Source organism: Phocoena phocoena, chromosome X (genome assembly GCF_963924675.1).
Source record: "Phocoena phocoena chromosome X, mPhoPho1.1, whole genome shotgun sequence".
Lineage (NCBI taxonomy): Eukaryota > Metazoa > Chordata > Mammalia > Artiodactyla > Phocoenidae > Phocoena > Phocoena phocoena.
Genome location: NC_089240.1, coordinates 97,113,008 through 97,257,186, shown reverse-complemented (window position 1 = coordinate 97,257,186; position 144,179 = coordinate 97,113,008). Strand labels below are relative to the sequence as shown.

The following is a 144,179-nucleotide window of genomic DNA, read 5'->3' as shown; positions in this document are numbered from 1 at the left end:
GGCGGGCTAGGGTCCTAAAATATCATCTTATCGGGGTCTGGATGCTAGTTGCTTTTATAGAACAGAGAGGGGGAGGAGGTGAGGAAGTAAAGTAAAAAGGCTATAAGTCTTGCAAAATATCTCCTGGTTTTGGCCAGCTTTGGGGAGGGGATGTGTTAATTTCTTCTTTTCTGCAGCCATTCACAGGTGGGCAAGGTCGTGGTGTTTCCCTGTGAGCTGAACAAAGGCACTTTAGTTTAACGTTCAGGCACAGGGGCAGGGTTCCCCGAGGCAGGTCCTTATGTATGTCTATAGCTATAGACAGAACAAAAGTAATGGAAAGCAATGGTCAAAGTAAAAGAAACAGATCCAAGATGGAGTCAGGTTTTCTTCCCTGTTACAAGAGGAAGGTGGGGGGATATTTTATTTTTCTTTTTCAATTGTCAAAACATACCTAGAGCATATTAAAACTTAGAAAAGTTAGCCAAGTTGTTTAAATTTAGGTTGATAATTTTGCTAACATTTTGAAATACCTACCCTCAAATAAATGGGAGGTGAAAATAAATGCATCCAAAAAATGAAATTGGGTAAATAATCAGTTAACCTTGTTCCTTTTCTTATCCCTTGTATTTTATTCTGTGGCATTGAAAATATCCATTTCAGGGCTTCCCTGGTGGTGCAGTGGTTAAGAATCTGCCTGCCAATTCAGGGGACATGGGTTTGAGCCCTGGTTCGGGAAGATCCCAAATGCCGTGGAGCAACTGAGCCTGTGTGCCACAACTACTGAGCCAGCACTCTAGAGCCCATGAGCCACAACTACTGAGTGCGAGTGCCACAACTACTGAAGTCTGCGGGCCTAGAGCCCATGCTCTGCAACCAGAGAAGCCACCGCAATGAGAAGCCCACGCATCACAATGAAGAGTAGCCCCCGCTCACTGCAACTAGAGGAAGCCCACGTGCAGCAATGAAGACCCAACCCAGCCATAAATAAATAAATAAATAAAATTAAAAACAAAACCAAAAAAATATCCATTTCATAATTATATTTGCTAGATTCACTCACAAATCTTCACAAAGTAGTGGTAAGGTTTTTCATGAGCAACATGCTTCACATGTTCTCATCTGTTTAAAGCTATTGTCTTCACTTCTTTTCTCTTTCCACTACATTGGACATGGTATCTCCTCCCTCACCGCTAGCCTTTTTTTCTCATTAAGATTGCAGGTTCATGAGTTCCATTATTTAAGCTCAGACAAAGAAAAGAGGTAATTGAGATCCTTCCTAAAGAGTAGAGCTCAGACAAATATGCATTTCTTTTCTTTCTTTCTTTCTTTCTTTTTTTTGGTCTCTCATCTTTTCCATGTGATGAATAGGAATAGTTTGTGGCAGATCCCCCTGTGCTCACACTCTGATACACAGCTGGTGAATTGTTTAGCACTCGGCATGTGGCCTGACCTGCACCAACACCCAGAGCTGGGGCCAGGGCACACACCTTCTGTCATAGTTGCATGCAGAAAACACACAAAGCTTAATTTGGAAAGTGAGAGAAAGGATAAAAATATCTAAGTATCAAATATTCAAATTTCTTTCTATCAACCTGCTTTCTTTATATATGGGAAATCTTACATTCCCATTATCTACCTAACTACAATTTCCAATTGATTAAGCAGGTTATTTTGCATTTTCATAAAAAAATGAAACATCACAATAACTCTCCTGTCTGAGGGTTTTTTTATTTTCCTATTTTTTGAAAATAGGAAAACACAAGTAAATACACAAATTCACCTTCTCTATCTAGACTACTGGAGAGTGATTATTTTTCAAAATGACAATCTGAAAATGTACCACATGTTCAAGCATAAAAAAATAGCTTGTTTTGGTATTCATTAATCTAATACAATTGAATTTGGTTTTATTAATATTCTTTAGAATATTCTTATTCAACAAAAATTTGAACAAAAATGAATTTAGCTACATTTCATAAGAAAATCGATTTGGTGAAGACATCCTTATTCCCTGAGCATTTGGTTCAGTTTTCATAATTTACTATCTATCCCTGAAGCCATCTTTCAGACATGGCATTTTAAAAGTTTCATTCCTATAAAATTCAAAGAAACATATTTTTTAAATAGGAAAACTATTTTTCAGTTCTGCCATATTTTCAACTGTGATATCAAATAGCTTATGTTTTGGGGGTGAAAGAATGCATTCAGTGAGAGATCTACACCCCTCATTAATGTGACTGTTTCATTTTCTGGACTGTATCCTGTCTGTTACTCTTCTGCATTCAGATATTCAGATAAATTATCTATTTTCACAAACTCAGTGAAGAATTATTAGTTGTATATTTAGGCATATTCAGCAACTCTGAAATATCCTTAGGCACATATGAGCTCTTTGTTAAGAACCTTCTGCAGATGAATAGGAGGGAACAGTTTTTGGTTTCTCTACTATCGTACAAAATACCACATAATAATAATCACAATTATCAATTATCTCCTTTTTTCATTAAACATTTCACTGAAAATATATTCATGATCAAGTACTTTTGTTAAGTAGCATTGACCATTTGTTCTGATTTTTAATTCAAAAAGGGTTTGCCATAATTGCTGCCTTATATACCAAACTGATGTTTTAAAATAGATGTAGCATCTTCCGTTTTTCATTTTTCAGAACACAGAAACAAGTAAGAAATAAAGGAACTGCAACACCTTCAAAGGATATCAAACTAGCACATTCACATTTAGCTTTTGAATTTAGCTATAAGGGCCCTTGGGCTTATTCTTTGGTTTCGATAAGAGCCAATGCTTGTTTTCCAGATGTTGCTATTGCTTTACTTTCATGACTCATAATTCTGCAGTAGCATGTGTAATGCTATTTGTGCACATACTCTGGTGATAGTACTACCTAACTAGTAAATGGGGATACTGTCACTAGGACACAGCAAACTACTACTAACTCCTCTCACCTGCAAAGATTTCCTACAGGCTTCCCTTTCCCTTAAAAACTGGTGGATTGTTTACAGCTACTGTAGGGGAGGAAAAAATAATTTTCCCTCTACCCTTCGGAGTTCTTGGATGAGACCTTCCCCCACGTAATAAAAGACAGATTAACAAAAGAAGAACAAACAGAACTTTATTAACATGTATATTTCATGTATACATGGGAGATACCCAGGAAAACTGAGTAACTCCCCAAGACGGCCAAGTCATCACCTTCAATAAATACCATCTTCAGTTAAAGACAAAAGAAAGATGTTGGGTGTGGGGTGAACCAGTTATGGGAGGTGACCAGGAAAAGCACAGTAAACAAGGGTAAGGTTTGTTATGCAGATTTAAGTAGGCACCTTTTCCATTGATAAGATCCTGTTGTGATTTAGTCTTTCTTCCTTTCTTGGTACAGAAAGGGAGACACTTACAAGCGGAGATTTACTCTATAAATGTAAATTTCCCTTACAAAAGAGCAGCTTCTCTGTTTTCAGAGCATCTCCTGTGTCTGCTGTTTGTCAAAATAATTAGCTCAAAATAATTTATATGCCAAAGAGGCATATTTTGGGGTGGCATGTTCTGCTACACTTCACTACCTTAGTTACTGTGGGAGAATTCGGAGTCTATTTAACTCTACATGTAGAATGTGACTAGTCTCTGAAATGAATACTCAATTTAAAATATGTTACAAAATGTTCATATGAAAAGCCTATATACACGTACACAATCACTATATGTATACCAGGTCTTTCAGTGATAAAAGAAAAAAATTAGTGATAGAACTGCACCCCATGAACAGAAATTCAGCTCTCAGACCGCAACATTTCTCCTTATCGGGAAGTAACAGAGAGCAGGTTCTCTGGGTGTGTACACTTAGGAATAAGAAGGAGTCATTGGCACAGATTCCTCTCTATGGCACACTTGTAAAGCTACTGTTGACTTAAAAAAATGCACAGTGTGAGAGCTGTGAGTTGTTTTATTTGGGGCAAAGTGAGGACTTCAGCCCAGGACACAGCATCCCAGATAGCTCTGAGAAACTGTTCCAAAGAGGCAGTGGGGAAGGTCAGTATATATGTGATTTTGGTGAAGGGGCAGTACATGCAATTGAACGGATATTTTTTTGCAGAAGATTTCTGCTAGTCACCAGGAGTAGTCATCACCATGAATGATTTTAGTATTTTTCTGGATATGAAGAGATACAAGAATTGGGCTCATAAAATCGGCTCCTAAAAACATCTAACTATCTGAAGACCTGTTCTGCCAGTTTTTCCCAGGGCACAGAGTGCCTCATTTCTGCTCTCTCCCTGAACTCCTTTCAGGGGGTGTTGAAAATCAGCATCTGCTGTAGCACCTGATTTAATCCTTGTAGAGGTAGATGGCAAGTGCCAATGGCGAGTGCCAATTTGTAGTTGACAAGGCTCCCTCACGGTCATAAATTTGACAATGCTTTGGGAGGTATTTCATGACCATTTCATCCCACTGTGCTAGGAAGGCTCATTCCTAGGTCTGGCGAAGATAGGCCACTCAGTGTGCTATTACTGGACTAGGTCTTATAAACAATTGTTAAAGGTAGCTCTGGACCACCTGCTTTACTAATCTGTTACAGTCCAAGAAAAATTCCCTCTTGTTGTATCTTTCCATATCCAGAGTTACACTATTACAATCATTGATCTCATATAAAACTATGTATTTTTGTTGGAGGCTCAGTCACACATTTGGTAATGCCAGAAACAACAATCTTGTAAAACAAGCAAAATACAAATAACATACCTAGCAGTATTATTAAAGTCATAAGTAAGAATTAAGCCAAGAACTTCCATTAGGTGCAGCCCAGTATATCCTCAGGTCGTCTGACTTCGTCTGTTCTGTACCAATCCTTATCTTTCAGGAAAATTATATTTTGACACGGTCCATAATGCTCCCAGCCCAATTTCCTAGTGTTGCTAGGCTGGTTATCCTTAGTATAATTTGATTGTTCCCAAGATAAAGGGGGGCGTTAAAACTTAAATGACCGCAGCCTGTTGTTAACACATAAATCCATCCCATAATTTTGGGAGGTTTTATTCCTTGGCTGAAATATTGCTTGTTGCTCTGATTGAGCTTGAGTAACTTTAGAGGAAAATTCATTTTTTATGGCCAGGGTCAGAGCAGGTATTATTAATTGGCTAGGTGAGGGAATCCGCTGAACAAGACTGTAATTTCTTTCCTCTAGAACAAATTACCTAAGGGTCATCCAATTAGAGCCCTGGAGGGGAGAAATCCACCAAGATAACCCATAAGTACTAGACACAGGTAATTGGCTGCAAACCCAACAATTGGATTGATTTTTTTTTAACATCTTTATTGGAGTATAATTGCTTTACAATGGTGTGTTAGTTTCTGCTTTATAACAAAGTGAATCAGCTATATATATACATATATCCCCATATCTCCTCCCTCTTGCGTCTCCCTCCCACCCTCCCTATCCCATCCCTCTAGGTGGTCAAAAAGCACCAAGCTGATCTCCCTGAGCTATGTGGCTGCTTCCTACTAGCTATCTATTTTACATTTGGTAGTGTATATATGTCCATGCCACTCTCTCACTTCGTCCCAGCTTACCCTTTCCCCTCCCCAAGTCCTCAAGTCCATTCTCTACGTCTGCGTCTTTATTCCTGTCCTGCCCCTAGGTTCTTCAGAACCATTTTTTTCTTTTTAGATTCCATATATATGTGTTAGCATACGGTATTTGTCCCTCTCTTTCTGACCCACTTCACTCTGTATGACAAACTCTAGGTCCATCCACCTCACTACAAATAACTCAGTTTCGTTTCTTTTTATGACTGAGTAACACTCCATTGTATATACGTGCCACAACTTCTTTATCCATTCATCTGTCAATGGACACTTAGGTTGCTTCCATGTCCTGGCTATTATAAATAGAGCTGTAGGCTTCCCTGGTGGCGCAGTGGTTGAGAGTCCGCCTGCCGATGCAGGGGACACGGGTTCGTGCCCCGGTCCAGGAAGATCCCACATGCCGCGGAGCGGCTGGGCCTGTGAGCCGTGGCCGCTGAGCCTTCGCGTCCGGAGCCTGTGCTCCGCAACGGGAGAGGCCACAACAGTGAGAGGCCCGCATACCGCAAAAAAATAAAAAATAAAATAAATAAAAAAATAAATAAATAAATAGAGCTGTAATGAACATTGTGGTACATGATGCTTTTTAAATTATGGTTTTCTCAGGGTATATACCTAGTAGTGTGGATTGATTTTTAAAATTAGCATAGGATCGTGCCCATGATAGGAAAACATTTGACTCATATACAAAGCTCTAAGAAGTCAAGAAAATATTGTAAATGATCCTACAAGTCAGGTCTAGGATCTTGGGCAACCTGTCTACTTCTGATGTCATCTTCTTCTTGTCCTAGTGTGAGTGTAATTTCCCCTCTGATAAGTGTCCTTTCATCTAGGTCGGAGATAGTCCTTTAGATTATGTCTCTTCCAGTATGCATAAGCCCCTGGTTGCAAGTCATGGGGATTCTGATTTTCGTCCAAAGGTAGATTACTGAGATAAGCTTCAGAAACAAACTTAGAGTGTCCTTTTAATAATTCAATTTAACTTTACATCAATATAACATAACAGCAAGGAACTATCTGGGAAGTTAGTAAATACAGACCTCCATTAACAAAACTGGGATTTAACATTCATTGAAACATCTTTTTCTCTCTAAAATTACCCTCATTTCTACCAAATATAACCAAATTAAGACTAATTTGTTTGCAAAATAAATCTGGTCTAATAAACTTGGCCTGATGATTTATATAACTATAATAGATCGTATAGGCTTTTTGCTTGCTGAAACTGTTATAAGGAGTCTCAGACTGGACTTTTAAAAGACCTCTCAGGGCTAGGAAAGTCACACCAAGGGCTTATCACAGATTTCACCTAACAAATCTAGGTGAATTCTTCCCTTTTCAAGGTCACCAAAATACCTTGAGATTTCTATACCTACTAGTGAGGTAGCCTTCCTAATTTATCTGATAAAGCTGATGGGAACCTAAGAGTTTCCAGTGTCTGGAGGGAACAGATAAAAAAGATAAATGTTTCAATTCTGCTTACAAAGGTATAATTTACCAATTACTGTAAGTCATAATTAGTTTGAGGGGAAGGTTTACCTTACACCTGGAAAACACAGATTTAAACCAGTAATTTTTCAGATAAAAATCATAAAATTTATAACCATATTCACCAGTTCACCCAGTCCTATGTAACTAATACTTTTTGTTAACAGCTTTATGAAGCCATCAGGTTTTTCATTAGAATTCTTTAGTTTCCTACCCAGTTCAGCATTATGGTCTGAAAGTCAGAAACTTGTATTTATTCAAAAGCCCTTTCTATAAATCTTCTTGAAGAGGAAGCATTTTTGCCAAGGCATCAGAGTGAAACCGTGTCTATAATGACAAAAGACTTAAGGCATGTTTAAAATCTGCTTACAATGCAATGCAACTGACAAAGCAACTTGGTTAATGCTGTGACGTACAACACTTTAAGATAATAACTAGAATTATGACTGATAACATTTTACCAGGACATGTCAGAATTTTAGGAACTGCATATAATTTCTAGAATATCTATATTAATAACATTTACCTTACACTAAAACCTAAGAAGATTTATTACTCATTTGACAATACTTCCCATGTAATAATGTACCAAATGAACCTATTTTATAATCTCTCTTTGGGATGTTTCAGGGGCACTTTGAAGCATCCTAAAGTTAGCTAGAGGTCAAAAGGACTTCATTAGAATTTGATTTAGGAAGTTTTGTCAAAAAATATCAAAAAGGATTTAGAACACTCAGTCAGGTAGGATCACAGGTCACTGTGAAACAATAGTTATTCACTTAGCCAAAGTAACAATAAAAGATTTCAAAGGCAAATACAGAACAGATCACTTAAAAGGTAAAAAAACTTGAAATCTATTATCAAAGGCAGTTCAACATTTTAAGAAATCTTGTCCTCTTAAGAGAGACAGAAGCCACATTCAAGTTTTGCACCATCTTACTTTTAAAATTAATTTACTCAATTAAATTTATTTTAAACTTAGTCAATCCTGACCATGCACAAAACTCTTTTCTCAGGGTCCTCTTTCCACAAACCCTTTGTCACTTTCTATATCCAGCGTTTTATTTTCCCATTCAGAAACAGCCACCTGTAAGTCAGATCTACTTCCTTTTCCCTTAATAAAATGTAATTCCATTCTTCATGCCTCCTTTACTGAAAACACACATCTTACTTTCCTTAAGCAACTATGAACTGTCTTTTATGTTAGTATTCTGTAGATTGGTGAACATAAATACCAGTGATATTTTCTAAAAACACTTGCTTTCTTTAGAGAAAGTGGCACCAAACATACTCATTAATAGTCCTAAATACCTTTTGTTTCTCTGTAAAAGTAAGCCAATGTTCAGTAATTAATGTTTCAGTATCTTATTTTATTTGGGAATGACCTAGCTATTCAATAAGCTTCCATCACTTAATTTAGCACAACTCTAGAACTGCAAGTTACCAGAATCTGGAGACACTATTGTAGATAGACATTCCTAAAGCAAAATTATTCTTAATAGAGTTTATCTGAAAGCTCTTATCTCATTTACGTTTTCTTTCCTTAACAAGTTTCTTCATATCAAGTTACTTTCCTTGCTGACAAATTTGTAACAGATATAACAAGATTTTATTTAGTTTATATTACACCTAGGCATAATAAAAGTATTATACTTAATGGTGATGACTCTAGAAACATGTCTATATTAATTAGATCAACAAATGTAAACATTAATACCAAATATTAATTTAATACTGAATATTTCCCAGTTCATGTGAACCTGAAATTTATTTAGCTTAATTTCTCTTGTATTTAAGAATTGTTTGATTTGTAAGCGCTTACTTTTCTTTAAGCCAATTAAATAGAGCTCATTTACAAATTAACCACAGCAATATTATCCAAAGACAAAGACACATACTGAGACATACATATATCCAGACAGACACAAGAGATCTAGCTGCATTTTCTATACTTAGTCATGAATCAGGTATCATAATATAAAACTCACTAGTTTATAAATAACAGTTGGAATAAGAAACAATTTTAAAAGGCTTCTTCCAGTTTTTTTTCTTCTCAATCTCAGGAATTAGAGATGGTCTAGATAAGACAAGTGTTCCTGAGACCTCTGGTCTCAAGGCACAGGGAGAGAAAATCAGGTTCTCCTAGTAGGACTTATTCCCTTAGGGTCAGAATTCTGAAGAGAATTTTTTTTTTTCCTTCAAGCTAGCTTTCTCTACTGGTTGGGAATTAAATGGGGGTCGGTTAAACTTCGACTGGCATTGTGTACTTAATTGGTGCAATTGAAGGTTCATAATTTTCGTAGATACCTCCTTTTCTTTCTTTTTAATGGTTTTGAAAAGTTGGTCTGATATAGTTTCAAGTAATTAATTATTGGTTTCCTGCAAAGAAGTTACTCTATCATTTCCTCTTTTAGAAGATTCTAGATACCAGTCAAAGTAAGCATTCCATTCAGTCTCTTTGATCTTACATCCGGCTTTTTTTTTTTCCTGTGTGTGCAAAACTATTAATTTTGGAATATCAAAAGAACCCCAATTTGGTTTTTTTAGGTTGAGATCTCCTTTAGTATAAGTTTCCCAATTAAGTAGGTACTTGCAAGTATGAGTTTTTGTACATACATAAACCTGGCTGGAGTGTTAGTCAGAGGCTGGCTTTCTGATGCCCCTTGTTTCTGTGTTTGAGAAGCTCTATTTCCTATCTTAAAGTTGAATTTGTCAGGGATAAAATTTACTAATAAAGTTGTGTGGTGGGCCAGGGTGCTGCTTGTGAGCTTAACTCCTCTAGGCATCACCCCAGAGTCGTTTCAGCCCTCTTATTTGTCTCAGTTTCTCCCTTTGGCGGTCTAAGACCACTGCGGGTGCTCGGATCGCTGAGTGGCTAATTCTTATCTGCAACCTCTGGACGAGCAAGTGTTTAATTAATGAATGGGTTTCCCTATGGGACCACTGCACGGTATGAGGACTCTGCCTCCACCATTCCTGTAAATTTCTCAGTCACCTGAGAAAGCTGTAACCGGCCGGGAGGAGTCTTGTCCCTTTTCTTTGGAGCAAAGCTCTCATGTAATATCTTCATTTCTATCCCGACAAATTCTATTAAGGCAGCTGAACTGAGGAAAAGCATCAGATCAGCCTCTTACCTAACCACTCAGCACAGACCACTCAAGTCTACAACTGAGCAAACCCTGATATCTTTCAACCCTCCCCCATTATCTTTCACCTGGGTGTGTATTCCCTGGTATCTTTCAACCAAGCCCCACCCAGTATTTTTCCACTGGGTATTTCCCTGGTATCTTTCAACCAGGGGCCCCCCAACATCTTTCAACTGGGAGGAGGCAGGTACCTGCTACACTGCCAAATAAAACTCAGGGTCATCAACCAATACGGGAGATCTGAGAACCAGGAGAGACTTACCCAAATTTGTCTGGACTCTCCAAGGAGGCAGATGGGCACAAGTAGCCTCTGCTGGTACCAAGGTTCCAGTTCCTCGTAGAGTTCAGGTGAAGGAGAGATGTCCACTCTGGGTCCCTTCGTGGTCGCCATAATAACTGTCAACATAAAAAAAAATGCACAACGTGAGAGTTGCAAGTTAAGGTTTATTTGGGGCAAAATGAGGACTGCAGCCTGGGAGATGGCATCCCAGGTAGCTCTGAGAAACTGTTCCAAAGAGGCAGTGGGGAAGGTCAGTATATATGTGATTTTGGTGAGGGGGGAGTACCTGCAATCGAGTGCATATTTTTTTGCAGAAGCTTTCTGCTAGTCACCAAGAGCAGTCATCACCATGAATGATTTTAGTGTTTTTCTGGATATGAGAAGATACAAGAATTGGGCTCATCAAATTGGCTCCTAAAAACATCTAACTATCTGAAAACCTGTTCTGCCAGTTTCTCCCAGAGCACAGAGTGCCTCATTTCTGCTCTCCCCCCTGAACTCCTTTCAGGGGGTGTTGAAAGTCAGCATCTGCTGTAGCACCTGATTTAATCCTTGTAGAGGTAGATGGCAAGTGCCAATGGCAAGTGCCAATCTGTAGTTGACACTACAATTGCACATTTATTTAATTTGTTATTATTAATATAGGAAGGCAAAATATAGGACCAGGTAGTTCTGTAAAGACAGAAGTCAGCACTTTGGGTTGCCATCAGAAGCAAGCATGTGAACTGAGTTCATTATAGTTCACAGTTGTTAGATGCTCCTATGGTCAATGCCTAAAAGCAATCAAGCTGCTGTGTCTGGTGTTATACACTTTTCAGGAATATGCTGAAGAATAATGCCTAGTGGTAGAGGGAAAGAACAACCCAGAGAATATTTCCATATTAACATATATGGAAAGGAGTGCTCCTAGTCAGAAGCATCATCTCATGTGCTTCATTCATTCATTAACTTATTCAATAAACACATACTGAGCCAGATACTGTTCTAGGTTGTGTGAATACAGCAGTGAATAAAGGACACAAAAATCCCTGCCCTCATGGAGCTTACATTCTGGTGAGGGAAGATGGACCATAAACAAAATAAGTAAGTAAAATAAATAGTATAAGTGATAAGTGCTATGGAGAAAAAAAATATGAAGGGGGATAAGAAGTTGTGTTTATGGAGGTTGTAATATTAAATAGGATGGTCAGGAAATGCCTTTATGAGAAGTGACATTTGAGCAAAGGCATGAAGGGGATGAGGGCATCAGCTATGGAGAAAGCTGGTGCAAAAGTGTCATATGGAGAGAAAACCAAATACAAAGGCCTTGAAGTTGGGAGAGTGGCTGGTGCCTTAGTGAACAGGAGGCCAGAGTATTAAAGGTTGGGGGCGGGGAGGCGGGAAAATTGTGCATGGCTAGGAAGGAGCTATCATTAAATTTTTGGCTTTTTATGTGACTAAGATGGGAAGCCACTTGCAGGGTTATGAGCAGAGGAGTGAAGTGGTGATTTGACTTATTTTTTATTTTTTTGGCTGCGTCGGGTCTTAGTTGCGGCACGCAGGATCTTTCATTGAGGCATGAGGGATCTTTTATTCATTGCAGTGTATGGGCTTTTCGTTGCAGCACTCGGGCTTCTTTCTAGTTGTGGTGTGCAGGTCTTCTCTCTCTAGTTGTGGCGCGTGGGCTCCAGGGCGCCGGGCTCTGCAGTTTGTGGCTCGCAGGCTCTCTTGTTGAGGTGAGTGATCTCAGTAGGTGTGGTGCGCGGGCTTAGTTGTCCTGCAGCATGTGGGATCTTATTTCCTGGACCAGGGATTTAACCCGCGTCCCCTGCATTGGAAGGCAGATTCTTAACCATTGGACCACCGGGTAAGACCCTGGCTTATGTTTTAAATATGAATCACTCTGGTTGCTGTTTTGAGAAAAGACAGTAGAGGGCAAGAGTGGAAGCAGGAAATAGGGAGACCCGTTATGCTGGTGATAGGTGATGGTTGCTTGGAACAGTATAGTGTAAAGGTGTAAAGTGGTTGGATTTGGAGTATATATTGAAGGAGCGAAATTGGAGGTGGAGTGTGAGAGAAATGGAAATATCAAAATCGTCAAATATTCTACATAGTTCTTAAGTTATTCCTCACTTTAAGTGTTAGAAACATTTCTAAAAAGTTGCATATATAACTGATTCACATTTGAAGTCTATCAGAGCAATTTATTGTTTACAATAAACGCATAATGAATCTATAAGAAAAAGACTTTTAAAATAATTTATGGATTCCCTAATTTCTGTTTTTGGTGTCATTGTTTATATATATTATTGATTTTTCATACATAAAATGTAGGATCCATTTATTTATTTAATTTTTCTAGCTTTATTGAAGTATGACAAATAAAAATTGTATATATTTATGCTGTACAATGCGATTTTTAAAAAGATGTACAACATGGTGATTTAATTGTATTATACATTGTGAAACAATTACCAAAATGACATTAATTAACACATCCATCACCTTACTTAAGATCTACTGTCTTAGCAAATTTCTGGTAATACAGTATAGTACTGTTAACTATAATCATCATACTGTACATTAAATCTCCAGAAATTATTCATCTTATAACTGGAAGTTTGTACCCTTTGACCAACATCTACCCATATCCGCACTCCCTAGCCTTTGGCAACCACTGTTCTACTCTCTTGTTCTATAAGTTCAACTTTTTTAGATTCTACATATAAGTGTCATCATACAGTATTTGTCTTTCTGTGTTTGGCTTATTCACTTAGCATAATGTCCTCCAGGTCCATCCATGTTGTCATAAGTGGCAGAATTTCCTTCTTTTTTAAGAATAATATTCCATTGTATATATATATATATATATATATATATCATATTTTTTTAATCCATTCATCTGTTGACAGACACTTAGGTTGTTTCCATATCTTGGCTATTGTGAATAATACTTCAGTGAACATGGGTGTGTAGATATCTTTTGGAGATAGTGATTTCATTTCCTTTGGATATATACCCAGAAGGGGGGAGGTTGCTGGATCATATGGTGGTTCTATTTTTTTTTTTTGTGGTGCGTGGGCCTCTCACTGTTGTGGCCTCTCCCGCTGCGGAGCACAGGCTCTGGACACGCAGGCTCAGCGGCCATGGCTCACGGGCCCAGCTGCTCCACGGCATGTGAGATCTTCCCGGACCGGGGCACAAACCCACGTCCCCTGCATCGGCAGGCGGACTCTCAACCACTGCACCACCAGGGAAGCCCTGTAAGATACTTTTAATTTCTTTAATATCTTTTTAAAATAAGAACTATCTTTCTTGAGTGGAGTTATAGAAGTCTATTCTCAATGACAGAGCAACAATTCAAATATACCTATGTTTTATATAAGATGGCACAGAAAGAGGCTAGCTGGCTGCTAAGGTTATATCTTACAGGATGTCTATACATGGTAGGGGGGGTGGAGAGTCTTAGTGCATATAGAGTCTTCTTATCAGGGACTTGAGAGGCAATGTTCACAATGAAAAATATGCTAGACAAAAGTCTCCTTTGGGAGACTTCCCTGGTGGCACAGTGGTTAAGAATCCGCCTGCCAATGCAGGGGACACGGGTTCGAGCCCTGATCTGGGAAGATCTCACATGCCAAGGAGCAACTAAGCCCGTGTGCCACAACTACTGAAGCCCACGTGCCTAGAACTGGTGCTCCACAACAAGAGAAGCCCGCGCACCGCAACGAAGAGTAGCCCCTGCCCGCCGCAACTAGAGAAACACCGTGTGCAACAGCCAAATAAGTAAGTAAATAAATTTATACATATTTAAAAAAAAGTCTCCTTTCTTATAAAGGAAGCATGAAGGACTGAATTATCTTAATGGGCTAGTGTAATCCAATTATAATAATTAGACGCATCCATTGCTTCTATAGGGATGGAGCTGTCAAGAAGAATGGAATCCTCCTTCAATCCTCTCAATTGCATGGCACTGGGGAAATGGACAAATTGCTATACTCCAAGTACCTTACTTTAATATAGCTCCTTATCAGTCACCAAGACTTTTCTTCCATTTCAAATTTCCTCATGAAAGAAAAGTTTAAATGGCCTTGATTATAGTTCATTGTTATATTTTAAATTGACACCTTGTTTTATTTATTTATTTATTTTTAATTTTTGGCTGCGTTGGGTCTTCGTTGCAGTGTGCAGGCCTCTCATTGCAGTGGCTTCTCTTGTTGCAGAGCAGGGACTCTAGGCACGCGGGCCTCAGCAGTTGTGGCACGTGGGCTCAGTAGTTGTGGTTCGCGGGCTCTAGAGCACAGGCTCAGTAGCACGTGGCATCTTCCCAGACCAGGGCTTGAACCCACGTCCCCTGCCTTGGCAGGTGATTCTTAACCACTGAGCCACCAGGGAAGTCCCGACACCTTCTTTTGAAGGGGTTGCTTCTGACTTAGGGAACTTCTAGTCCAAATGTCAACATGCTCAGAAGTCATTTCTTACATGGGCATTTTCCTGAGACTATTTTCCCAGGTGATTAATCTTATCCATTTGGTTTCAATTATTTTAATTTTCCCATCAGACCACAGCATTCCTGACCTCATCTAAAAATGTTGGGGGTATATTGTATTTGGAGCCTATAGTTCTTTTGACTGAGTACAGTTCCCATGGAGACATTTATTTATTTTTAATGTATATAATGCATTTCAAACCACTAAAGGATTAAGACTTTCACATTCTTAATTTTAGCTAAATACATCCTGAGTTACTGCCAGGTCTTACCCACACTAAGGTATATTCAAAAGCTGTTCCTCTGGGATTAGTCACGTCTCACTGACTTCACTTACTGATTAACAGGCTGAGTAAAGGTCAGTTGCTTTTGAGCAGGCCGATGAAGTATTTCCATGCATTTAAGCAATTTCTCAAATTGTAATATGAAACCTGCCGAAGAAAGATTATACGTGGGAACCAAGACAGATTTCTTTAGTTTCAATTCGCTACATTAAATCCTGTCTTGTCTCAATTTAGTTAGATTTTTAGTGCTGAAAGGATAACCAAAATGTTAGAAGTTTTGAAGTTAAAAATACAACCACTTTAGATTCCTCTAAAATAAAGAACACAAAACAAAATGGCCATTTGAGGACATCAATAGAAGTACTTTTCCATATTTCTTTATTAACATTTCTAAGATTACAGCTTATATATACCACTTATATTTTGTGAGACTATTTTAGATTTCCAAATGCTCTCATATTTTTATCTTTTCTGTACTATAACCACCAGCTATACTTTGTGGTACTTGAAAAATTATACTATTGTTGTGGATTTTAAAACTTGGGTAGTTTTTATATATAGATTCCTCTGATAATATGTTCCTAAAGGTGTAGAATGATTTAAAATTGTTTTGAAGTTCAGAAACTGAACATTACCTGAGTACTATGGCTGATCCATTATATTCTAATGTGCAAGCCTTTTAATGATGAATTTCCAAACCACTCTATGGGAGTTACCATGGACACTAAGAGGCACTCCACTGCCAAATCAGATAGATAGAAAAACGGTTCTTTTAATATATTTCAGGTATCTGCAGCTTTCCAGAACTGGTTCTGTCACAAATAAATCAGACTTAGCCTTAATTTATCAGAGATTTTCTGACAGCATTTCAGCTACACATATTTGTTTCATTCTCTTCTGCATTCTGCCTCAGTTCGTATTTTATCTTTGTGAGAGGCATTACAGTAAAGACGCATGATAATTTCCTAAATGTTAGTTAGCTGAGACAGTAAGACCTGTTTTCAGCATTGGACTGGCAGATAAGGGAAGGAGCGATTTGTTTAGTGTGTCTCCTCCACAGGGAGATCTATTGAATCTTGGAGAGAAAGACTTATTTCTGCCTATACCCTTTCATTTGGTAAGTGTAATCCTGCATGCATTCTTCTTGTTGTAATTTTGTGGTTGTTGCTATATATACTCCAAAATCATGAATTTAAAATCTATTCATGTTCTTCACAGGATCTTCTTTGATAGGGATTCATTATGTAATCCAGTTGATAGACTTATGAAGCCTATTCTTCCCTGAAGAAGTTTGATATATTGAGGGAATATCATTGTCATTATTTTTACCATAACATATATTTTGCTTTCTAAAAATCTCTTTTAATTAAATGTAATGTAATAAATTAGGACAAAATAGGGTTGGCTCTCTACTTGTTATACAATAGTGAGATATTTTCATATATTATCAAATATTTCTCAAATATTTTAATAAATTTATATTCATGTATTACAATTTTGCTTCTATAGTAGTGTTTTAAAGCTGATCTATGATGTTGAGTTAATCAAGGCACTGACAAAAATTTATGTCTTTTCCTCAGTCTAGTCATTTAATTATTTTTATCTTTAGACAAACTAAAATTTTTATTACTATTAGGCCTACACAAATTTAAATCCCATCTCTATGAACCACTCTACGTCTCTTTTAGAGATTATGACCTTAAACATACCTAATTCAGCAAAGTGTTATGTAGCATTATTCTTTGCCTTACCATATCAATTATCTTTATTTAGGCCACTTGTTCAGAATTTCACCTATATTGGCAAGACTATTGCTTGTTTTCATTTCTTCGGCATTACTGTACCAACAGATACGTTAGGAAGATAGGCAGACAGCTGGTGAACAGACTCATTCCCTGCCTTGGGGCTTACAAAGCAATTCACCAAATTTATCTTTCCCTAGTTCGTTTCACATCATCACTGTTTCCAAATTGCCTGCTTTTGACCTCTAAGGATTTGAGGATGTCTAATATATAAAAGCAGCTGAAAGTAAACTGGTACTTCATCAGTTTTGATATGAGTTGACAGGGTTTTCTTTTATGAAATTCTGTACTTTGCTTCCTTGTTTTTGATTGACTCATCTTTTAGTTTTAATTATATCATACAACTCTGATTTCAAAGATTATTATTATGAAGGTTGTAAACAACATATTTCCTAATACTCTGAATTATATATTTTCAGCATTAATCTCAATACAACATTAGAATTTTTTAAATGGCCTTTTAATTAATCTTTTTGGTTTGTGTGAAATCAGAATCACAGTTACAGAAATAGAGAGAATGTTGAAATCATTACCAAGTGTTGAGGCAACTGGCGATCTCATGCAAAGGAAGAGAAAAGCCAGGGTCAGTGGCATCGAGCCACAACTGTAAATTACATTAGAGTAGGGAGATAAGGTGATGCTTTAGAGCCAAGAGCAACAAAGCCTCATGATAATAATGACAGCCACTATTTGTGGACCCTCACTATGTTCCAGGTATTATACTCATTATATAGTTATCCCTTTTAGCACTAACAGTGGGATACGTATGTGCCAGAGTCCCCATTTTGTGGATTTATTGTTCAGTCAACAAATATTAACTGAGTAATAAAGATGTGCCAGATTCTAGTGAACAAGACTTTTGTCCTCATGGAGCTTATGATCTAGTGGTGATGAACCACTTACTGAGTCTTAGGCTGTATAACTAGCTTAAGATCAGTCTGTGTGGATCCACATTCACATATTGTATTTACCTTCTATCAATAGTTTATATTATGGTGGCTATGAGGTAGTAATCAGAAACCAGGTGGTAGTAACAGGAAACTTTGTGCCACAGATCAAAGCCAGTTGGACACTGGATAAGCAGGTAAGTTTCCAGAACATTGCTGTTGAAAGTCAGAGCAAAAGACTGTTCTGTGTACTAAGGAATGGTTTTTTGTATATTGAATATTTGATCATATTACTTCCTGTATTAGAACCCTTCAATGGTTCCACGTTGCCTTTGGGGTAAAAGCCAAACTTTTAATAGTAATCTATGTGGCTCAGAGAGGTTGGACACTGTATACCATTTCAGTCCATTTTGTATCTCCTGGCACTTCTGCTCTAGCCATTCTGAACTACCTTCATTTCCTTGAATGGGCTTGCTGTCTCTTGCCCCCTGCCATTTGCACAAGCTCTTCCCTCCCTTGCCTTGCTAACTCCTGCTAATCACTGAGTTCTCAGCTTAGATAGTAACTCTTCCAGAAAGCTTTCCCTGACTCCCAAGTCCAATTAGGTACCCTTTCTCTATGTCCCCTTAGCACCTTATATTCCTCCACCACAGCACTTACCACTCTATAACTGTTGCAGGAAGGGGGACCCCTTCCAGGGCCCAAGAGTGGGCTTTTGTCTAACACTCGGAAATGAATTGCCTGAGGAGACACATGAGCTGACAAAGCAAGAGACTTTATTCAGAAGGGGCACCCAGGTGGAGAGCAGGAGGGTAAGGGAACCCAGGAGGATTGCTCTGCCACATGGCTCACAGTCTTGGGTTTTATGGTGATGGGATTAGTTTCTGGGTTGTCTCTGGCCAATCACTCTGACTCAGGGTCCTTCCTGGTGGTATGTGCATCACTCAGCAAAGATGGATTCCAGCAAGAAGGATTCTAGGATGTTGGTAGGACATATGGACCCGTGCCTTCTCTGTCCTTTTTACCTTTCCCGAATCCTTCCAGTTGTTGGTGGTTGTTAGTTCCACATTCCTTACCAGGACCTCCTGTTGCAAGGTAACTTATGCAAATGGTTACTGTGGTGCCTGGCCAGGGTAGGTGGTTTCAGTCAGCGGTTCCCCTAACAAATCCCCCCTGAGAGACTTCATACTCAAGATACTTCTTGGGAATTGGGGTGGAGGTCTCTTTCTTCTGTAACTACTTCCTGCTGAGAGTGGGCGTAGTCCTGCCTAGTAGAGTAGAAGTCTCTTTCCACCTGATCTAAATTGAGGTATTCTGTTCCCGAAACTGACTTTCACCCTCATAGTAACAACAATTTAGCCTGAAAATGTTGGACTCTGTCAGAGATGAACCTGGTAAGCAGTTGAAACAGACAAAGGCCAGACAGGAGGCTAACAGGATGGTCATCACTGGGCCCAGAAAAGGAAGGCAAAATTTGGGGTGAGGGCTGCAGGGTGTGTGACTTTTTTCTGATTGGTTGGTAGTGAGGTAATAGGGTGGTGCTCCAGGAATCTTGCCCTCAACCTGAAGTTACAATCCTCCACCTGGGTGGGGGCCTTAGTTCCTGCAAAAGAACTCAAAGATACTGTTATGCATACTCCTTGAGGAGGAACCAGCACCCTGCCTCAAGGCTGTACCCCCACTTGACTGCTCCTCCCCCGTTTCTGTATCCCCTCCCTTCGCTGATTAGCAACTATTTGAATCTGACCTTTGGAACTCAAGGAAGGTCAAGGAGGCTGAATGAAGTCTATATGCTACAAACAACAAACAGGGGACACAGAAAGTATTTGAACTCCAGAGCCCCACAGAGTCCTGTTCAGTTTCAATTCAGGGAACTGGGCAATGACGGCTCTGGCCACTTCCTGTTAAAATGGGGCATGGTCCTGCCTCAAATTGGAAAATTGACACTGAATTGGAAATATTTCCGAGTTCCAAGTCCTGGATCTGAGTCTTGTATGATTAAAACCTCAATCCCTTGGTCTGCTATTTTGGTGTAACAGACTCAATTAGAAGTAGTTGGAGGAGTGACAACCGGAATTTTAAGAGGCAAAATAAACCTCATTTCTTTTCAGGAGAATAAGCCTGAAACTCAGTCTGGACCTGGCACTGTGGGGAGACTTTTACCCAGTTGTCTAGTTTTATCTAAGTAGGTTTTAACTTTTAATGTGGTATTAACACGTAGATAACAGGTGCTATTGGTTATCATACATGTCTCTTCTTTTTGTTAATGTACGATCTAAACCAATTTCATTGTCTAAAAATGTAATAGTTACAAGAGGAGACATTTAAAAAGTAAGGTTGCAGTTACCAGCTGCCAGCAGGCATTGTTTTGAGAATGGCTGGTGGCATCCAAGTCTGACAGAGCTCAGAAAACCCAGGTTGTTAGCAATACAAAGACTTGTCCAAAATCTCACCCATAGTGTCACCTAGTTACTTCCTTGGATGTCGGAACCATAGCTACTCCATTTTGACTTTCATTTGCATTTCTCTCCTTAATGGCCAAAGCAGATATCACCAATAATGATTTTAGTGCTTTTCTGGGTATAAGAAGATGCAAGAATTTGGGCACATAAAATCTTCTGAAAATATTTAACTATCTAAAGGCCTGTTCTGCCAGTTTTTCTCAGAGCACAGAGTACCTCATTCCTGATCTCCACCCTGAACTCCTTTCAAGGGGTGTTGAAGGTCAGTGGCCACAATGGCCATTGACTAAATCTTTGCAGAGGCAGATGGCAAGTGCCAATTTTCAGTTGTCAGGGCCCATTCAGCGTCTTAAATTCAACCATGGTTTGGGAGGCTTTTCATGACCATTTCATCCCATGGTGCTAGGAATGTTCATTCCCAGGTCTGGAAAGGATTCTGCTGATAGGCCACTCAATGTGCTATTACTGGACTAGGCCTTATTAACAGTAGCCAAAAGTCTCTGGACCACCTGTCTTACTAGTCTCTTATGGTCCAGGAAAATTGTCCCTCTTGTTGCTTCTTCCCAAATCTAGAGTTACACTATTACAATCATTGATCTCATATGGAACTATATATCATCATTTTATCAGAGGTTCAGTCACACATTTGGTAATGCAAGAAACATCAATTTTGTAAAACAGGCATATAAAAATGTAATACAGCTAGCAGTATTAGTGAGGTCATGAGTAAGAATTTAAGTCAAGAACTTCCAGTAGGGGACTTCCCCGGTGGTGCAGTGGTTAAGAATCTGCCTGCCAATGCAGGAGACATGGGTTTGAGTCCTAGTCCAGGAAGATCCCACATGCTGCAGAGCAACTAAGCCCATGCGCCACAACTACTGAGCCTGCGCTCTGGAGCCTGTGAACCACAACTACTGAGCCCATGTGCCACAACTACTGAAGCCCATGCGCCTACAGCCCATGCTCCACAACAACAGAAGCCAGCACAATGAGAAGCCTGCACACCACATCAAAGAGTAGCCTCCACTCGCCACAACTAGAGAAAGCCCGTGCACAGCAATGAAGACCCAACACAGCCAAAAATAAATAAATAAATATTTTTTAAAAAAAAGGAAGAAAGAAAACCAAAGCTTAGAAGCATAACATTTGAAAACAAAAAAACTTCCATTAGGTGCAGCCCAGTATATCCCAGGTCATCCCACTCCATCTATTCTGTACCAATCCTTATCTTTAAGGGAAATTATATATTGGCACTGTCCATAAGGCACCCAACCTGGTTTCCTAGTGTTACTAGACTGATTATCTTTAGTATGATTTAATTTTTCCCAACATAGAGGAGCCTTTAAACTTAAATTACCATAGCCTGCTGTTATCTACATAAATCCATCCCATAATTGTGGGAGATTTTATTCCTTGGCTGAAACTTTGCTTGTTGCTCTGATTGGGCTTGAGTAATAGAAGAAAATTCATATTTATGGCCAGGGTCAGAGCAGGCATTATTAATTGCCCAGGTGAGGAGATTCCATCTAGTAATATCAATAGTGACCTAAACATGACTATAATTTTTCTTTCAAAGTAAATTTCTCAGGGCCAACCAATTAGAGCCTTGGTGTGGAGAAATTCCCCAAGGTAACCAAGAAGTACTGGTAATTGGCCGCAAACCCAACAAGTGGATTGATTTTTAAAACTAGCATAGGATCATGCCTATGATAGAAAAACATTTGATTCATAGGCAAAGGTCCAAGAAGTCAAGGAAACATTATAAATGATCATACGAGTCAGGACGAGGATATTGGACAAGTTGTCTATTTCTTTTTTTTTTTTTTTTAACATCTTTATTGGGGTATAATTGCTTTACAATGGTGTGTTAGTTTCTGCTTTATAACAAAGTGAATCAGCTATATATATACATATGCTCCCATGTGTCTTCCCTCTTGCGTCTCCCTCTTATGTTGTCTTCTTCTTGTCCTAGTGTGAGTGTAGTTTCTCCCCTGTTTGAGCATTGTTTTAAGGTGATTTTGAGGTCAGCCGTCCTCTCTATAGGCCAGTTCAGTGCAGGGGCTCTTTGTGAGTGGAAATTAATCCAAGAGTCAATTCCCTTCAGTTTCAGTGTGCATAAACTACTTAAGAGTACCTAATAAGGGCTCTTCCCTCCAGGTTTGAGATAGTCCTTTAAATTATGTCTTTTCCAGTATGCATAATCTCCTGGTTGCAAGTCGTGGGGCATCTGATCTTCATCCAAAGATATATTACTGAGATAAGCTTCAGCAACAAACTTAGAGTGTCCTTTTAATAATTCAATTAAACTTTACAACAATATAACATAACAGCAAGGAACTATCTGAGAAGTGAGTCTTAATGAATACAGACCTCAGTAAACAGAATTAGATTTTGACGTCAATTGAAACATCTCCTTCTCTCTAAAATTACCCTCATTTTTATCAAATGTAGTCAAATCAAGATTAATTTGTCCACAAATTAAGTCTGATTAATTGATAAAAGGCTCCCTGGGCCAGAAAAGCCACGCCACAGGCTTGTCACAGATTTCACCTTACAAATTTAGGTGAATTCCTCCTTTTTCAAGGTCCTGAAAATACCTTGAGATTTCTGTACCTGTTAGTGAGGTAGCCCTCCTAATTTATCTGATAAATCTGCTGGGAACCTAAGTGGTTCCAATCTCTGGAGGGAGCAGATAGAGAGAAAAGATAAATGTTTCAATTCCGCTTACAACGGTATAATTTATCAAATTACTGTAAGTCATAATTAGTTTGAGGGGAAGGTTTTCCTTGCACCTGGAAAACACAGATTTAAACCAGTAATATTTTAGACAGAAACCATAAAAATTATAACCATATTCACCAGTTCACTCAGTCCTATGTAACTAATACTTTTTGTTAACAGCTTTATGAAGCCATCAGTTTTCCCATTAGAATTCTTCAATTTCTTACCTAGTTCAGCACTATGGTCTGAAAGTCAGAAACCTGTATTCAAAAGTCCTTTCTTTAAATCTTACAAAAGACGTAAGAAGGCATGTTTAAAATTGATTACAATGCAATTGACAAAGAAACTTGGTTACTGCTGTGACATACAACACTTGAAGATAATAACTAGAATTATGACTGATAACATTTCAAAAAGGGTTTAGAACACTCAGTCAGATAGGATCATAGGTCACTGTGAAACAATAGCTATTCACTTACCCAAAGTAACAATAAAAGATTTCAAAGACAAATGCAGAACAGATCACTTAAAATGTAAAGAAACTTAAAATCTCTTATCAAAGGCAGTTCAACATTTTAAGAAAACTTGTACTCTTAACAGAGAGAAAAGCCAAATTCAAGTTTTGTACCAGCTTACTTTTAAAATTCATTTACTCAATTAAACTTATTTTAAACTTAGTCCTGACCATGCACGAAACTCTTTTCTCGGGGTTTACTTTCCACAAGCCTTCTACCACTTAACTTATTTTAGCACAATTCTAATTTTCGAGTTGTCAAATATCTGGAGAGATTATTTTTAGGTAGACATTCCTAAGATATAATTATTTTGAAAAGTTCAACAAAAGCTGTTATCTCATTTACATTTCTTTCCTTAAAAGTTTCTTCACTTCGCGTCACTTTCCTTGCTGACAAATTTGTAACAGATATAACAAGGTTTTATTTAGCTTATATTAAACCTAGGCACAATATAGCTATTACACTTAATGATGATGACTCTAAAGACATGTCTATATTAATTAGATTAACAAACTTTAACTAAATTTAATACCAGATATTAATTTAATACTGAATATTTCCCAGTTCACATGAACCTGAAATTAATTCTGACCAGTTATATTCTATATTTTTCAGAATTTATATAAGCACTTAACTTCCTCTAAGCCAATTAAGTAGAGCTCATTGACAAATTTTGATAATACCATCCAAATGTAAGGACATATATATAATGCACACAGACATATAGACAAACACAACCAGAGATCTTATAGCTTAACGGAACCAGAATTTCCCATTTCACAAGGCAGAATGGCCATCACAAATCACAACACAGAACACAAAGTATAAAACACAGGCCTGGCTGTCCTAATCAGACACTCCCTTAAATACAAGATTGCAGTCTCTCAGAAAGCCTTCTACAGAGACACAGAACTTCAGATCCGAGTACTAACAGAGTAACTGGAAATATCTTGGGTCTTCAAAGATTTCAAAGGGAGGAAAGGAGGCCAGGTTGAAGGAAGAGGGGAAGGAGGGGGGACAAAAGGGGCGGCCTTATGGATGTCTCCTGCCACCTGCAGATGCCCAGGTGTTATGGGATTTTTCCCTGGGCTTCCAGGAAGGGAGGACGGGAACTCGGCCCTACCAGAAACCAGAGACCAGATAACAGACCACAACTGGAATTCAAGTTCTCTGCCCACTGGAGGTGATCAGGCTCCGACCCTCAGATCAGGCTGAGGCCCTTCAACCAGACTCCTGCATCCAGGACGAGGACAGAAGAAAAAAGATTAGGATAAGAGGGGTTGAAAAGAGGAAAGAGAGAGGGAAGGTGAAAGAGGTCAATAAAGTTCCCTACCCGGTTGGGGAACCCTGGCCAGTCGTCCACGTCAGGAGGAGACCAGGGATAAAAGGGTCCCCGTTGTGGCCACTGGGTCTTGTCTGTAGGTGGGAGAGCTTGTCCCCAAGTACTCCGAGTGGTGAGAATGTCAGTCATAGTGAAGAAGAGGCCCCACCAGAGTTGCCATTTGTTGCAAGAAGGGGGACCCCTTTCACAGCCCCAGAGTGGGCTCTTGTCTAACACTCGGAGATGAATTGTCCGAGGAGACACACGTGCTGACAAAGCAAGAGACCTTATTGGGAAGGGGCACCTGGGTGGAGAGCAGGAGGGTAAGGGAACCCAGAACTGCTCTGCCACGTGGCTCACAGTCTCAGGTTTTATGGTAGTGGGGTTAGTTTCCAGGTTGTCTCTGGCCAATCACTCTGACTCAGGGTCCTTCCTGGTGGCATGCACATCACTCAGCCAAGATGGGTTCCAGCGAGAAGGATTCTGGGAGGTCAGTAGGACATATGGACTGGTGTCTCCTTTGTCCTTTTTACCTTTCCTGAATTCTTCTGGTTGGTGGTGGCTTGTTAGTTCCACGTTCCTTACCCAGGACCTCCTGTCGCAAGATAACTCTTGCAAATGGTTACTGTGGTACCTCGCCAGGGTGGGCGGTTTCAGTCAGTGGTTCCCCTAACGTAACTGGACTTTTACCATTTACTCATGACACTATAAATTCCATGAAGACAGGGACACTGCTGCCTGTTGACCATTGTATCTCTACAACCTAACACAGTGTTCAGCACATAGTAGCTGCTTATAAATGAATGCTAAATGAAGGAAATATCAAAGAGACCAGGAATATCAACTTTGGAGGCCATGACATAATTTTAATGATTTGAAGTGTTTTGTATAAATTCATCAAACGTATGAGCTAGAAGAGACTCAAGAAGTCACTTTGCTCAACTTCCTACTCAATGTGAGAATTCCTACTACATCATCCCTTAAAGAGAACTCTCTATCCTCTATATATGAACACTTCCAGGGGTAAAAATTCACTATTTTGCAAGACAGTTACTACTTCTATTGATGGCTATATCTAATTGCTTTAAAAATAACTTCCTTATATTTGGACTTTCCTACTATAGCTTTCATCCATAGTTTAAGTTCTTCCTTCTTGAACATCACAAAACTAATCTTTTACTTTCTTGAGAAACTCAAATTTAATCTTGTCCTTTTCCTAGAAGAACCCTTACAAATAGTTGAAAGCCATTATTATGTACTTTGTAAATCACTAGTTCTCAAGCTTTAATATGCAAAATAATTGTCTAGGGAGCATGTTAAAAATCTATATCACCTAGTCCTATCCCCAGGTACTCTGATTCAATAGTTCTGGGATAGATCTTAGGAATCTGAAAATTTAACAAGCATCCCATATAATTTTGATGCAGATAGTCTATAGACTACTCATCAAGAAACACTGTCCAGGAAAATATATTTAAAACTTTTCCCAATGAATGGTGTTTGTAACACTTGATTTTCAAACTCACTGGACATTTCTGTTTATTCTCTTCAAGTGTAGCTCTCATGCTGGAACCAAATATTCAGTTGTATTTTGATTAACAAGAAGTAAAGTGAAGATAATATCTCCTTTAACCTGATTCATGTACTTCTATTGAAATAGTACACAATTGTGTCACCAATTTTCAGTAGATGTGTCACATTATTGACTGTGACTCTGTTGTTAACTAAAACCTGCTAGGGCAGGAATGAATTACAAGGAAAGGATGACCCAAAGTCACAGAAAAGAAAGAAAGAGGGAATGGGATAAGATGACAGTAGACGAAGGCATATCTTTAAGAGGGGTAGCAATATATAGTATTTCCACCAAAGGTGGCACACTGACTCCTCAAAAACTCCAGTTTCCCTCTCCAACAGCACATGAGATTTCCTACTGCCAGCCATGTATAAGAGCTGTTGCTCACTGTCACCTACTGATACTCTCTCTGAAGTCAGCAGATAAGCAGTCTGTTTTGCTCCTTATTAGACAGCTGGTAGACCTGCTTAGCCTACAATAAGAATCAGCATTCTGTAATCAGAAGGAGTTGGACCTTGACACACTTCTTTGGAAACATTTTTGATTTCTAACAGACTACTGAGGGTACCTTGGCATATTTGTTGAAGATTATCTAAAACTCTAAAAATAGCTATGAGCACAAGTCTCCCACATGCATACAATTTGAATAGGTCTGGCAAGATGCTTTTAACCTCATAAAAGTGTCATATAATGTTATGAATTGGATTTACATGCTTCATACACCCGGTGTACAGATTAGCACTTTCTGTTATGACACCCAGGCTCTGTGCCCTCTACTCCAAACAGCAGGAAAAATTTATGAGCCAGAAAACCTTTCTTGGAATCGGCCTTAGGGCAGTAAGCAGTGGAATTTAGTTGCTCACAAGGCTGGAGTCTGAGAATGTACCCAGGACTGAAAATAACAAATCGTTGAAACATGGCAACTTTGTGTTAAATGCAAGGATAGAGAGCCGATCCCAACTATGATGTGGAAAGAGGCGAGTTTAGAACATGATTCTGAGAAAAAAAGGATCATTCTATTACAGATGTTAAGATTAAATGATTTCAATTCTCATACACATATGTGTGTGCCTCAAAAGGTGTTGGGATCACACTCTTTTAAGTGGTACCCAGGAGCCAAATATAAGGTGTTTATCCTAAGACTTATATGGTAGTCATCTTTGCATTTCTCTATTCTGGAATAAATATTTTTGAGTATCTACTATGTGCCAGAACACACATATGAATTTGACACAGTCCCTGCCTTTTAAGAGTTCACATCTGAGTGAAAGGAAACAAGACAAAGAGGTGATAATGTGTTATAACTAATATGATAGAGATAAGCACAGAGTGCTTTGAGAACACAGTGAACTGGAGGGAAGGCAACAGATGAGAAGTTGAAGAAAAGCTGTTTGGAAAAGTGATGCCTAAACTGAATCCTGAAGGATGAGAAGAGTTACTTGGAGGAAAGAGTTTGGGGAACTCATTTATGTCAAGAGGAACAGCATGGTGTATGGCAGGAAATGTAAATGATTTAGAATGGCTAGACTAGAGCATAAAGTAGAAAGCAAGTGAGTGGTGAGAGATGAGACTAGAGAAATAGGCAGGAACCAAATCATGAAAGGCCCTATATGCCATACTAAGGGAGCTGGACTTTCTTCTGTAGGCAATAGGGAAGCTGGTAAGTGACCTTTTTCTAAAAAAATAAATTAATTTTATTTATTTATTCTTGGCTGCATTGGGTCTTCGTTGCTGCGCGTGGCCTTTCTCTAGCTGCAGCAATCAGGGGCTACTCATTGTGGTGCGTGGGCTTCTCATTGTGGTGGCTTCTTCTGTTGCGGAGCTCGGGCTCTAGGTGCGTGGGCTTCAGTAGTTGTGGCACATGGGCTCAGTAGTTGTGGCTCGCGGGCTCTAGAGCACAGGCTCAGTAGTTGTGGCACACGGGCTTAGTTGCTCCGCAGCATGTGGGATCTTCCCGGACCAGGGCTTGAACCCGTGTCCCCTGCATTGGCAGGTGGATTCTTAACCACTGTGCCACCAGGGAAGCCTGTAAGTGACCATTTTTGATAAGTCACTCTGGCAGCAGTGTGGAGAATAGAAAGGACCAGAGGCCAGACCAGAAGCAGGGAGACTAGTTAGGAAGCTGTTGTAACAGTCCAAGAGAGAGATGACTAGGGTCTGAACAAAGGGGATGCATCGGGGATTGCAGGAAAGAGATGGGCTTGAGTTTGAGACTGTCGAAGAAGAGTTTTGTTGTTGTTCTTGTTTTGTTTTGATCCAAGACTGAGTTTGACCTTGAGGTCAAATTGGTTGATGTGGTGGTAGTAGAAAGCGGGTAATGGGATGGTGTGATGCAGCATCATAAAAGTTTATTTCAGATAAGATATTTGTTGAAAATTTCTTCTGAAAGTGTTATTTTCAAAAAATACTCTTTTCTGCTCAACTTTCAAGGTAACCATTTGCTGGAGATTGGATGCTTAGCCTGCTGGGGATTAATAACTCATGTGGTTTATCCTGCTCTAGGCTAAATTGTGCAGTGGGAATAAAGAAAGTTAGGGTCAGAATGAGGGAGAGAGGCTCTGCCTGCTGTCTCTTTTTCCTCTCTCCCAAAGCACAAATACCCTCTAAGCAATCTCACAAAAAAAGAAGCTTTCTGTGCCAGAAATGTTTATTTTGCAAAGGAAGAGTCCAGAAGACCATATGGAATGCAACTGATGATAATATTCAGTTCAGAAGTGTACAAGAACAGTAAGAAGAAATAACTAGAATAAATAGCAAATTATTAGTGCATAATGCTGAATCACAGAGAATTAAGTTTAAAATACTAAACAAACTTTATGAAGATAAGGATTGATATATCCATTTAAAAATGAATCTTGTGTACAAAGAAAATCAGAATAAACTGTGTATCAGATTATGAAATAAGGTTATGATAGAACACAATTACACATTAATGAAAGTGAACTCAGAATTATTAATACTGAATAAATTAGTCCAGAAGAATGAGATGATATATTATGCTTGAATAAGAAGAGAAAAGATCCCAGGCTTAGATTACATAAATGTGACTATGTAATTATTCTTGAATATAGTTGTGAAAGGAGATGTAAATGTTAAATTAACTCTAGATATCAATCAGATGTCAAGGAATAGAACTAGTGATGTGAGGGAATAAAGGTCTAATATGTCTCCAAGTCCTGTTGAGTCCTCCTATAAAATCTCTCTTAAATTTGTCTCCTAAACATTTCTAATACCTCTACTTTAGTCTAACGTAACAGTTAATCTCCCCCACTGCAGTTGCCCTCTGCTTAAACTCATGGAATATATGATGATGCCAGATCCTCTTTGAGAAATTTATCTAATGAATCCAATCTAATCACTTCTTTCTGACTTCAAGACCAACCATAACCCAGTTCCATCCTACCTATGCAAGCTTATTTTCTATTCTCCCCAACATGCCCCCTTTGCTCTGGTCAGGCCACGCTGAATACTGTTCCTAAAACACCATGTGCTCATTTCTGTGTTTGTCCCTTCCTGAGATGTCTTATCCCTCTGCTCTGTCTAGGTCATCATTCTTCAAGGCTCAGATCAAGTTCCAACCCCTCCATAAAGATTTCCTTAACTCTATTCTCTGATTTCCCCATACAAGTATAAATGGGACCACATATTCTCTAATTTAATTATTATTTAACTACTTATTATATGCAAGTCTTTCTTCTACAACTACATTGCAAACTCATCGAGGGGATATAATTCACAATTACCTCAATTATCATTGGGGCTAGGCCATTTTTATTCTAACATTTTGGGCCATTTTGATACAGTAGATATTTGGACTCTAAGGACATGTTGATTTCCTAATTATGTACATATATACATATTTTTATAAACTAGTTCTTCCACAAGATGGACTATAATGCAGCCTTTTATTAATTAATTAATTTAGTTTTGCTGTGTTGGGTCTTCGCTTCTGTGCGAGGGCTCTCCCCAGTTGTGGCAAGCGGGGGCCACTCTTCATCGCGATGCGCGGGCCTCTCACTATCGCGGCCTCTCTTGTTGCGGAGCACAGGCTCCAGATGCGCAGGCTCAGCAGCTGTGGCTCACGGGCCTAGTTGCTCCGCGGCATGTGGGATCCTCCCAGATTAGGGCCCAAACCCATATCCCCTGCATTAGCAGGCAGATTCTCAACCACTGTGCCACCAGGGAAGCCCTGTACAAATATTTGATTCAGAATTACATTCCACTATTTTTGTCAAGAAAGCATATTAAGAGTAAACTCAGCTCATCCAATTTACTTCTTTGATCAATTTATATTAACTGCTATCAAAGTCTTTAAATATTTTTTGTATTAATTTTTATTTTACTGAAATTTTAATCTTAAAAAATCTTTTCCATGTTCATTTTACAATGAATAATTTGTCAATTTTAACATTTTTATAGAGGTTTAATTGACATACAAAAACTGCACATATGGAAAGTGTCAATTTGATAAATTTTGGCATATATATATATACCTATGCAACCATCACCACGATTAAGATAGTGAATACACCTATCACCCCCAAGAGTTTTCTTGTGCCCCTTTGTGATTTCTCTCCCCATGCTCCCAACCTCTACATGCCCCCAGGAAACCACTAATCTGGTTTCTGTCCATATAGATTAGTTTGCACTTTTTGAGTTTTATGTAAATGGAATCATACATTATGTACTCTTTTTTTTTCTGGCTTTTTTTCATTCAGCATATTTATTCTGAGATTCATCCACATTGTTATGTTGTATCAATAGTTCATTCTGTTTATAACTAAAAGGTATTCCATTGTATGGACATAATCCAATTTGTCCATTCTCCTATTGATGGACATTTGGGTTGTTTTCAGTTTTTGGCTACTCCAAATAAATATTCTACTAACATTCATGTGTAAGTCTTTGTACGTATATGAGCTTTCTTTTCTCTTGAGTAAATACCTAGGGGTGGAATACCTGAATCATATGGTAGGTGTATGTTGAACATTTTAAGAAATTGCCATACTGTTTCCAAAGTGGTTTTACCATTTTTACATTTCCAACAGCAGAGTATGAGGGTTCCAGTTTTTCCACATCCTTGTCAACACTTGGTATGGTTAATTTTTTTTTAATATTAACAATTCTAATAGATGTGTAGCAGTGTCTCGTAGTTTTATTTTTCATTCAGTAATGACAAATGATGTTGAACATCTTTTCATGTGCTTGTCGGCCATCCAGATATTTTCTTTGGTGAAGTGTTCAAATCTTTTGCTCATTTTTTTTGGATGTTTGCTTTCTTTTTATTACTTATGACTCTTATTACCCTGGAGAGTTATATACATAGTGTAAACGCAAGTCTTTATCTTACATATGGTTTGCAAATATTTTCTCTCATTCTGTGGTTTGTCTTTTCATTCCATTAACAGTGTCTTTCAAAGAGCAGAGGTTTATAGTTTTGATGAAGTCCAATTTTATCAATTTTTTCTTTTATGGATTGTGCTATTGGTGTCATATTTGAGAAATCTTTGTCTAAATCAAAGCCAGAAATATTTCCTCCTATGTTTTAAGTTTTAGGTTTTGCATAAGTCTATGATATACTACTGGTAAATTTTTATATGTGATGTGAGGTATGGATCCAACTTTGTATTTTTGCATACGGATATTCAATTGTGCTAGCAGTATTTGTTGAAATTGTCTTTTTTCCACTGACTTGTCTTTACACCTTTGTCAAAAGTCATTTGTCCATAAGTAGGAGTTTACTTCTGGACTTTTTAATCTGTGCTATTGACCTATTTCTCTATCTTCACACCAGTACCACACTGTCTTGATTAGTGTAGTTTTGTAGTAAGTCTTGAGTTTTCATAGTCTTAGTCTTCCAACTTTGTTTTCTTTTTCCAACTTTTTTCCACTATTCTAGATTTTTTGCATTTTTACATGCAAAAAAAAAATTAGCTTGTCAATTTCTCCAAAAAAGACCTGCTGAGGCTTTGGGGAAAACTGGCATCATAACGATATTGTCTTCCAGCCCATGAAGATGATATATCTCTCCATTTATTTATGTCTTATTTAATTTCTTTTAGCAATGGTCTGTAGTTTTCAGTGTACAGGTCTTCACATCTTTATCAGATTTTCTATCCTGCAACTCTGCCAAACTCACTTATTTGTTCTTGTAGCGTTATTATAGATTCTATTTATTTTCTACATAGGTGATCGTATCTGTGAATAAAGACTCCTTTCCATTCTGGATCCTTGCCTGCCTGCCTGCTTCCCTTCCTTCCTTCCTTCCCCACTTCCCTCCCACCCTCCTACCTCCCCTTTCCCTCTTTTCTCTCCTTTCTCTCTCTTTCTTCCTTTCTTTCTTTCTTTCTTTTTCTCTTTCTTTCTTTCTTTCTTTCTCTCTTGCCTTCTTATTTTGTCTGGAAACTTTAGTAAAATGTTCAATGAATTAGTGAGAGTGGACACCCTTGTCTTGTTCCTGATCTTAGAGAGAAAGCATTCAGTCCTCCACCATCAGGATTATTGTTAGCTGTAGGTGTTTCATAGATACTCTTTTTTCCAGCTGAAGAAGTTTCTGGAAACTCTCTCAAAGCACTAAGATTGGGCATTTGCCGGTCTTACTTCTTTTGTGTCTCATACCCCAGTTATTACTGGTTTTGTTGACTGATATTCAGTGTTTTGAAAGCCATAGTTCTATATACATTGTCCAAATTTTTGGTTGTTTCAGGTGGGAGGGTAAGTCTGGTTCCTTCAGGCCACGTTGGCCTAAAGTAGAAGAACCAACATTCTCTTTTGTGTCATATATAATATAGTAATGATATTTAAAAACTGAACGTCCTTAATACTGGCAAAAATATTCTTACTTAAGTAATTCCCTGGTGATCCCGTGATTAGGACTCTGTGCTTTCACTGTTGAGGGTGTGGGTTCAATCGCTGGTCTGGGAACTAAGATTCCACAAGCTTTGTGGTACAGCCAAAAAAAAAATTCTTACTTATATTATTACTGACAATGTAAATTAGTACAAACCTTTTGGGAAGCAATTGGCAATGTTTATTAAGAGAATTAAGATATTTCTACCCTATGATTGAATACATGAATTTCTTGGAATTTAATATAAGGAAATAATAAATAAGAAAAATGTTTTATTAATAATAATATTAATAGAAAACTTATGTATAATAAAGGAATATTGGTAAGAATCTAATTATCCCATAACAGATGTACATATCAAGTAGTATGTGGTTATATAATATAGAGTACTATATAATATATAGTATACAGTTATAATATCTGTAAAGAGTATGTAATGATAAAAATGCTTATATGATTTTATAAAATAAATAAATGTTATAAATATTTATAAATGAAATAAATAATGAATAAAATAAAAATTTGTGTTAGTAGGAAAGCCTGGAAACAAATGCGTAAAAATCTTATCACTAAATACATCCCTTTGGCTGTCTTTGTGAATTGGGATTATGGGTAAATTTTCATAATGAGAAAAAAACCTTTTAAAATGCCATTGTAATAATTTGGGTTTATGGTATTTTGAAAAAGAAGCCAGTAAATATAAGTCCATATAAGAAAATAGGCCATCATCAAAAAGTCTACAAATAATAAATGCTGGAGAGGGTGTGGAGAAAAGGGAACCCTCCCACGCTGTTGGTAGGAATGTAAATTGGTGCAGTCACTATAGAAAACAGTATGGATGTTCCTTAAGAAACCAAAAATAGAGTTCATATGATCCAGCAATCCCACTCCTGGGCATATATCTGGACAAAACTATAATTGGGAAAGATACATACACCCCAGTGTTCATAGAAGCGCTATTTACAATAGCCAAAACATGGAAGAAATGTAAATGTCCATCGACAGATGAATAAAGAAGATGTGGTATATATATATATATATATATATATATATGATGGAATATTACTCCACCATAAAAAAGAATGAAATAATGACATTTGCAGCAACATGGGTGAACTTAGAAATTATCATACTAAGTGAAGTAAGTCAGAGAAAGACAAATATGATATGATATCACTTGTATGCGGAATCTAAAAAAATGATACAAATGAAGTTATTTACAAAACAGAAATAGACTCACAGGCATAGAAAACAACTTTATGGTTACCAAAGGGGAAAGGGAAGGGGGATGGATAAATGAGGAGTTTGGGATTAACAGATACACACTAGTATATACAAAATAGTTAAACAGTAAGGACCTACTGTATAGCACAGGGAACTATATTCAATATCTTGTATAATGGAAAAGAGTCTGAAAAAGAATATATATATATACATATGTATGTATATGTATAAAACTCAATCACTTTGCTGTACACCTGAAACATTGTAAATCAACTATACTCCAATTAAAAAAAAAAGTAGGTTGATTTGAAAGTCGATGAAAGGTGTTAATGAATAAATTTAATGATTTTATGTAAGCTAAACAGGCAGCACTTAGCAACTGGGAATCACCGTTTTATGGAGATAGTTTAGAGGGAGTTAGCAGCTAAGAATTTTTGGACTGAGAAAAGATACTAAGTCAGATAGATTACTGCCAGAAGTTACAGTGATTAAGAGCTTTGGTTTAGCACTCAGGCATCCTTCTATTCAAATTTTTACTGTGCCACTTCTCAACTGAGACCTTGAACAAGTTACTTAATTTCTCTGGACCATAGTTTCCTCACATATAAAATGGGGATAATAATAATGTCCACTGCACAGGACTCTCGTGCAATTAAGAGAGATAATTTACCTTTCACTGCTAGATATTATTAGCCAGTGGAGTATGTTAATGATAACGATAATGACAATGATACTAGCTAAAGTTCTTTAAGTTCTTACTATGTACTAGACATGTATTAAGTAATTCTAATCCTCACAATATCCCTATAAGGTAGGTAGTATTAGCCCTATTTTTCAGATGAGAAAATGGAGGCACAAAGAAGCTAAGGTACTTGCCCAAGGCCACATAATTATTAAGTGGTAGAGGGGTGGAAGCAGAAAATCCAGTTAGGAGGCTACTGTAGTAGTCCAGAGAAAATAGTGACTTGAGTTAAGGTTATGGCAGTGGAGACGATGCTAGTAGTCAAACAGTACGGTGTGTTTATATCTTTGGTTTTGGCAACTTATCAAAAGTCTACTGCCTATGACCAGTAGGAGAAGTCATAGCCAGCTAAGGAAATTTTAAAGTTCTCTGGAGTTTTATGTATGTGTCCTGGAAAAAAAGGATTTATTCTAAGTAGAGGTACGTATTTAAGATGATTTTATTAAGGAGTGTTTAAGAAATACAAAATGGAAGAACTGGATGAAGTTATCAAGGATAACCTAATTGTTTACTAATTAGTACCTTAGAAATATCTACTCCATTATTTAATGACTATGGTTAGCTGTTTTTTTTTTTTTTTTTTTTTTTTTTTGTGGTACACGGGCCTGTCACTGCTGTGGCCTCTCCTGTTGTGGAGCACAGGCTCTGGACGCACAGGCTCAGCGGCCATGGCTCACAGGCCCAGCCGCTCTGCGGCATGTGGGATCTTCCCGGACCGGGGCACGAACCCATGTCCCCTGCATCGGCAGGTGGACCCTCAACCACTGCGCCACCAGGGAAGCCCTGGTTAGCTGTTTTAATAAAGAGACTTTTAAAACCACAAAGGAGTGGCAAAGTATGTTAGTTTCCTACATTGATATGCCTGTTAATGCCTGGAAGTGTGAAACATGAGGTCATCTCAACCAATATATTTTCTCCTACTTTGTGGAATCATACCATAATTGTAGACAAAGTACTTAAGCAGATGTAAATATCTTCTTGAGGGTCAGCATTGCCAACCTAAACTTATAATGTAAGTGGATGCTGAAATTTCTGACTGCCTCACCAAAGCAAAACACATCTAAAATATCCTGCAATATTTGATCACACTCTCTTGTTTAGGGAACAGAGCTTTGACCCTTCCTTCTGACAATTCACAAATAGGCTAACTGGGGTCATGATCATGACCATGGTTAAGAAGAAATAGTCTTGTTGCCACACAGAGAGAAGCATTGGATTTTAGGGTCACATGTGATCCAGTTATCACTTGAGAGCTTCAGGTTTACAGATTCAGTCTTTAAAAGAAATTTCATCATCAATCAAAAAAAACCTTATAATCTGGGTACACTGCCACCAGGCTCAGAGTCATTTCAATTACAGTCCCACAGAGATTTACGTCATACGTTTATTTGATTGAGAGAAACAAAAACCCATAAACCTGTAACAACCACACTTTGCCATATATAGTGATGAAGATTTGAAGCAAAATTTAAGCAAAAATTAAGGAAAACAAATATAGACTTTGGTAGATGCCCAACTTGATTCTTTATCACTTCATTCCAACCTCCGTTTTAGACACAGATTTTGGTCCAAATGTTTCTATTTCATTCTGTTTAAGGAAATACAGAATCTAAACCGTTTTGGGATTTATCTTTTCTCCTGGGGTTTTAATCTATCTTGATACTGTAATTCCTTTAACAGGCTTTACTGAAATGCCATTAACACTGGATTTTTTTTTTCTCTCACAGGTATAGCCTGCTTAGAGGTAACACGATAGTTGCCTAGGTTTTCCTTTTAGGAATTTGGATTTTGCTTGAAAAGGCCCTATTTGATCATTTTCTCTCACATACTGCAAGAAGAGGAAAATAATTATTGTAAGACAAGCTTGCCCAAAAGGCATATGGCATGTTTCCATGTTTACCTATAAAGAGGAGACTTTCCAATGTAATACTAAAGAAGACTAAAAACTCTTCCTCAACCTTATATTTTCTAACTGGACGTAACAGGTTTAATAATTTAATGTCATGTTTTATTTACTTTCCTTTGGCCAAGGTAAACTAAGCAAAATTCAGCAATCTGTACCTTTTACATACTACTGTAATAAAAACTCTTCAGGACTTTTAACAGACCTGTGTTGCTTACACAAAGCAAAACATCTAAGATATATTTTTTAAGAAGGATTTGGAACAGATATTTAAATGGATTTCATGATATCAGGTAAACATACTAGAAACACAGAGGTCAAAAGCTGGGATTGCATTAGAGACAGTAAGCAAGAATTGGAATCAAGTTACTGGATCATATAGTGAAAACACAAGAGTTAGGAGAGGCAGAAACATGGGGTGAGTCAATAAGGATGTAACTTCAAGAGCAGCACAGAGGAAAATGTCTATTAGTGCTGGTAGCACAATAGTACAGAGGAATTTAAGAACTGCTATGCTGATAATTCATGGTTCACTCAGCTCAGTGTTCTATCGGTAAAGTGAACCCAGAAAAAACAAACTGTTATACTATGTGTTTTATGTAAATATCTCACGTAATCCTCACTACAATCTTATGAGATAGCTAATAATGTTATGATCCCTTGTTTATAGATGAGAAATCTGAGAGTTTGAGAGCTTTAACGACCTGTCTATCTTGCATCTTGTAAGTATCATAGCAGGGATTCTAACCAAGAGAGAACATAATAGTGCTTATTGTCATCAACATTGAAGATTAGGCATGTAATAGCTTCTTTTAAGTAATAGTTATCATTCATACATTTGTCCAAATCCCCCTTGAGTTAATAAATATTAACTTTGGGATTAATGAGTTTGTTAGGATTGGTTAAAGCAATGCAAAGGGGGAATTCCCTGGTGGTCCAATAGTTAGGACTCCATGCTTCCACTGCCGGGGCCTGGGTTTGATCACTGGGTGTGGCCTAAAAAAAGAAAAAAGAAAAAAAAAGACAGAGGAAGGAGGATCAGGGATGTCATATATAGTGTGCTATAAATTATGCTAAAATAAGTTAATATATACTACTCTGAAGGTTCCATGCCAGAACAGGGATTTTGGAAGGGACTGAAGATCAAGTTACCAGAGAGATGAAGGCCAAGTAAATTTCTCCTTCCATCATTTCTCTAATCATTTTAGGTGTACTTCTTAGGGCTTTCTCTAATTCAAGACTTGTGCTGAGAGTGGAGTGAGCAGAACTTCACATCACATTCCAGCAGCAGCTGTGGAATAGTTCAGTAAGATGTAAATTAATATTTTTCAGGGTTTCTGGTATATGTCTTGATGATACTCAACATTTCATTGTCCCCCACCTCCACAACCCCCGAGGTTAGTATTTAACTGATGTGAAATACTGATGTTTTCAGGAAACAAACTGCAGAGACTCCCATGGCTTTTTTCCTGGATCCTGCTCAGGATTTAAAAAAAAATCATATTATAGTTTGATCTAGTTAATCTCCAAGTTCGTTGCCTTGTTCTAGATTCTGAGATAAAACATATCTCACTTTTGATTTATTTATAGGCTGGCAAGAACATCCTGTAGTCTATCCCAATAATCTTGATCTCTAATAGAAGAATTTGGAGCTTTGGACTGTGACTTTACTTCTCTATATTATTTAAAAATGTTGAGTAGGGGCTTCCCTGGTGGCGCAGTGGTTGCGAGTCCGCCTGCCAATGCAGGGGACGTGGGTTCGTGCCCCGGTCCGGGAAGATCCCACATGCCGTGGGGCGGCTAGGCCCGTGAGCCATGACCGCTGAGCCTGCGCGTCCAGAGCCTGTGCTCCGCAACGGGAGAAGCCACAACAGTGAGAGGCCCGCGTACCGCAAAAAAAAAAAAATGTTGAGTAACTACCAATTTGCTTGGGATAGCGCTGACTATAAACTGACCTGGAATTTCAGAAGTCCCCTCTAGAGTTCTCTTGAATACAAATCACGTTTGAAGTTGGCCAGTGCTTTATTTAATAGAGGCTGAATATTTTGTTCAAAACCCCTTGTTTCCCTTCTATAATCTTTGATACATGTCATCTAGTCCTGGTGATTTGTCAACATTCAATTTTTAAGTTTGGCTTGGATAATTCTGAGTATTGTCTGTAATTTAACCAATTACCAATGTGTTCACATCGAGAATAACATCAAAGTGGTAATCACTGTAAAAATATCCTCTCGTATAGGCTGAAACAAAAAATTTATGCAATATGTCAAATATCTTTTTGCCCACAATTATCAAGGAATTAACTGATTTCTTCCTTGGCTTTCTCCATTTTGTATATTTTTTATTATTTTATTTTCTTTCATGAGGGATTCACGGGTGTAGTAGAGAAATTAACATTTATTGAGCACCTAATTCTATACTGTTACTTGCACAGAGAATAGTTCCTTGCACAGAGTAATCACTCAATAAATGTTTACTAAATGAATGAATGCCAGGTATTGCAGTGTCACTTTACGTACGTGATCTTATTTATTCTTACAACAATCCTATGTGAGGTATATGCTATTTTTCTTCATCCATAAAATGGAAGAATAATAGTACCTATTTTACAGGATTGTTATGAAGATTTAATGACTTTATATAAAGCAATTAGAACAGTTCCTGGTAAATAGTAAGCACTATTTATATATTATTATTATTATTATAAGTATGATTGTTATTTTCCAGTGTTCCCTATGAGGAAACTGAAGTACAGAGATTTTAGGTCACTTTTCTGAGTATTACACTGGCAGTTAAAGGGTTGGAACAAATTTCTAAATTTCATGCTCTTTCTTCTAAACCTTTTACCTCCTGCTAAATTAATTAAACAAGAAGACCATTAGACTGAGATGGCTCTAATGCCATGGTGGCCTACATAAGCAAACCAAAATCTAAGCCTATAAAAGCCTCAAGGTTAGGAAATCAAAATTCTAAGGATAACCAATCACAAACAGCCAACTAGGCTTTAAGCTACAGCCAATCAAATAATTTCTTTTTTTTGCTTCCTCACTTTCTTTATATAAGTCTTTCCCTTGGCTCCTGTTGGTGAGTACTCTTAACCACTTCCTGTTTGGTACTGCCCAATTCCAATAGATAAATGCTCAAACTCTTAAAATTTTAATATGCCTCAGTTTATCTTTTAACACTCCTTATAGCCTTGGTGTTCTTGTCAAAGAGCTCTAGAATGTGTTATTTTGTCAGATTTTCATGTATATCTAGCCTATTTTGTAGGCTTCCTATTTTTCCTACTTAGATTATCTTTTAAATTCTTTGAAAGATTACTTTCCTTCTTAAATTTGGTTGTACATGGCCTTTTTCACTTGACAGGTGTCCTGATCCAGAGGACATACTTTTCCTGGAGTCCAATACGTTGTTTTAAATAATTACTAAATTTTTTACTGGCTAGTTATTAAACATTCTTTTCCTAATCTTTTCTCTACCTAATGAATTTAGTTTGCCTTTCCACCTCTTTTGAATTGAGAACTTCTGGAAGTTCTCAATTAATACCTGATTTGATTTGCGATATAAGAAAGATGAGATATAAGGTACAACTTTCTCTTCTGACACCAGTGGGTTTAAATAATTTGATTTCACTTGCTAATTCATTGTGGAGGTCTGATTCTCAGTTCTGTTCCTTCTGTGGGTCATGCATCTGGCAAATGTAATTTCTTGCAACATAATTATCTTAGTTAACCTATATGGCCACAAAGCATTTTAGACAAGTTGTAATTCTTTCCCGTACTTTTTTTCCAAAGCAGAAATTTTTGTGGAGCTTTCTCCAAGAAAATGAGACTGTTGACAGATTGCTTAAACTGAAATGGATGTAAAAGAGATGCGCAGGATATTCAAATTAATGATAACTGAATATGGCCAAGCATTCTGATAGTTTTCTTGTGTAACTTTTCTATTAGTGAAAAACATCTGAATAACTCTGAGTGGGAGTGGAGGGATGGCAGTGGCCTGTGTGGTTGCGTTCATGTTCTAAGAATGAACTCCTAAAATCCAAGATTGATTAGCTTCATATCCACAGTGTTAAATCTTCAGAATTCTACCTAAAACCAAAACCTGTATTTCAAAAATAAACTTTAAGGTTGTTTGATGATCAAAGAGTTTTACATCAGCCATGCTGACATGATGAGAAGAAACTCGAGATATTTTGGAGATCTTGGCACAACTTCAAAGACTTAGAGGACAGAATGCCGAGAACTTTTCCAAGTTTTGGAAGGCAGCAGTTTGGCTGAGACCCACACGCACTGAAACGAGAGGCTTCTTTGAAAACACTTTAAAAGTCTTTTCCTATTTTGGAATTCTGAATTATGGCAAAATTCATATAGGCTTAAAACTCAATTCTGCACCTATTTTCCCCCCCAAAGTTTCTCTCCGTGTTAACACTGCTAAAGGATTCCTGAGGCATTTGCCGTAAGCATTTCAGTCAGGTCCCTGATAGTCCTTCTAAACGCTGTTTCAAAATACTCTGAAATGAATCCCTTTCATCTCTATCTAATATATTTACCTTTGTTTTGCAGACGCAAAAGGTGAAGCAACACGGAGATTTGGGGGCATATCGCCAAATGACTTACAGTCAAGCTGGTGTCGCTTCGCAAGATTTTGGTACCCAAAGCAGCGGAACCGGGATTCAGCATCCTTCCTCTGATCACACGTTTCTTAAAGCAAGCATTCTGCGCGTTTGAACAGCGCCTCTTCATCCCCAACACCTCCTCCCAGCCCGCCCCCTAGTTCCTTCCCACCCTCTACCTCGCCCCCCCACCCCGCCCCCAGCCTGCGCATGCGTCCTAAGAACCCCCTACACTCGCGGCACAAGCTGAGAGTATTGTCGGGGGCTATTCTCTCTCCCAGGAACATGGCGGCGAGTCAGGGAGGTGGTGGTAACAGTGGGGGCGGCGGTTGTGGTGGAGGTGGAAGTAGCGGTGGCTGTGGCGCGGCCGGAGGGGGAGGTGGCGGAGCCGGAGTGGGAGGCGGCGGCGGCGGCGGCGGCGGGACCCTGGTGGTGCCCATCCCGGTACTGACTCTTTTCGGTCAGCCGTTCCCCAACGGGCCGCAGTGGAACCCGGGGAGCCTACAGCCTCAACACACCGTGAGGAGCCTGGACCGGGCCCTGGAGGAGGCGGGCAACTCTGGCATCCTGAGCCTCAGTGGTAGGAAACTCCGAGACTTCCCGGGCAGCGGCTACGACCTGACGGACACCACCCAAGCAGGTGACAGGACGGGGAGGGGGAGGGGAAGCTGGGCTGAGAAGGAGGAGGTGGGGGGAGTGGGTGGCTGCGTGGCTGCGTTGTTGGACTCTGCTGGTCTGGGCGGGTGCGCGGGGGCGGCGAGACTGACAAAGTCAGAGCAGCCAGTTCTGAATGTGAGGGGAAGAGCAGGGAAAGGTGGGGGCGGGGGCGGGAATGCTGACTGAAGGGTGTATGGAAATCGGGTGGGATGTGAGGGGTGAAAGAGCATTATTGTTAAAGCGAGTTTCCCCAGTAAGGGAGGTATTGACACCTTCCTGAATGCACTGCTAACTCTCGTGGATGTTCCCATCTTTCCCGGAGGAAAAAAAGGCAATACATAACATCATAATCTATACATATTCTTTAAAGCCATACGTGCCTGCAAGAATGGTATATCCCTTTTCCTAGTACAGCAGCAGTATTGCCACGGTTTTTCTGTGTTTTTATTTTGTGTGTGTTTTAATCATCCTAGAATATTCTTGCCTTCTTGTCACATATGCCTTTAAAGACTGAGATTTGTCATTTTCCTGGTGTTGAGATAGTGGTGGTTAAATTAGTATTTGCTGCAGTGGAAAATTAAATCATCAATCACTTATGTGTCTGGTTTACTAGGGGAAAGAGTCCTTGTTCTGAGTTATGTTGGAGTCTTAATTTTTATTGCAGATATAACCAGAAATTTTAAGGGCATTTTTGAGAAACAAAATTAACTCCATTCTTCTTGGAGTTGTGGGTTAATGGTTCATCATTTTGGACAAGAAATTGGCTATTGTAATGTTCTTCATATACTCTCTGGTACTCTTTGTTGTGGATGGCATTTTTTGTTATGAACACACTCTCTTTCCCCTCTGCCTTATAAGCCAATGCCGGTTATTTTAGGTGTGTTTTGGTTTGATGAAGGATTTTTTACTTTTCGTAATCTTTAAATTTGTTATTTATGTGTCTGTTTTTATTTGCTTTGCTGAAAGAAATCATGGACAGATTGATTTTAATAGATTTAGTGATTTTGAAGCAATATAGTAAGTAAATTCACTCATAATGAGAAGCAATAAAAGACCTCTTATTTTCAGAATAACACAGTTTCATTGTATTACGTTTCTAGATATTAAATCAAGGTGTGTGTTTGGGTGAGGGTGGGGAGAGGAGGAAAACCTAAAATTGAAGCCTTCTACCCAATTATTCTCTTAGGAATTATCCTAAGAACTAGAAATGTGTAATTGATCAGTGATTTTGTATTTTGGAAAGCATGTTTGAGTATTTACTCCTTCACTCTGAACAAACAATATGTTCACATATTCATGATACATTGGCAAGATATTATACTACTTGGTATGTTCTTCAAAGGCATGAAGAAAAATGGTTTCAGACTGCATCATTATAGAGATATGTTGTTTTACTTGTTACCTATAAAAGATTTCTTTATCTATAGGACAAAGTTGAAGCATTCTCTCTTGGCATTCAGGGCTTTCACTGCCTGGCTCCAATTTATTATTGCAACCTTAACTCTTCAAATGCTCCTACATAGAACCCTCTGTTCCAACTAGGTCAGTTCTCTGTCCCTCAAATATAGTTTATGAATTTTTGCCTTATCTTTGTAGAAGGTCATCCACATGCACGAGATTTCCTTCTTTTCTCCACCTATTTAATGTTGTTCAAGCTCCAGCTTTTCCAAGATGCTGTCTCCAACTCCCTTAGTCCACAGCAGTCTCCTGTTTCTTTGAATTCCTGTGGTACTTATAGTCTTTACCACTTACCTGCTAGTGCTGGCTTTATTTTCTTTTTATGTTTTGCTTTCCCTGAGAAGATGGAGAGCTCCTTAAAGGCAGGGAAAGAGTCATATACTTGTTCAGTTTTCTCATTATATATTGCTTATATTGTACTTAATAATATTTTTCATAAATATGAATATCATCTTATGTGGTTATAACCACTGGCTTTTAAGGCTTCAGTTTGTTTCCTGAGGCAAGTTTTAACACAAACCAGAACTATATTTGTTCTTGGTAAAATTCATTCATCATAAACTTTATCAGTGCCTACAGTAACAGAGGACTTTTTGAGATAATTCCACCGCATTTTACTTTTTTAAAAATTGAATATATGTTCCTTGTGGGAACACTTCACAATTTAAATGAGAAATCTGTGGGTGACTCATTTGCCATTCACTTTTGACCAAATTCAGCCATGAACTAGTTAGGGACAATAATCTTATATGTAAAGAGACTAGTATCCATTATATATAAATGGAACTGAAGACAAACAGAGCACGTTTGAGATTATACATACATGCCGTACATACATACACATATATATACAGACATACAAATATGTATATACAGTATATTCTCTGCTTGATGAAAACAGTTCTGTTTGTTGATATTGTTATACTTAAAATGACTCAGTGGGATACTGTTTCAGTACCAAATTGATTAGACAGCAGTGGTTTATTGGGTTGGGAAGAGATTGGAAGAAGGGAAAATAGGTAGAAAGCTATTTGTTAATCTAGGTGTGAGGTGGTGAGAACCTAGGTTGAAACAAAATTGGATTAGAAGGGGAAATTGATAAATTTCAGAGGAAGGGAGAGGGCTTTTCACATTACTTTGCTGTTCCTTACATATACATAAGATGAAATAGACCTGTGGTTTACCACCTTGCCTGCATGTTAAAATCGCAAGGGAGTGTGTTTTATTTTTTAAACCTATGTCTGGGCCCCACCCTAGATCAATTTAATCAGTCTCAGGGGCAAAGAGAGGGTTTTTTTGTTTGTTGGTTTGGTTTGTTTTTTAAGAATTCCCAGGTGATTCTAATGTGCAGTCAGGGTTGGGAAACTCTAAAATAGCTCATTTTTTAGGCACTCAAGATATATTTATTGTTTGAGTGAATGAGAACATTGATAAAAGTTTGGTGACTAACCTAAAGCTACTTGTCAAGAGGGTCAAAACCAAAGCTAGGAACCAAGTGTTCAAGTTCTAGTTCAGTATTCTTTTTGATAGACTTGAGTAAAGCAGACCCATTTTTTTCATCATATTATGTCTGTAGTGACTAGAAACCTACCAGGAAACTATAATTTCTCCAGTTCCCTACTGTTGGATAAATTTGCGTTAAGAAAATAATGCCCCTAGAATATGTAGCAGCAAAATCTTGTTTTGTCTATTAATAGTCTTCCTGTGAGGGAAAGTGGATAATAGGTTGCTGATGGCAAAGTTTATCTTTGGTACCTTTTTATTTCTCTTTGCATTTCTGGTGTCTGTTCTTCTTCACCTGTCCCCTCTCTCCTGCTGCCCTCCTTATTTCTTTTTCCGTCTTCAGCCTCACTCCTCTTCCTTTGCTGGGATGGAGCTCAACGCTAAATAATTATGGCAGCCTTTCCAGGCAATTAACATTTAAAAGGGACAGTTTGCCAATTTACTTGAATCTCCATTTGGTGGTTTGTGCTCGCGACCTTTTTTGAACTGATATGCCTTGCAGATACTTTTTTTTTTTTTTTTTGGCCACGCGGCATGTGGGATCTTATTTCCTGTGGAGTCTTAACCACTGGACGGCCAGGGAAGCCCCTCCAGATACTTCTTGATTAAAATACTCACCCGTATAAAAACATAAAAATAGGGATCAGAAAGTTGGTTACCCATTTCAGGAAAGTAGCTAACTCTGGTTGTAATGTCTTATCTTTGCTGGTCTGTGGGTAGATTTGGCAAGACAAAGGGAAATTGCCTAGAACTTTAAAAAGTCTGTCTGGATACTGTGATAATTTGTTGACTTTAAGAGAGCTTGGAAGTGATTTTAATGGCTACCCAAACAAATCCTGAAACTTTTCATATTTGACTTTGTCACCAGTGCTACAAATAAGTCTCAGTCTACTTGCAGCTGCTCCCTCTGCGTCTTCATACTTCTTTATGTCCATAAACAATAGGTCTGTGAAACAGATTTAGGAATTCTTTACATACATCAGATTGTGCTGTGTCCTGGTTAATCACGTGTTTTCCTGTAAACCTGGAGTCAACTCTAGTATTTCCTACATGTGCTGGTTCACCTCTTCAACTGTGGGGCATGGTGCATTGTATCGGCTTGTAAAATGGAGCCAGTTAAACTGTGCAGCATCTGATTTTGTAACATAGGTGAAGGCCATCTTAGCGCATTCAGTGGAATAACCTTGTGATTTTGTGGCCTGATTCAAATATCTGCCTTGCTTTACGTAATAAATATCTTACTGAAAAGTTGAATGTGAAGGACACTTTTGACGGTTGACTCATATTTTAATTGCTTCAGATTGAATTTGAATTGCTGAACCTTGCAGTGATTTATTTTATTCAGTGATGAATTCTTCTATAGCATAAATAGTTGCCCCTTAATTTCTTTTGCAAGTTCACACTTTAAAATAAAATGTTATCTTAAATTGGAGGGTACGTTTATCATTAAAATAATACCATTTATACAGCTCTTTATAAATTCTGAGCACTTACTATATATTACCCTATTGTATCCTAATAATAACCCTTTGAGCTTTGTAGAGTGCATAGTAATTACTCTTTGTTGTTGAGAGAGGTTAAGTGATTTGCCGGAAGTTAAATGGCTAGTGTATGACAGAGTGTGGATCAGAGGCTAGGTTTTCCAACTCTAGCACTATTCCAGTGTTATTTCCATTGCAACACTTTCTCTTCTTATAACAAAGCTACTATTAAACACTGTGCTAATAAATAGGTTATTTAATCTGAAAGATGAATGCTTATTTAGTTTCATAGATTATATAGTTTTTGTTTGTGGTGCAGTGTGTTTTTGTTTTGTGCATGGTATTTGCATAGCTTGTCTTCATGCCCCTCTGTTGGTTTTAGAATAGATTCATTAAGCAAGCTTTTATTGAACTCTAACTTTGGAAACATGATCCTCGAAGGGTTTACAAACTAGGTGAATGTGTACAGTAATATATGTAACAATTAGAAAAGAGTTATAATATATAATGTTCAAAATTGTATGTTTTAATAAACTGTACAATTAAGTGATATGGAACTGGGGCATAAGGCTTAATTTTATTGGGGGTTAAGTTAGTTTGAGAAAGTTTCCTATAGAGTTAGATATAGCTGAATCTTGAGATAAATGATCAGTATGGGATCAAGTTATGATTAAGCAGGAGGGACAGTTGCAGACTGTCAGGGGAGAAATTGCACTGATACGGAGTTGAGAATGACATTGCATGTTAAGGGCAGATGTTAACTGCAGGTTCACTCTATATTTTCTCAAACATACTTGGAGGCTGAAAGGAGGGAACTAGTAGAGAGTTCAGTGTTAAGATGCAAGAAGGGGAGGGGGGATCTTCATGGAGTGGGTGGAAAGTTGTTAGCAATGGAAGGGAGGAGTTACCTGACTTTTGCTAAGGTGAAGGGGAAGGTAGATGTTTGGGGACATTATTGTCTTAAATTTTAATCTTAAGTGAGGCAGTGTCATCTGGGAGAACAAAGTTACAAGCATAGGAATAAGTACTCAATAGAGCAAAATGCTTTTAGGAGTCATTATGGAGAGTAAGCCATAGTTTAGAATTAGGACTGTGTTAAGCAGCTAAATTAGTTGCTTTTGAACAATATGAGCTTACGATGTTTTCTGAAAAAAATTGTATATACTGCATGACAGGTAAAAGAACAGAAGTGGTTGATTGGGATATTTTTGAATCGGAGTTATAGTGACACTTGATTAAGTTTAAAATTTAATATTTTGATTTAGATTATTTGTAACATAAACTCTGAAGCATTTATTTATCATCAAAAGCATAAAGATGTACAAGATCCAGAACCTCATTGACAGCATGAGAGATGATGTTAAGGACACTTCACAAATAAAAGTGATTTCCTGGGAGGTGATATTTAAGTTCCAAGGCATACAGAGAAACTTTGCAAAAGGGCATATCACTCTCCTAGTCTATCCCAGCAGTACACTCTAAGGGATACTTAAACTGTATGATGCCCACCCCCATCGTACAGAGGCTGTTCATCCTCATGATGTAGAAGGGGAAACCTTTTTCTTTTCTCTACACTTTGTGTGTATTTAGGTAGTTCTTGAAGCATTGTAACACTCTTATAATCAGTTTTCTGAAAAGTTTCAGAAAGTTTTCTCTGCTTCCCTTTTATAGGAAAAAATACCTTATACTCCAGGGAACCATTTAATGTAATAAAAGAAAACTGTACAAGTGAGTTTTATAACAATAATTTAAATTTGTGTTTAGTCTCACTTTAAACTAGTGTATTCAGTCTGCTAAAGGTCTAACTTTTAATCTTTACATTTCTCCTGTTTCAAATAAATTATAAATTGATAGCATTCCACTTACAGAATACTAGTCAATGGACTGTAATGGATAATTAAACAATGGATATTGTCTCATATATTTTCTGACCGCAAAATTTTTTTAAAGTTTTTTTCCAAATAAGAAAGTAAGTTCTTCCCTATTTGTGGACGTTGTTAATCTGTGTACTCTTATAATTTGTGACAGAGATTGTTGTCACTTTTAAATTAATTGTTTAAGTTCCTTTCAGTGGAATTTTATGTATAATATTAGGGATTCAAGGTGACAAGAAACAGAAATAAAATAACTGTGCCATAAAATTTTATTTGAACTCTATTGAGACTAACCAATTCTAGAGCATTTGTGTATCTGGATTTCATTCAAAAATGACTTCTCTACATTATTATGTCCCTGAGAGACTCTAGAATGTACAGCATAGAAATTTTCCCCTCTTAAAAAAGTAATTACAATATATAAATCCTTAATACTTTGAGCTAATTGGTTGGGGATGTCTGTGTCAATGAGAAATCAATTACTTTTAAAGATATTTATACATTAAAAATAGTAAATTGAACATAGCTATCTCCTTAATTTACCTTGATAAGTATGTAAGAATGGATTTGTCATATCTATTTTATGTAAATGGACAGGGTGATAAAGTTGCTGCCTTTAAGGAACTTATGATTTCCTAGTGGTATAAAATAAGTACTCATGTATCTATTATATAGGCTAGATCAAGGTTTCAAGGAGTGGGGGAACTTGACCCCAGGAGATATTTGGTAATGTCCGGGGACATTTTTGACTGTCACAACTTGGGGCTATTACTGATATCTAGTGGGTAGAAGCCAGGGATGCTGCTAAGCATCCTACAGTGAACAAGACTGCCCACACAACAAAGAATTACCTGGTCCAAAATGTCAGTGGTGATTGAGATTGAGCAATGCTGGGCTAGAGTAAGATAAATGTCTTAAGTGAAAACAGAGTGATGTGCAAGTTTGAAGAGGGAGCGGTGACATGATTGTGTTGGTAGAACATCAGAGGGGGCTTTATAATGGAGATGGAGGATGGGCTTTGAAGGGGGAAGGATCAGATTTTATACTTAATCATAAAAAGAGGATACTATATGAATATTGACGTCCTAGAGTCTCTTCAAACTCAAAATGTCAAAAAAAGATCAACTTTTGTTATTGACCCTAGGCCCCCTGATCTCCCAGACCAGAAAGTTGGGAATTATTCTTGACTCTTCACTGTCCCTCACCCTCTATATCTGGTTAGGACCTAAGGCCTCTTGATCATAACTGTTTGAATAGCTTTCAGATTTGTTTCCTTCCTGTCTGTTCTCACTGCCATTGTTGTTGTTCAGGTCCTCCTCTCCTCACCTTTAACTGGACCTATCAACAGTTTTCCCAAATGATCTCTCTGCCTCATGTTCAGTTTGCTTCAAGTCCAATTAGTCTTTCACACTGTAGCTGGAGCACTCTAATATGCAAATCTGATTGTCACTTGTTGCTACTAAAACACCTTCGATCCAGTAAGCCAGCTCCTTAATAATACGTTGCTTTTTCCTTGTTTTGAACTTTACAAAAATGTGAAAAAGCTAATACATAACTCTGCTTTATATAACTGGTAATTTTTATATTATATTAATATTAAGTTGCTCAGATTCATCCAAATTGTTGTATGAAGCTGTAGTTCATTCTATTTTTAAAAAAATTATATATTTATTTATTTTATTTATGGCTGCGTTGGGTCTTTGTTGCCGCACACAGGCTTTTCTCTGGTTGTGGCGAGTAGGGGCTACTCTTCGTTGCGGTCTGCGGGCTTCTCATTGCGGTGGCTTCTCTTGTTGTGGAGCACGGTCTCTAGGTGTGCAGGCTTCAGTAGTTGTGGCGCACGGGCTTAAGTTGCTCCATGGCATGTGGCATCTTCCCGGACCAGGGCTTGAACCTGTGTCCCCTGCATTGGCGGGTGGATTCTTAACCACTGCGCCTCCAGGGAAGTCCCTGTAGTTCATTCTTTTTGGTGGCTCCATTATCTTTCATTGTGTGACTATAGTATAGTTTATCCACTGTCTTACTCCTGGCCATTTGGGTTGTTAACATATTTTTGCTCTTGTGAGCAGTGCTGCTGTAAGCGTTATTATACATGTCTTCTGTTGGGCACGTGCAAGAATTTCTCTTGTGTTTATTCTTGGGAGTGGAATAGCTGGATTGTATGGTATGTTAATGTTCAAATTAAGGAGATAATGCCAACTGGTTTACAGTTTACCTTTCCATCAACCTCTGTAAGAGATCCTATGAATTCGTATCTCCTCCAACACATAGTATTGTCAGATTTAAACATTTTGGCCAAACGAGTTTATTATTTTTAATTTTTTTGGCTGCACTGAGGCATGTGAGATCTTAGTTGAACGACCAGGAATTGAACCCGCACCCCCTGCAGTGGAAGCGCGGAATCCTAACCACTGGACTGCTAGGGAATTCCCCCAAACGAGTTTAAAATGGTAGTTCAATGACGTCTTTTTTTTTTTGTAGTATGAAACTATTTTTTTTAATTGAAGTGTAGTTGATTTACAATGCTGTGTTAGTTTCAGGTGTACAGCAAAGTGACTCAGTTATTTATATATATGTGTGTATGTGTGTGTATATATATATTTTTTTCAGATTCTTTTCCATTATAGGTTATTACAAGATATTGAATATAGTTCCCAGTGCTATACAGTAAGTCCTTGTTGTTTATCTATTTTATATATAGTATCTGTTAATCCCAAACTCCTAATTTATCCCTCCCCGCTCCTTTCTCCTTTGGTAACCATAAGTTTGTCTTCTATATCTGTGAGTCTGTTTCTGTTTTGTAAATAAGGTCATTTGTGTCGTTTTTTAAAGATTCCACATATAAGTGATATCATATAACATTTGTCTTTCTCTGTCTAATTTACTTCATTTAGTATGATAATCTAGATCCATCCATGTGGCTGCAAATGACACTATTTCATTCTTTTTTAAGAGTGAGTAATATTCCATTGTATATACATCTTTATCCATTCATCTGTTGATGGACACTTAGGTTGCTTCCATATCCTGGCTACTGTAAACAGAGCTGCAGTGAACATTGTGGTACATGACTCTTTTTGAATTATGGTTTTCTTAGGGTATATGCCCAGTAGCAGGATTGCTGGGTCATATGGTAGTTCTGTTTTTAGTTTCTTAAGGAACCTCCATACTGTTCTCCATAGTGGCTGTATCAATTTACATTCCCACCAACAGTGCAAGAGGGCTCCATTTTCTCCACACCCTCTCCAGCATTTATTGCTTGTAGACTTCTTGATGGTGGCCATTCTGACTGGTTTGAGGTGATACCTTTCTTGGTTTATATTTCCCTGATCACCAGTTTCATTAACATATCTTCAAATGTCTTACCTACTTGGCCATATATGTTTCCTGTACTGTGAAATAATTTATTTTGCCCCCAATACTAATACTATACTAATCATTTGTCCATTTTGTATATTGTATTTTCTCCTAGTTTGTAACTTGTCTTTTTTGCTTTTTAAGGAGTCATTTGCTGAACAAATGTTCTACATTTTAATACAGTCAAATTTATCAGTCTTTTATAGTCACTATTTTTTGTGTCTTGTTTAAGAATGTGTAAAATATATTCATGTATGTTTTTTACTAAAGGTTTTAAAGGTTTGTTTTGGGTGTTTCAGTTCCTCATCAATGTGGAGTTGATTTTTATGTATAGTGTGAGGTAGAGGTCCTATTTTGTATTTTAGTACATGGACCATCTTTTTCCAGATATATCCCTGCCTACTTCTTTTCTTTTTAACATTTTACTGAGATATAATTCACATGCCAAAAATTCACTCATTTAAAGTATATAGTTTATTGGTTGTTAGTTGTACACTCATCACTGCAGTCTAATTTTGGGATATTTTTATCACTTCAAAAAGAAACCCCGGGCTTCCCTGGTGGCGCAGCCGTTGGGAGTCTGCCTGCCGATGCAGGGGACACGGGTTCGTGCCCAGGTCCGGGAGGATCCCGCATGCCGCAGAGCGGCTGGGCCCGTGAGCCATGGCCGCTGAGCCTGCGCGTCCGGAGCCTGTGCTCCTCAGCGGGAGAGGCCACAACGGTGAGAGGCCCGCGTACCGCAAAAAAAAAAAAAAAAAAAAAAGAAACCCCATACCCATTAGCATACCCCCCCACCCCGCCACCAATCTAGACCTAGGCAACCTCTAACTTACTTTTTGTATTTATAGATTTGTTGATTCTGAACATTTTATATAAATAGATTCTTACAGTATGTGGCCCTTTGTGATAGTCTTCTTTCGTTTATCATGTTTTAAAGTTCATTTATGTTGTAGCATATATCAGTACTTCATTCCGTTTTATATCTGAATAATATTCTATTGTACATTTTGTTTGTCCATTCATCAGTTGATGGACAGTTGGGTTGTTTCCATTCTTTGGCTATTATAAGTAATATTGCTATGAATATTATGTAAAAGTTGGGTAGATGTATGTTTTCATTTCTCTTATACATGTAGGAGTAGAATTGCTGGATCATATGTTTTTTTTTTTAACATCTTTATTGGGGTATAATTGCTTTACAATGGTGTGTTAGTTTCTGCTTTATAACAAAGTGAATCAGTTATACATATACATATGTTCCCATATCTCTTCCCTCTTGCGTCTTGGATCATATGTTAATTCTATGTTTGACATTTTGAGGAAATGCTAAATTGTTTTCCAAAGTGGCTGCACCATATTACATTTCCAGTAGCAGTGTATGAGGATTCCAGTTTCTTCATATCTTCAACAACACTTGTTGCTATCTGTATTTTTGTTTACAGTCATCCTAGTAAGTGTGAAGAATAATCTCATTATAGTTTTGATTTGCATTTTGCGAATGACTAATGATGTTGACCTCCTTTCATGTGTTTATTGTCCATTTATATATCTTCCTAAGGAAATGTCTGTTTAGATTCTGTCCACTTTCTAATTGGGTTGTCTTTTCCTTATTACTGAGTTATAAGAGTTTTTTTTTTTCTTTTTCTTCTATACATAAAACCCTTACCCAAGTATATAGCTTGCAAATGTTTCTTTCCTAGTCTGTGGGTCGTCTGCTTTGAAACACAAAATTTGAAAATTTTGATGAAGCCCATTTTATCTTTTTTTTTCTTATGTTGCTTGTGCTTTCTGTGTCATATCTAAGGAGCCATTGCCTAATCCAGGGTTATGAAGATTTACTCTTGTTTTCTTTTGGTTTTATAGTTTTAGCACTTACGTTAGACATATTATCCATCTTGAGTTCTTTTGTTTGTTTGTTTGTTTTTCAATTATAACTTTTTTCTTACCAGTAAATACTGTATTTTACCCCTCAGGTGTGTTGGTACTTTTTTGTTTTTCAGTACACGGGCCTCTCACTGTTGTGGCCTCTCCTGTTGCAGAGCACAGGCTCTGGACGCGCAGGCTAAGCGGCCATGGCTCACGGGCCCAGCCGCTCCGTGTCATGTGGGATCTTCCTGGACCGGGGCACGAACCCACGTCCCCTGCATCAGCAGGCCAACTCTCAACCACTGCACCACCAGGGAAGCCCAGTACTTATTTTTTAAATTAATTTTTTTATTGGAGTATAGTTGATTTACAACGTTGTGTTAGTTTCTGCTGTACAGCAAACTGAATCAGCCATGCATATACATATATCCACTCTCTTCTAGACTCCATTCCCATATAGGTCATTACAGAGCAACTAATAGAGTTCCCTGTGCTATACAGTAGGTTCTTATTAGTTATCTTTTATATGTAGTAGTGTGTATATGTCAATCCCAATCCCCCAGTTTATCTCCCCCCTTTCCCCTTGGTAACCATAAGTTGGTTTTCTACATCTGTGACTCTTTCTGTTTTGTAAATAGTTTCATTTGTATCATTTTTTTAGATTCCACATATAAGCGATATCATATGATATTTGTCTTTCTCTGTCTGACTTAGTTCACTCAGTATAACAATCTCTAGGTCCCTGTATGTTGCTACAGATGGCATTATTTCATTCTTTTTTATGGCTGAATAATATCCCATGGTATATATATACCACATCATCTTTATCCATTCCTCCATTGATGGACATTTATTTAGGTTGCTTCCATGTCCTGGCTATTGCAAGTAGTGCTGCAATGAACATTGGGATGCATGTATCCTTTTGAATTACGGTTTTCTCTGGATATATGCACAGGAGTGGGATTGCTGGGTCGTATGGTAGTTCTATTTTTAGTTTTTTAAGGAACCTCCATACTGTTATCCATAGTGACTTTGCCAATTTACATTCCCCCCAACAGTGCAAGAGGGTTCCCTTTTCTCCACACCCTCTCCAGCATTTGTTGTTTATAGATTTTTTGATGATGGCCATTCTGAGTGGTGTGAGGTGATACCTCATTATAGTTTTGATTTGCATTTCTCTAATAATTAGTGATGTTGAACATCTTTTCATATGCCTCTTGGCTATCTGTCCATCTTGAGTTCTTTGTGTATGGTGTGAGATCAGGGTCCAACTTTGTTCTTTTGCATATGTATATCTAGTTGTCCCAGCACCATTTCCGGAAAATACCTTTCTTTCCTCATCCAGTTTTCTTGTTACCCTTGTCGAAAATCAACTGACCATAAATGTGAAAGTTTATTTCTGGACTCTCAATTCTATTCCATTGATCTGCATATCTGTTCTTTTTTTTTTTGCGGTGTGCGGGCCTCTCACTGTTGTGGCCTTTCCTGTTGTGGAGCACAGGCTTCAGACGCGCAGGCTCAGTGGCCATGGCTCACGGGCCTAGCTGCTCCGTGGCATGTGGGATCTTCCCGGACCGGGGCACGAACCCGTGTCCCCTGCATCGGCAGGCAGACTCTCAACCACTGCGCCACCAGGGAAGCCCTGTATATCTGTTCTTATCCTGGTACCACTCTATCTTGATTTCTGTAGCTCTGTATTAAGTTTTGTAATCAGGAGGTGTGAGTCTTCTTCCAACATTGTTCTTTTTCAAGATTGCTTTGGCTATTTCGAGACCAATATGAATTTTAGGATCAGCTTGTCAATTTCTTCAGAAAGTGCAGTTTGGGATTTTGATAGGGGTCGTGTTGAATCTGTAGGTCAATTTGGGGAAATTTTACCATCTTAACAATATTAAGTTTTCCAGTCCATGAATATGGGATGTCTTTTGATTTATTTGTATCTTTAGTTTCTTTCAATAATATTTTGTTGTCTTCCTCAGTCTTTATTTTCTGACATACTATCATATAGAAAAAAATAGAATTTTTTCTTAATTTCATTTTTGGGATATTCATTGCTAGTTTATTGAAATATGTCTTTTTTTTTTGTGGCTGCACCACGTGGCTTGTGGAATCTTAGTTCCCCGACCAGGGATTGAACCTGGGCCCTAGGCAGTGAAAGTACGGAGTCCTAACCACTGGACCCAAATATAATTGACTTTTTTTTTAGTAGACTTTATTATTATTTTTTTTAGTATTTATTTATTTATTTATCTATTTATTTAGTGGGCTGTGTCAGGTGTTCGTTGTGGCATGTGGGATCTTCATTGTGGCACATGGGATCTTTCATTGCAGTGCTTGTTGCGGTGCACGGGCTCTTTGTTGCAGCACACAGGCTTCTCTCTAGTTGTGGCGTGTGGGTTTCCTCTTCTCTAGTTGTGTCGTGGGCTCCAGAATGCATGGGCTCTGTACTTTGCGGCATGCAGGCTTTTTAGTTGAGGCACGCAAGCTCAGTAGTTGTGGCACACAGGCTTAGTTGCCCCACAGCATGTGGGATCTTAGTTCCCCGACCAGGGATTGAACCTGCGTCCCCTGCATGCGTCCCCTGCATTGGAAGGCGATTTCTTTACCACTGGACCACCAGGGAAGTCCCTATAATTGACTTTTACATAGTGGTCTTTTATCTTGCAACCTTGCTGAACTTGTTTCTTCATTCTAATAGTTTTTTAATGGATTCATTAGCATTTTCTGTATGTACGATCATGTCATCTGCAAATAGAGATAGTTACACTTCTTCCTTTCGAATCTGGATGCCTTTTATTTCAGTTTCTTGCCTAATCATCCTGGCTAGAACTTCTAGTACAGTGTTGAGTGGATATGGTGAGAGTGGACATTCTTGTCTTATTCCTGAATTGAGGAGGAATGCATTCAGTCTTTCACCATTAAATATGATATTAGCTCTTTTTTTTCATAGATGCCCTTTTTCAGGTTGAAGAAATTCCTTTTTATATCTAGTTTTTTGTCTTTTATTGCATTAATATGGTATATTACATTGATAGGCTTTTAGCCGTTATATCCTTCTTGCATTCCTGGCCTACCTGCTTTTCAGTTTAGTCTCATAGTGTCCCAAAACTCTACATTCCAGCCTGCCAAATTCCATGCTGTTCCTTGAAAGTATCATGCTATTCCATGTTTTCATGTTATTTTTGCCCTTACTGTTGATGTCCTTCTTCTCCCTCTTTTCTGCCTTGTGAACTCCTGTTGATCTTTTGTATCCAAGATCAGGCCTTTCTTTATTACCTTTTCCCTTTCCTGCATCCTCTACATATAGGGATTACTCTATCCCTCTAATGTAGCTGCTGTGATCCTTTATTGCAATTAATATACTTCCCCTATTGTAACATTCATTATCAATTTAATAACTTTTCCAGAAAAAGAGAAACACTACCACAATAAGCACATACATGGATTTTAGAAATGTTAACATTAGACGAAAATGTGCATTGTAAGATCAAAGAAATATGGTATTTGTTTACATTTCTCTTTTTATTGATTTTGGAGGTTTTTGAGTATAGTTGCTTTGTTGCCATTCCAACATTTAGTATAGTGTGTGGTACACAGTAGATGTTTAGCACATTTGTTCAATTTAGCCTGCTTCTTACCCTGGGGGCCTTTTCAGGTCCCTCCACAGTTTGTCTCTTTCCTTTTCCACTATGTTTTCCAAATACTTCTCATGTATGTACCTGTTCTTCAGTCAGATTGGACTTCTTACTGTCTCTCTGATTTTTGTTTTTATTGTTTTGTTATATTATTTAAAAAAAGAAAAGCTATCAGAAAGCAAAAAGTAATAACAGCTTATTAATTGCTTCATAAGCAGAGATATGATTATTAAACTTTAACAGTTGCAAATTAGCTATAGTTTTTATATATTGTTATATTGTATCACTGAATATGTTTTTATTTTAGAATAGTTGACTGCTTTTAAATATTTAGGTTAACTAATAAAATTGATTTGTAAGTAATGTTTATGACATTAAATAACATGTTTGGCATTAAAATTATTATAAAATGTTTTGAGGATTAATCTGTTGTTTTAACTAATCCCATCTTGAAAATCATATTTGTAGATGAAGTCCAGGAAAAACTGTGAGATGAATGCCTATTTTGGCTTGGGTTTAGCAGATTTTCCAGTAGTATAGCTCTAAATTGTTTAAAATTATTTTCATGTGTCTTGGTCTAGTTTTCTCTTCTTACAATGGTCTACTGTCCTCCATTTGCCATAAACTCTCAGAAATAATTGCTGTATATATTTTCACTGCTTCTCTTGTAAAAAACCTCATCAACTCATGAATGAATGTTTTCTCAACATTAATTTATGTAATGTTGTTGCCTTAAAAGTCTTTCCATTATAGTCTGTTGTATACTTTTCTTCCAAATTGTTCTTTCTGAGAGTTTTGTTTATGCCACTGTTCCACTGAAGAAAAATGCTTTATAACATGATTTTTAACGACTGCCTAATAGTCTATTGTATGTATGCACCATATTTTATTTAATCATTCCTCTATTGTTAGTTGTTTAAGTTACTATTTAATATCAGTACATAGCCAGGTGCAGTTGTGCTCTTAGCTTTACATTGCTTCCCTCAAGAGGAGTTTAAACTCTTTGAGGGCAGATAACACTTTCTATACAAAAATACCCTATAGTGTTTGGTTGACTGCAGTGTCTCTCTGCAACAGTTGATAGTAAATGCTTGTCAGATTTCTAAACTTAAAATTATGGGAAGGAGCATGATAATTTTATGTACTGACTTCTTATTCTATTTGTGTGACTATAAACTAGAGGAATGGCTTTGCCATGGTATCTTGGTGATCTTGCACATCTCCACATAGGCAAGGCTGAACCACAGTCTGACTCAAATCTTGGGGAAAGACTCTCTGATCCTCCCTGGTACATGGCAAGATAGATGACATAAGGTCATTTTGTGTCCACCTCCCTATCTTGTGGGAGGCTGCCTCAAGGCAGTTTATTATCTCCTTCCCTCATTCTGGTGAGACATGGGACATTCTTTCAGATACGGTTGTGAGTATAAAATTGCAAAGCAGCAGTCTAGAGTTGGCTCCTCCATGACAGAGCAACCCTCTGTGCATGTTGTCTGTTATTTGGTCCTTCCCTCCAGTTTGGTTTTGTCCTGTGGGACTAGGGACATGGGGAAGTGACACCATACAGATCATGCTTTCTCTGTCTGTGTTAGTAATAAACTGTCTGAATCCATTTGGTCTTATTGGTAGCTGCCAGTGTGCTGCTGTGTAGGAGCCACTTGAACATTTAAGATATACTAGTGGGGTTTTCTTTGGCCTGGTTTGTGGAATTTGTCATTTCTTTGTAATTAGTTTACTGTAACTTGCTTTTAATTTCAGCATCCAATATTTAGTGCCTTGTTAAATAGCTCAAATAAGGATGATCCTTGCTCCGTAAATACAGTTTTTTTTTTTTTTTTTTCGGTACGCGGGCCTCTCACTGCTGTGGCCTCTACCGTTGCGGAGCACAGGCTCTGGACGCGCAGGCTCAGCGGCCATGGCTCACGGGCCCAGCCGCTCCGCGGCATGTGGGATCCTCCCGGACCAGGGCATGAACCCCTGTCCCCTGCATCAGCAGGAGGACTCTCAACCACTGCGCCACCAGGGAAGCCCAATACAGTATTTTTTTAAGGGGCACAGTACACCGGCTGTAAAATTTGTCTTAATCTGGATACATCAAAGATGAAGCAGTTAGTTTTGTTTAGCATAGTAGCTTGCACTTGGGTTTTTTTGTTTTGTTTTGTTTTGTTGGGTTTTTTTTTACCCTCCTCCAGGACTGCTTTTGTTTTGGAATCCAAAGCCTACTAGAGTTATATTGGGAAGTCAGTTTGACATAGACTGTTCTTATGTTACATTAGACTTTCCTTTCTCATGCAGTAGAAATGTACTAAGGTATCATAATTAATGCAAATAAAAAGTATACTGTGTGCTTGTCCCTCAGTATCCATGGGGGATTGGTTCTAGGACCCCAGTGAATACCAAAATCCACAGATGCTCAAGTCCCTTATGTAAAATGGCCTAGTACAATTGGCCCTCCATATCTGTGGGTTCCCCATCTGTAGATAAGGAGGGCCTACTGTATAAACAGATCCATTTGATTTTCAGTGACTAGTTGACATTGACCTAGGCAGAAAGTACATCAATGTTAGATTAATCATGCATCAGTTCAGATATCTTAGAGATGGTCAAGGTGACATGTTTTGTTATCACTTACTTCATTATCAGACTAATTATAACAATTCAAATTGTATAGTTTTGGGGGTTTGCTTTATGAAAATAATTTACATGAAAGCATGATTTTTGACATTAAAACTTGCATACTTTCATAGTAATTTGCATTTTAAAAATTATGACATATAATATTGGATTAGCAATAAAACATGACAGCACAGTGGTGATGTTTGGTAGCGGGCCAAGTTGTGCCCCATAAAAACAAAATAATCATATATAATACCAACTTATAATTAGCCTATAGCTGTCTGGATACATCATTCTTATGAATGAAATATATATGGTTAGAATTCAGTTTACATTCTGAAATATAATACTTTTAAAGTAGTATAATATTAAGTGTTTCCTTATAACAGAAGCATGCTTGCTTATTGTAGAAAATTTAGAATATTAAAAGCATAAAGAAGAAAATACAAAACGCTCCTTATTCTACCAACCTTGAGTAAACATTAACATTTTGGTGTATTTCCTTCATACCCCCACACTCATCACCTTGTACATACATACCTGTCGGTCTTTGTATGTGTATATACTGAGTGTATAAAATGTACATTTTAAAATGAAACAATTGGCTCATACTGTGTATATAGTTTAATATTTTGAGTGTTCTAGTTTTTACCCTCTGAGCATTCTTATTTCCATATTAAGGAATAAAGTCTATAATATTATTTTTAAAGGTTGCGGGATATTTCACTTTGAGGGTATACTGTATTTTAGTTAGCCTTTACCTATTGTTGGACATTGAAGTTGTTTCTAATATTCTACTCTATTAAATAACTGAAATGTACATCATTTTTTATGCATCTTTATTTGGTTTTAAAAATTGCTAGAGATTGAATTCTTGGATCAATGGGTATGAACATTTTTAAGGCTCTTGATTCATATTGGCAAGTTTCCTTCTAGACAGGTTACCTCATTTTGAATTTCCATCAGCGGTATATGGGGAAGTGCCCAATTCAAACTAGCCTTGCCAACATTGGGTAATATCTTTGAAAACTTTTAAATTTGATGGGTGAGTTATAGTGTCTTATTCTTTACATTTCTTTTGATTAACAGTGAGGTTGAATATATTTTCATATACATCTTGGTCATTGATGATTTTCATTTTTGAATCTGTTCATGTCCTTGGGCCAGACTTTATCTATGAGTTGTTATCATTTTGCTTTTTGATAGACTGCAGTTTTCCTTTTTATGTAGCAAATCTAGAAATCCTTTCATTTGTGAATTATTTCTTTATTTGATGCTTTGAAAGTCCATCCCTCATTCTAGAATTGAGTGACTATTCACTAGAATGTTTTGCTAGTTTTTTATGATTCATTTTTCATGTTTATCTTTTTCTTCCATCTGGAATTTATTTTAGTGAAAGTTATGTGATGAGGCTCTAACATTTGTCTTTTGAAAATAAAAGTTTTTCAAGAACCACTTAATAATACTACATGAATTCAAAATGCCAAATTTATAGTCTAATAAATTTTATAGGGGTTGAAGTATAGTGTCATTCTCAAATATCACTTTGATGTTTGAATGTCATTATACTGCATTATTTCTTGGTGAAATTGAAACACGTTGTAGAATTTCCTACAGACAACTGTGCATAGAGCTGCCCCTCCCCCCTTAAAAAAAAATAAAGTCTTGTCCTTCCACGTGGCTTAATAGTTGTATGACTCACAGTCCTTTTCTCACTGAGCATGCATATAATCTACCCTCTGGTTAGCAGCTGTGGTTTCTCCTTGCAGCATCTGTTTTTGTTTGCCCCCTTGCTTCTCAAAGTGCCTGTGCTCAAAAGGAGCCTTCCATCATTGGTTGCTGCAGGTCACTAAGGTCTGCTTGTTATTGTTTCTCATAACTGTTGGCTTTAAAGCATTTTTTCTTCACTTTTTCTAATATCTACTTCATACTTTTTTTTCCTCTCCACTGTATTTATGGTTAATATTTTAACATCATGGAGTAGTTTAGAAATTCTTGAGCTGTACATCTTACTCATTCAACAAGGCTTTAATGTTATAGACTGACTTTTCATTATCTTTTCCTGAATGACAGCACAATACCCTTCTAGGGAATACTGAATCAAGAAATCACCTGTCTTTGCTGAGGGCATCTGTTGAAAGCAGATGCCAGAGCCATGGGGTTGTCATTTCCCATCAGGTTCCAACATCAGAGTCTAATACTTCAAAGACACTCTCCATTCTTGCATTGACAAACAGCTGTGGTGCCTCCTGTTTTCTTGTTGCTTTTGTTTCTAGTCCTAACACTTCTTTTAGATGGAAAAGTAGGTAAGGAAGCATTAGTATTTGAGAGTGTATTAATCAGATTTTACGTGCTGTAACTGCTCACATTTGAGTAATATCAGTTACTGAAGAGCACAGAAAATTATTTTCATTTTCATGTTAGGAAATAAGTATTTTAGTTAGTTGATTTTATGCACTCTCCTAAAGACATAATTCTAGCATATATTTTCCATGTAATAAGAACTGAATATAATTGCAATTTCCATCATTTTATTTTAGATCTTTATGAACATTATATATCATTAGGTACAAATTGATAATTTTCCTGTCGTTTCTTTTGCTTACTTCCTCTAAGGATTTTAGGTTGTTACAGAATGTTTATTCATTTTCAGTAGCTCTGAGATAATGAGTAGTAGTAATTAAGTGATTTTGGTGATCTTTTATAGGTAATCATCAGTAGAATTAGAATGTAATTCAGATACAGTCTAGTGCTCATCTACTAAATAACAGTTATACCTCATTTTTCAGTCTGTAGGACTTCTGTAAACTGTGAGATACACCCCAAGGATTATGAAGTATTGGTCCCATCACAACAGCTTTGTAAAAAATCACACTTTTAGTTGAACTAAGTGGGGGTGATTTTTTTTTTTATAGTTCCTTTCACTGAAGTGTTATTATCTGAGCCGATAATATTTGGTGCTAGGGTGGAACAATAATTGGGATTGCTTAGACTTGGTGTCTGACTGGCTTTTAAGCTACCCTAACACGTAGTACCTAATTCATGGTGCTTAATGGAACTTTGAATGAGTGGCACAGCCTATGAGTCAAGTCAGAATGCTGCCTGGGAAATAAGAATGAGACTTGGAGGGTGAGAATCAGGATTTGCCTGCCTCTGTCCCAGACTCTAAGGGCAGAACCACAGATAATTTGATGCTTATGATATTTAATTATTTTACTTTGTGTATTTTCTGTGGTGAGGCTGCAACTTCTGATCCTTGGTCAAAAAGGAATGTACACCTTGGGAGATAATTTTCCGTGGGTCTCATGTTTCTGCATATCTTGGGAGTGAGGCACTAACTGCCCTTTGTTCAGGACTATCTTTTGGAAGAAAGGACAATCATGCTTATTATCCAGTAAAATAATGTCTCCCTTCGAACAAAGTGCAGGCATGTGTACTGTCTATTATAAAAGATTTGGGTTCCCGCAGCTTAGACTTCCTCTCCTTTAATGTGATGTATTGTATGTGCAGGAATCCATCTATACCCATATATGTTGCCCCTGTGAGATTTGGGGGGGGGCAAGAGGAACTGATACAGACTTGCTGCTCATGCCACTTGCTGTGCTGTGAGTAATAAAGTCCTCTGACACGCAGGAGTCTCATGCCTTCTGCCAGCCTCCATTCAACTGTGGTAGGCTAGCTTGTTGGCTGACAAGTAGGCTAAAGTCTCAGATCCTTTAGAGTTCTTGACAGGTACTCAGCCTATAAAATGTTACAAATCTTTTGAAGAAACTCCTTTACTTTTTAATTTTCTTTTTAATCTTTATTGAGTTGGTTAAAATATTGAAAAATTAATAAGGGTCCATTCTTTAAGGAGCCAAGAAAGCTATGTTTTGGCTCAGACTAAACAGTCCTGAAATGGTAAATTGGGAACAGCTGAGAGCTTTATAATGGTGTTCATTATTTTCTTAACTAAAAATTGGGACTTGAAGTAAGATATATATTCTGCTTCTTATTGCAAGAAGAAATCTAGGCTATGAATGTAGTTAGGAGATTTAGAATTTCTCTGACCCTGCTTTGTGGTTCCAGTGGAACAGAATATTTGGAATCTGGAACAGGAAGTCACAATAGTGTGTTGGAGGAGTGGAAAAGCACACACAGAACATGGACTTAGAAGTCATATCTGAGTTTGGAACCCCTCTGCTGTCAGTTATTACTAGTTTTTTAACATTATAGTCATGCCATTCAATATGTCTTTGATTCATATGTATAATGAGGAATAGTGGCTACCTCATAAGGTTGTTATGAGGATTAGAAATGATTATGCAAAGCCCATAGCCTTCTGACCTAGCATATGTGGAGGGTGCGTGTGTGTGCGCACACGCGCACACATGAGACAGTTGCTTCAGTTCCACTTAGGTTATTGTTGATGTGAATTTAAAGTTCTGACTTCAAATTATTTCTCTCCTTAACTGTCATGTTCCTTTAAGCAGAAAATTCTCTGTCTCTGTTACTGATGAGTGTTTTCTAAAACACAAATCATTGTTAGAAGTTTTTCCATAGGTGAAAATGTGACAGATTTTCAAACATAATCTGGCATTTTTTAAAAATAAGAGGGACTACAGCAATCTATATTATTATCACCCAGAGAAGACTCATGTATCTTAGTTCGTTTTAACAATGTGTGACAGAAGTCATACAGCCTTTTGAACACTGAGTAAAATAAAACTATAATTAGTACAGTATAATAGTATACTTTCTGAAAGTCATTTTCTATATTTTGGCAGAAATGCTAGCTGGTGGGCCAAGAAATGCACTGGGTGACAGATGGACCCGTCTGTGGCTCTTGTGGCTGCAGCTTGGGAGGCAGCAAACAGATTTCCATTCCATCTGACTCCTCTCTTCCCTTCTCTAGCTTCTTTGACCTCTGAAGCTCAAGAGTGATACAGAACATAATTTAGATCAGATTATTTAAAATGATCTATTAATGTCTAACAGGCTCCCAGCAGTTTTACAAGGAGCGATTTGAAGGAGGCAGGAAACAGTACACAGCAGTCTGTCTACTGTTGAGTTATTGCCAATACTGCTTGATATGATTTTATAATAAAAACCAAGACAAAAGAAAAATAGTTCAGTGGTTATAAAGGCACTTATCCTTAAGGATACTGAGATATCACCTTACTGTTTAAGAAAAAAAATGTACGACTATTTAATTAAAACTTTTTTTGCAGGTATTCTCTCATTAATTCTGATTTTTGAGGAATCTGTTTATTTTCTGTGGCTGCTGTAACTAGTGACTACAAACTTGGTGGTTTGAAACAACAGAAATTTATTCTCTTATAGTTCTTGAGACCAGAAGTCCAAAATAAGTCTTTTGAAGCTAAAATCAAGGTATCAGCAGGACCGTAAATCCTATGGAGGCTCTAGCAGAGAATCCATTCCTTGCCTCTTCCAGCTTCTGGTGACTGCTGGCATTCCTAAGCCACATCACTCCAATGCCTGCCTCCATCTTCACATGGCCTTTTGCTCAATGTGTCTGTCTCATTTCCCTCTGTCTTCCCCCTATAAAGATACATGTGATGGCATTTAGGGCCCAGCTGGGTGATGCAGGATAATCTCCATTGCAGGATACTTAATTATATCTGCAAAAATTTTTACCCTATAAGCCAACATTCACAGGTTCCAGGAATTAGGACCTGATATCTTTGAGGGGCACCATTCAGCTTACTGCAGGAAGATAAGGAGCAAAATTTAATTTCCTTTTTTGTGTGTGTGGGAAAGGTGAAACATCTTTATAATTTTCTTTTCCCAAGTCCTACTTGTCCCCTAAGAAGGCAGACTTTAAAGCTGTTGTGAAATGAATCTCCCCATAAGGAGTAAATTAACAGTTTGTTTTCCATCTTTAGATGGAACCATATTAAATAAAATACCAATTTTGCATGTACTTCTTGAGTATGAATATGTTCTTTTTTAGTCATGTTATTCTAGTTGCCCCAGTGCATGTGTTCATTAAATGATTTTTAATGTTATAAAAACTTCCTTATGGTTTAATTGTACATCACAAGATAAAAACTTAAATCAGAGTTAAATTTTATCCATTATATCTATGTAAACGTTAATTTTCACTTTTTTGAAGGAAAATATGAGATGCTGTTAGTGTGAGATCAAGAAATTAAAATACAGTTTTGTGTTATTGCCTACCTTTGCCTCTATGGTTGTATTTTTCTTTTGCCGCTCTTTCTCTGTTTCCCCAATTCTTAGAAAAGATGTTTATACATATTTAAAATCTGAAAAAGCCTAGAACAAGATTTCCTTAATTAGAGGCTTTGTAATGGCTTCAGTTTTAATTTTAACTTTATTATGCTTTACTTAATTAAATTAGAATAATAATTGTAATTTTAAGTGGTATTTACTAAATAAATATACTACCTCATCCAGAAAATAGTTTATGAATTTAATTAAATTCCCTAAGGGAACTCATAATATTATTATTTTTTTATACAGTAGGTTCTTATTAGTTATCTATTTTATACACATCACTGTATACATGCCAATCCCAATCTCCCAATTCATCACCCCACCCCACCCCACCCCCCGCCACTTTCCTCCCTTGGTGTCCATACGTTTGTTCTCTACAACTGTGTCTCTATTTCTGGCTTGCAAACCGGTTCATCTGTACCATTTTCTAGGTTCCACATATATGCATTAATATACGATACTTGTTTTTCTCTTTCTGACTTACTTCGCTCTGTATGACAGTCTCCAGATTCATCCACATCTCTACAAATGACCCAATTTCGTTCCTTTTTATGGCTGAGTAATATTCCATTGTATATATGTACCACATCTTCTTCATCCATTCATCTGTCGATGGGCATTTAGATTGCTTCCATGTCCTGGCTATTGTAAATAGTGCTGCAATGAATACTGGGGTGCATGTGTCTTTTTGAATTATGGTTTTCCCTGGGTATATGCCCAGTAGTGGGATTGTTGGGTCATATGATAATTCTATTTTTAGCTTTTTAAGGAACCTCCATACTGTTCTCCATAGTGGCTGTATCAATTTACATTCCCACCAACAGTGCAAGAGGTTTCCCTTTTCTCCGGACCCTCTCCAGCATTTGTTGTTTGTAGATTTTCTGAGGATACCCATTCTAACTGGTGTGAGGTGATATCTCATTGTAGTTTTGATTTGCATTTCTCTAATGATTAGTTATGTTGAGCAGCTTTTCATGTGCTTCTTGGCCATCTGTATGTCTTCTTTGGAGAAATGTCTATTTAGGTCTTCTGCCCATTTTTGGATTGGGTTGTTTGTTTTTTTAATACTGAGCTGCATGAGCTGTTTATATACTTTGGAGATTAATCCTTTGTCCGTTGGTTCGTTTGCAAATATTTTCTCCCATTTGGAGGGTTGTCTTTTCGTCTGGTTTGTAGTTTCCTTTCCTCTGCAAAAGCTTTGAAGTTTCATTAGGTCCCATTTGTTTATTTTTGTTTTTATTTCCATTACTGTAGGAGGTGGATCAAAAAAGATCTTGCTGTGATTTATGTCAAAGAGTGTTCTTCCTATGTTTTCCTCTAAGAGTTTTATAGTGTCCGGTCTTACATTTAGGTCTCTAAGCAATTTTGAGTTTATTTTTGTGTATGGTGCTAGGGAATGTTCTAATTTCATTCTTTTACATGTAGCTGTCCAGTTTTCCCAGCACCACTTATTGAAGAGACTGTCTTTTCTCCTTTGTATATCCTTGCCTCCTTTGTCATAGATTATTTGACCATAGGTGCGTGGGTTTATCTCTGGGCTTTCTATCCTGTTCCATTGATCTATGTTTCTGTTTTTGTGCCAGTACCATATTATCTTGATTACTATAGCTTTGTAGTGTAGTCTGAAGTCAGGGAGTCTGATTCCTCCAGCTCCGTTTTTTTCCCTCAAGACTGCTTTGGCTATTTGGGGTCTTTTGTGTCTCCATACAGATTTTAAGATTTTTTGTTCTAGTTCTGTAAAAAATGCTATTGGTAATTTGATAGGGATTGCATTGAATCTGTAGATTGTTTTGGGTAGTATACTCATTTTCACAATATTGATTCTTCCAATCCAAGAACATGGTATATCTCTCCATTTGTTTGTATCATCTTTAATTTCTTTCATCAGTGTCTTATAGTTTTCTGCATATAGATCTTTTGTCTCCCTAGGTAGGTTTATTCCTAGGTATTTTATTCTTTTTGTTGCAGTGGTAAATGGGAGTGTTTCCTTAATTTCTGTTTCAGATTTTTCATCATTAGTGTATAGGAATGCAAGAGATTTCTGTGCATTAATTTTATATCCTGCAACTTTACCAAATTCATTGATTAGCTCTAGTAGTGTTCTGGGGACATCGTTAGGATTCCCTATGTATAGTATCATGTCATCTGCAAACAGTGACAGTTTTACTTTTTCTTTTCCAATTTGTATTCCTTTTATTTCATTTTCTTCTCTGATTGCCTTGGCTAGGACTTCCAAAACTATGTTGAATAATAGTGGTGAGAGCGGGCATCCTTGCCTTGTTCCTGATCTTAGAGGAAATGCTTTCAGTTTTTCACCATTGAGAATAATGTTTGCTGTGGGTTTGTCGTATATGGCCTTTATTATGTTGAGGAAAATTCCCTCTATGCCTACTTTCTGAAGAGTTTTTATCATAAATGAGTGTTGAATTTTGTGGAAAGCTTTTTCTGCATCTATTGAGATGATCATATGGTTTTTCTTCTTCAATTTGTTAATATGGTGAGTCACATTGATTGATTTGCGTATATTGAAGAATCCTTGCATCCCTGGGATAAATCCCGTTTGATCATGGTGTATGATCCTTTCAATGTGTTGTTGGATTCTGTTTGCTAGTATTTTGTTGGGTATTTTTGCATCTATATTCATCAGTGATATTGGTCTGTAATTTTCTTTTTTTGTAGTATCTTTGTCTGGTTTTGGTATCAGGGTGATGGTGGCTTCATAAAATGAGTTTGGGAGTGTTCCTTCCTCTGCAGTTTTTTGGAAGAGTTTGAGAAGGATGGGTGTTAACTCTCCTCTAAATGTTTGATAGAATTCACCTGTGATGCCATCTAGTCCTGGACTTTTGTTTGTTGGAAGATTTGTAATCACAGTTTCAATTTCATTACTTGTGATTGGTCCATTCATATTTTCTATTTCTTCCTGGTTCAGTCTTGGAAGGCTATACCTTTCTAAGAATTTGTCCATTTCTTCCAGGTTGTCCATTTTATTGGCATAGAGTTGCTTGTAGTAGTCTCTTAGGATGCTTTGTATTTCTGCGTTATCTGTTGTAACTTCTCCTTTTTCAGCTCTAATTTTATTGATTTGTGTCCTCTCCTTTTTCTTGATGAGTCTGGCTAATGGTTTATCAATTTTTTTAATCTTCTCAATGGACCAGCTTTTAGTTTTATTGATCTTTGCTATTGTTTTCTTTGTTTCTATTTCATTTATTTTTGCTCTGATCTTTATGATTTCTTTCCTTCTACTAACTTTGGGTTTTTTTGTTTTTCTTTCTCTAGTTCCTTTAGGTGTAAGGTTAGATTGTTTATTTGAGATTTTTCTTGTTTCTTGAGGTAGGATTGTATTGCTGTAAACTTCCCTCTTAGAACTGCTTTTGCTGCACCCCATAGGTTTTGGACTGTTGTGTTTTCATTGTCATTTGTCTCTAGATATTCTTTGATTTCCTCTTTGATTTCTTCAGTGATCTCTTGGTTATTTAGTAACATATTGTTTAGCTTCCGTGTGTTTGCGTTTTTAACATTTTTTTTCCCTGTAATTGATCTCTAATCTCATAACATTGTGGTCAGAAAAGATGCTTGATATGATTTCAATTTTCTTAAATTTACTGAGGCTTGATTTGTGACCCAAGATGTGATCTGTCCTGGAGAATGTTCTGTGTGCACTTCAGAAGAAAGTGTAATCTGCTGTTTTTGGATGGAATGTCCTATAAATATTAATTAAATCTATCTGGTCTATTGTGTCATTTAAAGCTTGTGTTTCCTTATTAATTTTCTGTTTGGATGATCTGTCCTTTGGTGTAAGTGAGGTGTTAAAGTCCCCCACTATTGTTGTGTTACTGTCGATTTCCTCTTTTATAGCTGTTAGCAGTTGCCTTATGTATTGAGATGCTCCTTTTTTTTTTTTTTTGTGGTACGCGGACCTCTCACTGTTGTGGCTTCTCCCATTGTGGAGCACAGGCTCTGGACGCGCAGACTCTGGACGCGCAGTTTCAGCGGCCATGGCTCACGGGCCCAGCCGCTCTGCGGCATGTGGGATCTTCCTGGACTGGGGCACGAACCCATCTCCCCTGCATCGCCAGGCAGACTCTCAACCACTGCGCCACCAGGGAAGCCCTGAGATGCTCCTTTGTTGGGTGCATATATATTTGTAATTGTTATGTCTTCTTCTTGGATTGATCCTTTGGTTGTTATATAGTGTCCTTCCTTGTCTCTTGTAACATTCTTTATTTGTAAGTCTATTTTATCTGATGTGAGTATTGCTACTCCAGCTTTCTTTTGATTTCCATTTGCATGGAATATCTTTTTCCATTCCCCTCACTTTCACTCTGTATGTGTCCTTATGTCTGACGTGGGTCTCTTGTAGACAGCATATATATGGGTCTTGTTTTTGTATCCATTCAGTAAGCCTGTGTCTTTTGGTTGGAGCATTTAACCCATTCACGTTTAAGGTAATTATCGATATGTATGTTCCTATTACCATTTTCTTAATTGTTTTGGGTTTGTTTTTGTAGGTCCCTTTCTTCTCTTGTGTTTCCCACTTAGAGAAGTTCCTTTAGCATTTGTTGTAGAGCTGGTTTGGTGGTGTTGAATTCTCTTAGCTTTTGCTTATCTGGAAAGCTTTTGTTTTCTCTATCGAATGTGAATGAGATCCTTGCTAGGTAGAGTAATCTTGGTTGTAGGTTCTTCCCTTTCATCACTTTAAGTATATCATGCCACTCCCTTCCGGCCTGTAGAGTTTCTGCTGAGAAATCAGCTATTAACCTTATGGGAGTTCCCTTGTATGTTATTTGTCGTTTTTCCCTTGCTGCCTTCAATAATTTTTCTTTGTCTTTAATTTTTGCCAATTTGATTACTGTGTGTCTTGGTGTGTTTCTCCTTGGGTTTATCCTGTACGGGTCTCTCTGCACTTCCTGGAATTAGGTGGCTATTTCCTTTCCCATGTTAGGGAAGTTGTTGAGTATAATCTCTTCAAATATTTTCTTGGGTCCTTTCTCTCTCTCTTCTCCTTCTGGGACCCCTGTAGTGCAAATGTTGCTGCGTTTAATGTTGTCCCAGAGGTCTCTTAGGCTGTCTTCAGTTCTTTTCATTGTTTTTTCTTTATTCTGTTCCACAGCAGTGAATTCTACCATTGTGTCTTCTAGGTCACTTTTCCGTTCTTCTGCCTCAGTTATTCTGCTATTGATTCCTTCTAGTGTAGTTTTCATTTCAGTTATTTTATTGTTCATCTCTGTTTGTTTGTTCTTTAATTCTTGTAGGTCTTTGTTAAACATTTCTTGCATCTTCTCGATCTTTGCCTTCATTCTTTTTCCGAGGTCCTGGGTCATCTTCGCTATCATTATTCTGAATTCTTTTTCTGGAAGGTTGCCTATCTCCATTTCATTTAGTTGTTTTTCTGGGGTTTTATCTTATTCCTTCATCTGGTACATAGCCCTCTGCCTTTTCATCTTGTCTATCTTTCTGTGAATGTGGTTTTTGTTCCACAGGCTTCAGGATTGTAGCTATGTTGTAATTTAACTAAATAATCTTGCTTTTGGAGGGGAAAGAACATGAAGCATCATACAATAATATATAAATTATTAAAATAATATCCTGATATTATTTAAATTATTAATACTGATATTTTGTCTTTTTCTCTGGTTACTTCTTCGAACACTCTCTTTATTGTGATTTTTGTGTTTTCTCTTGAGTATTATTTTCAGTCTTCTCTGCTTGTTGTGTTTTTACTGCTCAACTTGTAAATCTTGGTCTTCTGGATGGCCCAGTCTTGAACTTTCTTTCTGACTCAATACTCTGATTTTAGATGATGTTTTCCATTTCTATGATTTTAGAGTAATAACTATATTCCCACAACTTTCAGTTTACTATATCCATCCCAGACCTCATGTCTGAGATCCAGAATGATGTGATTAACTGCCCATTTCACAGTCCCCTGTGGGATATCTTTCAGTTATCTCAGTTTGTACAAATATAAAATTGAACCCTTGATTCTAACCTCTGTTTCAAAAAACAAAACAAAACCCTAACAGCAAAAACAAGAACAAAAATCCTGTTCCACTTCTCACTCATCTATTAAGTAGCATCATTTAGTTGCCTAGGCCAGAATTCTGGGTGCCATCCTCGATTACTACCTCTTATTTATCCCGCATAAACAATCACTTGCCCAATTCTTGGAAGTACTAATATCAAATATATTTCAAATTCTATCTACTTTTTAAAATCCCTATTCTTGGAGTCTCAATGCAAGCTACCATCATCTGTTTCTAGGGCCAGTGTATTATTTATGAGTACTTACTAGATATACAGAATAACAAACTGGGCATAATTTTGTTTTTAGTGTTTCAAATTAACTTTAATCAGTAATTTTCAACTCCCAACTCCCAGGATTCTTTTGGTTTTCTTTTTTTTTTTTTTTTTTGGCTGTGTTTGGTCTTCATTGCTGCACATGGGCTTTCTCTCATTGCAGTGAGTGGGTGCTACTCTTTGTTGCAGTGCACGGGCTTATTGCGTTGGCTTCTCTTATTGTGGAGCATGGGCTCTAGGTGAGCGGGCTTCAGTAGTTGTGGTGCGTGGGCTCAGTAGTCGTGGCTTGTGGGCTCTAGAGTGCAGGCTCAATAGTTGTGGCACACGGGCTTAGTTGCTCCACAGCATGTGGGATCTTCCCGGACCAGGGCTCAAACCTGTGCCCCCTGCATTGGCAGGTGGATTCTTAACCACTGCACCACCAGGGAAGCCCAACTCCCAGGATTCTGAAGTTACAAGAATAAGAGGTAACAGTCAACTGTAAAAGAAACATTCTAAACTAAAAAGAAAAAAAAAGACTTAATTTTTCCCCCTAAATAGAACTGCACGATGCTTGGGTGCTCAGAGGAGGTGAGCCAGGAAAATGAAAGTTCAGAATTCGGTTTCTAATAATTCTGTCTATCCTTTTATTTAGTTATTCAGAATCTTATGGTGGGAGGAAGAATCCAAATTAATCTTTATATTATATAATCATAACTAAAGTTTTCTTTCACCAATTACGAAATTTTGCATTAGGTGAGTGTGTGTGTATACACACATACATAAAAACATATTAATACATGTATATTAATATTCTGAATAGGGAATTTATTATACTGCTAAATATGTAGGTCTCATCCCTCAGAGTGAGGAAGTTGAGTGTTGGTAGGAAGCTGTTCTTATGACGGCATACCAGATGCTAAGTGAGGTACAGTGGGCTAAAATACACTATAGATGTTCTTCTTGACAGAGGTGAATGATAGTCTTATGTTTTTAACCAAATAAGTATAATGAAGTTGTGTAAGCAAAGTATATTCCTACTGTAAGATAGCTAATTTGATAGTTGTTCAGGCAGTGGTCCTCAACAGGGGTAGGAGGGTTTGTACTCCAGGGGACATTTTTTGGCTTTCATGACTAGAGGGTGTTACTAGCATCTAGTAGGTAGTTGTCAGGGATGCTGCTAAATACCCTACCATGCCCAGGAAAGCCTCATACAACAAATAGTTACACAGCCCAAAAGGTCAATCGTACTTTGGTTGAGAAACGCTTTTAGGGTATTTTTTTTCAACCTGCCACATGATATCCTAAATATTTTTCAAAATTTCATTTAACAAATAAACTGTCAATAGAGGTATAATAGTTATAATAATTCCATGATTTTATTTTTATGAAAACTTAAATGAATAGAAGTATATTTGTGTGTACCTGGAATAATTTAGGAGAGGAAGGAATCAAGGGTGAACAAGTTTGTGGTTTGAGCAGCTCGTGAGCAGGATGTTGGTGACATTATCTAAGATGAGAGAAAGAGATATGTGGAAGATCTTCAGTTCCGATTTTACACTTGGAGAGTTTGAGGTGCCCGAGAGATATCCAGAGGAAGTCCTAAAGACTAGAACATAGGTGTTCAAACATATATTTAATTTGAAATTTGTCAATATATGAATACTAACCCCAGTTTTGGATAAAATCACCTAATAGAGTATATATCTTAAGGAAAGAGTACCTTATGTCACAGCCCTTAGGAACACTAGTATTCACAGTATGGGTAGAGAAGAATCTAGCAAGAGACTAAGAAGTAGCCAGGGAGATAATAGGAAATGATCCAGAAATGTAGTCTTCCAAGCCAAGGGAAGAGAAATATTTCCAGATGGCTGACTGGTGGTTGATAATGGAGGCTGTTGGTGACCTTGGTGGGCATGAGAATGAATAGAAAGCAAATTACAGTGGGTTGAGAAGTCCATGGTAAGTTAGACAGTTATGTTGTAGATTTATGTAAATTTGGCTATAAAGGAGGCAGAGGTGGATGGAGGCTGATGTGGGATCAGGGGAGGGTTTTTTCGTGTTTTTAAATATCAGAGAGAATTCCTCACTGATACTTTAAAAGATAATGTTTAAAGATAGTGAAGTATATAAAGTACGGTTTGTTAATGAACCGACTTTCCATGAGGTCAATATTTAAAATAGTTGCTTGGATTCTAAGTGATTCAGCAAGTGTGAAAATAGTTCTGTTAATTCCATAAATACAGGTGTATGTTTGACACTCAAACATTACTTTTATTTTTCAGATCTTTCAAGAAATCGTTTTACAGAAATTCCTTCTGATGTCTGGTTATTTGCACCTCTTGAAACGTTAAATTTATATCATAATTGCATCAAAACCATTCCTGAAGCCATTAAAAACCTACAGATGTTAACATACCTTAATATTAGGTAAGGAAACAATTTTGTGGGGGTAGATTTTGTTTTTTATTACAGTTCTGATTCTTTTTAGTTGAAAAGGAATGTATTTGGTTTGGCTATGTAGCCTATATCTCAGGAGTATCTTATTTGTATTTTTTATTTATCCACATTATAGGCTTTTGGTCTTGCTCTTGACAGCAGTGCTTCTCAAACTTTACTGTGCACAGGAATCAGATGCAGATTCTGATTCCATAGGTCTGCAGTGGGGCCAGCATTTCTAACAGCTCCCTGGTAATGCCCATGCCTGCTGGTCCTTAGATCACTTTGAGTACCAAGGCTTTAGATCAGAAATATTTTACTGAAATCATAGCACCACAACACAGATTTATTTATATGCATCCTCAGTTAAAGTGGAACATTATAAAGAAACAGTTCTTGATTTATATTTTTCACTTTTGTGACTTCTTGTTGCTACTTCAAGGATGGATAGATTGGCATGGGAGTATTGGAAGGTTAGGAAGCGGGTAATTGATGTTAATAATAAGTGCTTACTGTGTGCCAGCAGTGTTACAAATACTTTACCCATATTACCTCATCACATCTTCACAACAGCATTTTGAGATACGTGGTTAATTATCCCTGCACTGCAGATGAGGAAACTGAAGCACAGAGAGAGGTTAACTATTTGCCCAAAATTATATATATCGCAAGTGGTAGAGCCAAGATTCAAATCAAAGCAGCAGTATGGCTATAGAACTCTCATTCTTAGCTATTACCCTATATTTATAATAGAGTGAACATTGAATAAGTATAAGAAAAAATTGCCCTATCAAATGAGTGACATTGAAAAAAAAAATGAGTGACATTGAATGGAAACTGGTATATTGTGACTTAACTTTAGAATCTTTTTCTTATTTTTCTTTTATGTTTCTAGTTATAAGGAATAATTTCTTCCCCCTTCCTTAACAAAGTTACTTGTCTAAATTCTCATATAGGGAAATAGTAAATATAATTAATATACATAAATAATAGCATTTCTTTCTCTCTGTGATATATTATTTATGTCTCCCCCAGTGGTGTAACCTGTCAGTACCTACTATAACTGAATATAATACTTTAACTGAAACCATTTTACACCTTAAAATGTGTGAGAGGAATTTCCTTTCATAGAGGTTGGTCATTTGGGTTGTTCCTTTCTCTAATTGGGTACATAATCTCCCTGGCCTCGCTTGGGAAAGGTTTGAGGAAAGTGAGGTATTTTTAAGTTTTTTGTCTTTTTTTAATTTTGTTCTTTTATGGAAAAAGTGATTTGTCAAAATTGAATTGCATTTCTATATTAACATATATGGTAGATCTTAGAATAGTTCTGCTAAAACTTTCTGTGATTCTTTCCTGTTTTGATCTCTAAAAGTTGACTCCTGGTTTTTGTTTACAGTCGGAGAAATTTTTGAATACACTGTATTAAAGTAACATTTGTTCTAGTGACTGACTTCCTTTGACTATCTCTAAAACGTGTGGCAAAAAAGTGAAGATTGATGACTTATTAGCTGTGTATAAAGAAATGGAAAGCTGACTGCTAACTCGATAAACCTGCTTCTTAAGGGAAGAAAAGAAGCCAGTTTTTAAACTTTCTTGGTGTGAGGGAGATTAGAATGAGTTTGTATGTGCCATTCTTTTTCCTGTTTAGTTTTTATTTTGGTGAGAAGATCTTGAGAAACTTGTAAGATAATTTTTTAGCTCTTTCTTTCTTCCTGGATTCTACTCTCCTTTTCAGTGGAATCCTCAGGAAGATCCCTGTGTGCTCTAGACAGACCACTTTCCCAAGCATCCTACTTGATCCTTAAAGTGCAAGGGTTGTGACAAGCACCTGGCATATTTGACATTCCACCAGTCCGGCTAGGATTGCTCGTCTTGGGGCATTATCCTTTTTTATTAAAGCCTGTGCCATGTGATTGAAGCTAGTCTAGTGTTTCTGGACATCCTCTGTGGGCATAAAATGAGGTGAAAGGTCTTGAAGTCCCCCCAATGGGGTAACATTGGGCTTTTGTTGCTCTGCATGTTACACAAAATGCTAGGTACAAGTCTATAAATATCACTTTGAAAAGCAGGAAAAATAATAGCAAATTGCTAATGAATGCTTGGTAGTATGTAAATATAATGATGCACTTTATATATTTTGGTAGTAGGATTGTCTTAGTCTGTTCTCGTGGTGCTGTAACAGAATACCATAGACTGGGTGGCTTATAAACAACAGAAATTTATTTTTCACAGTTCTGGGGGCTGGGAAGTTCAAGTTCAAAGTGCCAGCAGATTCGTGTCTGGAGAAGACTTGCTTCCTGGTTCACATAGATGGCTGGCTTCTAGCTGAGTCCTCACATGGCGTAAAGAGCAAGGGAGGTCTCTGGGATCTCTTTTTAAGGCCACTGATCCACCTCCCTAAGGCCCCACCTCCAAATACCATCACATTGGGGATTAAGTTTCAACATTATAGTTTTGAATGGGGAGGACACAAACAGTCTACAGCAGGGATTGTTTGGGTCAGTCTGCATTGGCATGTAAATTTGACCAAAATTAGTTTGAGGGTAAGGGACCCAGAGCCAAATTGCCTGGATTTGAATCCTGACTCTTCCACTTACCAGCTCTGTGACTTTGAGCAGTTTACCTAATCTCTTTTAGACTTTTTCTTCATCTGTAAAATGGGCATCATGATAGTGTCTATCTTCCTAAAGTAGGTTGTTTTGAGGGTTAGTCAGGTTAATTCATGTGAGGTGCTCTGAACATGGCCTGCCGCATAGTAAGCACTCAATAAATGTTAGTTGTCCTTATATTTAAATGTATGCACAGAGACAGGAATGTTGTATCAACTTCGAGCTGAGATAAAGGTGCTAGTAGACTGTTCTACCATAAACCCATAACAAAAGCGAATGGGTTGGGTTACTACATGTTTTTAAAGATATAATTCTATTCATTCTTTCATAAATTTGAACACAGCACATGCAAATTTATCCTTGGAGCCTTTCCCTAGGGGTGTAGAGGTATTGAATATAGTGAAGTTATGCCAGAGAGCAAGGTTCTAGCAATTTCTAGCTCAGAAGAATAATTCTAGGTTTTGAGGGCTGGTGGTGTGTAGGACAATATCATAGGTAACAGCACAGGCTTTGCAGTCTGTTGTGCCTGGGCAAGTCACTTAAGCAATTTTAACCTTTATTTTTACTTGTATAATGGAGATAATAGTCTTGTGGGGTTACTATGAGGATTAAGTGAGATAGTGCATGTAAAGATTTTAGCCTGTTACAAAGTAAGCACTCATTAAATGATAGTTACTATTTAGTGAAAATTTACTTTTGAGGTGATCTGTTCTTTTTCAACATAACATGTCAAGTTTCAGACATATTTCTCATAATGAGACTTTCTTATTCTTTTCAGTCGAAATCTTTTATCAACATTGCCAAAATACCTATTTGATCTTCCCCTTAAAGTTTTGGTCCTCAGTAATAATAAACTGGTATCCATTCCAGAAGAAATCGGGAAGTTAAAAGATTTAATGGAATTGGTGAGTAAAATAGTTGCATCGATTGTATATAATATGCATAATACATACCTTTATATTTCTGAAGATTAATTCCTTTATGGAATTTCACTGTAATTAAAAAAAATAACTTGGTATATGCCTAAGTTCACTTTAGTGAAATTTTGAGATACCATTGCTTATGTCTGATTTTAGCTCACAGCTACAATAAAAGCCTGGTTGTTCCTCAGTCCTAGTGAGGTTAGAAGGCTTGATTACAAGTCTTAAATGCTTTCAAACAAATAAGCATTTGTCTATCCATCTTGTGGACAGTAAAGGTTTTAGACCAGGAAGAGATAAGGTGGGTTTTTTTTTTTAAGGTTTTACAGGGCTTCTGTGAAAGCGTCAGAGAGAGGAGAGTACAGTGCCTACAAACAGTAGAATTAATAAAATGACCTTCCTCTCCTATATCCTTGTGTGATTTTATGACACCAAGATAAATGGAACCAAGATAAATGGAAAGAGGACATTTATATAATTGATTATAGAAATTGATATAATTGATTATAGAAATATAGGAATAATTTAAAGTAATTACTTTGAACGTACCATTGTAGGTATTAAAGGACATTGAACTCTGAGAGAAACATAATCAAATCTTCAAAGCGCTGAGCTGTTTTCACATTTTTCTGTTACTTCTACCCATACAATATACCATGCTGTTTATTTTTATTTTCTGTTTTATCTTGAGTAATGCTTTCCCAATACATAGACTCTTTTAAAAAGTGTTCATAAATATGACTTTTTAATGTGTGGAGGGCCAAAAGTTTTCTTGAGGAATTTATATACAGTTTTATAATGGGAAATTAATGTGCAAATAGAATGTAAGGAACAGAAATTTCAGGAATGTCTTTTTTTTTATTCATTAGAGAATACCTACATGTGCAATTGTAATGCAAAGAAACTTCCTTGAACTTAGTCTTGTTATGTTGTAGAACCACAGAATTTTAATATTGTAAGAGATCTTATAAGTGATCAGATGTAACCACTTCCTAACACAGGAATCCCTGACACATCTAGTTGTATATTTTCAGTGGTGGACAAATCTTCGCGTGTGTGTATCTGAGGCAGCCCTAATTCTCTTTTGCAGAACTTTGTTATCTTTCTTATTTTGAATTAAGATACATGCCCCTATCACTTTTATCCATTGGTCCTGGGACTACCATGTGAAGAAGTATATAGATAATGACAACTTTTCTTCCCTTCGGATATTTGTAGTCTGTTGTATGTCTGCTCTCCATTTTACCAAACTCTAAGACCTGTTTTTCTGTAGCTTAAACATCTTTATTTTATTCCTTTTCATATTTTCTATATTTCTATTCTTTATTACTTTTTATCTTTAGCTATGTCTATACTGATAATGCTCCCTTTTATTAAGGTCTCTTTTAATGTTACACTCACAAATGAACAGAAGATGTGCTCTAACTTGTGATCTAACAAATTCATATTACAAGGGACCCATTACTTTCTTTGCCCTGCACACTGTTAACGTTTTTAAAGATTTTATATATATATTCTACTTAAAGATTCTGTGGCTCTGTAATTTCTTTTTCATTCAGTTTTTGGCCCTATGTTCTAAATTGTATTACATGAGATAGTTTTTGGATAAATGAAATTTCAAAAATATTTAGGATTTTTAGATTTAGTGTAGTTTATTTAAATAGAATGTGAAAAAATATTAACCATTATTTTAGTAGGCACTATAAAATTATTGTGCTTTAAACTCTCAAAATTAGTAATGGTGGGTAGGTTGCATTAGGCTGGCTAATTGACAGTTTTAAATCACACAGTGAATTTGTGGGTATTACCTGTCATTGGAATGTTTTCCCAGGACACTATTCCATAAGAGTGTGGTAGCCAGCTATAGTGAAGTTCTGTCATTAGATCTAGGAAATACTCTCAGGCCTTCAATCCCCAGCAGAGTATTTTGTAGAGTACCCATTGGTGAGTGGGTCAGTATCCTGTGCCTAGGTTTATTTCTTCTGGGAAGTGGCAGCTACCTATCAAATTCTTATGGATTTTTTTGTATGGAAATCTTCAGTATTAGGCACCTTCAGGAGGAAGCCATAGTATTTGCTTTAATGGGCATTTTCCCAAAATTTTATTATCCATCATTTGGACAATAGCCTATCTTCAACACAACAGCTAAGGTGATCCTGTCAAAACATAAGTGAGATCATGTCATACCTCTGTTTAAAAGTTTCTGGTACCTGCCCATGTCTCTGAGTAAAAGCCGAAGTCTTACCCCTTCCTCCATCCTAGCCTTCCCCTTGCCCACTTCCCTCTAGCTACATGGGATTCCTTGCTGTTCTTAGTACATGTCACACATGCTTTGCCTAAGAGCCTTTACATTTATTGTTCCTTCTGTCTGGAATATTCCTTTCTTATGTATTGGCATGGCTCATACTCTCACCTCTGATAATATTGCTCAAATATCAGCTTCTTTATGAAACAGTCTAAATTGCTAATATCCCTCCCCACTATTAACTAGTACTGCCATTTTCCTTTACCCTGCTCTGTTTTTTCTTCCATAGCACTTATCACCTTCTAGCATATTGTATAATCTACTCCCCTTGTTAGAATGCAAGTTCCATAAGGAGCTGCGAAGGCAGGAATTTTTGTTTGTTTTATTCATTGATGTGTCCCCAGCACCTACAACAGTGCCTAACAAATAGTTTGTATTTGATAAATATTTGTTGTTGAATGAAGATGCCTTAGATATAGTTAGAAAGAATTATGTAGGATACATTTTTAAAATCATCTGTGCGTTAGATGATTAGATATTATTTAATATTCTTTATCTTCTTTTGAATTTACCCTCCTGCCTTTTTTACTTTTGATAAAACAATATATGTATGTGCCACTCCTCTCCCTTCAAGCTAATGTCAGTTCCAGAAAGTTGGAAATTGGGGGCAGTTGCAGTACAACATGAATTTCATTTGCAGTGTGTCTGGAATGACTGCTGCCTGAGATCTTGTTGCAGATTTTTCTTCCCTTTTTTTTGATGTGATAGTAAGAAAGGGGAGGGAGAGGGACCACAGGTAAATAATTTAAGCTGTGCCTTTATCCTCATATTATGGAAAGGTGGTCTTGTTTACCTTTAAATTGGGGTTTGCATTTTAACCTAACCCTGAGACATTTCTGATTAGATCTCCTAGAATGCCTTTTGGTTATGAGGTGAGCCACAAAATTTTGAGCTTGTAATCCCTCATGTTTTGTATCCCTTTGAGAAATAGGTTTAGTTAAATCGATGCTGACCATGGTCTTTGGTTCTTCAGCTCACATCTGTAAATCCTTGACTTTCCCAGCTTCTGCCCAACCAAGTATCTCAAAACAACTACTATAATTGACAAATTATCACAATGATTGATAGTTGTCTTTCATTTTTACCTATGAATTAAGAGCACCTGGATCATCCTTACTTCTGTTTTTAGTTGGTAAGAGTGGTCTTTAGTTGAGATTTTCAAAAGGCTGACTTATGTAGTACTAAGTTGTAACCTTACATTTTTGCACAGAAAAATGTATGTTAACTGTGCTGAGTTGATTTCTCGATGTAATATAAATGGAAATCTGCCTGATAATCAATGTTTAGAGAAATGACATTAGAGGTGACTTTTACTAGCTATTAGCCATGTGGTTTAATTTAAAAGTTGAAATACATCTCTATTTCTCTGTTAGTTTGTTATAATTTTATTTTCTTGTTTTCCTTAGGATATTAGCTGCAATGAGATTCAGGTTCTTCCCCAACAAATGGGAAAATTACAATCACTTAGAGAGCTAAATATAAGAAGAAATAATCTTCATGTATTGCCAGATGGTAAGATGCTCACTGTTCTTACTCACGAGAACAAGAGAGTACCTATGTAGAATTTAATTTAATTATTTTTTATTCCTGAACAGAATTAGGAGATCTTCCCTTAGTCAAGCTGGATTTCTCTTGTAATAAAGTGACCGAAATTCCAGTTTGTTACAGGAAGCTGCATCATTTACAAGTAATAATTTTGGATAACAATCCATTGCAAGTACCACCAGCGCAGGTTTGTAATTTTAAAAAATGATACTTGTTTCTTCTATTTTTATTAAGAATTATATCTGTTACTGGTAAATCAAAAAGCATCAGAATTAAGAGTCAATTTGTTTTTGAGGTATTGTCTCAAAGAGTTTTTCTGAGAAGTGACTTTTTCACTTTGGCAGGAGGTTTAGCGTACTTTCTAGAGATTAGGATTTGGATCACCCAGATATCAACTTTCTGCTTGTGAACTGATAATTCTGGTTGTCTATGTTATTTTAAAAGGATAGACTATGGAGTCTCTACCTCTGTCCTACTCAGGTATATATCTACTTGAGATTTGTTGTGTGATTGATCAGAATACATTTTCAGCACTGATAGGTGGAATCATAACAGAAAGAAAAATATACAAGTGGAAAAGTTTTAATTCATACATTTAGTTTGAGAATTAAATCCACGTGGAATCCACTAAAATTATAGCATAGGAATACACTAAGCTGTAAACCCACGAGGACAAAGAATGAGACAGAAGAGGACAGCAGGGGAGAGATGGCAACAGAATGTTGGAAAACGGAAAATAAGTGAAATAGTGGTAACTAGGATCTCTACTTACACGACACAAGAGTATCTGGCTGAGGAGGCACATGGTAGTGAAATGCCAGCCTGCACTCTATTTCTAAGCTACATGCCCTGGCACTGGGTTTGTATACATCCAGAAGACAGGTTGCCTTTTTCTTCCTACAAAGGTGCATTCCACTCATTGCAAAGGAGGTGCCTTTTTAGGCTGGCTGGGGTCCTGGTAGTAGCTGCCCTAGCAGATTGGGGAAAGCTGAAACTGTGTCTGCTGTGGGAGAAGGCAACAAGAAGCAAGTTGATTTTACTGTGTTAAATCTGGGAATGGCTTGACTGTTTCTTTTGTGATTATTGAAGGAATCATGTAACTACAAATATAGGTATGAAAGACTGAAAACATGAAGGTCTGTAGAATATCTAAGGCTTTGATATCCAGTAAACTTTCTGAATGATTGGAGTGTTCTATAACATGTGATGTCTAATACCATAGCCACTTGCTATTGAGTACTTGAAATATGGCTAGTGCGACTAAGGAACCAAATTTTCAATTTAATTTCATTTTGATTAATTGAAATTTAAATAGGTTTACATGACTAGTGGTTAACATATTTGATACTACAGGTCTAGGTTGACACTCTGATTCTTGTCCTTAGCTCCACAGCTACATGACTTCCCCTCCCTTGCCTTAGCAGAAGCCTAGGGTTTACTCTGAGGAGTAGGTGGATTCTCTCAGATTCTCCTCCTCAGCTCAGCAGCCAAATGAGTATAGTTCCTTGCCTCAATATAAGCCTGGAGTTTACTCTTTAGAGCAGCACTGTCTATTAGAACTTTCTGTGATGATGGAAATGTTCTAAACCTGCAGTGTGGTAGCCACAAGTGGCTAATGAGCACTTGAAAGTACATAGTGTGACTGAAGAATTACATTTTTAGTTTTATTTAGATTAAATTTAAATAGCCACATGTGGCTAGTGACTACTGTATTGGACAGCACAGCTATAGAGAGACTCAACCAGAGTCAGGGGCTCCAGGTACAGCTGTGGGTAGGGGTGAGACCCCATACTGGAAACAGTGAATGCTTACATACTGAATGCTGGGACTCTCCAGTAGATGTCTCTTGCTTGGCTCCCAGAATACTTGCAGCCTCTCTTATATATCTCAGGCAGAGTTGGTGGATTTCTCTCTTGGTAAACTGACTGAACTAGGAGAAAAGACCTATAGATATACTGATCATTGGCAGGCCCCTGAAGAAGTGTGCAGTCACTGTCTGAAATCTAGACAGTGAGGCTCACCGTTGATAAACTTCTCCCTCATACATAGAGCTTCCATTTGGCTTCTTATTGTTTCACTTTGAAAATGAACAGACAGCAATGGATCACTAGATATTGCAGAAATAATTTCTAACATGAAAGACCAAAAACACTGAAAGGCTTCCATTGAAACAACATGGGTCACATTCATAGCGGTGGTAATCAGAATGACTTCTCAGCAGCAGCATGGGAAGCTAGAAGATGTTAGAATGATGCCTTCAAAGACTGAGGAAATACCTCCAACTTTATAAAGTCAAACTATCAGTTAAATGTAAGATAGAAAAAAGTTTCAAACATGAAAGATCTCAGAAATTTTAGCTCTCCCGCACCCTTTACTAGGAAGCTAGCAGAGGATATACTATATCAAAATGAGGGAGTAAATTAAGAAAGAATTCATGTCCAAGATAAACAGGTATGCATAGACCTAGAGAGCAACAAGTCAGTTTGGAAAAGGGGGGTTGTCTCCAAAAAGAAAATAGAAAAAGAAGAAAGAAATTGATACCTGACTTGATGTGTTTGTCAATATGGAGCGATGTTTTACAGTTCTGTCAGAGTCAGGAATGAATTAGTAATAGGCATACAGAAAATTATGCAGAGGAAAAAAATGGGACAAGTAGTCATTTTAGGAAAAAAAAAACAGGAGAAAGGAAGTGTAATCTACTAACCTATGTAGCTCATCTGTGAATATTTTCTTGGTCATAATATTGTACATACTGGATTTTGATTTAATGAAAAATTGTGACATAGTTATAATAATAGCAGAGATTTATATGGCACTTACCATGCTCCAGGCACTGTTGAAAATGCTTTACATGCATTAATTCATTTCTTATAGCAACCCTATAAAACAGGTACTGTCATTATACCTCATTTTATATAGGAGGAAACAGAGGCATAGATGTTTAGTGACTTGTCCAAGGTCACACGGCTAGCATATGGTGGAGCCTGGTTTCAGACCAAGGTAGTCTGACTCCAGAATCCATGCTCTAACCACTATGTTATGCTTCTGAAGAGGGAGGAAGTATGTTTATATGAGTTGGTAGGGATTGGGGATGGGAGGAAGGTGGTTTGATGATATGTGATAGTGGTGGTGATCTTGTGGAGACAGCAGTGAGCGATGGCTTGAAGCGAGATCTTAATTCCCTGCCCAGGAATTGAACCTGGGTAGACTGGGTGAAAACCAGGAATCCTAGCCACTAGACCACCAGGGGCTAGAGGCTAGAAACAAAGTTTCCCTGGCTCTTGCCACGTTTGAAAGCAAGAATGTTTCAAGGAGGCAAAAACTGTAAAAACAGGTACAAAGTTTAGAGACACAGCACAAGTGGGAGAGCACACAGAGAAACTGTTAAGACAGAAGCAAAGCTGAGATACACACCTGGAGAGAAAGGGTGTGGGCGTCCTCCTTAATGAGCAGGAGCGCACCAGAGAGGTGATTCAAATCACTTATATAGGGCAGTTCTTCCGGGTTTCCTTTGCCTGGCTCTGAGTCCATATTTGGTTTAACTCAGGGTCCTCTCCTGTGTGCGCATGCCTCTTTCAGCCAGATGGATTCCAGTGCAAGGATTTCTGGGAAGTTAACCAAACGTATTATGGTCTGGCGCCCCCCTCCCTTCTCTGACCTCTGAGGAACCTTTCTGCGCATGTGTAGTTGGGGAGGTCTCCTTGACCTCAAGAATGAGAAATACATGGTCTCTTTATCTTTCATCCAAGCAGGACTCAGCTCCTCCTTGCTCCTGCCATTATCTTTATCTTGGAGTATCTGTCCACAGGGGACAGGTTCCAGCTGCTCAGCCAGGAGCCCATCTATCTCATGCCTCAGTGGTAGTGGTAACATAAGGAATCTAAGTCCTCATCTTCCTTAGTAAGACCTCAATAAATAAAATATATAATTGAAAAATAAAAAAATAGCATTCGACCCATGTTATTTATAAATATGAAGGTAAAAAGCAGAAACCAACTGAAAGAGTTGAATGTGGGGACTGGGTCTTAGAGATTGAAAGGGGTGGAATGGGGGATTAAGTTTTTGTTATCAGTTTTGTAATTCACTTTGATTTTTAAAACTATGTACATGAATTATTATGATATAAATTAAATTTACAAAAGAAAGTAATTTGCCATCATTTAATTTGGAAATAGATACTTTTTAAAAATAGTTTGGACAGACAATAGGATACATTTTAATTGGTAATGTATTTATATTCTAATAGCTCAGATGTTTTAAATTTTCCTCTTAAATGAAGTTTTTCAGTGGTCAGGTCAGATCTGGTATCTATTAGGTTTATCCTTTCTACGTGGAATGATAATTACATTTTAATGTAATTTTCTTACTGTTTTCTTTGTTCATTGTTTTGTGTGTTGCTAGGTTATGTGTGCCCATAAAACAAAACATTTTTTATTCTAATTTTTGAGAAATACTTATTCGATAACACTTATGGTGACTGTAGTTAACCTTTGTAAAGCTGACTTACTGTTTCCCTACTGTGCATTGTCTATCTTTTTTATTATAGAATATTTTCTTTCACATAGTATTTTTCCCTTCGTTATTCCTTTTCTTTATCACCAATGAAAATAACTTTTCAGGATATTGTCTTAGTTGAATTGACCATTTAAAGCTTTATTTTATTCTAACTGGCCTACCGTCACACCTTTCAACAAATTCATTTTTCCTATATTTACATTCTTTTGATTAGCTTTCTTCCAGTGTTTAGCCCAAATGACTTAGTGATTCTGATGAGATTACTTTAAAGAATTACATGGATTATTATTTTCTGTTCTTACCACTACAATGAATATATTTCTTTTCATTTTTTTCGAATAAAGGCAACTTTCATGAATTATAAATTTTATATTGTTTAGTGGTTTGTACATTGTGCTTTTAACAAAAAAACCCAGTGAAATACAGAAAAATTAACTTATTTTTCTAATAAGAACAGAGACCGCAATAGAATTTTAGTTGGTATCAGTGTTGTCAGATTTTTTTCACCTAGTGTCAGAAGTACAAATTATTTAAATATGCAAACTATCTCTCATGATTGTTATGTCTCCGAATAATTTGAGATTATTAAAATTTATCAATAAATTGGTAGATGACATTTATATTTGGACCTATATAATTAAATCTTTATTATTTACTGACAGATATGTTTAAAAGGTAAAGTACACATATTTAAATACTTAAATATCCAAGCATGTTGCAGAATGGATAAGAAACCAGATTCTCTGGATCTTCCATCATTGAGTAAAAGAATGCCCTCCCAACCTCTCACAGACAGGTAATGTAATATTCTGACAGTCTCATTTCATGATTATTGTGTCTTCTTTCTATATAAAAGATATTTATTAATCTCAAGTATACTGAATACACTTAGACTGATTGGCCCAGTGTTAAATAATTGGCTGAAGTGAAATATCACCATCATAGAATGAACTTTTGGTATACTAGAATACATTTGGAATTTTCTCAAAAATTTATTATTAAAGCTTTTAGTAGTAAAATGTAAAGATTTGGCATAGTACAGAAACACTAATTTCTCAGCACTTGACAACTGTTAATTTACTCCTGTGATTACTCTGTTGTACGTGTCAAATAACAAGTAGAATTTGACTTTGAACTGAGGTTAGCGGAAGAGCAAGACATTTCGGGATACCTTTCACCTTCATATTCTTTATGTCTGGATCAAAGTTGAGTTACCATTGATGTTCTCTATGATATTGGTGTTTTTCTACTCATGAGATTTTGAAATGTTAGATTTGATATTTTGTTTATAATTCATCCTTTCGAGATGTAGATTGGTCTGAACAATTTTATGAAAACATAATTCCGTCTAGTAGCATGGAAAATAATTTGGAGTTGGATGAGAGTATACTGTTGTTAACAGTGCAAGTTCTTGAATTCACAAATAGGACTTTTTCTTGAATATTTTTGTTGCCTCAGTAGAATTAAATATCAGAACATTAACTTTAGTTCCCAAAGATTATTTTGTTTAATATTATAAAAGATAGTAGACCAAACAATTCTATAAAAATTAGAATTAGTTCATATACTAATCTCTATTAGTATGCTTTATATTTATTTAAAAATTACTTTAGTAACAGCATTCATTGTATTAGTCATTTATTTATTTTAAAAATATCAGTTGGGGCTTCCCTGGTGGTGCAGTGGTTGAGAGTCCGCCTGCCGATGCAGGGGACACGGGTTCGTGCTCTGGTCTGGGAAGATCCCACATGCCGCGGAGCGGCTGGGCCCGTGAGCCATGGCCACTGAGCCTGCGTGTCCGGAGCCTGTGCTCTGCAACGGGAGAGGCCACAACAGTGAGAGGCCTGCGTACCACAAAATAAATAAATAAATAAATAAATAAATAAAAATATCAGTTAAATGCCTACCGGCAGGTTCAGGATATGTTTTTTTTTTTGTTTTTTTTTGTTTTTTTTTGTTTTTTTTGCGGTACGCGGGCCTCTCACTGCTGTGGCCTCTTCTGCTGCGGAGCACAGGCTCCGGACGCGCAGGCTCAGCGGCCATGGCTCACGGGGCCAGCCGCTCTGCAGCCTGTGGGATCTTCCCAGACCGGGACACGAACCCACGTCCCCTGCATCGGCAGGCGGACTCTCAACCACTGCGCCACCAGGGAAGCCCTCAGGGTATGTTTTATTTAATTATATACACATTGGCCTTGGCTCTCATGAAGCTCACATTCTAGTGGAGGATGTCAGTCAGTAAATAAAGCAAGAACACACACACACACACACACACACACACACACACAATTTCAAATTGTGGTGACTGCTTTGAGAGAAAGGAACAGGTTTCAGGAGTGTGGTCAGGGAATGTCTCTGAGAAGGTGAGGTTTTAAGTCAAGACGTGGAAGGAGAAAAGCTAGCTGTGGCAAGAGTGAGGGGAAGAGCATTTCAGGCAGAAATAATGCCATGTGCAAAGGCGTTAAGTTAGGAAGAAACTTGCTGTGTTAAAAAGCTGAAAGGAGGCCAGCATTGTGGTATAAGTTGATTTTGGAGAGGTAGTCAGGGCTGAAGTCATGTGGGGGCTTTGGGGGCTGTGGTAAGGAGTTTAAATTTTATTTAAAGTACAGTGGGAAGTCATTGGACAGTTATAAACAGGAGAATAACATGATCTGAATTATGTTAAAAAAAAACTATTTTGGCTCTTACAGAGAGAATACATTGGAAGTATACAAGAGTAGAAGTACAGGGACTAGTTAGGTTGTTGTGGTACTGCCAAGAGATCAAGGGGTCTTGAATAGGGTTATTGCAGTAGAGATTAAAAGGAGTGGACAGAATTGAGATATATTTTGGAGATGTTCTCTAGCAGTGCCGTCCAATAGAAAGGCAATGTGAGCCACGTAAGTAATTTTAAATTTTCTTGTAGCCCACTTAAAAAAAGTAATAAGCAGGTGAAATTAATTTTAATAATGTATGTTACTTAACCCAATATATCATGTCATTTCAACATATAATTAAATGTAAAAAATTAGTAAGCTATTTCACATTCTTTTTCTTCCTTTTAAATCTTTGAAATCTAGTATTTATTTTACATTTATAGCATGTCTCAATTTGGACTAGTCACATTTCAGATGCTCAATAGCCATATATGACTGGTGGCTACTGTATTGGACAGTGCAGGTCAATAGAGTTTATTTATGAGTTGGCTTTTGGGTGTGCTTATCTCTCACTCACAGCTGGTACTGAATTACTTAGAAAGTTCTTGTACTTTGAGTTTCACACTCATGTTCTTGGCTATATGGTTCTTACTACTTTCTGTGCCTTGACTCTTTTGTAAACTCTTTATTTTACATAGGCATTACAGTAGCTATACTTATCATCAGCTTTTGGAGTCAGACATAATATGCCTGTGAAGCTCTTCTCCGACCCTTAATAACTGTATGTCCTTGTGTCATGATATCTCTGGTTCTCAGCTTTATTATATATGAAAAGGGAAATAACCATATGGATGCTGTCAGGATTAAATGAAATAATGTATATAGAGTACTTAACACAATGTCTGATCCATAATAATTCCTCAACAAATAGCTTATTATTATCATTATCGTCTATTACGAATACACCAATGTATTTTAGTATAGTACATGGATGTATTATTGTGCAGTGGAGTCAGATGGATTTCAGTTCTAATCATGGTTTAACCTCTCGTAATTCCTCTGTGGGCTGTGTAAATTATTTAATCTCTCTGAGCCTGTTTCTTTATTTAAAATGTTAGCAATACACACTTCATAAGCTTGTTGTGAGAATTAAATGTGTGCTTGGCAACTAGTTCAATGAATAATATTCAGTAAATGTCATAATTTTCCCCCTTGGGAAGTTAACTTTTATAAGCTGTATTATCTTCATTTGTAAAAAGAAATAATGCGTAAATTGTATAATGTAAGGATTATAAATAAAATATGATGTGTACCTGGCATAGTATCTAACACAATGTAGACACTCAACAAATGCTAGCAATTGTTGCCTCTTTTCATCCTTCAAGATTCATCTCAAATGCCACTTTCTTGGATGAGGCCTTTCCTAACCTTACCAAGGAGAATTAGTTAATCTCTCTTTTCTCACAGCACTTTATATTTACCTTTGTCATATTCTTCAAAACATATAAACATACTCCCTTCCCCTCTGGGCTGAGAGCCCATTGAAGCCAAACATTTTAAAATTCATCTCATCTCAGGTGTTCAGCATAGTGCCTTGACACTTGGTAATTGCTTCCCTAAGTTTGTTGATATACTTTTGAAAAGTATAAAATCAGTATTTGGGGAGGGAGTATAGCATAGTGATTAAGATTAGGGACTTTAGTGTTAGATAATCTTGGGAACAAATTTAGACTGCCATTTACAAGTTGCGTGTCATTGGGCAATTTTTTCAACCCCTCCTGGCCTCACTTTCCTCTTCCATAAAATGAAAAAGCACCACTAACCTGCTAGAGTTTTCACAAGGAATGTATAAGGTATTACCTTTAAAGCACCTAGCCCAATTCTTGGCACATAATCAGTGGTCAGTGTAGAGTGTATAGTAAATTTGCAAATTAAAGTGAAAAATATCTTGCAACCTGGGTGGCATACTGTAATTCAGAAATTTGCAAGGACAGCTCTATCCTCACACCAAAACAATTGCTTATTCAATGAGTCACAGACTTTTTTTGCCTTTTTTCTCTTTTCTTAATTACTAAATGGGCCTTATTTACAAATCTAAAATATATTTTTAAAGATAATGAAGAAAAAACTCTATGAATTAAAGTTAAAAAACATTTCAGCATTCTGTGGTGAAATTTGTCAAACTGATAAAAATAGGTCTTTATCAAGATGATTTTCTAGCATGGCTGTCTGCTTTTCTGAATCTCAGGAGAAATAATAAGCTATTGTTAAGTTTTTACAACAGAGCACATGAAAGAAAAATATTACATGAGGGACATGAATAAAGTGTTTTGTATGATCTGATATTTTTCTCCTCATGTCTTTAAGGATCCTACATATCAAAAATGTGTAAGACTGTATTATCTAGGGAAATTTTAGGTCAGTTATGTATTATCTATTTAAGAAGAAAACCCTAACTGCCCTTAGAATTTGTATTTCCATAGTATGGAAGATTTTTATCCAAATAAAAATCATGGCCCTGACTCTGGAATTGGAAGTGATAACGGAGAGAAACGATTGTCTACAACGGAAGTGAGTCGTCTCTATTGCTGAACTGTTTTATTTTAAAATTTTATTAGAGCTTTGAAATAGACACTTGCACACACTTGATTTCTTTTGCTTAAAAATATGATCATCATGCATTTTATGACTTCAAATGAAAAAAAGACATGCACGTTTTAAAAAGCAGAACAGTAAACCTCATGTTAATTTTTGGTTTGAAAACTGGAGATTTAAATCAGATGTTCTATACTTAAGATGTGATATTAAAGCAACTTAATCCTTATCATATGTTTAAAACGCCTCATTTTTACTTTTTGCTTATTCTGTTCAGCCATCAGATGACGATACAATCAGCCTTCATTCTCAAGTCTCAGAATCAAATAGAGAGCAGACATCAAGAAATGACAGTCACTCAGTAGGAAGTAAACCTGATTCTCAGAAAGGTAATTCATATGGTGTCTGCTATTTTTATATCATGTACATAGCTCTTATTAAAAATGAATATTTTATTTAAAATGGCCTTTAAAAAATTATAGTATCTTTGGCCAACTCTTTTATTGGGAAAATGTACTTTTTTCTAAGCACTGCAGTGTCAGAGAATACTGTTTACTATTCATATTTTCTAATAAATATTAATCTCCACTTAGACCAGGAGGTGTATGATTTTACTGACCCCAACACAGATGATATAGCAGTTCCTGAACAGGGAGATGCACCTATTGGATCATTTGTCACTTTCCTTAAGGTAAAGAAAACTTTGAACAAGTATTAATAACATGTTCTCCTTAATCTCACAAAAGTGAACAATACATTTTAAAATGATAACTTTCTTTTGTATAAGGGAAAAGAAAAAGGCCCTGAAAAATCTCAGAAAAATGAAGAATTGGGAGATGAAAAAAGGTAAGCACACACTAATTCTCAAATTGAAATGTTACTTACTAATACTTGAAATATTCTTTAGATATTTCTACTTGAACGAATATTTTTTTTGTTCATTTACCCGTTAAGTTCAGATAGTTAATTTGTGAATATTTCATCTGTCTGCATTCCTCAATTAAACTGAAAATTATACTGAACATATAAGTTGAGTGTAGTATATACTCTGTTTTCCCCTATAAGTGTAATTATAATATCACCCATTATTATTACTGAAGAATACTGTACCTTCCCATACATTGCCTCATTTGAGCTATCTAACAACTCTTTAAAACAGATGGTATTGGCATAATTTAACCGATAAGGGTACTGAGGCTTGGAGTTTCAAATGTCTGGAACTCAGGTGTTCTGACTCTTGGTCTAATACACTTTCTGTTTCATCAGACTGGTTATGGTAATTTTAAGGGTATTTACTTCTCTATTTTATTAAAATAATTGTACTTTGGATCTTTTCTGTATCATTTATCTTATGAAATGATGGAATATGACCTACCACATTTTTCAGTCACTCCTTCAAGTTACTTCATAGCTGCAGGAAGCAAGGAGCATTTGTTGAATACCTACCATATACCAGGATCTGTGCTATGTGTTTTGCCATGTTTCTTACTTAATCTTCACTAAATCCTGTGGGGTCGATATTGTCCACATTTTTACAGATGAGGAAGGTGAAGCTCGGAGACTGAAGTTTCTTGTCTAGAACTACTTAGCTAGTGTCCACTAGAACCTCGGGTGTGAACCTAGCTCTCTCTCTCTGATCCCCAAGTTTTTCTCTTTTCTCTGCATTGTGCTTCCCCCAAATGACCTCATTGGTAACTTTTTAACAGTCATTAATCATCTCTGGTACCCCATAGGGAGATACAGTGCTTTGTCTTGTACTCTATATTTCATTCGTCTCTTACTTTCTCACCTTATCTCATGAGGACAGTTGCCTATACTTGAGTCTCCAGTGGCATGCAAGATATGGTAAAGATACAGAGTCTTAGGCTTGGTACCATTTTTTAAATGAAATACCTTTGGGGTAAAATTACTAGAGTTTGGAGGACAATTTTAAAATCTCTTTGTTCTTTTTGAATGATAAAACTATATATTTTAATGAGTGTTTTTTGGCAAATTGCCAGTCTGTCAATCTATTTTGGATTTCTACTACTTAAACATCTTACATAGAGATTTTGAAAATCAAAACGAATAAACTGCTAAGAGTAGAGTGGCTTGATAAAATGAGAGATTTTCATAGCATTTTCTCTCTCTAAAGATAGGCCAAATAGAGCTCTGTGGTCCTTATTACACTCAAGATGGAGAATATGCATTGTTAAACTACTATGGCCATTACACATTTCAGAAATTACAAAATGGTGGTGCAGTTTACCTTTTAGCCATTAATTATATTAATATAACCAGTATGCCACGTTGCCTATTGAGAGGATAGATATGTTTTTATATTCCTAAATATTCTTTATTTCTTATTTTAACATTTTAAATACAAGGACGTTATAGGGCTTTAGCTTTCACATGCTATTAAAAATAAAAAATGGTTTCTACATTTGGAAGCTGGCATAAAATATCATCTGCCTTACTTTTTGGATAACCATGTTTGTGTCACCTTTCAGACTTGGGAAAGAGCAATTACTTGCTGAGGAAGAAGATGATGGTTTGAAAGAAGTAACTGATTTGAGGAAAATAGCTGCTCAGTTATTGCAGCAAGAGCAGAAGAACAGGTATCTTTTTCAGTAATGAGATTTAAGTGGGCAACTTTTATAATCATTAAATCTGAGTATTTAAAGATTCTCAAATAAACAGTAAATAATAGGACCATCTTAAGATCTATTTCAAGGGACTAACTACTAAAAGACAATAGGAAATTCTTAGGAGAGAAATAGAAAGTTACATATACAATTAACAGAATACTTTATACTCATCTAGTCATTATATTTAATTATTGCTTTGATATCTCTTTTTTATTCCTGGTGCTAAATAATAATAATTGTTGATATTCACCTTAGCTCACAGTAGCATTAAATATGTTATGAGCATTTTTTTCCAAGTACGTGTCACAAGTATATAGTGTGCTTTTTATCAGATTTTGAGTTACTTGGGATATGTGTAAACTCCTTAAAATTGAACTGAATTATATAATCGTTGATTAAATCAGTGTGACGATTTGAGAGTCACAGGTTCACTTTAGTCTGTTTCTTGGTCAAGGAGCATTTCTCCCTCTGGCTGGGCTTTCTCCAAATGCGTGTTATTGGCAATGAGGAGGACATTGTGTTAATGAGTGTAAAATCAGTGCAGGTCCATTTTTAACACAGAAAAAGTTCTATGTGCTGCTGAGGGTCAGCTTTATTGCCATCTTCATGTACTGAGAGTACTGCATTTATAGTTTTGAAATAATAAAGCAGATCTAAGATTTTTTTGTTTTGAGAAAATTAAAAGAATAATTTTGGTGCACTTAACATGGATAACTACTAAGCATTTTACTTATTCAAAGCAATAAATGTTTATAGATCATATGACCATGTTTTGGGAAGCTTAAAAACGTATACTGGCATTTCAAAGATGCTTTGAAAAATAATTACTATTAAAACTTATTCAATGACAGATGTGTGGTTTTAGGGGCCACTATTTTTAAAAAATAATCACTCAGTATCTTTTTTTTGCACTGCTACTGCATTTATAGAATTGAAAACCATACTAGAAAATATCACTCATCTTTATCCCTTCTATATCTATATCTAATGTATCCTCACTCTCAATTGACATTTTTCTTCTGCCATAACTTTCTGTCACCCTTTTCTGTGAATCTTCTAATCTTTCCCTATGATTCATTTTTAACTGGGCTTTTTAAAAATTGGCTACTTATGAGGTTGTGTGTGTTTTCCCCCTTCAGTATAATTAAAGTATTGATCTCCCCATTGGTTTAAGAGGTTTGATGAAGCAAGCCACCACCTGCTCTGTGTAGCTTAAAAAATAGTTGAGTTTCTACCTCCTCTACCTGGCAGGAGAAAAAATTGCATTTATCATTATGGACAGAGAATACTGATTTTATAAGAACCCACAACAATATCCATTTCTCTCATTGTGTTGAGAATAGCATTTGAGTGCATAATTTTAGATTTTAACATTGCCATATATAACATTTCTATATTTTCAGTTTTCTCCTATTGTTGTATTAGTTTTTCATCTATCCCTCTGACAAATTATTCTTTCTAGCCTAGATACAACATCAAATGATGTTTCATAGGTCTTGTTTTTGTGATAGTTTTGTAATCAGAACAAAACAGCGCCTAGCACTGTACATAGTAGGTACTCAGTAATACTGTTACTGGTTAAATAATTGCTTGAAAATGAGATCAACAAATTTAAAGCTAATAGGAACCATTAATTTAGTTAATTTGTTCTCTCTACATAATTTCTGTTATTTTTTGAGATTTATACAAAATTAATTCCTCTCTCTCTGAACTGTTTCTCTACTTCATCCTCCTTTTCAGATGTTAGTGCATACAAATATAAGAGCTTTTTGGATTAAATATTAATATGCCGTGACATTAATGTTATAACTATGTCTAATTTTTGAAGGCATTAAAATTTTATAATATCTGTTCATAAAGTAAGGAGTACATTTTACTTTTAAAATTTGTAATCTGTAGACAATTTAAATTAGATCCCAGATTTTTTTATGCTGAATCTAGTGTTTTCTCCATTAAATGATCTCATCCTTCCTTCTAAAATATGTTGCTATTGCTTATATGTCTTAGATGTAGATAATTAAAATTTTTTGTTTACTGTTACAATACTAAAATTTGAGTGAGTCCAAAAAGTCAAAAGTAATCTTGTATAAGAATATATGCCTTAGAGGATGTGAGTTTGTATACCTTCTCTGGTTGTAGTTTTTCCCTTTCACACTGTATTGTTTTAGATTCCAACTTTATTAATGAAGAATCTGAAATGCTATTTAAAATTGCAAGTCAACCAGGAGTTGTAAAATTTCTTTTTAAGTTTTAACATAATCATTGTAATGTTTTTGTTTGTTTATTGTTAGTCTTGATTTAAAATAGTTTATCTGGGGTAAGATTATCTTTGTATATCAGGAAGTACCGCTTAAGACTCCTACTTTGACTGTATGCTTACTGTTTAACTGCTCTTTAGCTAGCTACTAGTCAAAGGTAAATGCAGTGTTAACTCTCAGCTAAAAGAAGCCATGCGTGTACTCCAAAATTAGAGGCAATTTAAAAATTGCTTATGTTGAGTTTAGTGATGATTTTCTTAGAGCAGCTTTGCCACTTGTTTAGTTTGCACTGTTTTTTAAAATATCTGTGATTCTTTTTTTTTTTTTTTTTTTTCTGCGGTACGCGGGCCTCTCACTGTTGTGGCCTCTCCCATTACGGAGCACAGGCTCCGGATGCGCAGGCTCAGCGGCCATGGCTCATGGGCCCAGCCGCTCTGCGGCATGTGGGATCTTCCTGGACCGGGGCACGAACCCACGTCCCCTGCATTGGCAGGCCGACTCTCAACCACTGCGCCACCAGGGAAGCCCTCTGTGATTCTTAAAGAAGGTTTATACTAGTACTCGGTGGATGAAACTGTCCTAGGAAAGTAACAAGAAGATATCACACAGAATTAATAATCAAAAAGGGTGGGGAAAAGGATCACCAGATAAACCATCAAGTAGATAACTCATAAGTGTTCAAAGTCTGAAGCCTAGTTATTTAGAAGACTGCCCCTTTTTTGTCTTAGATGCATAGATTAAACTACTTTGTATTGACAGTTTACTGTTAAACTTTTAAAAGCTAATCTTTATCCCCTTTGTCAAACTATTGGATTATTTCTACTGGTATTTGAGGGTATTGAAGTCCCCCTGAATCAATGACTTTGTCTATATTAAAATAGCTGTTCCACAAATCATAATTTTATCTCCACAAATCATAATTTTATCTTCACTATAATTTGGGAAGCTAAATAAAAAACTATTGTCTTAAGAAATCATTATTTAAAAATAATGTTGCTCTGTAAATTACTTAGCCAATTCTTCAAATTTCCACCAACTCTACTTATGTATGTTAACATTAGAGAAGTGGCTACTGCTCTTCTTATACTGATTTTCTTATTACATGGCTGATTAAGTAGATGTTTAACTGGCTTCTTAAAATTTGTTTGATTATCATCCTAAAGAAAGGATTATAATACATGCAAGCAATGAATAGCTTCAGTTGACTGGTTCCCATTGCATGTTCATTCCTTCTAACTTATTCTATAGTATTTTCTATTACGTCTTCACTTTTAATAATTATTTTATTTGCTTTTAGGTGTGTCCTGAGAATTTTTACTTACTGTACAAACGTGCTTCTGAGTGCTATGTGATATAGCTAAATTTAAAAAAGTAATTATGAAAAGTTATATTGAAGTATAATTAATTAAGGATCATGGAAAGCAAAATCAGATTTTGAGCAGTTTATTATTTTGGTTTAGAATTATAGAAATTATGTACATTACCTTTTCATGTGATTTTTTTTTTTTCTGATCACGTGAACTCTAATTTGAGGAGCATCATGTTAATCTCTAGCTTGTTATAACTAATCAGGTAGTTCTCTCAACCCTTAAAATCTATCCATTCTTTCTTTTCTGCTTGCTTTACTAATGACTTCCCTATCCTCTCCCAAAACATCTTACTTCTTCCATCTTTTGGTTTGGTTGATGTACGTGAAATGTGAATACAGACGGAGACCTTTATGTTATAGAGCATCATTCAGTGAAAAACTCTTCCAGAGGACCAGAACAGCAGGACGTGCATCAAGGTATCTAGAGTTTGTGGACGCCTTAAGTATTAAGGGGCCAGGTTGATGCAGCTGAATTATATAGAATTATATAGTCTTTTACTTAAAACTCAGTACTGGTACCTGGATTGGGGAAGTGTCTTAATAATCTAGAAGAGGTATTTAGATAAAACAGACACTCATTTTAACTTTGAATATCACAGAGTAAAATATTAAATATCAATTATACACAAAATTTTTCATAGGAGAATTTTCAAGTACATAAAATATATTTTATAGGTAAGTAGATCTCAACTTTTGTTCTTTCTGCTCCAATATGACTTATACACATAAATAATCACAACACTAGTGAGTATGGTATGGGGAGAATTCAGAATTTACTGCAGTGAAGGGCACTGTAGTTTGACCTCCCCTTCCCAGGGAATAATTCTGACATTGCCCCCCAGGATATTTCACACAACTATATCTCCTTTTTAAATTAAGATTTTTTTTCCCTTTCAGTTTTATTGAGATACAGTTGACATACAGCATTGTATAAGTTTAAGGTGTTTGGTATAATGATTTGACTTACATACATCATGAAGTGATTATCACAAGCAGTTTAGTGAACATCCATCATCTCATATAGATACAGAACTAAAGAAATAGAAAAAAATTTTTTCCTTGTGAAGAGAACTCTTAGGATTTACTTCCTTTTTTAAAAATCACTCTTTAATGATGTAATTTTTCCTCATAGTCTTAGATAATTTATTATCTAAATTCTTCTGCATTTGGGGATTCAGTACAATTTTAGTGCCTGCCCACACAAAGGTGTCAGTAATCTCGAAATTGTTTGGTGCAAAGCTACACTGCTTTGCTTGTGATAGTTGACCTTTGCCCCTCACTGGGACTTCTTCCTGGTGAGGCTCTACTAGATCTAAGCTAGTGAGGAAACTGGGGTAATGGAAATTGGTTTCTTTATGTTAACCATCTTTCTGGAATTACCCACTTATATTTATTTCATTATGTGTTTTAATAGTTAATATGTAGCTTTAATTTGGAATTTCTTTTCTCCTGTGTATTCTTTTGATAGTTGACATCTGATGATATTATTTTGAATAAAAGGCAGATATTCTACTCCTTATAAAACTAAACTTAAAATTGAAAATTAAGATAACATTTATATCTATAGTAAGGGTAAATATTAAGAACTCTTAAATATGTTACTTATATTAAAGAAAGATAGTTAATAATTCATTACTTTTGACTTTGAGATTAACACTTAGAATTACATAAAATTATGGACAAATAGTTCTCTCATACAGTGGTTTATCATTCTTTATTTTTCTTTTGTTTTTTGGTTTTCTTCGAATACTGTTTCATTTGGTTATTAAAAGTTTAATAAACTTGTGGAGTTTTTTTTTAAAGAATTGAACTTTAGCACTGGCTTTGCATTTTGAATTAAGTTTTATTGGCATTAGGCAAAATGATATTACATCAGCATGATCCTGTCATTTGCTATCCTGGGAAAACTAAATCAGTTGTGATGGTACCTAAACAATCTGCATCTCTTTATCTTCTGTCTCAGCCAAAAGTTAGATATGCACAGGGAAATAGCATGGCTTGAAGATATCCAAGCCTTGAGAAAGGGTTTATAAGAGAAGATGCATGGAAGAGTTGGTGAACTTCATTCCTCCATAATAGCCAGTGCGCTTATGAGCATCTGATCTAAATAACATTTAAATATTGTTTTCTAGCAAAGATCTTCATGGACCAGATGCAGTTATTTATGGACATCTTTTATATCATGTATATACACTATTCTCTTTAATATACTATGGAATTAATGTGTTGATTTACTTCTAGGATTCTTAATCATTCAACTTCTGTCACAAGAAACAAGCCAAAACAAACTGTGGAATGCGAAAAGAGGTATAAAAATATCTTAGTACTTATAGTTAATATTTTATAATGAAAGTTGATCCTTTAACAGTAATGTTCCTATATGTGGGCTTTAATTGAATAATTGATATCAATTTAATATAACTAGATAATTTAAAGAAGAAATGGGCTTTTTTTTTAAAGAAATGTGTTATACAGCACAGGTTTAATTGACTTTTGATTTAAACAAATCCAAAAATGCTGATTTGATCTTTTTGTACTCATACCTGCATTTTGTCTTGATGACAGATTCATTTATCCGTTTAGCAAACATGTATTGTATTACTGTTACTGTCAAGAATAATGTGTTTCTTCATCATTGATTGCGTTTATTCTCTATGTATTGTTCACTTTTTTTTAATTAATTTTTATTGGAGTATGGTTGCTTTACACTGTTGTTTTAGCCTCCAAGGCACAACAAAATGAATCAGCCATACACATACAGATATCCCCTCCCTTTTGGACTTCCCTTCCATTTAGGTTACCTCAGTGCATTAGGTAGAGTTCCCTGTACTCTACAGTATGTTCCCATCAGTTGTCTATTTTATACATAGTATCGATAATGTATATTTGTCAATCCCAGTCTCCCAATTCCTCCCACCCCACCCCTTTCCCCCTGGGTGTCCATACATTTGTTCTCTATGTCTGTGTCTCTATTTCTGCTTTGCAAATAAGATCATCTATACCATATTTCTAGACTCCACATATATGCGTTGCTATACTGTCTTTGCTTTTCTCTTTCTAGCTTCACTCTGTATGACACTCTCTAGGTCCATCCATGTCTCTACAAATGATCCAATTTTATTCCTTTTTATGGCTGAGTAATATTCCATTGTATATATGTATGACATCTTTATTCATTCATCTGTCGATGGGCATTTAAGTTGCATCCATGACGTGGCTATTGTAAATAGTGTTTCAATGAACAATGGGGTGCATGTGTCTTTTTGAATTATGGTTTTCTCTGGGTATGCCCAGGAGTGGGATTGCTGGATCATATGGTAGTTCTATTTTTAGTCTTTTAAAGAACATCCATACTGTTCACCATAGTGGCTGGCTGTAACAATTTACATTCCCACCAACAGTGCAAGAGGATTCCCTTTTCTCCACACCCTCTCCAGCATTTACTGTAGATTTTTTGATCATGGCCATTCTGACTGGTATGAGGTGATACCTCATTGTAGTTTTGATTTGCATTTCTCTAATGATTAGTGATGTTGAGCATCCTTTCATGTGTTGGTTGGCAATCTGTATATCTTCCTTGGAGAAATGTCTGTTCAGGTCTTCTGCCCATTTTGGGATTGGGTTGTTTGTTTTTTTGATATTGAGCTGCATGAGCTGCTTGTATATTTTGGAGATTAATCCTTTGTCAGTTGCTTCATTTGCTAATATTTTCTCCCATTCTGAGGGTTGTCTTTTGGTCTTGTTTATGGTTTCCTTTGCTGTGCAAAAGATTTTAAGTTTCATTAGGTCCCGTTTATTTTTGTTCTTATTTCCATTTCTCTAGGAGGTGGGTCAAAAAGGATCTTGCTGTGCTGTGATTTATGTCATAGAGTGTTCTGCCTACGTTTTCCTCTAAGAGTTTTATAGTGTCTGGCCTTACATTTAGGACTTTAATCCATTTTGAATTTATTTTTGTGTATGGTGTTAGAGAGTGTTCTAATTTCATTCTTTTACATGTACCTGTCCAGTTTTCCCAGCACCACTTATTGAAGAGGCTGTCTTTTCTCCATTGTATATTCTTGCCTCCTTTATCAAAAATAAGGTGACCTTATGTGCATGGGTTTATCTGTGGGCTTTCTATCCTGTTCCATTGATCTGTATTTCCATTTTTGTGCCAGTACCATACTATCTTAATTACTATAGCTTTGTAGGATAGTCTGAAGTCCAGGAGCCTGATTCCTGCAGCTCCATTTTTCTTTCTCGATATTGCTTTGGCTGTTTGGCGTATTTTGTGGCTCCAATACAAATTGTAAAATTTTTTGTTCCAGTCCTGTGAAAAATGCCATTGGTAATTTGATACGGATTGCATTGAATCTGTAGATTGATTTGGGCAGTATAGTCATTTTCACAATGTTGATTCTTCCAATCCAAGAACATGGTATATCTCTCCACCTGTTTGTGTCATCTTTGATTTCTTTCAGTCTTACAGTTTTCTGCATACACGTCTTTTGTCTCCTTAGGTAGGTTTATTCCTAGGTATTTTATTCTTTTTGTTGCAGTGGTAAATGGGATTGTTTCCTTAATTTCTCTTTCTGTTCTTTGTTGTTAGTGTATAGGAATGCAAGAGATTTCTGTTTATTAATTTTGTATCCTGCAACTTTACCAAATTCATTGATTAACTCTGGTTTTCTTGTGGCATCTTTAGGATTTTCTGTGTATGGTATTATGTCATCTGCAGTGACAGTTTTACTTCTTCTTTTCCAATTTGGATTCCTTTTATTTCTTTTTCTCTGATTGCCATGGCTAGGACTTCCAAAACTGTTGAATAATAGTGGGAAGAGTTGACATCCTTGCCTTGTTCCTGATCTTAGAGGAAATGCTTTCAGTTTTTCACCATTGAGAATAATGTTTGCTGTGGGTTTGTCATATATGGCCTTTATTATGTTGAGGTAGGTTCCCTCTATGCCCACTTTCTGGAGAGTTTTTATCTTAAATGGGTGTTGAATTTTGTCAAAAGCTTTTTCTGCATCTATTGAGATGATCATATGGTTTTATTCTTTAATTTTTTAATATGGTGTATCACACTGATTGATTTTCATATATTGAAGAATCCTTCCATCCCTGGAATAAATCCCACTTGATCATGGTGTATGATCCTTTTAATGTGTTGTTGGATTCTGTTTGCAAGTGTTTTGTGGAGGATTTTTGCGCCTGTGTTCATCAGTGATATTGGCCTGTAGTTTTCTTTTTTGTGTGATATATTTGTCTGGTTTTGGTATCAGGGTGATGGTAGCCTTGTAGAATGAGTTTGGGAGTGTTCCACCCTCTGCAGTTTTTTGGAAGAGTTTGAGAAGGATAGGTGTTCACTGTTCTCTAGATGTTTGATAGAATTCACCTGTGAAACCATGGTCCTGGACTTTTGTTTGTTGGAAGATTTTTAACCACAGTTTCAATTTCATTACTTGTGGTTGGTCTGTTCATATTTTCTATTTCTTCTTGGTTCAGTCTTGGAAGGTTGTACTTTTCTAAGAATTTTTCCATTTCCTTCAGGTTGTCCATTTTGTTGGCATATAGTTGCTTGTAGGACTCTCTTACGATCATTTGTATTTCTGTGGTGTCAGTTGTAACTTCTCCGTTTTCATTTCCACTTTTACTGATTTGAGTCCTCTCCCTTTTTTTCTTAATGAATCTGGCTAAAGATTTATCAATTTTGTTTAAAGAAGAACCAGCTTTTAGTTTTATTGATCTTTGCTATTATTTTCTTCATTTCTGTTTCTTTTTTTTCTCCTCTGATGTTTATGATTTCTCTCCTTCTACTAACTTTGGATTTTGTTTGTTCTTTCTATAGTTGCTTTTGGTGTAAGGTTAGGTTGTTTATTTGAGATTTTTCTCATTTCTTGAGGTAGGATTGTATTGCTCTAAACTACCCTCTTAGAACTGCTTTTGTTGTATCCCATCGGTTTTGGGTCATTTTTATTTCCTTTCAGTCGGGTTTTATTAAATTCTTCTATATGAATATGTAGTCTAATCCACATGTATGAATTCCAGAGAACTAGAAGACATCAAAAGTTTCTATTTATAAAAAAAAAAAAAAAAAAAAAAGTTTCTATTTATTCTTTTTGGTGGTTTGAAAATTTGCATCAGACTCAACTCCTGAGTCATTCCTCTGGAAGTAAAAAAGTCCAAGGCTAGGGCGTAGGTACAGAAGAACACACAGAGAGAATTAACATTTGTTGAATGCTTGTTAATATGTATACCGTTTTTAGTGCTTTAGATGTATGATGTAATTTAATCCTCATAATAACTCTATGAAAGAAAATAACTCTATGAGTTATTGTTACTATTGTCATCCCCATTTTATAGGTGAGAAACTGAGGCTCAGAAATTACCTTAGCTTGTTCAAGGTCACACAGCTAGTAAATGGTACAGTGAGGATTTAAAACCAGGTTGTCTGGCTCCAGAACCCCAAGTCTTAATATATGGCAACAAGAGCACTTTGCTTGCTCCAGATGCATACATTTCACTGATATGTTTTCCTAACTACCTCACAGTCTAAACTGAACTTACTTTTCCCAAATCTGTTTATTCTCTTGTAGAGTTTGCCTGAGTGAATGTGCCACTATTTATATAGTCAACTTTGGAATAATTGGAAATTCCTTTCTCTTATGCACCCTTCCCAATCTGTTCAGTCACAGAAAACTATAGCGTCTTAACATTATTTGCGTCTGTCCCAATCTCTCCATTCCTATTACGGTTGTGTTGGTTTAGCCCCCGTCTTTTCCACCTGGATCACTGCAACAGGCCCCAGACATATCTCCTTTCTTGAATTTGGCCTACCTTTAAATCTGTTTTCTGTACTGGTGGTGTAAGAGTGATGGTTCTAAAACACAAGCCTGACTATGTGACTCCCATTTATTATCTTCTAATAGTTCTTTCTAACTTTTAGGATAAAGCTTAAAATGTTTGGCTTAACCCACAAGATTGAAGTGAATTTCTGCCTAGCTGGAGAGCCTCATCCAATGTACTGTTCCACTGGCACCTTTTCTGGCTAGGAATAGTAGTACTCCTTTCTTTATTACAAAATAGTTTCACATCTCTGTGTTCTATATCCTGGTATCTCTGCTGGGATTACCCTTTCTTCTTCCATTTTTCACTTAGGCTTTTAGAATTCGGTTCAGGCATAAGATAACTTTTCATACCCAAGTCTAGAAACATTCATCTCTGTCAAATTTCATTTAACTGGATTTAACCCACTCTCTCCCTTTTTGAATACTGATTCTTTATCTTACATATTTTGTTGTCCTTGAACTTTCTGTTATTACCTTCTTTCTCAGTTCCTTTCATTTCTGTCTTAAGCTTTCTCACCAGGTTTATAACATTCTCTTGAGAAAGCCCCAGCTACCCAAACTTCAAAACTGTGATATTCAATCCTGGCCTTTTTTTTTTTTTACAGAATTATTTCTTCCACTTTTCTCATTTTCAGAACAATCACCAATTTCTTCTTTAAAAAAAATGAAAAATCTTTTAGTTTTTTCCTGATTATAAGAATAATGTAGCTTTATTGTTAAAAACAATAGGAAAATTTTATCACAAAGAAAAAATAAATATCATCTATTATCCTACTCCCCAGAGATGAGAAGTCTTAATATTTTGGTATTTTCCCCTTTAAACCAATTTTCTATATATGTGCATGAACATTTGCATGTTCATGTGTGTATGTATGTACATACATATACACACTGCAGAGTTGTATTACCTGTTACCTACTCAGCACCTCCACTTGGATGTATAATAGGCATATGAAACTTAACTTTCCAAAATAACACTCTTAATCTTTCTCTTTGTACCTCTAAACTTGCTCTTCCTGCCTTTTTCCCCATTTCAGAAAATGTCAACTCCATCTTTCTAGTTGCTCAGCTCAAAAACCTCAGAGTCATCCTTAACTTGTAATTTTCTTTCACACCCCATAACTAATCCTTTAGCAGATCTTGTTGACTCTGCCTTCAAAATATGCCCAGAATCTAATCATGTCTTACCACCTCCATGCCTACCACCCTAGCTCTAGCAATCTCTTACTTCAGTTGTAACAGCCTGGTAACAGGTCTCCTTTCTGCCCTTGCTTTCCTTTAGTCTGTTTTCAAAAAAATATATCAGATTGGTATTTTAAAAATGTAAGTCAGATCATGTCATTCTTCAGAATTCTCTAATGACCTCCCATTTCATTCAGAGTAAAAACTAGAGTCCTTTAAGGACTTGTGAACCTCTACATCATTTGGCTCCCTACTGTATTCCTCTTGCTATGCTCTTCCTGCTGTTTAGCTCTTCTCTAGTTATACTGGCCTCCTTGCTGACTCCCAATACTCCAAGCATTTCCCACCCCTTCAAAGCTTTTGCCTCTGCCTGGAGTGATTTCCTCTCAGATAACCATATGGCTTATTCCCCTGTCTTCACATTTCTGCTCAGATTTCACTTCATCAGCAAGGGATTACCTGAACAACTTATATAAAAGAGCATGTCTCCTCCACTCCTTTGTCCCTTTTCCCAGACCCTGCTTTATTTTTCTCCACAGAACTTAATTCCATCTGACACTGTAAATATATACTTTTTTACCATCTGACATTCTCAATATATACTTCTTTATTTATTCATTTCTTGTCTTTACCACCCCAGCACCACCTGGGTGCACTACAATGTTGCTTTAATCAGTTATTAAGAGAAGACTATTTGAAATCTCCAACACTAATTGTGGATTTGTCTTTCTCTTTAAAGTTCTTTCATTTTTCCTTCATATATTCTGAAGCTGTTATTAGATGCATAAATGTTTAGGATTGTAATGTCCTTTTGGTGAATTTACACCTTTGTCATTATAAAATGGCTTTTTAAATATTCTTGGTTATATTCTTTGCTCTGAAGTGTACTTTTTTGATATTATATAGTCACCTCAGCTTTCTTTTGATTAGTGTTAACATGATATATCTTTCTTCTTCCTTTTATTTTTAACCTATTTGTGTCTTTATGGAGAAAGTGGGTTTCTTGTTGTTAGCATATGGTAGTATCTTCCTTTTCTATCAAATCTGACAATCTGACTTTTAATTGTGGTGTTAAGATTGTTAATATTTAATTGGAACTATTGGCATTCATGGATTTAAATCTACTGTATTATTGTGTGTTTAATTTTTACCTTATCCATTCTTTGTAGCCATCTTTCCTCTTTTTCTCCTGTCTTTAGAATTAAATTTTAAAATTCCTATTTATCTCCTTTGTGGGCTTATTTAGCTACAACTTGTTGTTATGTTAGTGATTGTTTTAGGGTTTAAAGTATAATATTTAGCTTATCACAGTCTACCTTCAAGTGCTATTATGTCATTTTATATGTCCTATAAGAACCTTACAAGAGTATACTTCTGTTTCTTCCCTCCTGGCCTTTGTGATATTGTTGCCATACATTTTACTTCTGTGTTACATATTACATTGTTATTCTGGCTCTAAATAGTCAATTGTTTCTTTAAAGAGATTTAAATAATCCGAATAATGTCTTTTATCTTTACCCCTTTAGTTACCATCTCCAGTGCCCTTTGTTCCTTTGTATAGCTCTGTATTTCCATGTATATCATTTTCCTTCTACCTGAAAGAGATATTTTAACATTACTTTTACTGCTGGTCTGATGTTGAATCCTTTAAGTTTCTGTAATGTTTAAAAAAGTCTTTGGGGTTCCCTGGCGATCCAGTGGTTAGGACTTGGCGCTTTCACTGCTGTGGCCCTGGGTTCAATCCCTGGTCAGAGAACTCAGATCCCACAAGCTGTGCAGCACAGCCAAAATTTAAAAAAAAGTCTTTATTTCACCTTCATATTTGAAAGATATCTTTGCTAGTATAAAATTCTAGGTTGATACTTTTGTTTTCTTTTGGTACCTTAAAGAGGTTTTTTTACTGTCTTCTGGATTGCGTTGTTTCCTGTGAGAACTCTGTTTTCAGTATTCGTTTCACTGGACCTATTGTGTCTTTTTTCTCTGGCTGCTTTTTACATTTTCTCTTTATCATTTGCTTTTAATTTGATTATGATGTATATTGTTGTAGTTTTCTTCATATTTCTTTTGCTTGGAGTTCATTGAGCTTCTCAAGTTTGTGGGTTTATTGTTTTCATGAAATTTGAAAATTTGTGGTCTTTATTTATCTTTAAATATCTTTTCTGTCACCTGAGTTATATTATTCTGGAACCCCAATTATATGTATATTAGGCCACTTGAAGTTTCATACAGATCATCTAAAGAAATTATTATTATTCTTTTAGTTTTTGGTAATTATTTTAATATAATAAATATCCTGTGTTTTGACTATGTCTTAAGATATACATATTAAGGCATCTTTAATTTTTTAGTGTCTCAGCAGATGAAGTTAATTCACCATTATCACCCCTCACATGGCAGGTAAGAAGAAATTAAATTACTGTTATATCTAATATTTTGTTCTCATTTATTTAGTTAAAAGAAATTATTTTATTACAGCCCTTAGAAAGTCAAAAGGATCAAATAGATGAACAACAGTGGCCAGAATCTCAGCCTATAATCTGGCAGAGTGAAGAAAGGAGGCGGAGCAAACAGATTAGAAAAGAATATTTCAAGGTACTTTATTAAGTTTTAAAATTTACTCTTTAATTATTAGTTTTGACTTTATCCATTTTGTTTTACATTAATATGACAGAATATAACTCTCTAGTTAGGTATAGTAGATGTGTTATTTTATCTTGATTTCCTACATGTATGTGGTATACATATATGAGCCAGTTATTTCCATAAAATTTCAGTAATTCAAAATAATTAAGAGTAGATCAGTGTGAATTGTGATTTGCCAGATACTTTACAAGAAACATGAATGTTTGCTACACTGCTAGTTGTAGCAATATGTAATAGTATTTTAAAAGAATTGCCCAGAAAAGGTCTTTCATTGGATCTGTTTCAGTAAAGAGTTGACACATTTTTACAATTAGCATTTAACTGTTTCTATGTAAATAAATGCTATTTACATGATTCTAAAAATGCCTGAAAGCATTTTCCCCCATTTTCTTTTCTTATTACCTTAATATATTTCTTAGGATGGCATTTTATCTTAGATAAATTAAAAGCTCAGACCATCTGAATTATCTCAAATTTCTAGTTAGAAGGGTTTTAATGAAATTTCATTGTGTACACCTTTGTAAATATTGTAATATTGTCTAATTTGTGATTAAGGTCTGCTGTATTTGTAGTGGCCAGTCATTAGAACTGGAGTAATCTTCAATACTAATTAGAATTTGTTATTGGAATTTCTGACTCAGTGCAACCAAGCTCCTGCTCTATGCATAGCAAATTTTATTGTTTTTGTGGACCTTTTCTATTTCCCAAAACCTAATTTTTATCTAATAATAAATACATATCTAAATACATGTTCTAGGTTAAATTATAGGTAATTTGAAGTTTATATCACTAATAAATACGATTATATTTCATGCTTTTCTCAGTTTGGTAAAAGTGGGTCTCTATGCACATTGATCAGTTTCCTTATTATGGGAGTGTAACATACATTTGGAAGTAGTATCATATGACCAAAGCAAAAATGTTATATGTCTTAGTCTGTGATAAGTTTACTCCTTCAACAAATAATTACTGAATCCTTTTAATGAGCCTTATGTTACCTGGTCAATATGAGAGATAATGAAGAAATTAAAAGACATAGGGAAAAAAGGAAAGACATTCTTAGCAGAACCCTGGTCAGTACCCTTTACAAATCTTCAGTTATATTTGCATTCTGGCATTTGTTAATTTGTAAGTCCCCTCTTTTAGTTTATGGCACTTGAACAAACTCACTAAAGAAAATTTGTTAACAGATAAAACTTAATGAATAACTGATGATGTGGTAGAAATTTTAGTATTTCTAACTAATAAAAGAGATTTGATATTTATTTGATCTATTAGTATAGTAAAAGCATACAAATTCTGACTGTTTTTCAAAATACTTACATGGCACTTAGTAAGAAGTAAGTGCATTTATTGTCATTCCTATTTTATAGATGGGGAAATTAAGGCACAAAGAGGCTAAGTAAAATGCTTCAAGCCACTTAGCTAATAAGCAGCTGAGTCAAGACTTGAACCGAGAACCTATGCTGTGCTGCCTGTTGATCTGCTGTGGATAGCCTAATAGCAAATGAACACACTTTCAGATAAATACAGTTTTATTGTCTTTTAAATATTTTATTGTAACTCAAGTAAACTTCTCAGTAAAGTCTTAATAGAAGCCTCAGTGAACCTTTAAAAAATAGTTATTTGATTTAATAGTATCATTTGTTGATAAATATTTTATTTTTTATGGCTTAAGTATACCTTCCATAATATTGCTATTTTTTAAGTTGCTAAGAGATCAAAGGAGATAATATTTGAAGAGTCCATAATCATCATTCAACAAATGTTAATTTCTACTATAGTTAATAAAGTAGGTGCAAAGATAAGCTTCAGTAACTGGGAATGTTTTAAGGAGACATGTAGTTCTCCTCAATAGTCAGAAGATGTCAGTGTTAGGACACTGTAAAAAAATAAAGTCAACAGTTTTTTCCAGAGGTGTTAAAAAAAAATTATAAAACTGAGATACTACTCTCTAAGTGAAGTCAAAATGGTTATTCAGATTTGCCAGTATTTTCATGATTAAAATATTATCTATGAAAAAAAAATATTATCTATGAAGTGTCTTTCTTTCAAAAAGAAAATTTCTCTTAATCACTTATCTCAAGAATAAAAAGGCTTATTCATAAGATAATAGTATTGAACTTAATTTGGATTTATAGTTAAAGTATACTACTCTAGAGATATATATCAGATTATCACTAAGCTCACTCAGTGATGGCTCCTTTAGCTTTGCTTTGTTATGAAACATACAGACCTTTTGTGCAACTTTATCCTAACATATATAAATGACTGAACCACAGGATTTCTTTGTTTGTGTCCCATGGTAAATTATTCATGATGCTGTTATTTAGAAGATTTATTGAAAGTGTGTGTGTGTGTGTGTGTGTGTGTGTGTGTGTGTGTGTGTGAAATCTAGCTCTCCAGTTTCATAGTTGCTAGGACTGATTTTGGGAGGTATGTTTTTCAGGTAAGCCCCTGAAACTAAATTTTAAAAAGTTTCAACATAATTGGCCAGAGTATGTGAGTAAGAAGGTAATTTAGGTCAGATTATATAAGTAAATCATTGTAGGAGAGTTATATTAACTCTTTTAGACTCCCAGCCGCTCTTGCGTAGATTACTATTCTAGTAAATAAAATTTAATGTCATTGTTGCTGAAGTAAAATCACTGCATTTCTCAGAGTGAAGGTATTCCAGAAAATACATTACTTTATTAAAAATTGTAAGGCCAGCAGGTCCGGGGAAGGGCCCAGGGAGCCAGACGGAACCCCCGCCAAAGTGGCTGATGCAACCGACACCTGACATTGCCACACCACTCGGCCCCGGTCTTCCCGCTCCCCGAGGGACGGAACCAGCGGCTCTGAGGCTGATGCAACCGACACCTGACATTGCCACAACACCCGAGAGATTACCAAAAAAGGGCTGCTTCACACAGCAAGCACCTCCCCTGCGTCCGCCCCTATAAATTTTGTTTGTGCCCGCACCCGGGTGCGACTTCTCTGGCCCCTTTCTCTCGGACCAGTGAACCTCGCCCAGGAGCGTTCCCAAATAAAGCTTGTTTAAGCTCTCCTCTGTTTTTGGTGCCGTTCCTTACAAAAATCTTTTACAGAAATTTATTAATATCATTTGAATAAGATATACAACAAAGTATGAAAATCTAACCTTTTTTCGACAATGTTCAGTGTAAATTAGCTTTAATTTCTTGTAAGAATGACAACACAAATTTCTAAATGCGTTTGATGATTCATTTCTAAATAAAGTTAAAAAACATCAGAATAACTATACCAAATTAGTTTTAAGGCTTATTTGATTTATTTAAATGCCATATATATTTGTCATCAAATGTATCTCACTACTTTTGTGATAAAACATTATAATGACTCTTAAAATACATATCTGATTTCATAAATATAGTACAATATTTTAACTTAATGGCTAACCCCAAGGAAAATATTTTTGTATATTTTCTCTGACCATGGTTAATTTTATACCGGAATAGGGAAGCCAACTGGGCTTCTGAAATAACCTGATTTGTTCTGAGTCAGAGTTTGTGCACAAGTACTGTCCCTTCTGTGAAATTAATATAAGCTTCAGAGATGAACTGATCTTTGTATTTCTGAACAGGCCTTTATTGTAGTATTTGAATTTAGATATAATAAAACTTCAGTTATTCCAACTAATGTTAACTGACAGCTGAGTTGAATTAGTAAGAAGTTGGACTTATAGAATATTTAAAAATCTGTGTATATATTCTGATTTGGATTTTAGGACCTTTAAATATGTGCAGTAATGCAAAACTAAGTATCTTCCTAAGTTTTCATGTATAATGGATATTTTAAATTAGAATAGCAGTTGAGTAATAATAATACAAGTCTCATTATCTAAGTTCTCGACTGTATCATCCTCTGTTTCTTTCCTTTATCAATTATCCGTTCAGTCTTCTATGTCCTTTCTCTTTACCTTCCATCTTATAAATGTGCTCAGACCTCTACCATTATCCCTGATTCCCCTTTCAGCTGTTGCCTTATCTCTTTGTTTTCTTCTAGGGCCAAACTTGCCATTTCTAGATCTGCAGTTTCCGATCACTCCTTAACCCACTGCAGTCTGTCTTTTACCTCCATTTCTCCATGGAAATAGCCCCTCACTAGAGCCTAACATGTACCTACTAATGGCAAAATCTAGTGTAGCATTTGACAGTGATGACCACATCTTTCTTCTCAAAACTCCTTGCTTGGTTTCTGCCTCATTTTCCTTCCCTGATTCTTCTTTTTTCTTTTTGATGCTCCTGGCTAACTTTTCTTCTGATTTTTCTTCTGCTTGTTTTTAGGGGTCTCATCTTTTGTTACTCTCTCTGAAGCTTTTATGATTCCAGATGGCTCATATTCTCCTGGGTCTAAAGTTACATCTCATAACTTTTTTTTCCTGTTCTCTGTACCTGTGTTTCTAATTGTCTGGATGCCATGTTTTTCAAATCAATATGTCTCCCCTTCCTGCCGCACCATGATGGAACTTGCTCCTCCTCTCTGTTCTTTATTTTAGTTAGTAGTAGTATTACCCACCCATTTCTCTAAGCTCTATACCTCAATCCTCCTTGATTTTGCTTTCTTTCTTTCTTCTTACCTTATTGGTCATCAGGATGCTAATTATGCATCTTTCTCCAATTCATTACCTCTTCTCCATATCTACTGCCCTTGCTTTTGTTGGAACCCTCATTCTTTCTTGTCTGGGCAATTGTAATAACTTCTTAATGGTCCCCCTTTCTCTAGTTTCACGGTCCTTAGAGAAATCCCTGGCTTAAAATTCTTTATTGGCTCCCCATTATAAATTACATAAAATTTGGACTTTTAAAAAACTTCACAGCCATCCTTACCTACTTCTTTAAGTTTTATTACCTGCCACAATTCACTCGTTACTAGCTACTCTTTTTTACATAGGCTGAGCTTTTTTATTCCTTTGTGCTTTCCTTCTTCTGAGCATGCACATTCTTTTATTCCTGAAAAATCCCTACTAATCATTTAAGATTTAGGGATGAGAGTATAGCATAGTGGTTAAGAGCTTTGACCTCAGAAATCAAACCACTTTGGTTCCAGTCCTTACTTAGATATCTACTAACTGAGTGACTTTGGCAAATTATCTAATCTTGCTGAGCTTATTATTATTTTTTTTATCTTCAGATGACTCTAATAGTATCTTCCTTCATAGGATTATTATAACTACTGAATTATTTAATAATATAAAGTGCTTAGAACAGCACTTGCCACAGAGTATACACTAATAAATATTAGCTTATTATTCACTAAAATGTCATTCTTTTGTTTTTCTACCAGTCATCTTTCTTTAAATAAATTTATTTATTTTATTTATTTATTTTTGGCTGTGTTGGGTCTTCGTTGCTATGCACGGGCTTTCTCTAGTTGTGGCGAGTGGGGGCTACTCACTGAGGTGGCTTCTCATTGAGGAACATGAGCTATTGGTGCCTGGGCTTCAGTAGTTGTGGCACATGGGCTCAGTAGTTGTGGCTCGTGGGCTCTAGAGTGTAGGCTCAGTGGTTGTGGCACACGGGCTTAGTTGCTCCGTGGCATGTGGGATCTTCCCGGACCAGGGCTCGAACCTGTGTCCCCTGCACTGGCAGGCGAATTCTTAACCACTGCACCACCAGGGAAGTCCCTACCAGTCATCTTTTTTCAGATGTTAATTCTCAGTTAGGATATGAAAGGACTCAGCAAAGATCAGGGCTGCTGGGCAAAGAAGGTCATGGTCAGGAATGCAGACTGCGTCCTCCTTTTCAGTGGTACTTGCATAACTGCTCATGTTTGAGTTCCTTGTAAGAAAGGCAGTAGTTGAAAAGCACATAAGCATGGAAAGTCCAGTGAAATACTTGTAATACTCATAGTAACCTCTTTGAAACTCTCCAGCAGTGCCTTTAGGGGTGAAATCCTGCATCAGTATCAAGCTTGGGCAGCTCCCCTGTTTTGACATCCATGAGTTTCTTCGCCTTCACTAGTATGCCTGATGCCATCTTGGGGTCCTGGTGTCCAACTGTCTAAATGTCACTTTTTTGTTGAAGTAGAACAAGAACAAGTGTCATCAGTGACTTTGTGCCTAAGGATGGCAAATAGGTTTATTCGCACATGCCAACTCTATTCAGTGGCTACCTGGAACATTGGATTGAAAGTATATTGAGGCTATGTCTGGAATCAGCTGGAAAGAGCACTTTGGTAGATTAGTGATAGTTGTCATAAGTCATAGGAGAGACAGTGGAGGAATTTAGGTCTTGTATTTGTCATCCCTAATGCTGCTCATCCTCCAGTTTGTGGTTGAGCTATCAGGTAGGTTATCTATTTTTCCAAGAGTTATGGAAGATAATGCTGCATAAGTAAAAGGGGCTATTAACTAGAACCTTGAATGCCAGGCAGAGAAATTTGGACATAATCTGAAAGTTAGGTTTTTTCAACAGAAGAGTCATGAGTTGCATGTAGTATTTTGAAAAGGTCAATCTGCCACTGATTTGCAGGATAATTACCGGCGAGGAGGAATCAGAAGAACTTTAGTGGTTGTCATAACTGTATTTCCTTGATTTCCTGCTCCTAAAAACAAGCACTGTTTTTACATTCTAGAATTTGTGATAGTAAGCATATTACCTCTGTGCCTTAGTATAAAATGGAGATAATATTGGGTTGGCCAAAAAGTGCCTTTGGTTTTTAATTTAAAAAAAAAGACACAGTTTTCATTTTCACCAAGAACTTTATTGAACAACATATTCACTCTTTTGTTCCACTACTTTTTCCCATTTTTCAGGCAACTTCATAATTCCATCTTCCCAAAACTTTTTGTCTTTTTGAGCAAAGAACTGTTCCAGGTGCCTTTTACAGTTTTCCAGGGAATTGAAATTTTTTTCGTTAAGAGAATTTTGTAAAGACCTAAATAAATGGAAACCCAAAGGTGCAATGTCTGAATATGGCGGATGAATCAGAACTTCCCAGCCAAGCTGTAACAGTTTTCGCCTGGTCATCAAAGAAACATGGGGTCTTGCGTTATCCTGATGGAAGATTATGCGTTTTCTGTTGACTAATTCTGGACGCTTTTCATTGAGTGCTGCTTTCAGTTGGTCTAAGTGGGAGCAGTACTTGTTGGAATTAATCGTTTGGTTTTCCGGAAGGAGCTCATAATAGAGGACTCCCTTCCAATCCCACCATATACACAACATCACCTTCTTTGGTTGAAGACCAGCCTTTGGCATGGTTGGTGGTGTTTCATTTTGCTTGCCCCATGATCTCTTCCATTCCACATTATTATACAGTATCCACTTTTTATCTCCTGTCACAATTTGTTTTAAAAACAAAACTTTTTCGTTACGTTTAAGTAGAGAATCGCATGCAGAAATATGGTCAGGAAGGTTTTTTTCACTTAAGTTACGTGGAACCCAAACATCAAAGCGATTAACATAACCAAGTTGGTGGAAATGATTTTCAACACTTGATTTGGATATTTTGAGTATGTCGGCTATCTCCTGCATGGTATAACGTTGAGTGTTCTCAGTTAATGTCTCAATTTGATCGCTATCAACTCCAATTGGCCTACCCGACTGTGGAGCATTGTCCAGCAAGAAATCTCCAGCACAAAACTTAGCAAACCACTTTTGACACGTTCGATCAGTCACAGCACCTTGTCCATACACTGCACAAACCTTTTTATGCATTTTGGTTGCGTTTTTACCTTTCTTGAAATAACAAAGCATAATATGCTGAAAATGTTGCTCTTTTGTTCCATCTTTTTTTTTTTTTTTTTTTTTTTGCGGTATACGGGCCTCTCACTGTTGTGGCCTCTCCCGTTGCGGAGCACAGGCTCCGGACGCACAGGCTCAGCGGCCATGGCTTACGGGCCCAGCCGCTCCGTGGCATGTGGGATCTTTCCGGACCGGGGCATGAACCCGTGTCCCCTGCATCGGCAGGCAGACTCTCAACCACTGTGCCACCAGGGAAGCCCTGTTCCATCTTTAATATTAAAATGGCTATACAAAAATTTAACAATTTTGATAAGTCTTTTTTAAAATGCAAGCTGATATGACAGCTGTCACATACAATCTAACAAAATTGTTTTGAATGAAGTTAAAGACAACTAAGTGCTGCTAGAGCCATCTTGCAGAAAAAACTGAATGAACCTTTTGGCCAACCCAATACTATTTACCTCAGGGTTGTTAAGAATATTAAATGGGTTCATACATGTAACACACTTCAATCAGTGCACGGTGTATAGTAAGCACTGGTATAAGTGTTATTATCACTGTTACTGTTATTGTATAGTCAATATATACATTTAATGTAGTATTTTTTTAACCTAAAATCAGTAGGTTTCTTAAAAATGGATGACATTTTTGAATGGTGAGATTACAGGCTAGGCGTGAGATAGTGGGGCCTAGAATAGAATAATATTTGAGAGAATTCAGAAGAAGTAAGTCTGAGGGAGATCACAGAAAGAATTGACTTCTTGATGTTTTGTAAATAGCGGATTAAGAAAAAGGAGGATTTAAGACAGCACTCAGATAGCAAACCTGAATGAATGGGAAATGGATTGGTTTAGGAAGGAAATGTTACTTGATGTATGTACTTAGAACAATGCCTTGCACATAGAAAGTACTGTTTTGTGTTAGCTATTAGTAAGTAGTAGGACTGTTTAAACTGGTTATGTAATTACACAGTTTATTTATCTTTACATATAATTTACATTCTATATATAATTTAGATAATTTAATAAAAGTACCAAAATGTGAATAAACCTCATATATAATTTACTACTTAGAGAATTTATTTGTTCAAGGAAAAATAAAATAATGTGATTTAAATATTTTTCAGTATAAATCATCAAGGAAGAGTTCAAGTGGCAATGAAAACGATGAGGTGAGAAAACAGGGTAATATTAGCAATTGTTTAAAATATTTACTTTCACATGTAGTTGGCTCAGTCAGAGTAAAATGTAATTCATCTTTCAGTTTGTTATTGATTTAATGCACAAGTTTTCTCCAATAATAAAAACTGAGCATCGTTAGACAATTATTAATTTAATCATGTAATTTCCATCTGTCCTTTGTAGTTCAGCTTTAGAATTTTATTAACATTCATCTTGAAACTAATTAATTTAAAATTTTTACATTTTCCTATATTTTATCTTCTTAAATCAACCTGGTGGTCAATTGAGATTTTTCCTTTGGAATTTGTTAATCTCTTTTCACAGCTCTGTATACTATTTCAACACTTAAAATTAGATTTCTACAGTTTGTGCATTACTATAAATTTTTCTACCTCATCATTTTAAGCTGTACAGCAGCCTGGCATTTTTGATGTTTGTTTGTTTTATTGTTTTTTGCGGTACGCGGGCCTCTCACTGCTGTGGCCTCTCCCGTTGCGGGGCACAGGCTCCAGACACGCAGGCTCAGCGGCCATGGCTCATGGGCCCAGCCACTCCGCGGCATGTGGGACCCTCCCGGGCCGGGGCATGAACCCGTGTCCCCTGCATCGGCAGGCGGACTCTCAACCACTGCACCACCAGGGAAGCCCAGCCTGGCATTTTTGAAATGATACAGTCTCATCACCATGAATACTTAAGCTTTGTGTATTTTTGTTTGGAAGGATTGGTAATTCATTTGATGTTGGATACTTGGCAGGGTTTCTGAAAACTTTAATTTTAGGAAATGGAATCACCAAAAAAACGTTTGTTGTACCTGAGCTAGAAGTTCAGCTTGGATATTTTCCCTGTCCCTTTATATATTATATCCACTTTGATCCTGCCTGCTTCAATATCTAATCAGTTACCAAAACCTTTTTTTTTTTGATACAGAAATATTCTGAATACATTCCCCACCTGCATTTCTGCTCTGGCACAGGCCCTCCTCATTTCTTGCCTGTATTACTGCAATAGCATCCTTGATCTTCTCCCTTTCTCCAGTCCATTCACCTCTCTGCTGCAAATGATTGTTTCAAAGAACACAAATATGATCAGGCCATTCCCTTGCTTAGAAAACTTCACTGTCTCCTCATCACTTAGAAGGTAAATTCAAGGTCCTCCTTCATTAAGCTCCTGCTTACCACATCAGCCTCAACTCACGATTTGCCTTCCTTTCACCATACTGTCCAAAAATGTGGAATTACAAGGTTTTCTGCACTCATCCTTACATTTATTGCTTTTTTTAAAACATTTTTATTGGAGTATAATTGCTTTACAATGTTGTGTTAATTTCTGCTGTACAACAAAGTGAATCAGCTATACATATACATATATCCCCATATCCCCTCCCTCTTGAGCCTCCCTCCCACCTTCCCTATTCCACCCCTCTAGGTGGGCACAAAGCACCAAGCTGATCTCCCTGTGCTATACAGCAGCTTCTCACTAGCTATCCATTTTACATTTGGTAGTGTATATATGTCAGTGCTACTCTCTCACTTCATCCCAGCCTCCCCTTCCCCTTCCCTACGTCCTCAAGTCCATTCTCTACGTCTGCGTCTTTATTCCTGTCCTGCCTCTAGGTTCTAAAGAAACATTTTTTTATTCCATATATATGTGTTAGCATACGGCATTTGTTTTCTCTTTCAGACTTACTTCACTCTGTATGACAGTCTCTAGGTCCAGCCACCTCACTATAAATAGCTCAATTTCGTTTCTTTTTATGGCTGAGTAATATTCCATTGTATATATGTGCCACATCTTCTTTATCCATTCATCTGATGATGGACACTTAGGTTGTTTCCATCTCTGGGCTATTGTAAATAGTGCTGCAATGAACATTGGTGTACATATGATTTTTGAATTATCGTTTTCTCAGGGTATATGCCCAGTAGTGGAATTGCTGGGTCATATGGTAGTTCTATGTGTAGTTTTTTAAGGAACCTCCATACTGTTCTCCACAGTGGCTGTATCAATTTACATTCCCACCAACAGTGCAAGAGTGTTCCTCATGACATTTTTTTTCTTATATTCCATATATATGTGTTAGCATACGGTATTTGTCTTTCTCTTTCTGACTTACTTAACTCTGTATGACAGACTCTAGGTCCATCCACCTCAGTACAGATAACTCAATTTCATTTCTTTTTATGGCTGAGTAATATTCCATTGTATATATGTGCCACATCTTCTTTATCCATTCATCTGTCAATGGACATTTAGGTTGCTTCCATGTCCTGGCTATTATTACTTCTGTGCCTTTGTCCTTGTTGTCCTCTCATCTTGGAATATTGTTAAACATCTACTCAGTTTTTTAGTTTCTCAGGAAACTTGATTTTATCCACCACCCCCACTGTTTCCCCAAGTGCCCCTTATCTGTGCCTCATAATATATCATGCATAGCTCTATCCTTATACTGAAAAGATTGTACTACCCATGTAAATGAATCTGTTTTCACCCTAGACTGAGAGATCCTTGAGTGGATGATATTTTACTAAATTTCAGTGTTCTCAGTGTCTAGCACCAGTGTCTGACATATAGTAGATAGTAATCATTTGTTGATGATGAATACATGTCCTCTTTGGTATGCATATTCAAGATTAAATGTTAAGAATTTTGTATTTGTTTAGTAGTAGTGGTTGAAAAAACATGGACCATTTAGTAGTATTTTATGCAATTCAATTAATTCTTTGTCATTATTTCTAAGCCTATGTTAGATACACATAATTTTCCAGGTAAATGTTATTATTTGGCGTGATGGAATTTTTGCATGCTTCCATGTACCTGTCTCAGATGGTAACATATTGTTGCCATTTCCCATCAGGAATTAATCTTAACACATGGCTATTTTCTAAGAAATATAGAAAGGTTTTTCATTTGTGATATTTAAAGGAAATACATTTATAAGAAAATATTTGATGTAAGTAGATACTACTTCTAAAACTTTAAAGGGCTTATGAATCACCTGAAATACAGATTCTGATTCATTAGGTCTTGGGTGGGGCCTGAGATTCTGCATTTCTAACAAGCTCCCAGAGGATGCTGATGCTACTGGTCCACAGACCACACTTTGGCAAGGTGGTAGATGGCATTTTCCAGATTCTTCCTTTAGTAGTTAATCAAAAAATTTTCAGTTTTCCTTTTATATGTCTAAATCATCATTCATATTTTAATTTCATCTTTCATCTTCTTGTTTTTATATTTTAGCAAGACAGTGATAATGCTAATATGTCACCACAATCTCCAGTATCATCTGAGGTACAAGTTCTGTTTTTAAATGTGTTTACATAGGTTTCTTTGTCTCTTCTCTCTAACCTCATCTTTCTTTTTTTTAAGTGTAATTTATTCACCCATATTTAAAAATCCATAGTAGGTTAATTTATACAAACCTAGCCTATAAAAAATTCTAAGAACACCATATTTTTGAACAAATATTCATAATCAATATCACTTAAATTAGTTATTGAAAAATGCCTATAGATCACAGAAAATAATTCACTTTATACATTTTTTATGTTTTATAATTCATCCATATTTTGAAATCAATGATAAGAACAGCTTTCAGATTTTAAATTTGAAAAAAGTACTTCAGCATTGTGCAATGGCCTTTGGTTTTTCTCATAACCAGTTAGGTCTGAAAGCAATGCAAGAAAAACTTCCTTTTTCCACGAGAAACATCCCTGTAGTGGGTTGTTCCTATCGACAGGAGGGTACACCTTTCCTAGCATCTTAGACCTAAGGAGGAGCATGGGGAGAAGGGGTAGATGAAAGTTAGAGTTTCTGAGATCTCAACCAAATACTTTGGTGGTTTGAATGATTAACTCTTCTAATTTAGTTAAACCTATTGCTTCACAATAAGAGATAAATTTAAAAAATTCTAAACAGTATCTCTTTTACTTCAGATTACTTTAGTATTCTAAAAGTGTATTGGCATTAGTAAATAGATGATTATGTGTTCATTTGGTGAATTCAGAACTTTGTCTAAACGTTTGGATGATCCAAATTCACCATATAACTTTGGTTAATTAGCCAGTATTTCATCTTATATAGGTGGTGTTAATTTTTTAAAAAGCCAGGATTCTTTGTCTATTGTTTTGGGTGAGTTGCATTATAAAACTGTTAAATGGACGTGGACATTAATTTTATAAATATGTTTCTAAATTATTTATATGGCAGGAAAATGATTTGCATTCTTTTAGAAAATAATTTAAATTAGGATATCCTAAAATTAGTCTTTGTCACATGCTTTTGTAAATCCTTTTTTTACTTTCAGTTATAACAAATGTAAGTGCTGCCTTATTTAACTAGGTACTTTATGATTTTATGATCTGTGCTCATGGGGAGAGTATCAGTGCCAGTTTTCTCAAATAAATTATATTGCTTTTATAATACATTTTTCCTTACATTTGGATAAGTGAAAATTTTGTCTGGAAATTCATAACACTTTAACCGAAGTAATCAAGACACACTGAGGCTTGTAGAGGGATAGGGTGGTGAGCATGTATTTTAGAAGCTCAACTGACTTTCAACTTGAATTGCTTATCATATGTTAATCAGAAAATTAAGAGAGTCAACAGAATTCTGATTGTTTTAGTTTCATCTGTGAAAGGAAAATGATAAAAACAATTAGTATAGTGCTTTACTATTAACAAAGTGCTTGCCTATACATTTAAACCTAAGAGCAGTCCCATGAGCTGGGTAGTATCCTCATCATTTTACAGCTGCAGAGACTGATAACTTTTCCTAAAGACTCCAGTCGATAAATGGTAGAGAAGTGACTGAAGCCCAAACTCTGGCTACTTCAGTTGTTGTACAGATTAAATAAGATGCTGCTAAAATTACATTATCTTTCCACCTTATAATTTACAAAGTGTTTTCTTTCAGTTATCTCACTTAATCTTTACAACATCCCATTTTAAAGGTGAAGGAACAGTTACAGAGAAATTAAATGTTTTGCTCAAGGCTTAGCCTAAACTTTCTGACTCTAAGTTCAGATTTTTAAAATATACCACGGTTCTTTCCAAAGCACACTACTGTGTGAAAGCACTTTGAAACAATGTGCATTCAGATAGAAGAAATAATACTTTATTATCTATCACTCTGCAGCCCCTATTAGTATGAATGTGTATATTTGCCTCAGATTATCCACTAAGGGTCAAGTCCATAGTAGGTACTGAGTAAGTTTTACTAATTTCACTTATCTTTTCATTGAAGCTTTTTTTCATTTTGGGGGAGACTTTAATCTGGTTCGTCATTCAAGAAATATCTATTTTATATGCTTCAATAATTTTCATTTTCCTTATACTATGAGGGAGAAGTCAATTAGCAAATATTTATAGACCTTTTAAAAGTGAAATATATCAATTTGAATTGAAATGCAGTTTACCTTTCTCTACTACACTAATCATGGAAAAAAATACTTCTCAAAATTGGAATGGATATGAATAACTACCTTGATTATTTTGAAAGAAAAGAGGTTTTATTTGTTTTTTGTTTTTAGGAGTATGATAGAACTGATGCTTTTTCACATGGTCCCTTTGGCTTGAAGCCTAGATCAGGTAAATATATATTCTGCAAATAAAATTTATTGGCTATATATGAAACGAGTTTCTCAGCTTAAATGGGATTGATTCCATAGTTTTAAGTACACATAGATTCTTTCCCCTCTCCTAAAAGTAATTTTCTCTTAACCTTATTTGTCTTTCCAATTCCCATTCCCCATTTCTTTCTTCCTCTTTACTTTCAAGCTCCTGAAACCTCAGCTTTTTGCCTTAGATATACTGCAGTCTTATTTCTACTCTACTGTGACTGCTATTAGAATGACCACTCTGCCAGCAGACCAAACACTGTTTGAAATTATAGCACTCCATTATATTGTGGTTTTAAAAAGGGATCTTTTCGCATTTGGCAAGCCCAAAAGAAAATGGATCCATGTTACTTGGCAAGGTATTGAATTATAGTTTTTATTCGTGAATAACTGTATTGACCTTCAAGAATAATTTCCTTTTTCTTTAAAGATAATAAAGGCTGATTTGTGTTCAGTAATAATTCTTAACCTGGATCATAAGTTTCTAATAATATATGTTTAAGTAAGAACATGTATAGGTGGTAGAAATTGTTACACTTGTCTTCCCTGTTACTTTCAATTATGCAAATAAGCAGATTTCAGTTATATTCTGTAAAAAATATTTAGAATTTATTAATAATAATAGTGTTTTATGTCATTTTGTTCTGGTTCTTTTTATCATGTCTCTTTCCCCACCGATGGTTGATCCTTCCTGTTAACTTTGTAATAAGCTAGGAAATTTCTGTTTTATAGCTTTTAGCCGCTCATCTCGTCAGGAATATGGGGCAGCAGATCCAGGTTTTACAATGAGAAGAAAGATGGAACATCTACGGGAAGAACGAGAGCAAATACGACAACTTCGCAATGTAAGTCATATTGACCTTTCAGGTCTCCTTTATAGAAATGGGTTTAACGTGGGAAATTAACAAGGTATATTTTATTTTCAGTACTCTTTAAAATTTTAGATTACATAATGATTAGTTGTATAAATATATAACATATATGTTTAGATAGAATATCTGTGATTTATACCCATTTTTTTTGTAGAATCTCGAATCCAGGTTAAAAGTAATTTTGCCTGATGACATTGGAGCTGCACTGATGGATGGGGTTGTTCTTTGCCATTTAGCCAATCACATAAGGCCACGCTCTGTAGCTAGTATTCATGTGCCATCACCAGCAGTGGTAAGTTTTGTCTGCAATTTGTTAGTTCTCTAAAGGAAGATAGAGCTTCTTGAAACAATCTTTAAATAATATACTTCAATAAATCTAATTTTCAGTTTTTATTAATTTCGTATAAATATACCTGAAAATATACCTTTTTTTCTTACGTTACAGCCTAAACTTAGCATGGCAAAATGTCGAAGAAATGTAGAAAATTTTCTTGATGCTTGTAAAAAGCTGGGTGTCTCACAGGTAATTATTTTTCTAACAAAATGATCATTTAATTATTAATTTATTGCATGCAAACTGGATTCTTCTTCACAGTAGGAATGAGTAATGCTTTCTGAACATGAAAATGAATACCTTCCCTTGGTACCTTCTACTGAGTCTCAGCTTCAACTGTAACAGCTATCTAATGAATGATTTTAAGCTGCTTTTAAAGTAATTGTAGAAATAGTTTCAGTTTTTCACCATTGAGGGTGATGTTGGCTGTGGCTTTGTCATATATGGCCTTTATTATGTTGAGGAAAGTTCCCTCTGTGCCTACTTTCTGCAGGGTTTTTATCATAAATGGTGTTGAATTTTGTCGAAAGCTTTCTCTCCATCTATTGAGATGATCATATAGTTTTTCTCCTTCAATTTGTTAATAATGGTGTATCACGTTGATTGACTTGCGTATATTGAAGAATCCTCGCATTCCTGGGATAAACCCCACTTGATCATGGTGTATGATCCTTTAAATGTGCTGTTGCATTCAGTTTGCTAGTATTTTGTGGAGGATTTTTGCATCTATGTTCATCAGTGATATTGGCCTGTAGTTTTCTTTCTTTGTGACATCTTTGTCTGGTTTTGGTATCAGGGTGATGGTGGCCTCGTAGAATGAGTTTGGGAGTGTTCCTCCCTCTGCTATATTTTGGAAGAGTTTGAGAAGGATAGGTGTTAGCTCTTCTCTAAATGTTTGATAGAATTCGCCTGTGAAGCCATCTGGTCCTGGGCTTTTGTTTGTTGGAAGATTTTTTTTTTTTTGCAGTGCGCAGGCCTCTCACTGTTGTGGCCTCTCCCGTTGCGGAGCACAGGCTCCAGACGCACAGGCTCAGCGGCCATGGCTCACGGGCCTAGCCGCTCCACGGCACGTGGGATCTTCCCGGACCGGGGCACGAACCCGTGTCCCCTGCATCGGCAGGCAGACGCTCAACCACTGCGCCACCAGGGAAGCCCTGTTGGAAGATTTTTAATCACAGTTTCAATTTCAGTGCTTGTGATTGGTCTGTTCATATTTTCTATTTCTTCCTGGTTCAGTCTTCGCAGGTTGTGCATTTCTAAGAATTTGTCCATTTCTTCCAGGTTGTCCATTTTATTGGCATATAGTTGCTTATAGTAATCTCTCATGATCCTTTGTATTTCTGCAGTGTCAGTTTTTACTTCCCCTTTTTCATTTCTAGTTCTATTGATTTGAGTCTTCTCCCTTTTTTTCTTGATGAGTCTGGCTAATGGTTTATCAATTTTGTTTATCTTCTCAAAGAATCAGCTTTTAGTTTTATTGATCCTTGCTGTCGTTTCCTTCATTTCTTTTTCATTTATTTCTGATCTGATTTTTATGATTTCTTTCCTTCTGCTAACTTTGGGGTTTTTTGTTCTTATTTCCCTAATTGCTTTAGGTGTAAGGTTAGGTTGTTTATTTGAGATATTTCTTGTTTCTTAAGGTAGGATTGTATTACCCTAAACTTCCCTCTTACAACTGCTTTTGCTGCATCCCATAGGTGTTGGGTGGTTGTGTTTCCATTGTCATTTGTTTCTAGGTGTTTTTTGAGTTCCTCTTTGATTTCTTCAGTGATCTCTTGGTTATTAAGTAGTGTATTGTTTAGCCTCCAAGTGTTTCTGTTTTTTACAGATTTTTTCCTGTAATTGATATCTAGTCTCATAGCGTTGTGGTCAGAAAAGATACTTGACACGATTTCAGTTTTCTTAAATTTACCAAGGCTTGATTTGTGACCCAAGATATGATCTGTCCTGGAGAATGTTCTATGAGCACTTGAAAAGAGTGTGTATTTTGTTGTTTTTGGATGGAATGTCCTATAAATATCAATTAAGTCCATCTTGTTTAATGTACCAAATAAAGCTTGTGTTTCCTTATTTTCATTTTGGATGATCTGTCCATTGGTGAAAGTGGGGTGTTAAAGTCCCCCACTATGATTGTGTTACTATCGATTTCCCCTTTTATGTCTGTTAGCATTTGCCTTTGTATTGAGGTGCTCCTATGTTGCGTGCATAAATATTTACAATTGTTATATCTTCTTCTTGGATCGATCCCTTGATCATTATGTAGTGTCCTTCTTTGTCTCTTGTAATAGTCTTTGTTTTAAAGTCTATTTTGTCTGATATGAGAATTGCTACTCCAGCTTTCTTCTGATTTCTATTTGCATGGAATATCTTTTCCATACCCTCACTGTCCGTCTGTATGTGTCCCTAGGTCTGAAGTGGGTCTCTTGTAGACAACATATATACGGGTCTTGTTTTTGTATCCATTCAGCCAGTCTATGTCTTTTGGTGGGAGCATTTAGTCCATTTACATTTAAGGTAATTATCGATATGTATGTTCCTATTCCCATTTTCTTAATTGATTTGGGTTCATTATTGTAGGTCTTTTCTTTCTCTTGTGTTTCCTGCCTAGAGGAGTTCCTCTAGCATTTGTTGTAAAGCTGGTTTGGTGGTGCTGAATTCTCTTAGCTTTTGCTTGCCTGTAAAGGTTTTAATTTCTCCATCAAATCTGAATGAGATCCTTGCTGTGTAGAGTAATCTTGGTTCTAGATTTTCCTCTTTCATCACTTTAAATATGTCCTGCCACTCCCTTCTGGCTTGCAGAGTTTCTGCTGAAAGATCAGCTGTTAACCTTATGGGGATGCTCTTGTGTGTTATTTGTTGTTTTTCTGTTACTGCTTTTAATATTTTTTCTTTGTATTTAATTTTTGATAGTTTGATTAATATGTGTCTTGGTGTGTTTCTCTTTGGATTTTTCCTGAATGGGACTCTCTGTGCTTCCTTGACTTGATTAACTATTTCTTTTCCCATATTAAGGAAGTTTTCAACTATAATCTCTTCAAAGATTTTCTCAGTCCCTTTCTTTTTCTCTTCTTCTTCTGGGACACCTGTAATTCGAATGTTGGTGCCTATAATGTTGTCCCAGAGGTCTCTGAGACTGTCCTCAATTCCTTTCATTCTTTTTTCTTTATTTTGCTCTGTAGTATTTATTTCCACTGTTTTATCTTCCAGGTCACTTATCCATTCTTCTGCCTCAGTTATTCTGCTGTTGATCCCTTCTAGAGAATTTTTAATTTCATTTATTGTGTTTTTCATCACTGTTTGTTTGCTCTTTAGTTCTTCTAGGTCCTTGTTAAACGTTTCTTGTATTTTCTCCATTCTATTTCCAAGATTTTGGATCATCTTTACTATCATTATTCTGAATTCTTTTTCAGGTAGACTGCCTATTTCCTCTTCATTTGTTTGGTCTGGTGGGTTTTTATCTTGCTCCTTCATGTGCTGTGTGTTTTTCTGTCTTCTCGTTTTGCTTATCTTACTGTGTTTGGGGTCTCCTTTTTGCAGGCTGCAGGTTCATAGTTCCCATTTTTTTTGGTGTCTGTCCCCAGTGGCTAAGGTTGGCTCAGTGGGTTGTGTAGGCTTCCTGGTGGAGGGGACTAGTGCCTCTGTTCTGGTGGATGAGGCTGGATCTTGTCTTTCTGGTGGGCAGGTCCATGTCTGGTGGTGTGTTTTGGGGTGTCTGTGGCCTTATTATGATTTTAGGCAGCCTCTCTGCTAATGGGTGGGGTTGTGTTCCTGTCTTGCTAGTTGTTTGGCATAGGATGTCCAGCACTGTAGCTTGCTGGTTGTTGAGTGAAGCTGGGTGCTGGTGTTGAGATGGAGATCTCTGGGAGGTTTTTGCCGTTTGATATTATGTGGAGCTGGGAGGTCTCTTGTAGACCAGTGTCCTGAAGTTGGCTCTCCCACCTCAGAGGCACAGCCCTGATGCCTGGCTGGGGCACTAAGAGCCTGTCATCAACATGGCACGAAACTCCAGAACTCCACACTCCTGAGGCCCCTGTCTGGATGTGCCACCTCTCCCCTTCTGTGCAGGTCCAGTTAATTTTTATATGTGTTGAAAAGTATGGATTGAAGTTATCTTTTTTTAGGCCTGGGATTGGGTTACACACATTTTTTTTTAACATTATTATTGAGATATAATTAACATACCCTAAAATTCACCCATTTAAAGTGTATAATTCAATGATTTTTAGTATAGTCACAGAGTTGGGCAGCAGTCTAAGTGTAGAATATTTTTTTGTTTTTTGCATTTTTGAGTGTTTTATTTATATGAAACTGGATAAAATGTGTTTATTTCTCAGACAGAAAAGACATGTGGAGGTAGAAATGTACCTTTCAACTATTCATGGGTACACAGGTACACTGGGGAGATTGTAAAAGTGCAGATTGTGATTCAGTAGGTCTGGTGGGCCTGAGTTCTAGTTTTTTCACAAGCTCATTTTTTTGTTTAACATCTTTATTGGAGTATAATTGCTTTACAATGGTGTGTTAGTTTCTGCTTTATAACAAAACGAATCAGTTATACATATACGTATGTTCCCATATATCTTCCCTCTTGCGTCTCCCTCCCTCCCACCCTCCCTATCCCACCCCTCTTGGTGGTCACAAAGCACCGAGCTGATCTCCCTGTGCTATGCGACTGCTTCCCACTAGCTATCTATTTTACATTTGGTAGTGTATATATGTCCATGCTACTCTCTCACTTTGTCACAGCTTACCCTTCCTCCTCCCCATGTCCTCAAGTCCATTCTCTAGTAGGTCTGTGTCTTTATTCCCGTCTTGCCTCTAGGTTCTTCATGACCATTTTTTTTAAGATACCATATATATGTGTTAGCATATGGTATTTGTTTTTCTCTTTCTGACTTTTCACTCTGTATAACAGTCTCTAGGTCCATCCACCCCACTACAAATAAACCAGTTTTGTTCCTTTTTATGGCTGAGTAGTAGTCCATTGTATATATGTGCCACATCTTCTTTATCCATTCATCTGTTGATGGACACTTAGGTTGCTTCCATGTCCTGGCTATTGTAAATAGAGCTGCAATGAACATTTTGGTACATGACTCTTTTTGAATTTTGGTTTTCTCAGGGTATATGCCCAGTAGTGGGATTGCTGGGTCATATGGTAGTTCTATTTGTAGTTTTTTAAGGAACCTCCATACTGTTCTCCATAGTGGCTGTACCAATTCACATTCCCTAAGTGTAGAATATTTTTATCACCCCAGAAAGAAACCTCTTACCTGTTAACAGTCCCTCTCCTGTTCTATCTCTTTGAATTTTCCTATTTTGGACATCACATATTAATGACATCATATGTTATGGGGTCTTTTGTGTCTGGCTTCTTTCATTTAGCATAATACTCTCAAGGTTCATCCATGTTGTAGCATAAAGCAGTACAGACATACCCAGTTTTATTGCACTTCACTTCATTGTGCTTCACAGATACTGCATTTTTTACGAATTGAAGGTTTGTGGCAACCCTGCATTGTCAGATGATGATTAGAATTTTTTAGCAAGAAAGTATTTTATAATTAAGGTTTGTTTTAAGACAGTGTTATTGCACACTAATAGATTGTAGTATAATGTAAACATACTTTTGTATTCACTAGGAAACAAAAGTTCATGTGACTTACTTTATTGTAATATTTGCTTTATTTTGGTGATCTAGAACTGGAGTCTCTATCTCTGAAATATGGCTCTACCTCATTTTTTAGGGCTCTATGTATATACCACAGTTTGTTTACCATTCATCAGTTGATGGATATTAGGGCTGTTTCCATTCATTGTTTATTATGAATAATGCTGCTATGCACATTCATGAACATGTTTTTGTTTGAAAATGTTTTAATTCTCTTAGTTAACTAGGTTATATGGTAGTTTATATGGTTGCTCTATGCTGGATTATATGGTAGCTCTATGTTTACCTTTCTGAGGAACTGCTAAGTTATTTTCTGATTTACATTACCAGCAGCAATGTATGAGGGTTCTAATTTCTCTGAATTCTCACCAACAATTATTATTGTCTACCTTTTTTTTTTTTTTTTTTTTTTTGCGGTACACGGGCCTCTCACTGTTGTGGTCTCTCCCGTTGCGGAGCACAGGCTCTGGACGCGCAGGTTCAGCAGCCATGGCTCACGGCCCCAGCCGCTCCGCGGCATGTGGAATCTTCCCGGACCGGTGCACGAACCCGTGTCCCCTGCATTGGCAGGCGGACTCGCAACCACTGCGCCACCAGGGAAGCCCTTGTCTACCTTTTTGATTCTAGTCATACTAGTGGGTCTGAAGTGGTCTCATTGTGGGTTTTTTTTTTTAATATTTATTTATTTATTTGGCTGCACCGGGTCTTAGTTGCGGCATGCCGGATCTAGTTCCCTGACCGGGGATCGAATCCGGGCCCCCTGCATTGGGAGCACAGAGTATTAACCACTGGACTACCAGGGAAGCCCTATTGTGGTTTTGATTAGCATTTCCTTAATGATTAATGATGTTGGGCATCTTTTTGTGTGCCTATTGACTATTTGTATATATTCTTTGGAGAAATGTCTTTTCAAATTCTGTGCTCATTTGTTAATTGAATTAGTCTCCTTTTTATTATTAACTTCTGTATATATTCCAGATACAGGTTCCTTATGAGAAATATGATTCTAATTTTCTGAGAGTTCTTACCACAAATGGATGTTGAATTTTGTCAAGTGCTTTTTCTACATCTGCTGAGTTAACATATTTTTTCTTTCACAGCATTGTGAATTACATCGGTTGATTTTCAGATATTAACTCAAACCTGGACTGCTGGGATAAACCCCACTTGGTCATGATGGATTTTGTTGTTGTTATTTTTATATTGTTGGATTCAATTTGCTAAAATTTTGTTTAGCCCTTTTGCATCTATGTTAGTGGGGTTATTAGTCTTCTGTTTTCTTTCTTTTAATGGTTTTGCCTGGTTTTGGTGTCCAGTAATGCTGACCTCATGGAACATGTTAGGGAGTATTCCCTGCTGTTCACTTTTCTTGAAGATTTGGGGTAGAATTGCTATTATTTCTTTATTAAATATTTAGTCAAATTCATTATTGAACCTTGAAGCCATCTAGGCAAGGGGTTTTCTTTGTGGGAAAGTATTTAATTACAATTCAATTTCTTTATTAGATATAGGGCTATTCTATTTTTCTGTTTGTTCTTGTATGAGCTTTGGTATACTGTATCTTTCAAAGAATTTGTCCATTTCATGTAGTTTGTCAAACTTATTGTTATAATGTTGTTTATAATGTCCCCCTTATTATCATTTTAGTATTTGTAGACTCTCTTGTGGTGTCACTTCTTTTATTCCTGATATTGGTAATTCTTGTATTTTCTCTCTTTTTTGTGATTAATCTAGCTAGGGATTTATGAATTGAGAAACATTTTCTCAATGAACTAATGTTTGGTTTCATTGATTTTTTTTTGCTATTATTTTCTCTTTTTTAATTTTATTGTTTTCCTCTCTCATCTTCATTATTTCCTTCTTTATGCTTACCATTGGTTTAATTTGCTTTTCTTTTTCTAGTTTCTAAGATGAGAGTTGAGGTCATTGATATGAAACCTGTTTTTCTTTTCTAATATATATTTTAGTGGTTTTTTGAATAAATAAGCAAAATATTAGGAGGGCAACAAATGTTGCAGTGAAAATGGAGTGAGAAGATAGTTTTTGAGAACTCTTGATAAATGAGATATTATCAGTAGTATTTGGTGATTGACTTATGGGAGTAAGGAGGAAAGAGACCACTATGATTCCCAGGTTTATGTTGAGAGAGATTGAATAGTGTATTACTCACTGAGGTATAGAATACAGAGGAGAAGTTAATTTAGTAAGAAGTAGTTCTGTTGTGGACATATTGATTTTGATATGTCTGTTGGATATCCATTTGGCTGTATCAAGTTGACATTTGTATCTGGAGCTCAATAGAGAGATCTTGGCAGGAAATAAAGACTTGAAAGTTATCAGGATGGAAAATATAGTTGTTACTATTTGGGAATAAGGACCCTGTCTTGCCAAGGCTTCCAATGTTTCTAGAACCACTGAATTAAAAAAAAAAAAAGTGGGCTTCCCTGGTGACGCAGTGGTTGAGAGTCCGCCTGCCGATGCAGGGGACACGGGTTCGTGCCCCGGTCTGGGAAGATCCCACATGCCGCGGAGTGGCTAGGCCCGTGAGCCATGGCTGCTGAGCCTGCGCGTCTGGAGCCTGTGTTCCGCAACGGGAGAGGCCACAACAGTGAGAGGCCCGCGTACTGCAAAAAAAAAAAAAAAAAAAAAAGTAATGTTTCTAGATTTTTAAAACACTGTGGTAGCTAACTAAAACAAATTATGAACCAGATGGGACCTGTAGATGGTCTGTTTGCCACCCAATGTATCCATTCTTATTTTCCTGAGATGAGCGAGTGTCCTACCTGAAGCAGTAGAATTCATTGTTTCTTCAAAAATGCTACCAAATTTATTTGTTGTGCACATGCATGCAGACCTTCAGTTAAAACCCTTGTAGTTTTGATGAGGCTTTGAGAATACCAAGGAGAGGATATAGTTTGAAAAGAGAAGAGGGTGAAGACAGAACCGTTGGTAACATTAAGATTGTTAGAAGATCAGTGAAGGCTAATGAAACCTAATGCAAAGTTGTCTCTGAACCCTCTTTCTCATAGAGTTGTGAATATCAAATGACACACGTGATGACTTAGAAGAGAAGGCAGTTGTTATTTATTATATTCTAGACTATTGGAACTAAGAAGCAACACATCACTAGAAGCTGGAGGGAAGTAACCTTAAGACAAAAAAAAAGTACTGAAGTGCTGTATACATCACAGACCATGGAACCTCAGAACTGATAGAAAGAACCAGAGTGGCTAGTTTTGTATAGGACTGAACAGTTTACAAAGTGGTTCCGTATATAGACTGCTGTGTTTGTTTCTCACACAGTTCCATTTTCAGGTTGAAAAAACAGAGTCTCAGGGAATTTTAGTACCTTTAGTACTTCATATGGCCCTTAGATCCCTTGGCTGGAAATGTAGTGCTCTTTCTGCTGTAGCACGAAAGCTTAGGGAACATTTAGCACCACTGTCTCACTTTAAAATATTTGCTTATTGTGTGTATCAGATCAACTTCAGGTCAAAATACAACCTGTAAAATAGAATTCCATACCATAAAAAAGTATTGAAACAGACATTTTAAAATTAGATTTTAATCTAATTAGAATTGTGTACTTTTAACTTGAAGTTTCATAAAAAGCATGTTTTAAACACCCAGTTCTGACTTTTTCAGGTTTTGCTACACTATTAAAAAGCAAATGTTCAGATATCATTTGTTCTTTTTTTTCAGGAAAGACTCTGTTTGCCTCATCATATTTTGGAAGAAAGAGGTCTTGTGAAAGTTGGTGTCACAGTTCAGGCTCTTCTTGAATTACCTACAACCAAGGCATCTCAGCTTTCTACGGCTTGATATAACATTTAAAAATCATAAGTGTCTAGTTTCATTTGAAGTGATTTCAAATATCTCAAATTTATGAATAAGAATGTCTAATCAAAAATAATTTTATTACATCAAGCCTTAGGTTTAAGAAATATTATGTTAAAACATTAAAATTCAATTTTGCATTGCCCAAACTTCTTTTGGGGGAAAACTGGATCAACTTAAGAGTTTTTGATAAATTCAAATTCTCTTTTTACTAAGTCAGCTGATAACCTTGATTATTTTTCAATAATCAGATTAATACTAAATTTAAAATGTGGTTTCAATTCAATAATCACATTAGGTTTAATTTTTTTTTATCATAGCATACTGGTGAACATGTGGATAAGGTAATCATTTTTTTACCAATTTAAAACAATTCTATATTTGAGTTATTTAATATGCTTGTAATTCTAGTTTATACATAATTTCTTCAATCTTTGGTCTTAGTTTTCTAGAAAAAAGTGAGTAGAAATTATAGAACTCTGGCTTTATATTAAATTCTTTTAGTATTATAGGTTGGTGCCAAAATATTTTCAGTTGTACTGTAGATTGTTTACATGTGAAGTGCCTGTGTAATTGATGACTCTTATATAGTCTTAAGCATTTTTGCAATTTCTTTTTATGTATTAATGGAATCAATGGAATTTTAAAATATTTTAGTAGATTTTGTAAGTTCAGTAATATGTGAGGATAAATGTGCCTCACATTGTGACATTTGTGTTTTTTTATTTAGTCCATTGCAGTTTTCGTAAATTGGTTATTTCATGTTGTCAGAAAAACAATGTTAATATGCTTAATTTATGCTATTTAATTTTGCAAAACTTAATCATCTTTTAAAATGTATTATTTGAAGAGTATTTTATTTCTGTATTGAAAATGTTACACAAAGCAGTAAGGTTTTTGCAAATTAGCAGAGTAATTAATTGTCAAGGACATTTTGATAAAACTGCCAATGTTTGGATTTATATCTTGACTTTCAGGAACGTTATTACATCAGTGTGCTGCCTTTGGTTACATTCAGATTCAGAGAGCAGCAACTGAGGAATAGGTTTTTATTAGAAAATATATCCATTTGTGGAACCTGTAAATCTTAATTGATCCTCAACATGATGTTGAAATAAACACAAACCATTCTATAAATCTTTTCATAAGTATACTGTTACATAAAGTCCTTGTTTAATTTAGAGATGGATAAATTTGCATTGGTAGTAGTGCAGGAATTTTTCAAAACCATTACTGTGATGAATAACTCAGTTTGCTGTAGAAAAACCTTAGTATAATTATAATTACTTTTGTAGTAGTCAAGCAAGTATCATATCTTAAATATGTGATTATTTGCACTTGTTACCTCTTAATATGGATGCAACTTACTAAAAATGTTGGCCTGGGTATTTCAAAGGTATATATAAAAGGTAAAAACCATTGTGCCAAATGGTATAGTAAGGGTTGGTTTAGGAACAACTCTACTTTTTTGATCAATCGGCATGAAGCCATATAATTAAGTTTTGGCTTTAGGATACAGATGTGTTCTTTACATTCCCCAAGGGTCAAATTGAAGCTTTTAAAGAATTAAAGCTTCTTATGACTAAAAGGTTTAAAAATTAAATTATTAGTAATTTATTACTTTAAATATTTGAGCTAATTAGTTATTATTTTTCAGTTGGATCTTAAAAAACGGCATTGACATAATCAATCTCTCTAGTGAAAACTTGGGTAATAAAGGTAAGAAATGACAAATACCTTAGTTGTTAGTTTTTAATGTAAAAATTTGACAATGTTACAAATAAAGCGATCATTAAAAGCTACAGCAATCATTCATACTGCTTTCATAGTTATCATGCTGTAGAATTCCTCTTGTTAATCAATCTAGATGTTAATTATTTTACAAGTATCTTCATGTTTCATATTATTGAAATATTAGTGAAATTATAGGCCATTTCCTTATTGCATTTCACTTACTTGTCAATTAGTTATTACCTTAAAGAGAAAATACACCAGAACGTTTGTAGCATTCTTTACTGCAAAGCAGAATTCCATTTAAGATGGGTCTATCTGAGGTCCATACCATGGCAGTTTATTTAATGTAGTGGCAAAAGGCAACATCACCTCTATGTCAGTTTCACAGCATAGTCCCCAAGCACACATTATACCAAGGCTCTGATGTATTTCTTCTAGTATTTTTGAGTAAGTGTAAAGTTATTCTAAATGGTCTTTATGGTTATTATATATTTACTTCATCAGTTATTGAATTAATAATTATCATTATTTGAATTGGATTTGTGATTTGAAGAAGGTTAAATAATCAAACTAAAATATTTTATTAGGACCTAAAACATGCAGTAGATAGCTGCTTCTGCTAAATTTTATTCCTGTATCGCACAAGAAAGAGGTGATGTCAGATATGTTAGAATTGAAATAAGGAGTAAAAATACATTACCATTTGTTTCATAATTATCTTTACAGAATGCTAGTTTATTGACTTTTCTAACTGAATTTTTTGAAGAATTCAGCAATGTTTGTATTGGTCACAGATCTATTATGATTGATTTTCTGATGCATTTAAAAATAAATGGAACACTAAATGTATATTACTGATGCAAACTGTGGATAAAGTTGAACAAAAAAATTAAGTCTGAGATTTCTTTTCTCCCTTTCTACCTCTTCTCTTAACATCACAGCATTCATTTTTTGTAGGTATTTGATAGCTTGTGTCTATGTTCTCTAGTATGGAAAAATAGACTTCAAGAGGATATTCAAAGTAAGTTGAGTCTAGATTTTCTTTACATCATGATATTTTTAGTAGACAATGTTTTCTTTAAAAAAACAATGATTTCCTCAGATATCTTCACAAAATGATGTCACCTTAAGATAGACTGGATATAACATAAATGTCAGATAAACCTTTACATAAAATAAAAGGTAGGACACTCCCTTCTGGCCTGCAGAGTTTCTGCTGAAAAATCAGCTGATAACCTTAAGGGGATTCCCTTGTATGTTATTTGTTGCTTTTCCCTTGTTACTTTTCATGTTTTTTCTTTATCTTTAATTTTTGTCAATTTGATTACTTTGTGTCTCAGTGTGTTCCCCCTTGGGTTAATCCTGTATGGAGTCTCTGCATTTCCTGTCATTTAAAGTTAGGAATAGATTGATTTTTACTGTGCCCCATTAATATGCATCAAGTAGCTACCTAAGCAGATGAGAAATGCATTAGGTATGTACATAAAGAGTAATAGATTTTTCAGTTAGCAAATTGAATTTTCTAGAACTTTGTTGTTCAGATATCTCAGTCACTTCTATTGCAAAGAAATACAAAGTAATGCTGTATAATTTATAAAGTAGTAATTAAAATTATACCTTAGGGCAGTGATTCTTTTCTTTTATTATATAAGTTTCAGGTATACAGCATTATAATTCGACATCTATATATATATACACTACAAAGTGGTCACCACCACAAGCCTAGTTACCATCCATCACCATACAGTTTACCCTCTTCACCTGTTTTGCCCTTCCCCAACCCCTTTCCCCTCTGGTAACCACTAGTCTGATCTCTGTATCTATCAGTTTGTTTTTGTTTTATTTTCTTTGTTTGTTTGTTTGTTTTTTAGATTTCACTTAGCATAATACCTTCAAGGTCCATCCATGTTGTTGCAAATGGCAGAATTTCATTCTCTTTTATGCCTGAGTAGTATTTCATTGTGTATATAAACCATATCTTCTTTATCCATTCATCCATCATGGGTGCTTAGCCTATTTCCTTATATTGGCTACTGTAAATAATGTTGCAATGAACATACGGGTGCATATATATTTTCAAGTTAGTGTTTTTGTGTTCTTTAAATACCCAGAAGTGGAATAGCTGGGTCATATGGTAGTTCTTTTCTTAATTTTTTGAGGAATCTCCATACTGTTTCCATAGTGGCTGCATCCATGTACTGTCCCACCAACAGTGTACAAGGATTCCTTTTTCTCCACATTCTCACCAATACTTGTTATTTCTTGTCTTTTCAATAATAGCCATTCTAACAGGCAGGTGATATCTCATTGTGGTTTTGATATGCATTTCCCTAATAATTAGTGATGTTGAACATTTTTTCATGTACTTGTTGGCCATTTGTATGTCTCCTTTGGAAAAATGTCTATTTAGATCCTCTGCACATTTTTAATTCAGTTTTTTTTTGTTGTTGTTGAGTTATATGAGCTCTTTATATATTTTGGATATTAACCCCTTATCAGATTTGTGATTTGCAAATATCTTCTCCCATTCAGCAGGTTGCCATTTTGTTTTGATTATGGTTTCCTTTGCTGTGTGGAAGCTTTTTAGTTTGATGTAGTCTCATTTGTTTATTTTTGCTTTTGTTTCCCTTACCTGGAGTCACATCCACAAAAACATCGCTAAGGCTGATGTCAGTGAGGTTACCACCTATTAAAATTTATCGTTTTTCCTGCTCATATTTTGCAAGCTAATTTTTAAAATTTACCTCTCAGTACTACATTTGTCATTGAATATTCATTTCTGCTAGTTGGTCCCAACAATCATGTTCCTTTGAAAAGTAATTCTGTTTATTTTGAATGATTGTACATCACATTTGCATGGAGGAAGTTAATATATCCATTCCACAGATTTGTAAAATAGTCTATGTAGAAAATGGTGTATTTCCTAAAATTTTATATTTTTTCTGGAATAATTTATTTCTAAAGCAATTAGCTTTGAAATCTTTCTCTGTGTTGTTTTAGAATAATTCATTTCAGTTTAAATGTAATGTTTTTATGTTTATGGTTCTATTGTAGATATAACATTAATATAACTCAAGTTCTGGTAATTTTGGCCTATGGAAATGTTAAAAGTATTTTTTTAAACAAATTATAAAGTACTAGGAAATTTTTCACTGTTTTCTATACTCATTTCTAGGTGCTTCTGATATTATTTGAAAATCTTATTGGTAATATTTATATCAGTAGGGATCTAATTCTTTAACTGATCTTTTATTTATTTGACTTGTCAGTTATTTCCAAATTGTTTTCTCTTTCTTTCTATGGCAAAGTTGCAAGTGATAAATGCAAATGGAAATGGTTTTCTTTCTGCTAGATCTTTTCTTAAACCAAGGTGCCTCTTTAAAATTGCTTCTGTACTTTCAGCCTGGTTAATTTACAGGAATGAAAGAAGAGACTACCACAAATGATCCTGTTTTGCCCTTAGGCCTAGACCCACGTGTTTTCTAGCCAGACTTGATAAAATACGGTTTTGTTGATAAAGGGATAAGGTAGGACTCTAAATAGTAAGATCTAATATTTAGTGAGTTCTTAACTATGTGCATAGCATTGTACTGAATGTTTTCAAGCATTATGTAATGTAATTCTCAGAATAACCCTATGAGATGGGTACTGTAATTATCCTAGTTTTACAGATGAGGAAAATTAGACCAGAGGTTAAGTAATTTACCCAAGTTTACCCATTTCATAGGTGGAAAATCTAGGATTCTAATTCTATCCAACATCAAAGAAACTTTATTTTACCACATCACCTTCAGGAAATAAAGTTCTTTAGTCCTCCTAAGGAATTAATTGTTATGAATCCTTCACTTGCTTATTTTTGTAGTTTAGACTATATTTTTTCTGTGGTATATGTATATATCTATTTTCTGTATAGGCCTACACAAAATATGAGTCCATATACATGTTTGAATTTTAATTATTTTTCTTGTATTGGAGAAACTTAATGAGAAATTTGAAATAATAACAGGCACCATGGCGTGTCTCAACACTTGAGTTTTAAATCACTCAGGAAATACTCAGTATCTATTACTTGCCAAGCATTGTGTCCTGGGTGCCAGGTATGCACTGATGAATAAGACAGATACCTATACCTTGAAGGGGCTCACAATCGCAGTATTCTATATAGAGTGCCTTAAGAGTTCTGTTTTCTAAGCCTTCTGTGACTCTTAGAAATATAAAGATAGAGTTTATCACTTACTATTTGATTTATACCTCAGCCTAATATGACGGTTTGCAATAAAAGTAATCAATAAATTACTGTCATGTATCCAGTTAATGGATAATAATATGACGGTTTGCAATAAAAGTAAAAATAATATGATGGTTTGCAATAAAAGTAATCAATAAAAACTGTCATGTATACAGTTAATAGAGAATAAGAGCCAAGTAATGAATAGGATGGTAGAACAATTATAGATAGAAAATCCAGACTGAAGTCAGTTACTACAGTTTTATTCAAAACTTAGCTCTGAGCCTCCTGCCAGATAAGAAAATACATGAATATATCAAGAATGTTGTTTCCTTAGGCTTTGGAGATCAGTCAACGCTGCATTCACTGAACCTTAAGTGTAGTAATCTCTGTTATGTATTGAGCACAGGCTTTGCAGGACAGACCGTTTAATTCCCAATTCCTTTAGTAGCTGTGGAACTTTGTATGTGCTAACTTCACTTGTCTGTGTGGCTACTGCATAGAGTTGAGTAGATGAAATGAGAATTGTGTAGATTGCCTACCACAGCACCTCATGCGAAGTAGGTTTCCTCCATTTGGATATTAAACATGTAGATAAAGATTTTGTTGTGAAAATTATTATATCTTAATTCAGATGGAAACCTTATATTGGTTGGCCACAGGATTACCTGTAGGTAGGTACCAAAATTCCTTTATGAATGAGTATCATCTATTTGAAAGTCTAACAATTGCTCAGTTGAAATTCCAGATACCCATCATAAAGCAGAAGAGATGGCTTTAAGCCAGGAGTTACTAATTATCTTCCATAGCAACAAATTGAGTTTAATACAGTTCCTACAGATCACTTGAGTTTTGAGCTGGAATGCTATCTCAATGAGCCAACCAGAAGTAATTTATATCCTTTCTTCAAATTTATTCCCACAGTCTCTCAGTTGATTAATCTGTTTTAATACTTCATTGAGAAAATAGAAACCATCAACTGGGGACTCTATAATCTTTCCACTTGTAATCTTAGCTGCCCTTACACCTATTAGATTATTCAATACTGTTACAGTGGAAGATGTGTCTTTCTACTTATCAAAGGCCACATATTCTCTGGGATAAAAAACCCTCTTTTGTACTTCACTTTTTTGGTTGATAATTCTTTGTGCATTTTTGATTTCTGCCTCTCTACCTTGATTGTTACCATCGACATAAAAGCATATGCTAGTTTCATTTGAAAACAACCATAAAACTCCCACAATACTCCCAGCAATTGACCTTTTTTCTGCTTGGCTAAAAACCCAGATCTCTTAGAAGAATACTCTATGCTGTCTCCACTTCCTCACCTTTCACTCATTCTTCAGTCCACCCTGTTCTAGCTTCTTACCTGATCTCTTCACTGATGTTGATTGCTCTTATCAAAATTACCATGATTTCCATATTGCAAGATAATGTCAGTTCTTTGTTCCCATCTCTTTTGATCTTTCACCTGCTTTCATCATAGTTGGCCCCTCCCTCCTTGAAACATTGTCCTCTCTCACCTCTTTATAACATTATATTCCTCCAGTTTGCCTTCTATCCTCCTGGCTACTCCAGCCGTACTTCCAAACGAATGGTTCTCAAACTTTAGTGTACTTTAAAATAGCTTTGAAAGCTTGTTAAAATGCAGATTCTTGGACTTCATTCTCCCAAGTTCTTTTTTAACACCTCTGAATTAAGCCTAAGAATCTATAGATTTTTTTTTTTTTTTTGCGGTACGCGGGCCTCTCACTGTTGTGGCCTCTCCCGTTGCAGAGCACAGGCTCCGGATGCACAGGCTCAGCGGCCATGGCTCACGGGCCCAGCCGCTTCGCGGCATGTGGGATCTTCCCAGACCGGGGCACGAACCCGTGTCCCCTGCATCGGCAGGCGGGCCTCTCACTCTTGTGGCCTCTCCCGTTGCAGAGCACAGGCTCCAGATGCACAGGCTCAGCGGCCATGGCTCACGGGCCCAGCCGCTCCGCGGCATGTGGGATCTTCCCAGACCGGGGCATGAACCCGTGTCCCCTGCATCGGCAGGCGGACTCTCAACCACTGCGCCACCAGGGAAGGCCCAGAATCTATAGCTTTAACCAGTACCCCAAAAGGTTATGATGTAGATGGCTCATGAATCTCAATTTTGAAAACCTTTGCTCCTTAGGTCTCATTCCTGTGCCTGCCTTCTGTCTACACTTTCTCCTTTGGAGAGCTAATCCATTCCTATCTATATGTCAATGCTTCTCAGCCCTAACTGCATAAAGAATCACCTAGGGAGCTTTTGAAAAATGTTAATGCCCATTCCAGACCAATTAAATCAGAAATTCTGGAGATGGAACCTGGGCTTTAGTATTTTTAAAAGCTTCCCACGTTATTCCCATTTGTAGCCAGGGTTGAGAACCACTGTTCTACAGATGTATAACTTTTATCTTTAGCTCAGCCCTTTCCACAGAGTTTCATATGTATGTATTCAATTGCCTACTTAACTGTATCTCAGATGTCTCAATCCTAGAATGACCAATAAAGAACTATTTATTCTGCACCCTGGCCTCAAACACATTCATACCCATAGAAGTATAAATGTTAATATCATTGATTCAGTTGCTTATGACAAGAAAGAGGGAGTCATTGTCAATTTTTTTAACTTTATTTTTTCAGGTTCAAGTCATTAATAAGACTTGTCACTTTTACTTTCCAGAATACATATCAGCTTTGTCTCATGCTTTCTATCTACACTGCCAGGACTGTAGCCCAAGCCACCATCATCCCTTGTCTGGACTGCTGCAATAGACTCCTAATTGGCTTCCACACTTGCTTCTCTAGTTCATACTCCATATTGCAAACTCAAGTGACCCATTAAAGCCATAAATTATCATGTCATCCCCGTACTTAAAACATCTCACTTATAATAAACCCTGGGTTACCTCTCCAACATCAACTCCACTACCTCTCTTACAACTCCCCATGCTCCAGCCACATGGGTCTCCTTTCTTTTTATTGATCTCATCAGTGTATCAAGGCCTTTGTATGCTGCCTGAAATGCAATTTCCCCATGGCTGCTTCTTATTATTCAGCTTGAAAGTCTCCTCCTCAGAAAGTTCTCCCTTACTATTTTATAACATAACACACTGTTTATTTCTTTCATAGTACTTCTCAATGTGACATTTTATTTTATGTGTTAATAATACTTTCCTATAAGACTGTAAGATTCATTAAGGCAGGGATCTATTTGATATGTCTTGTTCATTACTGTATCTTTAGCTGGTAACACAGTGCCTGGCACCTAGTAGGAACTCAGTATAAACTTGAGTTATGAATAAATCAATTTAATTAATATCCCCAGATAACTAAATGAAATGACTCCGTGAACCTCTCCTCCGTACTCACTGAACTTGACAAATCCCAAGTCATCATTTAGGTGCAGGATTTCTTAAGGCTCCCTTTGTCAACTGCCCCCCCCCATTAGTTTAAGCTCCTTTTTTACACATTCTCATACATGATGTTAAAAATTATTTCCCTAGTATTTGTTCAGTCAATGAATTATATATCAAAATAATCTAAGACTACATCAAATTACTTAGAGATGGGGTCATTCTTACCTATTCCAATTTCAAGATAGTTTTAGAATAAAGGCTGTGAAGAAATATTAAATCCTGGGAACTATATCTAGATCATATAGCATAGTTCATAGATGGCTTCAATCTATATATTCATAGGT

The 144,179-nt window shown here is 36.4% G+C and overlaps 1 protein-coding gene, 1 non-coding gene and 1 pseudogene across 3 annotated transcripts; 2 read left to right on the top strand and 1 right to left on the bottom strand.

Annotated features, from left to right (window-relative positions):
* The first annotated feature begins 42,140 nt into the window (after positions 1–42,140).
* Positions 42,141–134,487, top strand: LRCH2 (leucine rich repeats and calponin homology domain containing 2). 2 transcript variants are annotated; one of them, XM_065900552.1, is made up of 21 exons: positions 42,141–42,495; positions 75,101–75,245; positions 78,642–78,768; positions 82,495–82,600; positions 82,684–82,820; positions 87,811–87,944; positions 92,267–92,354; positions 92,656–92,767; positions 92,972–93,069; positions 93,166–93,224; positions 94,868–94,975; positions 100,874–100,939; positions 108,990–109,038; positions 109,117–109,233; positions 118,117–118,161; positions 121,409–121,459; positions 123,702–123,759; positions 124,521–124,633; positions 124,815–124,952; positions 125,106–125,183; positions 134,368–134,487. In XM_065900552.1, exons 1-21 carry the CDS (start codon positions 42,141–42,143, stop codon positions 134,485–134,487), a joined length of 2,304 nt encoding a protein of 767 aa, XP_065756624.1. The 2 variants fall into 2 exon arrangements, with proteins under 2 accessions (XP_065756624.1, XP_065756625.1); XM_065900553.1 differs by lacking the exon at positions 121,409–121,459.
* On the bottom strand, positions 115,050–115,283 carry LOC136142430 (ATP synthase subunit f, mitochondrial pseudogene; annotated as a pseudogene).
* On the top strand, positions 121,791–121,919 carry LOC136143158 (small nucleolar RNA SNORA35). Its single transcript, XR_010657857.1, has one exon. It is a non-coding gene; the product is annotated as a small nucleolar RNA SNORA35 (small nucleolar RNA).
* Positions 134,488–144,179: the final 9,692 nt, after the last annotated feature.

Bases quoted from the DNA above. Each gene is read 5' to 3' on its own strand.
- LRCH2 (XM_065900552.1), top strand. From the start codon at position 42,141: ATGGCGGCGAGTCAGGGAGGTGGTGGTAACAGTGGGGGCGGCGGTTGT. The intron at 87,945-92,266 runs GTAATGTAATAT...GTATTTCCATAG, and splicing joins TCCCAACCTCTCACAGACAG to TATGGAAGATTTTTATCCAA. The intron at 123,760-124,520 runs GTAAATATATAT...TCTGTTTTATAG, and splicing joins TGGCTTGAAGCCTAGATCAG to CTTTTAGCCGCTCATCTCGT.